Below are 144179 nucleotides of genomic sequence, written 5' to 3'. Positions count from 1 at the left end.
CACAGAACACAGCAGGAAAGAGAAATCTTTGTTAGTGAGCCTCTTCAGGCTGGCTGGGGTGGAAGTTAATTAATCTGACGTCCGGGTACGAAACCAGTTGTCTGTGTCTCGGCTTTGATGCTACTGGCTTGTAATTCATTTAGCGTCTGTGTGCAATGTGAAATCTCACATTGCACACATGGTCGTCTCCCTCGGTGGGGGAGCGGCGACAGCGGTGCCGCTTGGTCTGGAGTTTTGGGGTCACGGTGCCATCGGGTGAGAGCATGTCCGTTACATATACCCCCTTCGTCGGCTTGATCCGGCTCGATGGCGGCTCGAGGCGACGTCTCTTTGGAAGATGGCACAGGTTGGCAGGAACACACACAGCAACGCCGTCACCAAAGTACAACATTAGTGCATATCACCACCCCTATGGCTATGACAGTTGTTCATGGCAACTTCTTACTTAAGGTGTGCCTATATGTGCATATAGGTGTCGGTGTGTGGTTAGATGTGCGAATGTGTGTGCATTGTGATGGCAGTGAGACCAGTAATTCGGGGCAGGGGTGAAGCTAAAACTAAAACTAAGGGTAAACATTAACTAGGTGTAGAGTTCTCAGTAAAAGTCAAACAAAAACAATAAAAACAGGGGGAGAGACTAAACACAGCTCTATGAAGGAGAAAGAAAGCGAAAGAAGAGGTAACAAGCTTCTACTTAGCACACAGGGGGCACAGCAGTCAGGTTTAGAACAAGACTCAATCAAAGAGGGGGAAGGTGCCAAGTAGAGGTTCTAATCTTGAGGACAGCTGAATCATAGTCAATATTCAAAAGGGGGTATAGAGGTCCGGTGGGGGGGGGGGGCAGTTTAGGTTAAGGAGGACCTCCTCCCCTATCTGTATGGGTTAGGTTCTGGTTCAGTCGTTCTTTTCCTACTGAAAATTTGGGATCACGTTTTTGAGCACTGGGTCAGAAGACCCTGCAAATTCTGAGTCTTTTGATGGAGCAGGTCGGCGATGCCGCAAGTCATGACTGACTGACCAAAGCAATTAAGATGCTATCTGCGGCGGACCAGGAGTGCATGAGCAGGAGTTCGGGTGTTCTGACCTCAGTGCTAATGGCGCGCAGGGTGTTGTCAATGTGGGTGATGTCAGCCACCTGAGTTCCTTAAAACTGAATCTGTTTGTGTCTTAGGATCAACCTCCAATTTGTACTGCCCGAAAAAGTTAGAAATCTCGATTTCGCTCTCATAATTGTCGGCTGGCAGGTGGTAGAGGGCGACGTCCTCATTATGCAAAATGACATCTTTGGGGACGTCGAGCCACATAGTTTGATTTGGCAGGGCAATTCTTGTCGTGGTGTCGTGGCGGTCGTAACTCAGCGTTGCGCTCAGGGCTGGCGTGTTGAGGAACCATTTGGACCCAACAATTTCCACGTGAGTAGTAGTAACCTGGTAGCGAGGTGTAGCTTCTGCTCTCCATCACGACCCTATCCTTCATGGGCTTCAGGCCACAAATCCCATCCACTACATCTCGGATGAAGGGCTTACTGGGACACAGTTTTGTGAGAATGCACATGTGCAAATTTGGCGCCAGATACAGATCAGGATTACTATCATGATAGGCGACTATCGCGGGAGTACTGACTCTGACGTAAGTGTTGCCCTGCCAGATGCCAACATTAATTACGTCTTTTAGGCGAGAGATGTTGCGGGAGTCGATAATTGGAAGAGTAGCAAAGAAGCCTATTTCTCGGAACTCAGGGTTGACATACAAGACAGTGGAACTCCCGACAGAAAAAAAGCATACTGGGTTTGGACAGGGCTAATGGGGCTTGCTCGAGCTTTAGAAAGGATGCGTTCGACTAAGATTAGGGGTACCAAGTATGGAGGAATTCTACCCATTGCTAAGTTTTCTATGGATGAAGAGAGTTCACGTAGCATGTCATTCATTAATGTGGTAACAATCTGTGTGTGAACATAATCCTTTCGGAGCAGCGACAACAGAGAGGTTATGATCTGCCTATTTCGGTTAAGGGTTGCACTGCGAGCGTCGAGAACTAAGATGGCTACTCTTAGTGTGTTGCTTAGCGACCAGGAACTGGTGACTTCTTTAGCCATGCGTTATCGTGTGGTGGGGATTTCGAACTGGAAGCCCCGAGGTTGTGTCTCGATGGTGCTAAGGCTACAAGCGTCACCGGTGGGGCGCTGCAGATACCTGTTGTTTCGGTCGTTATGTTTTGGTTTGCGGCAGAGTAGCCCGTTCGGTTTCACCGGTGTCTCGGTCGGGTATCTGCGCTGGCGGACTTGGTATAGTCCTTGGTGTAGCAAGGATGTTGTCACAGAGGTTGGACCTGCTTGACCTGTCCGGTCTCAATGTTTTGTCCATCCTCCGTTTCGTGCATGTTGTATTGTGGGCGGATGCCCGTGTGATGCCCCCCCACCCCCTTTTGCTACGTGAGTCCATGAATGGCTGTGAAGTGCGCTTCACGGAGGCGTAATAACAAAAGCCCACGATCATGAAAATGAGCAGGTACAAAGCCAAGGAGAAACCGGAGTCAAGCTTGCGCAGCCTGCAGGAAGGAAGAATTGAAGGAGTGCCGGTCAAGGCGAGCCACAGAAAGATCAAATGAAAAGCAGGCAACTTCGGCGCCACGAGGAACGTAGAACAGAAGAGGAAGGTTCTGAACCAGCACAGAAGGAGGCATTCATCACTAGTGGTTGCTGCAGGTGCAATAGAAGAGCCGGATCCCAGGCATTGTCTGAGGGAGCAAAAGGTGGGTAGGGTGGATAAAATGGCACAGAGGTGCACTTTGCAAGGTCCAGAGAAGCAGGCCATGGGAAGTCAGAGGTCTCTAAGAAGAGACAAAACCCAAATGTCCCATGCTGTTGAAGCCATGCATGTGTGAAAATCACGAAAGAAGCAAGATGACCAGCAACAATCGAAGCTTTTACTATCACTTCGTCTTCGCTCAAAACTTCGCAAGCGTCAGGGACGGTTTGTCCTGACTTTAATGGTTTAAAAACACTGTTAGCGGAGTTGCTATTAGCGCGCGACCACAAAACACTGTTAATGGTGTCAACTTGAATGGCCAGTCAGACAAGTACATCCGCGCCAAAATAATTTTTATGCGGCAACTTGCGGACTACTAGGAAGCAGTGAGTTAACGAGCGATGGTTCCATTGCAGGTTCAGGGCGTATACGCCCCTTCCAGTGACGGCAGATGGCGGCATGGTATTAACGGGAAAAGTGAAACGTTTTCAGCGTTAATTGAAGTTCAATGCTTAAGTCGTAGGGTTGAGAAGTTGCCGATTTGTCCGCCCACAAGGCCAGGGTGACGTCATCCGTCGGGCAGTCATGCAAATTAATCCCACCAGCAACATTGGGGCAGCAGCGCTGTCAGGTTCAAACAACCTCGAACATTTAATAAACAAACAAAGAAGGAAGACAAGAGATATTTTTTATACTCGCGAGGAGAGCGATTAAGAGTTGTTCGCAGTTTACCAACTCCTACCGTTCTGAACAAACTCTGTCGCTTCCTCTCTTTTTATTTTCTTAGGGCGGTTCCTAGTTACACAGCTGTTGCTGCTATAAAGCTGGGGGAGCACATAGCAGCAATGTGTAACCAGACTCACAGACAACTTCAATACACATGATACAATCAACATACTGCTAAATGCATGCTTTGAAAATACTATAAAAGTAAATATGGGATAACAAATGTACTTTTATTCTTACAAGCGCTCTTCGTGCGGTAGTTGGACAAGATGGAAGCGAAACGTGTCAAGTTCTCTAAGTCAGTTCAGCGTTGGCAAGGTGGCTGCAGGGGACTTGGCGATGTCGTCAATGGGGGTGTTGTCACTTGAAGGAAATCCGGCCTGACAGGTCGCCGTCCTCCGAGTGGTCAAACACCAGGCACCGGTCTGAGGACAGTTCACGAGTTGGTGGTGGTTACGCCTGTTCCACCTGCGGCCACAGCTGAAGATTTTTGCCATCAATTGGTAGCTCCAAGCGGCAGAGCAGGTCTTGGCCGATGAGAGGGGATGGATTCAATTGGAGACACGTAGACCAGATGGACTTTCGTCATAGGGCCAATTGTCCAGTGGAGCATAGTTAAGGTGTTTAGCTCGGTGTTAGTCACTGAAAATGTGCAGATAGTTAGTGCGCAGCGTTGCAGTTGAAGGTTGCGGCCACTGGCTTGTAGCAATGTCAGAAGTTGATTGAACACGACGTGGGACATAACTGTGATGTCTGCCGCGGGGTGAATCAGAGCTTCGCGGACAAGTTCAAGTGTGATGGTTAAATACAACTTTCGAGCAGTACCTTTAGTTTAGTCACTTCAATTTACATGGAGGTTGGCAGTTCTGCTGTTGTCTGTTTTATCAGGTATGTTTTGTTAAATTTGTGGTTTATTTTGTATAAGGATTTTACTGCATAGTCACGGGCCCCTTTTGTACAATCCTCCGGTGGGAGAGGAGCTCGAGTGGACAGTACAATTTACATGGAGGTTGTGCTGTTGTCTATTTTATCAGAATCACTGGAGATCGTCTCCAAAAAGATCCTGGTGTCACAGGATCATTAAACCAACACAACGCAGAAGTACACTGGTCACATATATTTGACGATCTTTACTGTCTGAACTTTGGACATTTAGTTCCCCATTCTTTTGTCAACAAATTGAACTCTGACCTAAGGTATGGGTGATTCATTGTTCTATTATGTCTCAGCACGCATCAGTAATGCTTACAATATGCAGGTGATTTTTGTAATACCTCGCAAGCTGTTGTATGTTTTCCTTTTTTTTCTTCTTCTTTTATATCCATCCATCCATTTTCTGAGCCGCTTCTCCTCACTTGGGTCGCGGGCATGCTGGAGCCTATCCCAGCTGTCATGGGGCAGGAGGCGGGGTACACCCTGAACTGGTTGCCAGCCAATCGCAGGGCACATAGAAACAAACAACCATTCGCACTCACAGTCATGCCTACGGGCAATTTAGAGTCTCCAATTTATGCATGTTTTTGGGATGTGGGAGGAAACCGGAGTGCCCAGAGAAAACCCACGCAGGCACGGGGAGAACATGCAAACTCCACACAGGCGGGGCCAGGGATTGAACCCGGGTCCTCAGAACTGTGAGGCTGACGCTCTAACCAGTCGGCCACCGTGCCGCTCTTCTTTTATATACACCTAATAATCTGCTTTGTAGGTACCATGTCAAACACTCAAGTAGTTGTGCTTTTGCATTAAAAGTGTTAAAATATCCTTTGTCACAAATTGTTGGGAGCCTTCATGGCCAAGACCACATACATTTGTGCAACAAACGTCTTGTAGCGTAATGTTTAGCCTGTAGCCAACCTCAGAGGGAGAGTTAAGTATAGGCTGTAACGGATTAACCAGATGGCACCCAGCAACCCCCAATCTCATGCTGTTCCGCATACCTGCCTGGGTGTCCCTCTGAGCCCGTCTGCGTACACAAGACATCTAAGGAAAGCCCGGTCCACTTATCAAAGGAGAAGCACGGGAGACTTAGCTTCTCACACGGATGCTAAATGAATTACCAGCTAGTCTGAAGGAGCTCAGCAAAGCTGAGGCACAGACAACTGGTTTCTCACTTGGACGCTAAGTTAATTAACAGTCACCCCAGCCAGCCTGAAGAGTCTCACCAACAAAGACTTATTTTTTTGGGACACTGGCTTGATGACCATGTAGCATATATTGGATGAAAAATTGTATTAATTTAGGAGAAAAGAATAAGATGGAAGCGACGCCTAATTTTAAATTTAATCGTTAAAATCAAACAAATTTTATCTAGTAAAGGGGAACCACGTCACTTTTTATGTGGATAAAATTTAGGGAAAGTGACGAGAAACCTATTTATCAGTCTCATAATCTGAAGGTTACTACCCTTTGAAATTGAAATTGAGTTCTAGATGACAGAGGTTTACTTAAAGTCAGAACACACAAAATATGACCAAGAGTGGAATTTTATAGTATATTTAATGACATCTCAGAATCAGAATCATCTTTATTTGCCAAGTATGTCCAAAAAACACACAAGGAATTTGTCTCCGGTAGTTGGAGCCGCTGTAGTACGACAACAGACAGACAATTGACAGAGAACACTTTTGAGACATAAAGACATTGACAAAAAAAAAAAAACAGTCACTGAGCAATAAAGGGTTGTTAGTTATCTGGTAATGGCGGGACATTTTTTTTTTTGACAATTGTGCAAAAAGATGCAGAGTCCTCTATCACTTAGAGCAATTCGAATGACTAATATTGCAATAGTCCGGTGCAAGGACCATTGTGCAAAGGGCGCCAAGACCTCAAGGAGTGTATGCGGTTTTGTTGGATCTATCTCGCCCAACACCTATAAAAATAGACACAAAGGAATGAAGACGCTGGTTTCTTTTTGCTCATGAGGAGAACATGTGGGAGATTGTTCAGTTACATTCTCCTATCACACTCTGAATAATCTCTTCCGTTGCTCCTGTATTTATTTCTTTTAGGGAGGAATCTAAGTTACAAAACATGTCATACTAAGGGGAGGGAGTCAAGGTGAAGATATGAGATTAACACCTGGCTATGTGTCCTTGGTCAAGGTGTCCTTTCCTGTTGATTCCTGCCGAGTCCTTTTCTTGAGGGCGAGACATCTTCCTCCCCCACACGGTCAGCAAGCAACCATCAAAATCGTCCACAATACCAATGCAAGCCAGCAAATAAATGATAACTTTGTACAATTTATCTAACATTTCCCTCCTGTTTATCATGTATTTTCACAAATTCTCATATCATCTTACAGTCACTTCATTTCGATTTTTTAACTGCAGAATCATTTTTATGAAACAAATACATTTACACTCAGAGTAAACTTGTCATACATGAATGTTGTAGTTTAAACATCGTAATCACCTGGATCAGGAAACAAATCAGGTAAAGCAACATCATCATCATCATCGTCATTATCAACAACCAGTAAAAGATACATCTGCTCCATATGGTTCTCCATGGGGGTAATTGCTGTGGTGATTAATCTACTGATTAAAGCCCGAATGCATGGGATACAACAACATCCACGCAATGTCAGAATGGCTGTAAAAACAGCAATTGATATAAATATTGATGAAATTAGGGTTTTGTATTTACCAAAAACGTCCATCCAGCTGTCCCACAAGGAGGTGTCTACACCAGAGAATTCCTTCATCTTGTGATTGAGGGTCCGTAGACCATCGATGGCTCTGGTCAAGCTGCCATCTGAAGCAGTATTGTTTGGAATGTATGTACAACATTGTTCTCCAAACATACCGCAAAGACCTCCCTTTCTTGCGAGGAGGATGTCGACAGGTATGCGGTTTTGGAACATCATTAAAGAGGTAACCTTGAGCTGCTCATGCACAGCTTCCAACCCACTCTGAGTCAAATTTCCTAATCTCTGTACATTGAAGTGGATATAGTTTATCCCATCAACATTTTTATTAATCGTACACCACCAGCATATGAGGGACTCAAATCCTCCTGCAACTTGGTCAGCTAATTTGTATTGATTAGGAACCCCACGAGGAACACTTATGGCGTCGATGTATGTTGGATCATTTTGCCCCTGCCAGGACAAATCTCTTTTTTGTCTATGTTCTAGATTTGACAACAACATTGGTGCTTTTTCCATTAAATCTTGAACAGGCATAGGGTATACTGACACAGGCAATATCAAAGTGACAATAGCGCACAATCCAGATACATCTTTAGGTAATCTATCAAACAGTCTATCATCTCCACACCACCACCAGATGTCGCTCCGTGATACTGGCATAAACTTTGGTCCTACTTTTAAGGTTACTTTACACTGTGTGTCGTTCAGTGGTCCTAATTTCTTGCCTTTACTAATCATGTTTATATAAGTAAAATTACTCGGTGCTACTAAAGTGCTACTTTACAGTGTGTTAAATGAACCCACGTGTTTCGTTCTTCTATTTTTTAGAGCTGTAAAGTGTCGATGTATCTGTGCCACCATCCCTTCGGTTGAGAAATGTGACACACCATGGCTCAATATAGCAGCCCATTTGAATATGTTTTTGGAAGTATTTATTTCCCTTCTGTGCTAATGTAAATTTCATTTTGTAGTTTTTCACCTTCTTTTTCCCAATAATTGCGTTCTTGTTGTGGACTTTGTTGTTGCATGTCTTTTAGTGTTTGGTCATCTAAGGTTTGTTCTTCAATTTGTTATTTTAAACCTAAAAATGGTTTAGGTTTCGCGGTTTTGTCAGCAAATGCGTTTCCTTGAGAAACCTTGTCAGTGCCAGATATATGTGCAAAACATTTACAAATTGCCACTTTTCGTGGAATATTGCGCAAACACGTGAACTGTGGAATACGTATATTGGCTATCAGTATAGATTGTAACATCTTTATCATTAGTTTGCATGCCTCGGTTAATGCTACTAATTCAGCAGCTTGGGCAGAGTAATGTGACGGTAGTGACTCAGCTTTTAGCACAGTGGTATCAGTTACCACCGCGTATCCTGTTCTTGTCTTCCCTAGTTCATCTTTTTTTGAAGAACCATCTACATATAGAACCTGTCCGTCACTTAACGGTTGCTCTTTCAAATCACCTCTACATTTAGGAGTTTGTTCAGCCAATTCCTGACAATCATGCTGCGTGCCTTCATCAGGTAAGGGTATTAATGTGGCTGGATTTAAGGTTGTGCATCGCTCAACAGTCAAATGTGGTTGTGACAGCAAGATGGCCATGCAAGATAAATGTTTTGCAGGTGATAAAAACGCCATATTCGTTTGCAATAGGGGAGCAGACACTGTATGTGGGACCTTAAGAGTTAATGGATGAAATAACACAATTGTGGAACTGCTCTCCACTGCCATTGAGGCTGCCACAACTGCTCTGACACAATGCGGTAATGCACACGTCACGCTGTCCAATTTAGTCAAAAAAATAAGCTATTGGTCTTAGCTTATCACCGTATTGTTGTGTAAGTACGGAGGTCATGTCATAGCTTTTACCATTGTAGTATATGTCAGGTTCAAGACACCTAAAACACTTGTAAAAAACAAGACAGACACCGAGGCAGTTCAGTTTACAGACTTGCAAGGAGAAACGGACGAGAGTGTGTTTAGTTACATTCTCTATACCGCTCTGAGTTCACTCTGTCCGTCCCCTCTCTTTTTATTTCCTTTGAGCAGGTCCTAGTTACACAGCTGTTGCTGCTATAAATTTGGGGGAGCACATAGCAGCATCGTAAACAATCACAATCACATAAACAAACACATCTCTTTGTGGAGATGTGTTCTTCCTCAGGGTTGATTGCTTCAACCTTTGACTTCTGACCGCAAAATGTTCCAGCCGCTATCTTTGTGATGAGGGCCCAGTCCTCTTCACAGATAACGTCAACTTTTATGATACAATCAACATACTGCTAAATGCATGCTTTGAAAATACTATAAGAGTAAATATGGGATAACAATGTACTTTTATTCTAACATTTCCCTCCTGTTTATCACATATTTGCTCAAATTCTCATATCACCATACATCAGTCACTTCAGTAAGATTTTTTTTACTGTAAGATCATTTTTATGAATACACATACATTTACTCTCAGAGGCAATGTTAATCTTTATTCCTAGCCACCTGGATCTAGAAGTAAATCACGCAGGTCATAATGCACGTCATTATCATCATTACTGTCACTACCTTCAGAGTCAGGACCAAGTAAAGGATACATTTGAGCCATCCGGGGTTCCATGGGTGAGATTGCTGTTGTTATCAATCTATTAATGAGAGAACACAGGCAAGGAATACAACAACAGCCACACAAGGTCTAAATTGCTGTAAAAACAGCAATTGTTACCAAAATTTACGACACCACTGCTTTGTATTTTCCAAAGGCATTCATCCAGGAGTTCCACATGGAGGTGTCAACACCATTTTACCATTAAGGGTTCGGAGTCCCTCTCTGGCCTTGGTGAGACTGCCATCCGTAGCTGTGTGTTGGGAATGTGCAGTATTGTCCTCCTGAACATACCACATACTCCTCCTCTCTCAGCCAACATGTCAACAGCTACCCTGTTTTGGAATGCCATAAGTGATGTGCAGCTTCAAACCTACTCTGTGTCCAATTGCCCAATTTTTTTATTTTTTTTTTTACATTGTAATGGATGTAGTTGATTCTGTCTACGTTTTTGTTGGTTGTGCACCACCAACAGATTGAGGACTCAAATCCTGCAGCTATTTGATACTCAAATTTGTACTCACTTGAAACACCATGGGGAACAGCAACGGCGTCAATGTATGTTGGACCATTTTGGTCCTGCCAATCTGCTACTCTTTTCTCTGACGTCGCCAATGTTCTGGCATGACAGTAGATAACCTAGCTGTTAACTCTTATACAGACATAGGATGTGCTGATACCGGTAACAACAAGTTCACTAGAGCACAGAGACCTGTTACATTCTTTTGCAATTTATCAAATAGTCTAGCATCTCCACACCACCACCAGATGTTCCCTCTTCTCTACGGATTGAAGTTAATTTCTACCAATATTGATACTGTAGGAACCTGAATTTTATAATCACCTATTACTCTCGAGGTTCCGTGAGTGTTCGTTTTCCTGAAAGAGCTACAATTTTAACGACGCATTCAAATTCAACCAATTTATACCTAACAGAGGAGTCTATACATTTTACAGAGCTCTGGGTCCGCAGCTACGCTTATCCTTGCCTTCTGCAAAGACAGCGCAGACTGAACAAAGCTATCTGTTCTTGTATGGAATCGTTGTCATCTGATTTGTCCATGGTTCCCATCTGACGTCCTCATTGTCCTGTAGAATGATGACCATTTGCCGCTGGCTCCAGGTGCCACTTCCTCTCCGACATCTGTCCTTCATGGTCTTCACATGTAGCCTGGTGGGGGCTTTCCTGCAATAAACTCCCACACCCTTATCTGATTTCCACTTTATACTGTACTGCAATAAACACCCTTGTTTACTCCCAGACCTTTTGTGGAAAACAGGTTTGTGCTTATCAACTCTAGTCACAGGAAACACGCTGTCCCAACACATACATGTAATTCCTAGGATTAGTATTATTCACAACATCAATGACACAATTTTGCGGAATGACGGCTGGTATTCTCTGTAATAATGGACTAGGGCCCATGCACACTACACAGTCCTTGTGTGTCAGATTAGCATCTTGTTCTACCATAAGCAACCAATTATTATTCTGTCCTGAAACTCCTGTAATGGACTGAATTTTCCAATCAAAATCACTTTGTGATATTTGTTTTACTACCACCCTTGCTTGGTTGGTGTACTGACTTACTTGGGGGTTCTCTAATAGATAGTTTTGTTTTCGCAAATTATTATTGGGAAATAGGGGTCTGTTCTAGTAGAATACGCCCACAAGAGAAAACCCCAACAGGATGTATTGAAACCAGCCGCGTCAGATGGTCTAAGAGGGTCACTTCCCATGGTTACTTTCATATTTAACATTGATCCTTGTTTTCCAAGTGTTATCTTTTTATGAAAGTATTTTGCCTCGTGACTTTGTCCTATGGACCAATAGTCACCCTCTTGGGTATTAATTAGAGAATTCCAACTCAATCTAATACATGTCCTGTAAAGTACCTCCAATACGTCTCATAATCTTTTCCAGTTCTCTGTTTGGTGTTTGCAAATCCCTTTAAATTAGTAATTTGGAAGCCTCAATTTAGTTGTTGTGTTTGGTGCTATGGTTACCCTAATTGAATTATTATATGCCCATGAGACTATCCAGGGAATGACAGGAATTGGTGTTCCTGACTGTCCGCTACTATGTCTAACCCTATGTAAGAGTAAGGGTTTAGTGGTTACTTTATGGTCCGCTCGTTTAACCTTGGGTGATTCCCACAAATACCATACTAACACAAAAATCTAAATAACAGATAGCGTTGACATCCAACACCCCGTAGCTGATTTTAAACACTTACGGGTCATTCTGGTTAAAATATCTCCTCTACCTTAGTTTGGTGTCTTATAAAATCTTCACTGACTTTCAGGTCTTCCCAGATTCTAAACGTCTGAGACCACCCTATTATCAGACTTTTGCTCACCTCCCTTGTCGGAGTTTTCAACCAAAATGACCTTTTTGGTTGTCAAATGAATCAAAGTTGACCTCTGCTATCTTTACAGCTGTGGGGGTTGTCAACAATACTTGAAATGGGCCTTAATTTAGTCATTGTTTTTCTAACATTTACCGCATGTAGTCTGCTAAATTAGCTTCATCATTTGTTTCCCATGGCTTCTTAAATTGAAGTAGTTTATAAAGCCTTCCAAACAATGTTTCATAGGCTGTTATTCCTGAAATACTTGTTTTTATATACAGCTTTACTAATTCCAAACACTGTGTCCACGGTCTTCCTGTTTCTTCAATGCACTTTTTTAGTCTGTTTTTTTTTCTCCATTCATCATTTCCACTAATCCAGCGCTTTGAGGATGGTAAGCACAATGATTCTTAATATCAATGTGAAACATTACTCCTATCTTTTTCACAATTTGGTTAACAAAATGGGTAACGTTATCACTGTATATTTTTTCAGGAATATCATATCTTGGAATGATATCCTTATAAAGTGCTTTTTCCACTGTCAATGTGTCTGGATATTTGGTTAGGAAGATTTCTATCCATTTTGAAAAGGCGTCTATGATGACCAAACAATATTTTTTCCTCACTTTGGTTTAATTCAACAAAGTCCATATGGATAATTTGAAACGGGTATTGAGGTGCAGGAAATTTTCCTCTCCTGGGCCTCAAATTGCCTTGTGGATTATGCCTAGCACAAATCATACATGCTCTAAAAAAGTTTTTTGAATAAGAATTAAAGCCATAGGTTGTATATCTGTCTTACCATCCCTCCTGTTGAGACGTGTTGAACCATGGCTCAATACTGCTGCCCATTTATATAAGTTTTTTGGTAAGACACGTTTACCTTCAGGTCCTATATACATGTTGTTTTCAATTCTTACATTATTTTTAAGCCACTGTTCTTTTTCTTTCAGTGGGCTTTGTTCTTGCATATCTTTCAAAGTGTTTTCCCTAGTTAATTTTTCTTAGATGAGCCATCTACAAATAGGACATCTCCTTTTTCTAAGGGCTGATCTTTCAGGTCACTTCTGCTTTTGGCTGTTGTTTCTGCTAACTCTTGACAATCATGTTTTATTTCACAAAAAGCTTTTTCTGCTTCATCAATCCACTTTGAGGGTGATGTCATTTTGAGGTCTTCCTCATACATCATATTACTCAGGTGCGCAATGATTTCCGCATAATTTTTGAAACTCAGATTCTACAATAATTTGTTATCTTCTATTGCTCACACGTCTGTCCTGCAGCTGCCTTTTTTTATTAAGGCTTGAGTAGGTGTTATCACATTCCACGGCCTTTTAAGGAGGTGGTCAATGCCTAGAGGTGTGGGGGCTTTATTGCCTTGTGGCAATCTAGTAAGAGTGTATCCCCATCCTCCAAATGCAAACCAAAACTGACCATGCCCATCTATGGGTACAGAAAACAATGCATTGCTGATATCTACTACAGTAAAGACTGTAGCATCTGTCCTGAGTGTATTCAACAAAGTGTAAAGGTCAGGCACACATGGAGCTCTTTGAATTTACTGCATTTTTTACCGCTTGTAAGTCTTGCACCATGCCGCTTCCTACAGATTGTGGCACTTTCTTTAGTGGGAATATTGGAGTGCTGCATGTCGAGTTATCATATTTTACTATAACTCCAGCAGCAATCAAATCTTCAATTACTGGTTTGATGCCTTCGTATGCATCCTGTTTCAATGGATATTGTCTCACACATCATCTGTATTCAGTTTTTTGCCTAATTTGTACTTCCTTCAACAAATCTTCCTCATCCTCAGTGAACATTAAGTCTCATTTTTGCTGAGAATATAGGTGTATCCCTTCTTGTGCCTGAATTGTCCAAAATAGTACCTTTCTTTCTATTCCTGTTGAGGCACTTATTTCTGTATTGTTTGAAAAGGTAACCCAATCAGTTGCTCTCTCACCTTGTTCAACTATTCTCCCTAAGTCTTTCCATTTTTTATGTCTATTATTTATTTATTTTTTTCTTTTGTACAAAAAGATGTGGGGTGGAGTCCACATTCTAAACAGTGCTTCCATCTCTTCATTTAATGTTACTCTTGCAACTGCTGTACTTTCTGTATCAGTGTATAAATAAGTCACAGTGACTCTGGCTGGTGTTATTTTTGCCAATTTTCTCTCATATTCCACATCTGGACTAGGTGTCCCTTTTGTACCAGAGTGTAATATGCAAATCATTCTCTGACATTTTGTCTTGTAATTTGGGGATCATCTTTCTCCCTTCAGTCATTAATGCTGTTACTGTTTCTTTTATCTTTTATTATTTAATTTATGTATTTTTATTATTTATTTTAGCATGGAGGGCGTGATTTCGATACTCCTCCAAGGTGCCTGTAGGCAGGCCAATATAATGTTTGTTAACCCAGCTGCGAATTGCGTCTTTTAAACCTGCTTGGAGAGCATTCTTCAACTGCTGTTGAAATGGCTCATTTACATCTCCACCCTCCTGCAGGTCACTGTGAGTCTTGAATACAGTTGTCATTCTTACTCTGTATTCCTCAAAAAGGCTCATCATCCTTTTATTTTACTCTTGCTATTTCAGTGTAATTTGCACTCTGTCTGAAACGCTGGGTTGCTCTGTTAATTAATCCTTCTACCCGGTGTCCCAATTTACAACTATCATGGGCCAAAATCCCATTTGCATCTCTTGGATTCCATGGTCCTCTAATATTATGCCAATCTGGACCCATGGATCCACACTTGTTGGACTTCTGCATCATTTAAGTTATATGATCGTCTTAAAATTTTCCCAGTTCCTCAACAAACTGGTTTATGTCAGCTTTATGTGGTGTCAGTCCTTCTAATGTGGAGGCGGTGGTAATTTAGGATAAGGGGGGCAGTTACACCTCCCCCGTTTTCACTTACTCCTCCAACTCTCTCTTCTCCTCGACACTGATCCTGTCTCATCATCCTCCTTTCTATGGAACATTAATTGTTCTTTTTCCTTTTCTACATATTCTCTGTCTTTCTTTTCACATTCCTTTTCCTTTCTTATTTTGTCTACGTTCTCTTTCTGTTCTCTCTCTCAAATTCTCTTTCAGTATTCTGTTTCCTCAAAATCATTTTCCTTCATTTTTTAAGGTTTTTCTTTTTTTTTCTCTTTTTTTATATAATTGATTCCTGCAACGTGGCTATTTTTGTGTATTTAACCAATCATTAAAGCCGTGTTCAGTTATCCATGTGTCTAAATATTAAATTTTATCAGGATCCTGCTTTTTTCTTTTTTTTTTTAAATTTAATTTAATGAACTTCCAATCTTTACACTGCAGTGCATCCCTGAGTTTTATTGTACTACTTCCTTTCCCCATTTTAGAGAATTTGGTCCAGTTTGTCAACACCTAGGATGTTCTAAAAACTGGTTTCTTATCAGTGGGACAGCAACTCAAATTTTCTGTTGTGGTAATTCTCACTTCAACCTTTTCAGGTGGAGAATTCTTCCCTTCGCATCCACAAAGGTCTGCTGTTTTCAACCCCACTGTTTTGGTATGGAATGAAAAACCTAGTGGTTTCCCATTTCCCGTTTACACTCTCATTCAAACAGTTTTCATTCACACTGGCTCGTTAGAGGACTCCGCCATCCTATACGGAATTTAACTACGTCTGTCAACAGCTCGTTAGAGGACTCCGCCGTCCTATACGGAATTTAACTACGACGCCACGAAACTTTCCTAGTTTCTTTTCTTACCCGCCATTGACTACTATTCACAGGGTTTTTCTCAGGTTTCGCAAACCTTTTCCTTATTCATTAACCTTTTCCTTATTCATTCATACCTTTTTAAATGAAAACTCAACTCACCCCCGTCTGTCTTCTCAGAGTACCGTCAACCTTTGGATTCCAGCTGGCGGGCCGATTTCAGTCCCGGAAAGGGTTTTTTGGACTCACTTTAAATGGAGTCCGCCATGGCCATGGTCATTATACTGCAATCCACCCGCCCGCTGGATTTGTCGGGTATGTTGGCATCCGGCTTGAAGGACCATTTAAATGTCAGGTTCAAGACACCTAAAACACTTGTAAAAAACAAGACAGACACCGAGGCAGTTCAGTTTAGAGACTTGCAAGGAGAAATGGACGAGAGTGTGTTTAGTTACAGTCTCTATACCGCTCTGAGTTCACTCTGTCCGTCCCCTCTCTTTTTATTTCCTTTGGGCAGGTCCTAGTTACACAGCTGTTGCTGCTATAAATTTGGGGGAGCACATAGCAGCATCGTAAACAATCACATATATGACTCTTTGTGGAGATGTGCTCTTCCTCAGGGTTGATTGCTTCAACCTTTGACTTCTGACCGCAAAATGTTCCAGCCGCTATCTTTGTGATGAGGGCCCAGTCCTCTTCACAGACAACGTCAACTTTTATGATACAATCAACATACTGCTAAATGCATGCTTTGAAAATACTATAAGAGTAAATATGGGATAACAATGTACTTTTATTCTAACAGTATATTTTAACAGTAACACAATCCGAGTTCCTTTGCAAGGGACAAATGGTTGGAGACCTGTATTCACACCAACATCTTTTCTTTGTAATTCTACATCAAAGGATGTCCTTTAACCAGTTATATGTTTATTGGGGTTTCCTGCTCCTCCCTGACAGAAACCTGTCTGGGGTCTACAACAGGCGTCCCGGTCTTCAAAGAGGACTGTTTTACTCAAGAGATGCCAGCAGGCGGGTAGGGTTATTGCACGCCCCCAAAGTGCAACATGGAGGCCAGTTTAACACTCCAAATATGGTCATGAGGAGCACCATCCTTCCGGGTGCACTCAGGGAGGTGCTAATGCCACTCAGGGAGGTGCTAATGCCACGCCCAGGGCATGTACATTGTTCTGGCAATGTAAGCAGCTGTTATGACACTAAGGCTTGTTCAATAAATCGAATTACCCCAAACGCCAAGTGTCTCGAAGTCTTCATTCATTCCATGCCCGACGGACGTCGGAGTTCTCCCGGTTGACCTCCGACTCGGAACCACAGGCGAGAAAATCCACCCCAAAGTGGTGTCACGAACAGGATTCTTTGCTGCACTGCCGGGCGAGGGCGACGCGGAGCCACTTCAGATTTCATGCCGGCTAGAAGGTGAGTGTTTCCTCACTGTTTGAATCTGGCGGCCGCGTGCCGCTTGCGCAAGTGGCTGATGTGCTGCATTGAAATGCCGGGTGTGGGTGAGCGTGTGTATCTGTGTCGGCGGGGGTGTTTGAAGGCTTCGTCAAAATTATTTTGTTGTTTTTACTGGTATTAGAACCCGCGGAGGGGATGGCCCTCTTGTATGAATAAGACAGCTGGTTAATTTGTTGTTTTTACTGGTATTAGAACCCGTGGAGGGGCTGGCCCTCTTGTATGAATGAGACAGCTGGTTATTTAGTTATTTTTACTGGTATTAGAACCCGCGGAGGGGATGGCCCTCTTGTATGAATAAGACAGCTGGTTTTTTTTTTTTTTTTTACTGGTATTAGAACCTGCGGAGGGGATGGCCCTCTAAGCATGAAAAAGACACGTGGAATAAGTGTGTGTGATACGACTTAGTAATTGTGTACACAATATAAAGAAAACCCTAGAACTATAATAAATATAATTATATTAATATCTATGTAAACATCTATAAAGCGCTCTAAAGGGTACCCATTATCTTTATACAAATAATGTATAAGTATTGGGTGTATACATAGGTAGGCACGCGATATTCCGGATGATAAATTAAAATAATAGACAACGCGAGTGCCGGGCGGGTGTGATCACGTCAGGATTGCGTCGTGCTGTTCTATTTCCGGGTCAACGGAGCGGGCCAGTGTCCCCGGAGAAGCAGGCTCGACACGACCCCGGATGTTTTTGTTGGCATAAACGCTTCACTGTATGGATACAGGCGGCGGTTGAATTGGTGGGGTCACGCATGTGTTATGGTGCCGTTAAAACCTGAGCGAAGAGGACCGCTGCAAATCGAGGCGGTTCTGGCCCACTTCGGGCTGCACGCGGAGTTTGAATGAATGGCGTAAAAAGTGCTGGTTTGGATGGTATTGTATGAACATGAGGTGAAACGTAAGAAGTGGATGAGAATGTATTTTAGAGTGTTACGAGTGAATCACGAGGTGTGTAAGTGCGGGATTTTATTGAGTGTGTGCGGACGACGGGAGCAGCCAAATGTGGTCAACGGTGTGTATGGATGTGACTGGACATATAAAGGAGTTTTTGAAGGTCCGAAAGGGGGAATGCAAAAACAATAGTTAGGGTTTACAGAATTACTTTAATGTAGTGCCGAAGGGATTGACAGTAAAACGCACAGAAGTTTAATATCCGACTCGTGTGATGACAAGGACGTTAGAAAGTTTGTAAAGGGCTTTGCGGTGAGCTCAGTTTATTGAGAGTTATTGCTTAGAGAGCACTTGAGATGATAGAGGATCGTGAGAAGTAAAATAACTCTTACGGTGGCGCTGTTCTTGCTTGTTCCTTGAAGAAGAGCTTTGACATAGGTTGCAAAATAAAGAAAAATGTTAACTTGCGCGTCAGAGGGAGTCATTTTTCGGGTTACAGAGTGAAGACGGTAATGAAGGATAATAAAGCAGGTAATGAGGGAAAAGCGTGTGGAAATATAAAAGCACATTCGAGATTATATTAGGCCATCTACCAGTATATGCTACATGAAAATTTGGGAATATAAAGAAAGTCGGTAAGCATCGTCAGTAGACATACATAGAAATTCCTGTTTGTGGCAAACCGGATTAAGAAATTTACGCAAGGGACACCAGTCGGCTAAAGACCCCATTACAATATTAAATTGATACAGTGTAATGAATATTAATACAGTATAGTGAATGCAATCCTTTCCATTCACAGCAGTGGGCGGATATGTCAGGTTGAGTTGCTATTTACTTACGAAAGGGAGTGAGGGTGTGTATAATGACCAGCTACATACGACATAAAACCATGCCTAATTTGCATCGTGTACAAGGGAAATTATGAGGAGTACATGTCTTTGAGCATGACTACATTATTTGGTATGAGGGTTAATCTGTTTAATTGTCTCCCCAGATTCAGCATGAGAGCAGGGAGGACAAAGAGAATGTTTCCATCTGTCTGGCAAGTAAATTATACGGAGGTTTATATATTTGCATTCTGTCTCCTACGTCAGGCCGATACCATAATTTGGGGACAAGCGGAGAGCTACTTTTTGAGCAAAAGGGTAATAGTGAAGCACCATGTATAGATTAATAAATACAAGATAAGGCTTATTGAAGAAATAGCTGACGGAATAATCTGTGAAGTCCTGCTGTGCCCCAGAGCCCTAAAATCGCCGGGAACTTGCACTAAAGTGTTTACACAGGCATCCCAGCTAGGGGGCCAGCTTTACGACTGGTGCGTGTGCGAGGTTTACGATAGGCAGAGTTTACGCCTGTCATGGCCCTGTGTTTCAAGTTGTTTTTCTTTATGTTGCAGTGTCTGGGTGGGCGTGGACATCGGTGACGCACCTGTCATGCATTGTAATCATCAGCCTTTTTAGGGGGCACCGTGACAGTGTGTGGGCGTCGGAATATTCACTCGTTTTGCCCCGTGTTTGCCGCCGTTCTGACCGCTGTCCAAATTTAGGCTCAATATGATTATACCACACGGACCGTTTGTCGTGTCTCCCTGCGTTATCTGTTTTTGATTCTCTCTGGTTGTGAGTTCCTTTAGTTTTGTATGTCTCGCCATCACATGCTCTGCCATATAATTAAAATTGTTCGGACCTCTGACCTGGAGTCTATTTTGTGGGATCTGCCCTTACGGCATTGCCGATTCATGACAGAATATTCCGACCAGAAATGGATCCCACAAACTCCGACTCTTTTCGCCACGCGTTGGCAAATCAGGGACATTTGGTAGGTAGACACGAGACATCGTTACACGAGCTCAGGGAGGCAATTACGGCGTTAACGACCCATCTCAGTACACTGAGTTCTCGGGTTGATCAGGTGTGTGCACTTGGATTACCTCCGGTTCTGGCAAGAGCACCCGCCACCAACACGGTGGCCGCGGTGCCACCCGCCAGGGAAGCTTGTCTCCCAAATCCACCTCGTTATGCTGGGGAGCTCGGCGGCTGCGGTCAATTTATTTATCAATGTACCCTAGTATTTGACCAACAACCGGTCACGTATGCCCAGGATAAGACGAAGGTGGCTTTTATAATGAGTCTACTTACGGGTCAGGCGGCATCGTGGGCGATGGCGGTCAGCAGCGCCAACCCAGCGTTACGTTCCTCCTTCCCGGCATTCGTATTGTACTGAGGAGAGTTTTTGATCACCCCGTCAAGGGCAAGGAAGCCGGTAGTCGGTTGTTGGACCATTCCCAGGGGGACTTGTCAGTAGCCGAATACTCCATTTCGTTCCGCATCCTGGCAGCAGAGAGTGGATTCGACGATGTTGCATTGAGCGGCATTTTTCGTCGGGGACTCTGTCCTGCCGTCAAAGATGAGTTGGCGGCCCGGGACGAGACCACTAATTTGGAGGAGCTGATCGGACTAGCCATTAGACTGGACAATCGACTGAGGGAACGGCAGCGCGAGCGGGCGGATGAACGGCGCATTTTTTTTGAGTCCGCTTCCTCGGGACATTCTTCGTCCGCCATGGAAGACGGCGCCTGTGTTCCCCCATCCACCTCGGCGTCGACGAGGGAGCCGGCCCTGGCCCTGGAGGAGCCGATGCAACTCGGCGGGGGGCGACTGGCGGAGACGGAACGTCGGAGACGCATGAGAGCGGGGGCGTGTCTGTACTGCAGCCGACCAGGACACAAGGTATCCACCTGCATGGCAAGACCTTCACGGGGAAGTGACGCTACGCGTTCCAAGCAGAGCGGCCAGGTGGTGGTGACAGCACCTTCTGCCTCCAGAAAGAACGTCTCATCGTGTGAGTATTTTGATGAAGACTTGGTACCCGGTGAATTGAGAACTGGATCGAACAAGAGACTACAATTGACGGGCGAAGTATCGGGAATTTTTTGACTTGAGTTCGTTGTCACATTTCTGTATTATGTATTACTCGTGCACTCACTGTAGTTGTCTCGCCGTGCTGCACTATTTGCATATAGTGGCCACTCATGCCAGAGTAGCATCTGCTCCATTTGCACACTGATTGAGGAGTATCTGTAACATTTGCACAACCATTGTCCCAGATTATCGCAGTACTCGTCACTTTAAACCGCATACACTCCTTGAAGTCTCAGTGCCCTTTGCACAATGGTCATTGCACCGGACTATTGCGTTATTAGCCATTCCAACTGAGGACTCTGCATCTTTTTGCACAATTGTTGTTTGTTGTTGTTTTTTGTCAATGTCTTTATGTCTCCAAAGTGTTCTGTAAATTGACTGTCTGTTGTACTAGAGCGGCTCCAACTACCGGAGACAAATTCCTTGTGTGTTTTGGACATACTTGGCAAATAAAGATGATTCTGATTTGGCGGCAGTGTGAAGGTTTCCGCGTTAATTGACTCCGGAGCTGATGAGTGTTTTGTGGACTCCTGTGTGATAGAGACTCTAAATTGTCCACTGTACAGACTTAGCAAACCGAGAAAAGTTCTTGATTTGGATGGGCGTCTCCTGGTGGTTACAACACACATTACGGTAACCACATTGAATCGCGGCGATTTTTTGTAATGCCCTGTCAATCTGCTCCAGTTGTGCTGGGATTAACGTGGTTAAAACTTCATAATCCAGATATTAATTGGGATCAACTACAGATTGTGAATTGGAGCCTATTTTGTCATTCTCATTGTCTGCAGTCTGCCATGTTGACTACCACCCCCCGTGTTCAAGACGAGCACATCGATTTGGCTAAAGTACCGGCTGAGTACCATGATTTGCAACTAGTGTTCAGTAAGGATCGCGCCCAGTCTTTGCCTCCGCATCGTCCATACGACTGTTCCGTAGAGTTGATTCCCGAGGCTCCACTACCATGTGCGAGGCTGTATCAGATTTCCAAGCCTGAGCAAGAGGCATTAAATAATTATATTTCCACTTCGCTAGCTGCTGGGTTGATTCGTCCCTCATCTTCGCCAGTGGGCGGCGGATTTTTTTTTATCGATAAGAAGGACAGGACCCTGCGACCCTGTGTCGATTTCCGGGGTCTTAACGACATCACGATAAAAAATAAGTATCCTCTCCCGCTGTTGGACTCGGCGTTTGCCCCTTTACAGTCTGCAAAGGTGTTCACAAAATTAGATCTGCGAAATGCCTATCACCTGGTGCGGATGAAGGAGGGAGATGAGTGGAAGACTGCGTTCAATACTCCATTAGGTCATTTTGAGTACTTAGTCATGCCTTTTGGACTCACTAATGCACCCGCGGTGTTTCAGTGTCTTATTAATGATGTGCTCCGGGACATGATAAATGTATTCTGTTTTGTGTACTTGGACGACATCTTAATCTTTTCCCGTGATTTATGTGAACATCGCCAACATGTCCGCATGGTGTTGCAGCGCTTGATGGAAAACCATCTTTACGTCAAGGCTGAGAAGTGTGAGTTCCATATGGAGTCGGTACAGTTTTTGGGGTTCATTGTTGAGAAGGGCCAGCTTCGGGCCGATCCAGCCAAGATCCAGGCTGTGGTTGATTGGCCAACTCCAACGTCTAGGAACCAGTTGCAGAGGTTTTTGGGTTTTGCTAATTTTTATAGGCGATTTATCCGTGATTACAGCCTTAAAGTGGAACCTCTGACTAGACTTACTTCCAATAAGATACCATTTGTATGGACCCCTAAGGCAGAAGTGACTTTTGATCATATTAAACAATTGTTTGTGAAGGCTCCTGTGTTACATCATCCTAATCCTGACCTTCCTTTTGTTGTCGAGGTGGACGCATCTGATTCAGGTGTGGGGGCGCTCCTGTCCCATAGGTCCCCGGTCGACCAGAGGCTACACCCCTGCGCCTTCTTCTCTAGGCGCCTGAGCCCTGCAGAGGCCAATTACGATGTGGGAAATAGAGAGCTACTGGCCATTGTCCTGGCGCTGCAGGAGTGGAGGCATTGGCTGGAGGGTACGAGGGAACCTTTTCAAGTTTTCACCGACCACAAGAACCTGTCTTACCTCCGGACTAGTAAAAGACTCAACCCCCGTCAAGCACGTTGGGCCCTGTTCCTTACCCGTTTCGACTTCATCATCACTTACCGCCCTGGGTTGAAGAACGGCAAACCTGACGCCTTGTCTAGGCTGCATGGCCCGGCTGCTGTTCAGCCTGTTGTGGAGACCATTCTACCTGGGAAGCGGGTGGTGGGAGCGCTTCAGTGGGAGGTTGAGAAGAAGGTGGAGGAGGCGGGGAGGGACGTCCAGGCCCCGGGAGGTGTTCCTGATGGCAAATTGTTTGTTCCGGTCGTTTTACGTCCAGAGGTGTTGAAGTGGGGACACACTTCTAGAGTCGCTTGCCATCCTGGGGTCAGTCGGACACTTTTCCTCATTTCCCAACGGTTCTGGTGGCAGGGACTACGCAGGGACGTTAAAGAATATGTTTCGGCATGCTCAGTGTGTGCCCTTAGCAAGATGTCCCATCGTCCTCCAGCTGGTCTTCTTCGTCCACTGCCCATTCCTTCCCGCCCCTGGTCCCACGTCGCCTTGGACTTAATCACGGGCCTTCCGCTGTCTGGAGTCATCCTGTCATCCTCAGTGTTGTCGACAGATTTTCCAAGATGGCCCATTTCGTTGCTCTGCCGAAGCTGCCGTCCTCCTTCGAGACTGTTAAGCTCCTTGTCGACCATGTCTTCCGAGTTTATGGTATTCCTGCTGATCTGGTGTCTGACAGGGTGCCGCAGTTCGTTTCTCGGGTCTGGAGGTTGTTCTGCAAAGCGCTGGGGGCGTCCTCCAGTCGTTCATCCGGTTTCCACCCGCAGACCAACGGCCAGGCTGAGAGGGCGAATCAAGATGTGGAGGCTGCTCTTCGCTGTGTTTGCCATCAGCACCCCTCCTTGTGGTCTTCTCACCTGCCTTGGGTGGAATATGCGCATAACACCCTCGTTTGCTCTGCTACTGGACGGTCGCCATTCATGACTGCATACGGTTACCAGCCGCCGTTGTTCCCTTCTCAGGGGAGGGAGGTGGTCGTCCCGTCTGTACAGGTCCATCTCCGAAGGGCTCATCGGGTGTGGCGAGATGCAAGGGCGGCCTTGTCCCGTACTGAGGCTCGCAACAGGCAGTTAGCTGATCGTCATCGGATCTCAGCTCCTCCCTACCATCCTGGTGAGAAGGTCTGGTTGTCCACACGAGATTTGCATTTGGCCGGGGGTTCTAAAAAACTGGGTCCTCGGTATATTGGTCCTTTCGAAATTGACTCTGTTGTTAACCCGGTGGCAGTTAAACTTCGGCTCCCTCCCACCATGAAGGTTCACCCGGTATTCCATGTCTCCTTGCTCAAACCGGTTTCCTCCAGCCCCCTGTGTCCTCCAGCGGTGCCTCCTCCTCCTGCGTGGATGGTTGATGGTGAGCCAGTGTACACGGTGGGTGAACTATTGGATTCCAGAAGAAGGGGCAGGGGTGTGCAGTATTTGGTCGACTGGGAGGGTTACGGCCCTGAGGAGCGTTCCTGGGTTCCCCGCTCTTGGATCCTAGATCCGTCCCTTCTCCGGGCTTTCCACTCTCTCCACCCGCAGAAGCCGGGTGGTCCGCCAGGAGGCGTCCTTTGAGGGGGGGATTCTGTCATGGCCCTGTGTTTCAAGTTGTTTTTCTTTATGTTGCAGTGTCTGGGTGGGCGTGGACATCGGTGACGCACCTGTCATGCATTGTAATCATCAGCCTTTTTAGGGGGCACCGTGACAGTGTGTGGGCGTCGGAATATTCACTCTTTTTGCCCCGTGTTTGCCGCCGTTCTGACCGCTGTCCAGATTTAGGCTCAATATGATTATACCACACGGACCGTTTGTCGTGTCTCCCTGCGTTATCTGTTTTTGATTCTCTCTGGTTGTGAGTTCCTTTAGTTTTGTATGTCTCGCCATCACATGCTCTGCCATATAATTAAAATTGTTCGGACCTCTGACCTGGAGTCTATTTTGTGGGATCTGCCCTTACGGCATTGCCGATTCCTGACAACGCCTGAGCGTAAGGGACGGGGGTCAGGAAGGTTGCAAATCAGGGACAACTGTAAAATGGAGGACAAGAACAAAGGTTAGTTAGACTTAAAAATCTTCCACTAACTTAGTTGAACAAGCTAGAAAGTAAGCGGATATAAGCCAAACTTAGAAGCTATGACAGAAACGCCGTTTACTGAACAGGTGACTATGGGAGCCACGGTAGGGTTAGCGTGAACTTATTGACAAGTGAAAACCCAGTGTGTCCCCTCTCATATTCTGTTACAGCCGCTGGTTGGTCGCCGGTTTTGGCTTTGCCATGCGAGGGAAGTACATCCGCGACAGGATAACAGAGACTAAAGCAATGCTGTGCAGCCAGGAAGGGGGGCACAACTGTTATTATTTGTCACGAGGGTCTGAGAGAGACTCTTCAACCTGATGATTGCATCTATATGAAGGATGTTTCTCATGACAGAAAGAGAGCCAAGGAAAGGACTTTGTGGTGGAGACGGTGAAAGCTGGAAAGACAAAGAGCAGCTGAAAGGTCCTGTGTCTCAACGTTTACCAAGCGGATTGGAACAATATGATGAAAAGTCTGTTTCAGTGGGGGACAAAGTGGACACAACTAGAAGCCATCAAGGATGCTGTGTGGCTGAGGTCGAAGTCGGTCGGTGCTCAGTGGCTCGTCGGAAAATGGTGGAGACACACTTGAGGCAATTTGGTAATTAGTATTAAGCAGGTCACCTGCCCTTGAACAGCAATAAATGGTAAAGGCTATGCAGTACATATATTTAGGAGTTTTCAGTAGAAGGATGGTTCAATTTTACTTAGAGTCAGACGTCTCCCTAGTCAGTGGGGTTGGCAGAGTCACTAAATAGGATTGTGGGAGAAATTATGGCAAGAAATATTTTTGCCATTATGGGAGTATGAGGTCATGCAGTCCTCAGATAGGATTCTACTTCAAAATTTGTATTAAACGTCGGTAGGGGTTGGAAGAGAGAGGTCAGAAAGGAGCAAACCTCCTACTTGATTTCACCTACCATTGGTTAAGGAGTCTGTTAGTAGTTTGTTAGAAAATGCCTCACTAAACATCCTACGCTGCACATGTAAATATCGATGGACCAAGACCATCTACTGTACCTCTATTGCTGGCTGACTAGGAGAACTAAAATACAGAAGTTGTCGAGTTATGTAGAGGTGTGGTATTTGGGCCTCTATGGGGTCAACCCTCCTAAGTTTGTGCTGGGGTAATAACAAGTGGGATACAAAGGGGTGCATTGCCAAGGCCATGGAGAGATTTACAATAGGATCGATTAATTAATGCAATGGATAGAGGCCTGGTCTGTCGTGGAAGAGGGTGACTTGATTTGAGGATTTGGCAGATGTAATATTGGAAATTAGGAGACATAGGCAAACAGTTAGTTATGAAATATGAGCGAAAGCAATGAAGGACACCTGTAGACTGGTAAAGGTACCTGGGGAAAATTATGCGCAGTGACGTGGGGGTAGTTGACCGAAATTCGAGCAAGCCGTTTCTTTTACACCCGGATAGTAATAATAAGAAATCATTCGGTACCAGAGCTATTTTTAAATCGTCAATCTAGCAGGAATATCGCGTTACTGAGGAGGAAGACCTCGTGTAGTGATTGTACTAGTTATTTCAAACCGATCAACTTTCAAATACTAGTTACGTGATGGCAGGGGATAAGGCGATTTTTGCCCAAACAGGAATGAGGGAAGTTGGATATTAATTGCGTTAAAAAAGCCTCAGGAGGATGCACAAGTTTCATAGCTCGCAAATTACAAATTTAGATCCGCGAATTGGGTAAGCACACAAATGCTTCCAAATGGTTTGGTATGGAATTACGAGTCAACCAATATATATTCTGTGTTCAGTTTTGTCTGTGGGGTGTGTAAGTGGAAATGGACGTCCAGGTCAATGTTATTGTCTGAGAAGTCTCGCTTGTCATGTCGTGTTAAATGTTTATGGTTTGTGTTAAATGTTTATGTTTTGTGTTAAATGTTTGTGTTGTGTTAATTAAAAGCAGAAATGGAGCACCAATGGAGCCGGCTAACAGAAGTGATTGTGGGGATGTGATCACATACAAGAGTAAGTCTCACCCATATCAAATATAGCATCCCAAGATGTTGGGAGCCGGAGGTCAAATTAAGTACTCTTGGGCCATGACCCTATATTAGGAATTCAAACCTTTAGTTCTGGCATGATTGAAGCACTACTGGGTCAAATTGACTCATGTGGAGTCAATTTACTTTGTGGGGTCATCTGAGACTAACATGTTTATGACGACCGAGGACATTGTGACTGACAGGTGGGTACGGTCTACACAGACTGTTGACTAACTGACCTTTGTGACGGTGTACATGAGGACACGGGGAAGACTCTGATTTGTGGACGTAACTTTATTTTTCAGGATGCCCAGGAAGATGCAGTGTGACAGTGTTGATGTATTGCAGGTTATGGGAGTGTTGACTTAACGCTGATTCTTGGTCTATTGACATTGCCGCTGTTGGGAAACATGTTAACAATGAATTATCAGTGATAACATATTATTTGTTATTTATGGAAATAATATCAATGTTTGGTGACCATTGCCGACTTGTCCCTTCTCTGGGGTACGAATGCAGGAATTATGGAGTCCATCCCCTTGGCAGGAGCATCTTTTGCAGAGGTGTGATTAATTTATTAAAGGACTTGTTTGCAGGACTTGTCTGCAACGGGGAAGATGACCTGTTTAAATGTGGATGGTGTTTTGTATTCCTGTTGTTGTGTATTTGCTGGGCGAGTAGCCTCTAGGAACTTTGCTGTACTGACTCCCACCAGTAATATCTACTGCCGGGCGGACCTGGTACAGCTTTCGAAGAAGGGTGCCCGGGTAAAGTGGACACATTGATTCGTAATGTATCTGAACGGGAGGTTAGTATTCCAATTCTGAACTTTGATTCAACACTATACTGTTATTGGAGGTTTCTAGTTTAAGCAGGTTCATCACAGGAAGTTGGATGGAGGAGAGAAGCGGTCTCCCTAGGAGGACGGTGGATGGATGAAAGCTTAGGAAGATATGGTGCATGCATTACTGGTGGGATACAGAGTATGACCAATATCGGAATGTCTAATGCAATACTGTCGAGGAATTTCACAGGATATGGTAATAAGTACCTTAGCGTGACACTGACGGTGAGTATGATATGATTGAGGGGTAATGAGTAATACGAAACATCTATTGACACCCCTGCAGAGGTTATGATTCGTGAAGTGGCAGATATATGGATTTTGGCATGAACAATAAATATAGAGTAACTATGGTATAATGAGCTATTAGAGTCTGGGGGCTAATATGGACTTGATGACGCAGTCGGGTCCGGACTAGGGTCTCTACGATGTACGGAACTAAAAGGGGAATGATGTTAAAATTAACGCAAATTTAAGTTACAGTACGACTGAGGGGTAAGATATTGCAAGCCGCTGCGGGTTGTTAGGGGAGCGTGCCAAGACTCCACCGAATTGGGGAGGAATCAGGAGGGTCTCATCGGGGCACCCCCATCCCTTTTTGGGTCAGTTAAGTCAGGAGGCGCATGGGCTAGCCCATGACGCAAGGGTTAGGGAAAGAATAGGGGTTTGGGCACCATATGGGCTGGAACAAATTTACTATATCACAGGCAGGTGGCGGCACGGTGGGCGACTGCTTAGAGGGTCTGCCTCACAGGCGGAGGACCGGGGTTCAATCCCCAGCCCCGACTGTGTGGAGTTTGCATGTTCTCCCCGTGCCTGAGTGGGTTTTCTCCGGGCACTCCAATTTCCTCCCACATCCCAAAAAACATGCATGGTAGGTTAATTGAAAACTCTAAATTGCCCGTAAGTGTAAATGTGAGTGCGAATGGTTGTGTGTTTCTATGTGCCCTGTGATTGGCTGGCAACCAGTTCAGGGTGTACCCCGCCTCCTGCCCGATGATAGCTGGGATAGGCTCCAGCACTCCCGCGACCCTTGTGAGGAGAAGCGGCTCAGAAAATGGATGGATGGCGAGGTAGACGCACCATAGGTCTGAAAGACAATGTCAGGAGAGGGGTGAAGACCTCCAGGTTACATTCCAACACCCAATGGGCAGATGCGGGAACTAGTTGTGGACTTTTGTTGATAGGGTAAAATCAATGGAAGGGAACTCCATTTCACTACCGTGTGGGTGCCCGCAATATGATACTGTTCTTTGTAAACAAGGGGCAGAGTGGAAAGATAATCATGGGAAAAAACTTGATCTGCTGAGGTTAACTTTAGACGATAATTTCTTGTTGTTTAATAATTCTAGGAGGTTTGAGGTCAAAGGTGACTGTGCATTATTCATACAGCGTGTCCAAACCACAGACTGGGGACCATACATAGGTTCTTGTATCAGACCGTTATCGAATAGTCGAGGTGACCTTACTAAACGGGTAAAGCCAACCTATAATACCCAGTTAGTTGACCTGGTAGAAGACAAAGGACGTGATCCTTAGGTGGGTTGGCGTTGCGATCCCGGGAGACGAAGTACAATTGCCAGTATTAAAGGGGGGTGAACCTAATGGTGACGTGGTATCAATGAACTCCATGGTAATAGATGCATATCTAATGAGAACTTTTGTGGATGGTTTTTAAATGGAAGTAAGGTCATTTTCTTGGCGCAGATTCCTTCATGCCATGGTGTTTCAAAACAAAATAATATTCAGCGGTGGTACGCACAGGAGTCATGTCCGCAGTGGTTTGGAGGTATAAAGCGATGCAAGGGGGGTATTAGCACTTACGGATCAACCGACTCCCCAACTGTGTCTGCCCCAGGTGTGTGGAACTAACTGCCCTCCATATGTTGTACTGTTAGATATCCATTTGAAAATGTGTTGGATTATGTTTAATTTTGTTGCAAAATACTGGCAGGTGTTTTTATTTTCCCAGGAGGGTCCTGGAGCTGTGGGGGGTCCCGCTTGTATAAATCTGGATTCTGGGACTTATTCATGGACTGTGATGGTGGATAGCGGGCCCTGAGCAGAAGGGTTCTGAATTTCTTCATCAATGACACGAGCTGTAGACCATATGGAGGGAGACCACCTTCATGATTTTTATTTTCATTTGTGTGTATTTTGATGTTTGCTTCCACAGTTCTTTTTTTGTGGTTTACTCTGTTTTTGTTCATTTATTTCGATGTTTGTATTATTCTGTTGTGTATGTTTTTCCATCCGAGTCAGGGTCCCCTTGGGTGATAAGATAAGGGGCTCTGAAGGGGGCTTGATATGGCTCTCTCTCTCTTTTCCTCGTCTCTTAAAGAGAAAGGTTTTTCGACTGAGAGCCACGAATCCTTGTCGCTTCCACGAGGCTGCACGTACAAATGCATAAATTTAGGATTGGGGAGCGGTGTCGTTATTGTTCACGGGAAGGAAATTTGGTTTATTTGCTGTTTGGTACTCACGTGTGGCCTCAGGAGGCGACAAGGGGACGCAGGGAGTGATTCGGCCTTATTAGAATAATTGTTTTTCCTAGTCAATGGTTAACCTTAAGTAGATGCCTTGGCGCATGATAGACTTTCTTGACCAAGTAGATTCTTCCAAATTGTAGATAATAGGTTACCTTTTTGGGCTAACGCTGGTTTGTTGTTTCTTGCCAGGTGTCAGTTGCTAACTCTAGGTCTTGTAATGAGTTTGGGGATCTCATTAAAGGGGAGTTATGTAGTATATTTTAATAGTAACACAATCAGAGTTCCTTTGCAAGGGACAAATGGTTGGAGACCTGTATTCACACAAACTATCTTTTCTTTGTAATTCTACATAAAAGGACGTCCTTTAACCAGTTATATGTTTATTGGGGTTTCCTGCTCCTCCCTGACAGAAGGTTTACAACAGGCGTCCCGGTCTTCAAAGAGGACTGTTTTACTAAGAGATGCCAGCAGGCGGGTAGGGTTAATGCACGCCCCCAAAGCGCAACACAATCAGAGTTCCTTTGCAAGCGCAACACAATCAGAGTTCTTTTGCAAGGGACAAATGGTTGGAGACCTGTATTCACACAAACTATCTTTTCTTTGTAATTCTACATCAAAGGACGTCCTTTAACCAGTTATATGTTTATTGGGGTTTCCTCCTCCTCCCTGACAGAAACCTGTCTGGGGTTTACAACAGGCGTCCCGGTCTTCAAAGAGGACTGTTTTACTAAGAGCAGGCGGGTAGGGTTAATGCACGCCCCCAAAGCGCAACATGGAGACCAGTTTAACACTCCAAATATGGTCATGAGGAGCACCATCCTTCCGGGTGCACCCAGGGAGGCGCTAATGCCACGCCCAGGGAAGGAAACCTTGATAAACTTAGATCCAGGGGTTTGTAAGCAGCTTTTATGACACTAAGGCTTGTTCAATAAATAAAATTAGCCCAAACGCCAAGTGTCTCGAAGTCTTCATTCATTCCATGCCCGACGGACGTCGGAGTTCTCCCGGGTGACCTCCGACTCGGAACCACAGGTGAAAAAATCCACCTCACAATCTACCATTTGAATAAATGGTTTATCATAATTTGGAAGGGCCAGCGCCGTACTGGACACCAAATGTTGTTTAATGTCACAGAAGGCCTTTTCTGCCTCTGTATTCCATTGAACAGGTGATGTCATTTTAAGGTTGTCTTCATACATTAATTTTGACAATGGTGCAACAATTTCTGCATAGTTTGGAATCCATGCTCTACAATAATTTGTCAGACCTAAAAATGACATCATCTGTCTGTGGTTTAGGGGCTTTTAAGACAATAGCTTTCCTGTCTTCTAATATAGTCCTTCCTCCTACACTTAAATTATGGCCTAGATATTTGACTTGCCTTTTACAGAATTGTAATTTATTTTTGCTAACTAATTTTTGCTAACTTTATGTCCCTTTCTTTCATTTCTTTCCCATTTACTAACAAGGTTATTTCTGGTTTTTCAGTGTCCAAACTCAGAATATCCTGTAAATTGAAATCCACTTCTTCATTCTCTTTAATGATCACACAAGAGGATTTGTTAAGTTGGGAAGCAGGCTGGCCTAGTCATGCGATAGTTTGTCAGTATTCTCTTTTATTTCTTTTAGGGCGTGCAATATGGGCTTTCTCTCCACAGCACCAACAGCCTGTGTTTTCATAACTGCCTCGGCCTCTGCCATAACTTCCTTTTCCACGGCCTCTGCTGTGTCCTCCAAAATTTGCTCTCCCTCTGCCTTGGTAGTATATTTCTGTTTCTTCGTTGAGGAAGACATCTATCTTCCTCTTTTTGAGTCCTAACACTCTCTCTGCGTGGAGGGCATGATAAACATATTCATCCAGAGGGCCAGTTGCTAGGTTTATACAATGTTTATCTACCCATCTTTTAATGTGTTCTTTCGAATTCGCATGTAAAGCATTTTTTAACTGTTGTTGATAAGGGCCCTGATAAGGGCCCGCAGCCCCAGTGCTGATGCAGCGTGTGGATGAGGTGGCCTGCCCCAGCCTCACCTGCTGTGTCCTGCCCGTCAGAAAGCTGTAAATCCATTGGCAGATGGTGGGTGAGACGCTGAGCTGGAGAAGTTTGGATGAAAGGAGTTCAGGGATGATGGTGTTGAACGCTGAGCTGAAGTCCACGAACAGGATCCTCGCGTAGGTCCCTGCACTGTCGAGGTGTTCTAGGATGAAGTGCAGTCCCATGTTGACTGCATCATCCGCAGACCTGTTCGCTCGGTCGGCAAACTGCAGTCATTTCAATGTTCGAAATGACTTGTTGGTACACACACAGAAACTGATATAGGATGTAACAGTGTCCGTATATTCATCCAGGCTGCCAGGGGAATTTTCAAAGACACTCCAGTCTGTGCAGTCTAAACAGCTTTAAAGTTCCATCTTTGCTTCGTTGGTCCACTTTTTCACTGTTTTCACTGTAGGCTTCGCGCATTTAAGTTCTTGCCTGTACGTCGGTATTAAGCGAATTAAGCAGTGATCAGACGAGCCCAGGGCTGCACGAGGTATAGCACGGTATGCGTTTTTTAGCGTAGTATAGCAGTGGTTCATAATTTTATTTTCCCTGGTAGGACAGTCGATGTGCTGCTTGTATTTAGGGAGTTTGTGGTTGAGTTTAGCTTTGTTAAAGTCCCCGAGAATAATGAGGGGTGAGTCCGGGTGTATTTTTTTCAATTTCGTTGACTTGTTCGGCGAGCGTTAGCAGTGCGCCGTTCGTGTTAGCTTGAGGCAGAATATAGGCGCCAGCCAGAATGAATGATGCGAACACACGCGGCTAGTAGAATAGCTTACAGTTCAAAAACAGTGACTCCAAATGCGGGCTGCAGTGTGTGCTGAGCTCCGAGACGTCCGTACACCATTTTTCGTTGATATAGAAGCATATCCAGAGAGAGAGACAGAGAGAGAGAGAGAGAGAGAGAGAGAGGACAAAGTTGCAATTTTTGACTGAAGCTAGTAATTTCCCCTGGTCTCTGGGAGTGTTGTCTCTCGGGGCGCGTCTCAGGAAGCACGGAGGCAGATTTGGTTGAAGAAGGAAAACATTTTGAAAATATAAAGCAAAACAAAAGAGGCGGAAGACGAAAAATGGTTGTTCGTCACACCTCCTTGGGAGAATATGACCGTCTCTTTTCCTGCCTTTTTTTGTGGCTCGCTGGCAATTTCAGAATGATCACGCTTGGGTGGAAGCGTAACTGGTACAAAAGAACAGGAATCCCCTGCTCTATCCATTGTCATCCCATGCTTATTTCCACCCTCACATCACAAGTCAGTCTCCTTTGCCAATGTTAGTCTGTCCTTTGTTTTGCTTTACCCTGCATTGTTCCCCTGTAGATTCCCCTGTTAGATCTCATTAAATTTTCTGTAAAAATCCACTACCTATCAGTTGTGTGTGTGTGCTTGGGTTCGACAAAAGACCTCTGGTTATTGAGAACTCTTGTCTAATTCCTGTAGCAACCTTCAGATTATGAGACAGAGGTTTTCGTCACTTTTTCCTGAAGTTTTACACATCTAAAAAGTACATGGTGCCATTTTCGAGATAAAATAATTTTATTTTTAAGCTTAAACTTAAAATCATGCTACATCGGAAGTAACACAGGCATCGGTCCCAGCTTATTCTTTTCTCCTAAATTAATTTACGTTTTTATCCAAACCAGCATACGCTACAAGGCCTAGTTTTAGTTTTGTTATCTTTTGGGATTTATGGTGGGGATATGGGAAGGGGCGTTCTTTCTTATGTTCATCTTGGAGTAAAGAGAAAAAAAACTGGTTACTGTACTTTTATATTTTTGAAATTATTTTATCCTTATGACCTCAAGTACGGCGGCACCGTGGCCGACTGGTTAGAGGGTCAGCCTCACAGTTCTGAGGACCGGGGTTCAATCCCCGGCCCCGCCTGTGTGGAGTTTGCATGTTCTCCCCGTGCCTGCGTGGGTTTCCTGTCAATGTGGTGGATGGAGCTGAGGGTAGATAGGGGAGAGAGTTTAACATCCGTACAGCCTTGTGGGTAAAGCTGTCAGTGAGTCTGGTAGTGCAGGAACGGAGGCTCCAATGCCGCTTCCCAGAGGGGAGGATGCTGAAAAGGTTGTCTGCGGGGTGGGTTGCATCGCTCACAATTGTGATCGCTTTGTGGGTGAGAGCGTGCAAAATCCTCTCGGACGCTCCACATCCTGGTCACCAGCTCTTCCAGCTACCGATCAATGCAAACTAGAACGAGCAGACATTCCAACAGCTTCTTCCCTCTTGCCAACAACTTCATAAACAGCTAACCTACAATTCTATTGCAACATGCTGCCAATTTTTTATGTCTTGAGTTTGTTTTCACATTTCTGTCGGGCCAATTATACATTACTCGTGCATTCACTGTCGTGGTCTCGCATATCTGTTGTTGACCAATACTGGCCACTCATGCCAGAATAGCATTTGCACCACTTGCACACTGACTGACTGACTGTTGCACACCTGCAACATTTGCACAATCAACATTGTCCCAGATTATCGTGCTACTAGTCACTTTAAACTTGCATACACTCCTTGAAGTCTCGGCGCCCTTTGCACAATGGTCATTGCACCTTACTATTGTTATATTAGTCATTCAAACTGCTCTAAGTGCTAAAGGATTCTGCATCTTTTTGCACAATTGTAAAAAAAATAAATAAATTAAAATAATACTATTAAAAATTAAATAATTTGGTGCTGTTCACTCTTTCCACGGCAGTACCATCGATGGTCAGTGGCGGGTGTTAGTTGTGACCTTTGCGGAAGTGGACAACAATCTCCTTGGTGTTGCTGGTATTCACCAGAAGGTTGTAGTCTCTGCACCACGTGGTCAGAAGTTTGACCTCCTTCCTGTAGTGAGTCTTATCGCCCTTGGTGTTGAGACACACCAGAATTGTGTCGTTTGCAAACGTCATTATATGATTGGTGCTGTAGGTTGTTGTACAGTTGTGTGTTAGCAGTCTGAAGAGCAGGGGACTCAGCACACAGCCTTGACGTTAGCTTTGAAGTCTCAGTGTGATGCTGCGCGAGGTGTTGTTGCCAACGCGTACTGCTTGTCGCCTTTGACTGAGAAAGTCCAGCAGCTAATTGCAGAGGGAGTTTCTGAGCCCCAGTTTGTCCAGTTTGCAGACGAGTTGCTGTGGTATTACTGAGTTGAATGCTGAACTGAATTCATGAACAGCATTCTCACATATGAGTCATTTTCTTTTGTCTAGGTGGGTGAGGGCAGGGCAGATTGCATCCTCTATTGATCATTTGGCTCGTTTGGGGGAGTATGGATTTGATGTGTGACATGACCAGTCTTTCGAAGCACTTCATGTGCCACAGGATGGTAGTCGTTGAAGCAAGATGGAACAGATTTCTTTGGGCATGGGTATGATGGTGGCGGCTTTGAAAGTTGATGAAACGACAGACGTGTTAAGGGTGTCTGTAAAGACATCCTTTAGTTCATCAGCATAGTCTTTCAGCACACAACCGGGTATGCTGTCGTGACCTGTTGCCTTGCCGTTGTTGATAGCGGAGAGTGCCTTCTTCATGGTGGTGGCAGACAGGCACATACTCTGATCGTGGGCGTGAGTTGTTTTGTGCTTCAAAGCTTGCAAAGAAGCTGTTCAGGTTGTTGACCACAGAGGTGTTACTTTCACAGCTCTGTGGCGCGGGGTTGTATTCCGTGATGGCCTGTATGCCCCGCCATAGGCTTCATGGAACTCTGCTGTCTTTGAGGTGGGAGCTAACTCTTGTGTGTGTAATCCTGCTTTGCTTTCCTGATACCACGGGACATGTTGGCTCTTGCTATCCTCAGGCCCGATTCATCCTTGGTTCTGAAGGCGTTGTTCCTGGCCCTCAGCAGTCTGTGCTTCCACTTAGCCCAAATGATGATGCTTTTTGTGTGGTTCACATCATCTTGGTGATGTAGGAGGTCACAGTGTCTATGTACTTCTCAATGTCTGTATGCTTGTTGGAAGTGGCTGCCTGTTTGAACATTTCCCATTCTGCTGTGTCAAAGCAATCTTGAAGAGTAGCGGAGGACCCCTTTGGCCACACTGTTACCTGCTTCTGAACTGTTTGTATGCTTGCATTAACATAACAGTGACTGGGTTAGAGAGTCAAATGTGGGGGACGGGGATGACTTTGTATCCTTCTTTTTTAGCAGCGTAGACCAGGTCCAAAGTGCTATCCCCCTTTGTTGGAAATCAACATGCTGGTGATGGTTTGGAAGAACAGTCTTGAGATCAGCATGATTAAAATCTCCAGCAAGGATGGGGGCACCATCTAGGTGTGCTGTTTGTTGTTCACTAATGGCGTTGTCCAGTTCATTAAGTGCCGCATTCCTGTCACTGCAGTTGTTGGTCAGAGGGATATAAACAGTGACTAGCAAAATCACAATAAACTCCCTCAGCAGATAAAAAGGATGACACCTTATGATTATAAACTCCGCCAGTGGTGAACAGCGTTTACATAACACCACAGCATCCCGGCACCGTGCATCACGGATGGAAACACTGATCCCGCTGCCGCAAGTCTTTCCTCCGTTTACGAGTGCCCTCTCTGTTCGATAGAATGCTGGCTGCTCTAGTTGTACCGCCGAGTTGGGAATGTTGTCATTTAACCATGTTTCAGTGAAAATAAACACACAGCTGTTACTCACCGTCCGATTTTCTGACCTCAGCAGTCGTATCTGATCCATTTTATTGTCCAGTGAGCGTACATTAGCCAGGAAGATGGATGGTGTGGCTGAGCGTGTTGGACTCGCTGCTAGCCTAGCCCGAATCCCTCTGCATTTGCCCCTCTTCTGCTTCCTTGTACACCGTTTCCGATGTCTCATTTTCGTGGGAGGTGTAGCAGATGAGTCCGGTGTGATCACAGGTTGCCAGAGTACTCTGAGCTCCCCCAGAGTCTCTATTGCATCATCCAAAACGGTGCAAATCTTGCTTTAGCAGATGTCTAGAAGAGCCTGTTGACTGTACTTTTATTCCAACGTAAGCAGACGAGGCGAAAATGAAGATCTGTCGGACAAACACTTATTTAATGGACAAAAATAGTTCGGTTGGGTCATCTACAGTATGACTTGAACCGGTTCACCGACAGTTTTTGAAATGTATGAAATTATTTTTTGCGCTCAAATGTTTTTATTTACATTTAGTTTTTTTATAAGCAGTGAAATTGACAATTATGAAAAATCCATAGTGTATGGTTACACACATACAGTATACACACACACACACACACGCACACACACACACACACACACACACACACGCACGCACGCACACGCACACTCATTTGATACAACCTGTCTTTTGCACTGCCCTAATCTGTAAATAAAAATAGAAAGATGTTTTATTAATTAAAAGCAGACTTAATATCTTGAAATGTGCGCAGGCCATTCCCATCATCGATATCATCAAGCAGATTAATTCCGCGATCTCTCCATTGTGGGAATTGAATGGGTCTGTCCCCATTTCGTAGATTAAAGTTATTAAAAACTGGCGTTTTCAAGTGCCAGTGTTTTAATATGCACAGTTTTTCCACACAATGCCAAGTTGAAATCAGATGAGATATAATTGAACCAAACTGATTTATAATTTTTCATTGGTAAATTGGATGATAGCACCTCTCTGAGAGACCAAGGATGGACTATATTTCTTTTCAATATATGCCATGAAACCTTGGTTGTTGGATTAAACCATGCAGTGAGTGGGCGAAAGGTAAAAGCCCTTGAATGTAATTGAAAATTGGGCACAGACCGCTCTCCGTCCTTCCTATTTGACTGAAGAGAAGTCATTTTTAATTGCGGTTTCTTGCCCTTCCAAAGAAAATATCCTTATGTCATTTTTTCCAACTTCCCTCTGGGGGAACAAAATGGATTATGGAATTTAAAAAAATTAACTCTAGGTAGCACATTCATCTTTATAATGTTATTGGCAGATTAATCCGTCTGTCCAAGTCGGACATAATTCCCTTAAAAATGTCTATAAAGTTATTCTTAACAATAGCATCCACAGAGCATATATTTCTATCCCAAGATAAGTAAAGTGGTATATTACTGGTACTGAATGGTGAAAATTGGCCACAACACCAGTGTTATTTAATGATAGTGGTAACAGAGCTGATTTATGCCAATTAATCTTAAAACCTGATATACCAGAATCAGAATCAGAATCATCTTTATTTGCCAAGTATCTACAAAAAAAATACAATAAATTTGTCTCCGGTAGTTGGAGCCACTCTAGTACGACAACAGATAGTCAATTGACAGAGAACACTTTTGAGACATAAAGACATTGACAAAAAAAAACCCTTTACTGAGCAGTTGCTAGTTGCTAGCAGTTGGTTGCTAGTTATCTGGTAATCTGGTAATGCCGGTACATTTAAAAATTTTTTTTTGGACAATTGTGCAAAAAGATGCAGAGTCCTCTAGCATTTAGAGCAGTTCGAATGACTAATATTGCAATAGTCCGGTGCAATGACCGTTGTGCAAAGGGCGTCGAGACTTCAAGGAGTGTATGCGGTTTAAAGTGACGAGTAGTGTGATAATCTGACAAATAGATAAAAAATAGTAAGTAATTAAGAGATAGAAATTGTTCTATCTATCTCTTAATTACTTACTATTTTTTTAATCAAAAGAGCAACCTTGTCATGAGGACCTAGAGACATCGAACAACGAACAAATTTTGTCTGTCAAGAACATTGCAGGTTTTGTGTACAATACTGTAACGTATATTGGCGTTTGGATAAAACGTAATTTATTTAAGAAATAAATTTGTCGAACTTGAACGCCTGCGTTCATTTCCAGGTTTGTCCGATTTAGGTTTTAACTTTAAAATCAAACAAATTTTGTCTTGTAAAGGGCCCCACGTCACTTTTTATGTGTATAAAATTTAGGAAAAGCGATGACAAACCTTTTATCCGTCTCATAATCAAAAGGTTGGTACATTTTATGAAATACAAGTCCTAGATTTCGGAGGCTTCATAATTAAACTCATAAATCAAGCCTATAGAATGATTGTTTAAACTTTAGTCTTGGCAAATCAACTGCTTATGGCTCAATGCGACACTTCATGCTGTTGGGCTTCAAATCAAGACAAACAGTTCTCAAAGTCTTGCAGCTGCACCTGTAAAGTTGACACACAGACATCAAGGCATAAATTTGGAATATTTCTGCAGGGTTTGTGATATATCACAACAGAAATTTTATCTTTAGTTAACCGAAACCATGCAGTCCACCTTGCAGTAACTCTCACATGCCAGTGGGTGGCGCCCGTGTCCCAGCAAGAAGAAGAAGAATCCCCTTTTATTGTCATGGACATGCATGCATGGACACGAAATTTGTTCTCTGCATTTAAACCATCACATTGAACACATACACATGCTAGTGGAACACACTGGAGCAGGGGGCAGCTGAAGCACCCGGAGAGCATTTCAGGGTATCAGTGTCTTGCTCAAGGACACCACAGCCGTGAGTCCGAGGGATGTTGGCAGATGGTCCAGTCGGGGTCTTGAACCTAGGTCCCCCACGGTAGCAGGCAATGATCTTAAGCATTGGGCCACGGCTGCCCGGTGTGGGCAGCCTATTGGGCGTTTGGCTTGCGCGCATGTTTGAGTATTAAGCAAAGAGTTCATTTCTATATTTGCGTTTCGTTGTCTATCTGTCCCAGCTTGGTCTTCTCGGAGAGAGGATCCCCCAACCTTTTGGTTGCTATCTTCAAGAGTCCTTTGAAGATGAGAATCAAGATTTGACGGGAAGCTGATAATAGGTTAAGGTCCAGCAGGCATACGCCAGGCGTCCTTTTAGTGGCCGTCTCACAGCAGGGCGACTTGGAAGTCGCATCTTATCAAGTTGTGGGGGAGTCACTGTGGCACCTAAATTGCGGGAGCATGTCCGCTACACACTTTAATCCTTGATATAAGCCCCTTTCCGAGGCCCATTTTTTCAAGTACAGACCACAATTAGGACCATTCTAAACGATCAAATGCTTTCATTACATCCAAGGACAACATCCATCCATCCGAGGTCAGGTCGCGGGGGGCAGTAGCTTAAGCAGGGACACCCAGACTTCCCTCTCCCCAGCCACTTCATCCAGCTCTTCCGGGGGGATCCTGAGGCGCTGCAGACATAGTCTCTCCAGCGTGTCCTGGGCCTGGGCCGTCCCCAGGATGTCCTCCCGGTGGGAGGTGCCAGGAACACCTCACCAGGGAGGCGTACAGGAGGTATCTGAATCAGATGCCCCAGCCACCTCATCTGGCTCCTCTCAATTTGGAGGAGCAGTGGCTCTACTATGAGCTCCTCCCGGATGACCGAGCTTCTCACCCTATCTCTAAGGGAAAGCCTGGACACCCTGCGGAGGAAACTGATTTCGGCTGCTTGTATCCGGGATCTTGTTCTTTCGGTCACAACCCACAGCTTGTGACCATAGGTGAGGGGAGGAACATAGATCGATCAGTAAATTGAGAGCTTTGCCTTTCGGCTTAGCTCCTTCCACAACGGACCGATACAAAGTCCGCATCACTGCAGACACTGCACCGATCCGCCTGTTGATCTCCCGTTCCATTCTTCCCTGACTCGTGAATACCCCAAGATATTTGAACTCCTCCACTTGGGGCAGAATTTCACCCCTGACCTGGAGCGCGCACACCAGCGTTTTCCGACTGAGGACCATGGTCTCAGATTTGGAGGTGCTGATTTTCATCCCAGCTGCTTCACACTTGGCTGGGATGAAACTGCAGTGAGAGTTTGTTTATCAGTTTATTTTTGAAAGGGGACAATGCAATTTCATAAAACACATGCAGTACACATGGTTAAAAAAGCCAGAATTAGCCAGAAGGCTAGTTTTCATCTGTAGTCCCCTGGCCATGATGTAAAAGAGCAGTAAAATACATCTACAAGACAATATAATACAGGATACATAATCAAACTATACTATTAAGAGAGAATAAAACCATAATTTTTTTGATCATAACAAAAAAACAACATAACATACTTGTCTTTTAGTGTTGGCAGCTATAGGTGTTAACTAGCCAAATTTTCAGTTTTTTTGTGAAGGCCTTGTATGTTGTAAGCAGTTTAACCTCCTCAGGTACTGAGTTCCACTCACCAGCGCTCCTCACTGACCAGGCTGACTTACTGAAAGTGCTCCTGCGCAGAGGAATGAGACAGTCACCTCTGACAGAGCCTCGAGTGACAGGCTCAGAGCTGTTTCTTTGGCTGATGAACTCAGCCAGAGGAGCTGGGGCCAAATCATGCAGTACTTTATAAATCAAATTTAAATCTGCAAATATGTGAAGACTGTCCCAGTTTAAAAGACTGTATTTTTTTTAAATTGCACAGTGATGATAGTGCCTTGGTTTTTTATCCATCACTTTAATTACTTGTTTGTACAAAACGTCCAATGGTTTTTTTGCATTCTGACCAGCCTGGGACCAACTGGTTATGCAATAGTTAAAGTGACTAAGAATCATCGAATGCAGGTAAATTTTTGCAGCTTCAGTTGACATTTCATTCCGAATTGCACGAACATTTGCGAGGTTTAATTTGATATTTTACACAATTTGTCAATATGGGCTTTAAAGGAAAGCTGTGAATCTATTATTAACTCAAGATATTTGTATTGGCTGACAATTTGCATTTTTTCTCCATTAACAAGTATGTTGGGGTCAGGTGATACTCTATTTGTTTTAGTGAAATACATGCCTACAGCCCCTCCTTGAGCCGTCACCTTGTCGTGGTGGAGGGGTTTGTGTGTCCCAGTGATCCTAGGAGCTAAGTTGTCTGGGGCTTTATGCCCCTGGCAGGGTCACCCATGACAAACAGGTCCTAGGTGAGGGACCAGACAAAGCACGGCTCAAAGACCCCTAATGATGACGACAAACAATGGACTTCGTTTTCCCTTGCCCGGACGTGGGCCACCGGGGCCCCCCACTGGAGCCAGGCCTGGTGGTGGGGCTCGAAGGCGAGCGCCTGGTGGCCGGGCCTGCACCCATGGGGCCCGGCCGGGCACAGCCCGAAAGGGTAACGTGGGTCCCCCTTCCCATGGGCTCACCACCTGTGGGAGGGGCCATAGGGGTCGGGTGCAGTGTGAGCTGGGCGGTGGCCGAAGGCGGGGACCTTGGCGATCCGATCCCCGGCTACAGAAGCTGGCTCTAGGGACGTGGAATGTCACCTCTCTGGCAGGAAAGGAGCCCGAGCTGGTGTGTGAGGTCGAGAAGTTCCGACTCGATATAGTCGGACTCGCCTCCACACACACCTGGGGCTCTGGTACCAGTCCTCTCAAGAGGGGTTGGACTCTCTTCCACTCTGGAGTTGCCCATGGTGAGAGGCGCCGAGCAGGTGTGGGTATACTTATTGCCCCCCGGCTCGGCGCCTGTACGTTGGGGTTCACCCCGGTGGACGAGAGGGTAGCCTCCCTCCGCCTTCGGGTGGGGGGACGGGTCCTGACTGTTGTTTGTGCCTATGCACCAAACAGCAGTTCAGAGTACCCACCCTTTTTGGAGTCCTTGGAGGGGGTGCTGGAGAGCGCTCCCGCTGGGGACTCCATTGTTCTGTTGGGGGACTTCAATGCTCACGTGGGCAATGACAGTGAGACCTGGAAGGGCGCGATTGGGAGGAACGGCCCCCCCGATCAGAACCCAAGCGGTGTTCTGTTATTGGACTTCTGTGCTCGTCACGGATTGTCCATAACGAACACCATGTTCAAGCATAAGGGTGTCCACACGTGCACTTGGCACCAGGACACCCTAGGTCGCAGTTCGATGATCGACTTTGTGGTCGTGTCATCGGACTTGCGGCCGCATGTCTTGGACACTCGGGTGAAGAGAGGGGCGGAGCTGTCAACTGATCACCACCTGGTGGTGAGTTGGCTCCGATGGTGGGGGAAGATGCCGGTCCGACGTATTGTGAGGGTCTGCTGGGAACGTCTGGCAGAATCCCCTGTCAGAAGGAGTTTCAACTCCCACCTCCGACAGAACTTTGCTCATGTTCCGGGGGAGGCGGGGGACATCGAGTCCGAGTGGACCATGTTCCGCGCCTCCATTGCTGAGGCGGCCGACCGGAGCTGTGGCCGTAAGGTGGTCGGTGCCTGTCGTGGCGGCAATCCCCGAACCCGTTGGTGGACACCAACGGTGAGGGATGCCGTCAAGCTGTAGAAGGAGTCCTATCGGGCCTTTTTGGCCTGTGGGACTCCTGAGGCAGCTGATGGGTACCGGCTGGCCAAGCGGAATGCAGCTCTGGTGGTCGCTGAAGCAAAAACCCGGGCATGGGAGGAGTTCGGTGAGGCCATGGAGAAAGACTTCCGGACGGCTTCGAGGAAATTCTGGTCCACCATCCGACTGAAGCAGTGCACCACCAACACTGTGTATAGTGGGGATGGGGCGCTGCTGACCTCGACTCGGGACGTTGTGAGTCGGTGGGGAGAATACTTCGAAGACCTCCTCAATTCCACCGACACGCATTCCCATGGGGAAGCAGAGTGTGGGTTCTCTGAGGCGGGCTCTCCTATCTCTGGGTTTGAGGTCACCGAGGTAGTTAAAAAGCTCCTCGGTGGCAGGGCCCCGGGGGTGGATGAGATTCGCCCGGAGTTCCTAAAGGCTCTGGATGTTGTGGGGCTGTCCTGGTTGACACGCCTCTGCAACATCGCGTGGACATCGGGGACAGTGCCTCTGGATTGGCAGACTGGGGTGGTGGTCCCCCTTTTTAAGAAGGGGGACCGGAGGGTGTGTTCCAACTACAGGGGGATCACACTGCTCAGCCTCCCTGGTAAGGTCTATTCAGGGGTGCTGGAGAGGAGGGTCCGTCGGGAAGTCGAATCTCAGATTCAGGAGGAGCAGTGTGGTTTTCGTCCTGGCCGTGGAACAGTGGACCAGCTCTACACCCTCGGCAGGGTCCTCGAGGGTGCATGGGAGTTCGCCCAACCAGTCTACATGTGTTTTGTGGACTTGGAGAAGGCGTTCGACCGTGTCCCTCGGGGAGTCCTGTGGAGAGTGCTTCGGGAGTATGGGGTACCGAACCCCCTGATATGGGCTGTTCGGTCCCTGTACGACCGGAGTCAGAGTTTGGTCCGCATATCCGGCAGTAAGTCGGACTCGTTCCCGGTGAGGGTTGGACTCCGCCAAGGCTGCCCTTTGTCGCCGATTCTGTTCATAACTTTTATGGACAGAATTTCTAGGCGCAGCCGAGGCGTAGAGGGGGTCCGGTTTGGTGGCCTCAGTATTGCATCTCTGCTTTTTGCAGATGATGTGGTTCTGTTGGCTTCATCAAGCCGTGACCTCCAACTCTCATTGGAGCAGTTCGCAGCTGAGTGTGAAGCGGCTGGGATGAGAATCAGCACCTCCAAATCTGAGACCATGGTCCTCAGTCGGGAAAGGGTGGCATGCCATCTCCAGGTCGGGGATGAGATCCTGCCCCAAGTGGAGGAATTCAAGTATCTTGGGGTCTTGTTCACGAGTGAGGGAAGAATGGAACGGGAGATCGACAGGCGGATCGGTGCAGCGTCTGCAGTGATGCGGACTTTGTATCGGTCCGTTGTGGTAAAGAAAGAGCTAAGCCGAAAGGCGAAGCTCTCAATTTACCGGTCGATCTTCGTTCCTACCCTCACCTATGGTCATGAGCTGTGGGTCGTGACCGAAAGAACAAGATCCCGGATACAAGCGGCCGAAATGAGTTTCCTCCGCAGGGTGTCCGGGCTCTCCCTTAGAGATAGGGTGAGAAGCTCGGTCATCCGGGAGGATCTCAGAGTAGAGCCGCTACTCCTCCGCATTGAGAGGAGCCAGATGAGGTGGCTGGGGCATCTGATTCGGATGCCTCCCGGACGCCTCCCTGGTGAGGTGTTCCGGGCATGTCCCACCGGGAGGAGACCCCGGGGACGACCCAGGACGCGCTGGAGAGACTACATCCTTCGGCTGGCCTGGGAACGCCTCGGGATCCCCCCGGAAGAGCTGGATGAAGTGGCTGGGGAGAGGGTAGTCTGGGCGTCCCTGCTGAAGCTACTGCCCCCGCGACCCGACCCGGATAAGCGGTAGAGAATGGATGGATGGACATGCCTACAGTTTTAGAAACGTTTAGCTGTAGACAGCACTCCTGCAACCAAGTTGTGACACAGGACATTGTATTAGTGAGTTTAGCAGCAACAGTATCTTTGGAGCGACCATGAACAAAGAAAACTGTGTCGTCTGCATACATTACACACTCTGCTTCAGAGCAAACAGTGGGCAAATCGTTGATCTAAAGACTAAATAAAAGGGGGCCTAATATTGATCCCTGAGGGACTCCAGAGGTTAGCCTAAGAGACTCTGATTTGCAGTTGTTAACTGATACAGATTGTCTTCGGTCATGCAGATATGATTCAATCCAGCTCACAGCTTTGCGAGAGAAGTTAAATTTTGAGAGCTTGGTAAGAAGAACAGAGTGATTTACTGTATCGAAAGCTTTCCTGAGGTCCAAGAACACCGGCCCTACAACTCCACCCTTGTCGAGAGAAGATTTTATTTTCTCAATGAAGAGGCATGTTGCCATTTCAGTGGAATGCTTGGATCTGAAACCAAACTGCATGGCGTGGAGAGAGGGGGAGCTGCTGATTAAATAATGGACAATCTGCTCTGACACCCATTTTTCTGCAACTTTGGAAATGGCCGGAAGAATGCTTATAGGTCGGTAGTTATTCAGAGAAGTTGAGTCACCGGATTTAAAGACAGGGGTAACAATAGCAGATTTCCAGGCCCTTGGAAAGTGACCAGATGAAATTGAAAGATTAATGATTGAGGCAATAGGAGTAGCAAGAGTTGAACCTAGATCTTTGAGCATGCTCGTGTCCATTCCAAAAACATCCTTTGCCTTAGATGGTTTGAGTGAATGAATTAAATCGATAACTTTGGTCTCAGTAATATTTGTAATAGTAAAGAACTGCGTTGCAGACAATGCAGGGTATTCCTTCCTTTGTTTTACTGCAAACTAAGAAGAGATTTCTGACACAGATTCAATGAAGTAGTTGTTAAAAGGATTAGCCATCACTTGAGGTTCCGTCAGGATGTTTCCATTTAATTTAATTTGCATTAGTTTTGTTTTGTTATTTTGTGTATCACCCAATAGTTTTTTAATATAATTCCAGGTTATTTTTGAATTTCCCTTCACACTATTCAGAGCAGTAATGAAAAAGTCAGCTTTCGATTTTCTTATTTCTTTCACTACCCTATTTCTCAGTGAAATAAAGTGCTGTCTATTGTATCCTGATTTGACCGACAACTTCAAGGAATGATCGCGTTCTTTCATCAGTTTCAGAATAAATGTGTTTAACCAAGACAGGCCATTCTTCCTAGCTTTTAGTTTAATTATCCGTGTAAATTGTATAATAATTTCTTGTATTTTGTTGGCAAATTTAGAACAATCCTCATCTAAATTTTTACCAGCGAGTAATACATCCCAGTTTACTTCTTGGATAGAATCTTGGAAATTTTGTTGTTCATGTTTTGGTATCCTATTGGATTCAGTGGTGGCCAAGGGTTTGAAGCGCTTTTTATTTAATTTTCTTGTGACCATTATAAGATTGTGATCAGACAATCCTGTGAGCATATTGTATGGCTTCAAGATCCTTTCTGGCCTATTAGTAAAGGCTAGATCAATCTGAGTTCGGGTGGAGTTTGTAATTCTCGTAGGGCCATTAATAACCTGAGTCATATCCATATCATCCATAACCCTTTTCAATTTTTTCCTAACTTTGTTAACTTCCCAATTAACATTTAGGTCACCCATTATTATCACCTCTTTTGCAAGATTGAGTTGTTTCAGTAACATTTCCAGCTTTTCATAGAAAGCGGCATTTGATGAGGGAGGCCTATAAATAACTACAAGAATAAAAGACATTTGCTGTGACAAAGAAACAGTTAGTCCAAGAAATTCTAATCCATTCTCATCTGTAACATGTATTTCATTACAATTAAAAGTGTCCTTGGCATAAATCATAACACCTCCTCCCTTAGAACCCTGTCTGTCGTTTCTAAACATTTTATAACCAGGTACAGATAGTATTGCTGAGGGCGAAGATTCATGGAGCCATGTCTCAGATAGGCAGAGGAAGTCAATATTTGAGTCAGTGAGAAGGTGATTGACCTGATCACTTTTCGTTAAAATGCTTCGTATATTTAAGTGTGCACAAATTAACGGTTTGGAACGCCCTCCATTTCCGGTTCTTTAGTATTGCGGGGTTTGTTTCTTTTATTGGCAATGTTTGCATATAGCTTTACGCTGCCAGCTTCCGCATCAGCCGTCAGTGGTGGTGGTGGAGGCCCAGCCGTCGGTGGTGGTGGTGGTGGAGGCCCAGCGGTCGGTGGTGGTGGAGGCCCAGCCGTCGGTGGTGGTGGTGGAGGCCCAGCCGTCGGTGGTGGTGGTGGTGGAGGCCCAGCCGTCGGTGGTGGTGGTGGAGGCCCAGCCTTCGGTGGTGGTGGTCGAGGCCAAGCCGTCGGTGGTGGTGGTGGAGGCCCAGCCGTCGGTGGTGGTGGTGGAGGCCCAGCCGTCGGTGGTGGTGGTGGAGACCCAGCCGTCGGTGGTGGAGGAGGCCCAGCCGTCGGTGGTGGTGGAGGCCCAGCCGTCGGTGGTGGTGGAGGCCCAGCCGTCAGAGGTGGAGGCCCATTGGCACACATGATAACACAGCAAGACAAGAAGAAACCGCGTCAAAAAGGTTGTTTGGAATCATACGCCCAATATTGAGCCATTTTGACAAGAAAGCAGTTGAACAAGTTGCGACTTTTGCGAGGACCAAGAAAAGCCCAATTGGCTGGCTGACTGTCGACAAGTTCCCAAATACAGAGTGGCGTCCAAACACCAGAAAGTTTACCTTGCCTGTGCGCGGCTGGGCTTAGTCTTCGACGGAGCCGGCAAATTCAATCACATCATTTGCAAAAAGCAGAGAGGCAATAGTGAGGCCACCAAACCGGACCCCTATATGCCTCGGCTGCGCCTAGAAATTCTGTCCATAAAAGTTACGAACAGAATCGGTGACAAAGGGAACCCTTGACGGAGTCCAACCCTCACTGGAAACGAGTCTGACTTACTGCCGGCAATGCGGACCAAACTCTCACACCGGTCGTACAGCGACCGAGCAGCCTGTATCAGGGGGTTCGGTATCCATACTGCCGAAGCACCCCCCATAGGACTCCCCGAGGGACATGGTCGAACGCCTTCTCCAAGTCCACAAAAGACATGTAGACTGGTTGAGCGAACTCCCATGCACCCTCGAGGACGCAAAAATAATGAAGCAATGGCTTCAGAACAACTCCGTGCCTGTTCTCGATTGGCCCAGGCAGAGCCTTAACTTAAACCCAATTGAGCATCTCTGGAGAGACCTGAAAATGGCTGTCCACCAACGTTCACCATCCAACCTGACAGAACTGGAGAGCATCTGCAAGGAGGAATGGCAGATCCCCAAATGCAGGTGTGAAAAACTTGCATCATTGCCAAAAAGACTCATGGCTGTATTAGCTCAAAAGGGTGCTTCTACTAAATACAGAGCAAAGGGTCTAAATACTTATGGCTGTGTGATATTTCAGTTTATCTTTTTTAATAAATTTGCAAATATTTCAACAATTCCGTTTTTTTTCTGTCAATATGGGGTGCTGCGTGTACGTTAATGAGGAAAAAATTGAATTTAAAGGATTTTAGCAAATGGCTGCAATATAACAAAGGGGTTTAGGGGGTCTGAATACTTTCCGTACCCACTGTCTCTGTGTGTGTGTGTGTCTGTCTGTCTGTCTGTCTGTCTATCTATCTATCTATCTATCTATCTATCTATCTATCTATCTATCTATCTATCTATCTTTCCCCCTTCTTCCACATTTCTTGACTCAGGTCTGATGTGTCAACGGTATCAAATTCTGACATGGTAATTGAGTTATTCATGGGTGATTTTGGGTGTTGCATCATTTTATCATTAGAAATATTTGACCTGATGCACGGTGGCGACTGGTTAGAGCGTCAGCCTCACAGTTCTGAGGACCTGGGTTCAATCCCCGGCCCCGCCTGTGTGGAGTTTGCATGTTCTCCCCGTGCCTGTGTGGGTTTTCTCCGGGCACTCCGGTTTCCTCCCACATCCCAAAAACATGCATGAATTGGAGACTCTAAATTGCCCGTAGGCATGAGTGCGAATGGTTGTTTGTTCCTATGTGCCCTGCGATTGGCTGGCAACCAGTTCAGGGTGTACCCCGCCTCCTGCCCGATGACAGCTGGGATAGGCTCCAGCACGCCCGCGACCCTAGTGAGGAGAAGCGGCTCAGAAAATGGATGGATGGATGCATGTACGGTATGTATTTTTTCATTAAACTGGCAAGCTAATTTATTACATTTATCGGTTGAGAGGGATTAGTGAGCTTAATCAACTACAGCAAACAGAATGAGAGTATTGTTGAGATTCTTACTAATGGTTTCAGAAAAGAGGTCTATAGAGGTCAAAGTAAATTTGGAGTTTAGTTTTTCTCCACTAATGCACTGCTTTCCTGCATTTTGATTTCAAGGCCATTACCATCATGGTGCTCCTCCATGGTGTTTTAGGTTAGCTCAAGGCTGTTTTACTTTTAATAGGAGCAACAGCATCCAAGACATAGGAGCTTTCCGATGTGAATTTATCCAGAATTTGATCAACTGTCTGGATTCACAGTTGGTGATACAGCTATGATTTCCATAAACTTAGCGCTGGTGTTCTCATTTATGTAGGTTACCTGAACATTTTGAGAACACACAGATAGGATGAAAAATCACTAAGTCCTAAATGTCAACTGATAAATTGTCAACATCGTTACAGATTGCCAGGTCTAGAGTGTGGCCTTGAGTGTGTGTGTAGGGCTTTTCACTTGAGAGGCCAAAAACAGCAGAGCGTTCTTTGCTATTTTTTCCCCATGTTATTATTAACATGAATGTAAAAGTCTCCTGTTATGACTAAAACGTTGTTGTCAGTGCAGATAAATGACAGCTGTTCTGCAAATGCCTCTATTAATTTTAATTTGCATCTTGCAGGTCTATAAATTATTAAAACAAAAACCTTTAGCTCACCTTTTACAAACAACAGATATTCAAAAAAGCTGAAATCACCCAGTATAACTTTTTTTGTTTACACTGAAATAAACATTTTAAACTGGAGTGAGCAAATCCACCCCCCGCCCCCTTTTTTTTTTTTTTACCCATTCGACACTTGTGCAACTAAAAATTGTTGGTGCTACCTCATTAAGACTGGTGCTATAGCTTCAGAGTAAAATGTCTCAATCATAAGTCATAATGATGTCATTAATTAACAGTAATTTGTTAACCAGTGATCCAATAGACAGACAGAAAGATAGATAGATAGATAGATAGATAGATAGATAGATAGATAGATAGATAGATATTTTATTCATCCTGTGAGGGAAATTAGATCGCCACAGCAGCAATATTCACAATTACAACAACAAAAATAGGATCAACCAACAAAGTGAAAAGAGAAAAAGACAATACAAAGGCAGCATTTGAGGCATTCCATGTCCATGTCCCACAATATGAATGTTAAAGTCTCCTCTGACGACTAAAAAGTGAATAGAGCTACCGTTGCAGAGATAACAAGGGACACTGGTTTGTTGTAAGGTTGAAATGCTACACTCACTTAGCTTTGTAGCTCTACTTTCTTTGTTTCTCATAGAAAATTCCTCCTGAACTCCATCGGGCCCTGACTTATTCTGGGGAAAATCATTGTTGATATCAGCATTGCAGCCTGGACCCAGGACTCACAGTTAGGATTTTTCATGAACAGAGAGCTGGCTTGACGACCTTGGATGGATGGTTGTTTTGTGCGTAGTGGAATAGGAGGTGCTGAACGATGAAGAAGGTTAAGGGTTGAGACTATAGGAGATGGACGGGGTGTGAGTTGAATTCCAATATTGACAAGGTTCTCAGTGAAATTCAGGAGAATCATTCGGACTGGGTGAGCTGGAAAAGGAATGGGGTGGTGAAAATTGGTAAAATACGGAGTCTTGTTTTGGGCTTTGAGGTTGACTCCTCTTGTTGTACCTCCCGGGGTTGGCAGTGATGGGGAAGACTCCATTTGTTTGGGTGAAGTTGAAGCTTGCTTCTGCATCTGCTGTCCATCGGAGTGCTGTCTTGTCTGTTGTTCCGCATTATTTTGTCTCTTGGTTTTGGTTGGTGTCGTTGGGTGACGCACACAGTAAAAAATATTGGAAGTCAGTAATTTCACCCCTTGTTTATTTAGACAGATATCATCTGCCTTGTAAAGGTGCTTGCGTTCCCCAAAAATTGAGTTCATTGATTGAGCAGTACACACATCATTTAGCCATCTCTTTAACATCAATAATCTGCTGGAGTGTTCCTATCCTTGTCGTACTGCTGGCAGAAGTCCACTCAAAAACACAGCATTCAGACATCACACTTTGCTCAGGAAATCAATAAAATCCTGTTTCAGTACCTCTTAATGCTGCTTCAGAACATCCAGAATTCCTGTGTGTATAATAGATTTCACTGTTGAGCGAGCTTCATGATTTTGTCAGAGATATTTGTTACCATGTCATAGGTAAAATACAGTACAAATTAAAAGTTCAACGATTTAGTTTCAATGATCCCATTCCAATTCACGTTTAAGTAGTCCCAAACATGGGACTGCGCCAAAATACTTTTTTATCTAACAGCAACAACAAAAACAGAATCACTCTTTAAAAACAAATTTTAAGGGGGACTGGATGCACCGAACTTACTTACCTAACTAGGTATTGTTATCTGGTTTGGCAGTTTACAAAACCTCATCAAATGGGTAAACCCTAACGAAAAACCTCAGGTTTGGCTAGAATTGGAACAGACAGATTGTAATAACACCCAACTTTCAGACCTCCCATTCATTTCAACCCTCATATGCCTATGAAATAATTGCATCTACTTTGTTAGAACCCTGTAAATGTTCCCAATTCTGGCACAATCCTTACTTAGAGATAAGCAAAATACCTCTTTGTTTCAGCACACGAGAACAATAAGGATATAATAACCATATCACAATACTTATGACATCTCACAACCTGTTGCAAGTACTATATGTGAAATAAGAGTTGCAAATTCCTTTAAAAAAAAAAAACAATCCAGAAAAGAATCTCAACACTTCAGACTACATTATACCCACCAGATTAATAAGACAAAATAATAAGAGTTATTATATAGCACCAATTTAATGTACATCGTTCTGTAACTTTTAGCACAAATGTTTTGTGTTTTGTTCAGAAACTGTCCACGACCTCAAGCACCAGACATATGATCCAAGAGTCATTTCTAATTAGTTGGGAAATTTAATATTTAATGCAGCATGTAATCTGTCTGTGTAACAATTTCTATGACTGTAGACCTAAATCAGGTGTGTGTTCAGCAGTAGACAGACCAATAGATAAGGTTGAAGAAAATGTACGACCCAGGGAAAATCATACGGGAGTATTTGTCAATGGCATGCGTGTTTTGGATGATGTTCAGGGTACGTAGGCTCTTCTTCTTCTTGGTCGTGGTCGACTCACTGCTCACTGACAGATGAACCACCATATGTTCTGGTTTTTCTGAAACGTCATGGATTTCTTCCTGCTCCTCCTCGGGCACCATGGGCTCTTCAGTGTAGCCGGCAAGACTGTTGGTGTCGGCCTCGCTGTAGGTCCCATCTAACATTGCCATGGTTCTTGTTTGGGAAATGCCACATGTGCAGGGCAGTGACTATTAGGAAAGAAACATGCAATAATTTAATGAGAAAATATGTCAATACGTGAGGTTAATAACAATACAAATGCAAACTTACACTGACACTTTTTTTTGTAGAAAATACTTCATTGAAAATCCCTAATATTTTAAAATAATACGTAATACAGAGTAACTCAAAAATTTTGCAATTTGTTATTTGAATTGCAAAAAAATATAGATGAACACAAAAAGCCTTTATACAAAATGCAAAAGTCAAGACGTCAGATATCCTAGCTTTTATCCATCAAAAAAGGTAGCGTGCCATTCCGCGAATCTGAGTTGGACCATGACAAGGACTAGAGGTACAAACAACATTAATATATTAATTAATGGCTCTATTTTAATAGTGCTTGGATTGAAATCTATGTTTTCACTGTGCTTACGAGTTCTTTATCTCGCTTTCTCAGATGCAGATACGGGGTGGTCTGTCTCTCAAATGACCCCTATGATTTACTGGTCATCATCATACCATTCTGTGAGCTGTGTTAAATAATGTCAGTTCGGAAAAGGATGAGGACCAAATAACATTCTCAAATGAGAACCAGACCAAAAAGGTTATGTGTACCCCTGAATACAGTGCATGTCAAAAACCACTACTTGCTGTAAAATACTGTGAAAAAAACAGTTCTTGCTCCGTAAACCTCAGTTTCAATTGCTGCTCTTGTTTTCTATGCGGTTGACAGGAGAGAGTCGGAGATTTGTCCTTACAATAGAGTGTAGGGAAAAGATAGGAGACTTTCTCATAATGTCAAACAACCAGGAGAAACAAACCTACCTGGGATCGTGCCCGTTCTCTCATTTTACGTTCCCGACGGTCCTGGACAGTGGACAGGTAGTTGACCGCAGCATACTCCAACACAGATAAGAAGACAAAAACAAAGCTGACCCAGAGGTAAATGTCCACTGCCTTGATGTACGATACCCGAGGCATAGATGCATTCACACCAGTGATGATGGTGGACATAGTTAGCACAGTGGTGATACCTAGACAGAAGATCCATAACATTACCTCATGTTTTGAAATGTCATACCCAACCAGATACACAGTGTGCTATCTTACTGGATTTAATAACACGCTCATTTACATCAGATGATGTAATATGATCCAACAGCCCTTTAATAAAGGTCAGGTATGCCAAACTTCAGTCAGCATGGATTTATAGGTGAGAAGATATCCAGGTAGCCTATAGTGGTATTACTTAGCATCCAGCGGCATTTGTAGGATCAGAGTTTTAGAGGTACTGAACTCCTGGCCCGTCACAATAGAGTTCACAGTTTTGCACATTTAAATGCAATTTCATTCTCACATTTATGAAAGAGATCCACTTTTTTGGCAAAGTCTGAGACCAAACCATCAAATCTGATGTGTTTTTAAAATGTTGAGCCACAGCAAAAGAGGAATAGTTTGGATTTATAAAACAAATATATTGGAACCCAACTAATTTCTGGGGTAAGGCAACTAATTTGTATACAGCAATTGCCCTGCAGAGACAAATGAATAAAATGTTTTAAATTTCCAGGCAAATCGTTGGACCAAACCAGCTGCACTTAACGAGACATCAGGGAACGAACCATATTTTACAAATTTTTCTGTGTTGCCATTGGACTTTTAATTAACTGGCTACTTTTGCTTTAGACAGACTGGCCTCTAGACAGAGGAACAGTTGAATCAGAGTGGATGATCATCGGCTCGTAAAAGTTTGTTTCCTCCTGAACAATTTGCACCACCCACTTCTGAAATGATGGCTACTCCTCTCATATTAATGACAAACCAATGGCACTATTTTAGACACTGCAATGATAACATGTCACAAATCCCCAACATAAGCCCCCTCACTAGTTGTTGCTGGCTAGTAAGGGGCCCAGAGAAATGTCTGATATTAATCAATGTCAAAGACAACTGGAACCCCCGGTAAATACTGCAATGACATGTCGGGATTTGGGAATCTCACAAATGGGGCCCCCTATTGAAGTCTTATTTCTCCTCAGGTAGTGGGGGGTGTCGTGGTCTGTCTTGCTTGGGGAGTCCAGGGGGTCTAGACCCGGCCCTGCATATCACTAGTCCTGAACACACAAAACCAAGGGCTAAGGGGTAGATTGAGGGCTAAAGGATAGAACTGACGTTGGCCCCAAATGAAGCTGGAGTTGAAAAGCCTACAAAGCACACATATTCCCTTTGGTGAACTACCCACAAACCAGTGATCACCTAGCTGTCAAGTTATTGTACCTATTCAGGATCCCAACTTTAAAGGAGGATTTTATTACCCAAGGAAACTCTGGCTGGCACAGCCCGCCGGTCAATCCAAAATGACACCCATGATAGCATGACCATTAGTGTGGCAGGAAAATATGTCTGCAGCAGAAAGAAGAAGATGTGGCGTCTCAGCGTGAAGTTGATGTACAGGCGATTGTACCAGCCTGAAAAGACAGTGAGAGTATAGCTCAGTTCGATGTACAAGAATAAACAATATAGAAACTCATGCCCCAGTGAGGAGTTGTTGTATGTGGTACATGGCTAAAATTGTGACAGTTTTGCTTTTGTTAATTGTGCCTTTTTTGAGAAAACAACATGCGATCAGTTCTCCCCTAAAACACCTTACAAAATGCAGAAAAACATTTTGCCCTCCATGTATTTTCTACAAATGATATTGTAATAATGCAGTATTTTTTGGAGACGATAATGTGGATGCTAAGCTTAGAATTGTGCCTTTGTGACTTCTTCACTGACACACAGTTCGCTTACTCTATGATGTGCTTTTCAAACATGGTTGCAGTTTACGACACAAAAATATTTCGTTATTAAACATTATTGCCATTGTTAGACAGTAACCTGTAATTCCTCAAATCTTTATTATTGTGTTATTCCCTGTAGCTATGTTTAACATCGGCCGTATTTTGTAATCACAGTCCGATTTGTTTAAACACTAAAATGCACTGAGTGGGGTATTGACAAATAACATATATTTGACATAAATTACACTAACTGCTTATTCATGACACACGTTTGATTTATTTATGTCAGCTATCTGTGAGGGCTGATATTTAGGCATTTCGTGTGTTGTATCAGTATCAGAAGCACTAAAAACAATAAAACCAAAATTTAAGTGTATCATGCATGTCATTTTGGGAAAAATCTGTTAAAATCTGCATTCGGGTTACAGAAAACAAGACTAATTTCCATTTTTTTTGCATTACAATATTCTTGAGTTACCTGTGCTGCTGTAGAAGGCCAAACGAGATGTAGTGTGGAACTTCTGGATAAGGAACTGTGATAACGAAATACGATCATCAGTACTTAGGGACTCATCACCGCTTTTCCAGTAAAGCATCAAGTCTTCATCTGTGTATGCATCTGTAAAATATCAAACAGCATTTTTTTAAATACACTAATTAAAAATCTCAGCAACTGCTGTTTTATAGTATATATTTGTCACTGCTTTAAACATCGTGTGTATATACAGTATTTTATCACATTTGAGCGACTATCGTTATACTTTAGAATGTCAGAGGTTGCAAATGGGTCGACCAAAGTACCCACACACCTCCTGAATGGAATTTATTCTCCCGAGATAGGAGATGGAAATTCCCCACACTTTGTGGGCAGAGTGGGACAGCTAAAAAGAGACAGATCCTGAAAGATGACTAGATCTTGCTGGCAAGATAGGTGGTCATGGATCCGGCCTGTTATACAGGGGGACTATTTTGGTTGTTAACAATCTCACTGAGTCGATGTTCTGGCACCAGATTAAAGTTGTTAAACCTTCAGACACTATCCTGACAGGGATACAAAAGAGGCAGTAACGATCTCTCCTCTTCTGGGGAGGTCATCACTGGACCAGATCCTTACCTGTGGTGGAAGGCGGTGAGGGCCTGATCCACCTCTGCAGTCAAGTTACAGCTTATCAACTTCTAACTATACAGCAATTGCTTTGCCATAAATGACAGCTTTGTAGTGAAATAGCATCTGTGCTGCTTTGCAAATAAATGAACTTGAGCTATGATAGGTACCTGTTTCTTCTGGAACTAGATGGAATGAACTACGACCAGCTCTTTTTATCACTCTGTTCTCAGAGCATAGTGAACAGTTTTAAAAGTCCAGAGAGACTGCTCCAAATGGTATGGCCGTATTGGGGAGGAGCCCCTATTTTGTAACTCCTTGAAATGATGCAGGATACTCAGCTCTGACAGTATGATAAAAGCGTTTATTGTAGGTGAACTCACGTTCAATCTGATTTAAGATCAGAAATATAGTGTAAAGCAGTTGCTACACTGTGGCAAAAGACTGGTATTATATCAACTCGCTTAATAGAAAAGTATTGCAAGTGACCGATGCCCTACGTGGTTTATTCAGAGAAGCACTTAGGGAAGAGACAACTATGGATCAACCAGTGCTACGGCCTGAAATTCCATCTGTAACTGTGCTGCAGTGAAGGAGCAGGAAGATGGTACCTTCCTCTCTTTTAAAAACACCAGCACTACTGGACTTAGCAGAGATGTCAAATATGGCCCTGTATATGGTGTCTGAGAAGATTCATAACAGAACATCACTGATCGGTGTACGGCAGTCGAGTTGGGTGGGTGTTTTCATGCCAGGATCATCTCCTAAGGGCAAGCTTGAGGTCTATGTACAAATCCCCCATGGAGCAACACAATGCTGATCTTCAGTGTAGGGTGGTGGTGGGGTTGTGGCCATAAAAAGGCAAGTGGCACATATAAACCCTTAGGCTGAGAGTCACTGTCTGTTTTGTCATCGTGAAGAAACTCTGCTTCACCTACAGTTCAGTTGTCCTAGACTATGTCCCCTTTTCTCTCTGCTGTAACCTTTGCTTGAAGGTTTTGGAGAAGTTGTAGACCAGTCTGTAACCAAAGTAAATTTCCTCATTGGTCATGCAAAAATGTCAGTCTGGCTGAGCAGAAGAGCCAAACAAAAGGTACAGGCTGTACAGATGCTGCAGTCATGTTTAGAGCTCTTGTAGCTGCTAGGTTAGAAGTGTAATCTACATATTTCAGAATGACATAAATTAGACAAATTGTGATTGTATTTGGGGCTATGCAGGTGTTTTATGCACAGTAAACACACATCCAAAAGACCAAATACCAATATCTTGTTTTTAACTTCTGAATCACAGTGTCATTGTTTTTCTTGTTGTGCCAATATACATTGTGTAGTTTGCATTGTTGTATGTAATTGATCATCAGGGATCAGTTAAAGGTCAAAGGTCTCCCTCTCAAATTAATTTGACTTGACTTTGTATGTGCAACTATTTTTTTTGTTTTGTTTTTTTAATCATATCATTGATCATATACGATATAGTTGTCTGGACATTGAGAGTATGCTATTAAAAAAAATCCTTGTCATTCATTGGAGCACATCTTTTTTCTCCTTAGGAGCTCTTTTAGGGGTTAAGACAAAGGCAGCTTCCTTGATCCATCCTCTTTTGTCGAACAGAATAAGTAGGTGAGAAAAATTATGGATGAATGAATGTGTATAACGACTTGATTAAAGATGCTCAACTCACAGCTTTCCAATTCCAGGGTACAAGTCTGAGAATCCAGGGGAAATCGGCTGAAGTCCATGTTACAAGCTGCAGTCACTGTGACTCTGAGAACAATAGACACATCAGAAGGACAATCATGACATTGCATACATTCATCTGTAATACTTGAAACTGTCAAGTGAGGCATAATCCTGAATCCTGGATGACAAAGCAGACTCACCAAAACAAATTAATCAAACATAATTTATTATTATTTACAAGGGAGCAGGATAAATGTGACAAAACAAATGAAGTTAACAAACAGGAAAAAAAAGACAAAGAAAGGTCCATCCATCCATCCATTTTCTGTATCGCAGCAAAGAAAGGTGAACGTGAATATACAACATTGGCATTCAAAAACTAACTCAAAGAGGCGGACGAAGCCACAGCAGGAGGAATATGCCGACAACAGAAAAATATACACATCGAATCCGTACTACTCAATGAGAGAAATACTCGAAAACAAACAACAGAAGTACAGTGGAACCTCGATTTAAGGGAGTAATGGTGGGGTGGGGTCGTCTGTTACAGCCGATTCGTTACATTGAAGCACTTTTTTGTGGCCATATGCACCCATATTACTTCTGTACAACACAAATTATTGTTTTGTACTTTTTTTGTGGCCTAAAACACCCAGTACGCTGCAAAGCTAATGTAAATTAATATAAAAAAGCTTGAAAATGTTTTAAAGTTAATCCAAATTTACCTCCTCCCGGGATAGAACCCAGGACTGCATGACACATGCAAATTAGCCATGTGCGGCGCCAGTGTTGTCTGACCCCAGTACCTGTTTGAAAACTTTATCCAGACTGACCTCGCTGGTGTGATTGGGGGTGATCATGACATACGTGGTGGTAGACGTTGTTGTAATGGCCACTCGAGGAGGGTTGCTTTCATGTGCTGCGTGGGACTAGTGCACTTATTTGCAACTCCGTTAAGATTAGATGCCATAGTGAACGGCTTGACAAAAAGAAAAAAAATGTTACTCTACCAAAAATAGAATGTTCCAGAGTCCAATAAACAACAGTGGCCAATTCTGGAAGGAACAGACTTTGTCAATGGTGTGTAGCGATTATGTATGAAATAAGAATTGTAATTAATTTAGGATAAAGTAATAAACCGGGAGGGACGTTTGCGTTATTTCCGGTTTATCGCAATTTTAAATTACAGTGTTATAAATCCAGATATTTGACATATATGAAGGGCACCACATCACGTTTTACAAGTTTAACTTTAAGCGAAATGACGACAAACCTTTTTAATCAGTCTCATAATCTGTAGGTTGCTACACTCTACGACATTTTGAGTCCTAGGTTACAGAGGTTTACTTAAATTCAGAACACACACAAAATACGACCACGAGTGGAATTTTATGGTATATTTAATGAAACACACAACTACAAACTACAGCAAGAAAATAACACTAAGGGTACAAACAAAAAAACAAAATAAGGCGTACTAAAACAGAAAAGAGAACATTTTTCGCTGGGCTAAACTAAATGAGCATGTGAGCGTTTAATGGGTTGAGTCAGAGCGAGAGAAGGCAAAGTTGGGATTTCGTATGAAGCTTGTAATTTCCCCACAATTATTATGCACTGATGTTGTATATCATAGTAAGGATTGCAGTGTCGACTCACGAACGGTGATCAGCTGGTCTTTGGGGGTGGTCTTCCTTTGGAAGCGGCTCCGGAAGCAAGGCGACATATTTGGTTGAGAGAGGCGGGAGAAGAAAAATGGCTGGTCATCACGCCTTCTTGGGAGAACCGGACGTCTCTCTTCCTGCCTCTTTCGTGGCTCGCTGGCAATTTCAGAGCGATCTGGCTGGGAGCGGACCCGCTCCCTTCGTAGTAGCGGCTCTGATTGCTTAGCGGAGGCCCACGTTTAGGCTGGGAAGCCATGTCCGTTCTATCCCGGCTCGCGTTTGCCACGCCGTGTGCCCGCACAAAATGGGGGAAGGGATGGCCGACGGCCAGCCCGGCTGGCGAGCTGCCCGCAAGGTACGAGGAGAGGGAAAACAAGACTAGCATGAACTCAACTCAACTCCCAGAAAGGTGTGAGTTTAGAATTAAATACCCCAGCGGCGGGGCGTAGGAAGAGGGCGTGCCAACTTGGAGAAGACCACGCCCACCAGCCTGAATCTTGTCCACAAATTTGAGTAAATAGGTTTTAAAATAATAATCCCAAACACTCCCAATTTTGTCATCTCACACATAGAATAATTGTTTAAACTTTGGTCGTGGCAGATGGGTTGCTTATTGTTCAATACAACATTTCGTATTGTTTGATTTCAAATCATGAACAGCTTTCAAAATCATGCAGAGGACCTGTCAAAGTGAGAATGGGGACACAGATGCCAAGGCATACATTTGGAATTTTCCTACAGAGTTCGCAAGGTATAAAAACGTACATTTTATCTTCTGTTAACAAACATCAGCGGCACGGTACACAAGTTCTGGCATTTACAGTTCCTCTCAACGCCAGTGGGTGGAGCCTCACGCGCATGGGTGGATATTAACCACATAGTCTTCCCCATGTGGTCCGGGAAGGGGTCTTTTGAAGACAGGAATAAAGATTTGAAGGGAAGCTGCTAATTAGGTTAAGTTCCACTTGACGTGCATCAGGCCCTGTCCTAGTCGCCGTCTCACAGCAGGGCAGTGTGGAGGAGTGGGAGTTCTCAGGTGGTCGCGAGTCTCTGTGACGCCTCAAAGTTGCGGCGTGCATGTCCGCTACAGGTGGTTTAAGTAACAACTGGAAACTATTTTTGGAGACATTGTTCGGTCCCAAGGTCCCTTACATCCTATACCCATTAAATTGGGTTCCGTTAAATCGAGATTCCACTGTATTTACAATTATCAATGGCCAAACAATTGGGGAGCACAAACAGCCAGACACAAGACACAAAGTACAAGAAACAAGCAGTAATACAAAATGGGACAGACGATGGTGGAAAGAAGTGCATAATGTGGCACTCCTTCTGCTTCTCCTGTGCCTATAAACCCAGCTGAATGTCATTGTCAGCAGGTGCGGCGCAGGTAGCTCCACTCACCAACACGTACCAAGGTGACTGGAGAAACAAAACGGGAAAACACACAGGCACAGAAACTGGTACAAACTGTACCACAACAGAAACTGTTTGTATTCAACCACATATACAGCAGAAAACAACATCACAGTCCAGCATAATACTTAAGCAATAGGGTTTAGCGTATATTGGTTTGGTTAAAGCGTAATTAATATGGAAAAGAAATAAATCGGGAAGTAAACGCCTGCATTTACTTCCGGTGTAATTCAATGTACGTCAGAAGGTCACAATCAAACTATCTTTCTCTTGTATAGGGCACCACGTCTCTTTTTATATTTGTCAATTTTAGGAAAAGTGATGAAAAACCTCAATCAATCTCTGTCATCTAGAAGGCTCGCTACATGAATAGAATAATTAGTTCTCGATTTCAGCAGTCAACTGTTGAAACGCAAACACACACAGAACACAGCAGGAAGAGGAATTTTAGAGGAAATTTAATGAAAACTACAGGGGAATTCAAGGACAAATGAAAAGGGACTTAACTCCGAAAAAGTACAGGTAAACATGAAAATGGCTGAACTCGTGACGTGAGTGTAAAATGAGTGGATTGCTCAGTCATTCACAAGCAAAGATGGGCCGAGGTTCACCTCTTTGTTAACAAGTGCGTGAGAAAGTAGTCCCAACAGTTTAAGGACAATGTTGCTCAACGTACAATTGCAAGGAATTTAGGGATTTCATCATCTACGGTCCATAATATAATCAAAAGGTTCAGAGAATCTGGAGAAATCACTGCATGTAAGCGGCAAGGCTGAAAACCAACATTGAATGCCCGTGACCTTCGACCCCTCATCAAAAACCGACATCAATGTGTAAAGGATATCACCACATGGGTTCAGGAACACTTCAGAAAACCAATGTCAGTAAATACAGTTCGGCACTACATCCGCTGGCGTCTCTGGGCCCGAGCTCATCTAAGATGGACTGATGCAAAGTGGAAAAGTGTTCTGTGGTCCGACGAGTCCACATTTCAAATTGTTTTGGGAAATTGTGGACGTCGTGTTCCCCGGGCCAAAGAGGAAAACAACTATCCGGACTGTTATGGACGCAAAGTTCAAAAGATGGTATGGGGCTGTGTTAGTGCCAATGGCATGGCTAAATTACACATCTGTGAAGGCATCATTAATGCTGAAAGGTACATACAGGTTTTGGAGAAACATATGCTGCAAACCAAGCAACGTCTTTTTCATGGACGTCCTTGCTTATTTCATCAAGACAATGCCAAACCACATTCTGCACGTGTTACAACAGCGTGGCTTCGTAGTAAAAGAGTGCAGGTACTAGACTGGCCTGCCTGCATTCCAGACCTGTCTCCCATTGAAAATGTGTGACGCATTATGAAGTGTATAATACGACAACGGAGACCCCGGACTTTTGAACAGCTGAAGCTGTATATCAAGCAAGAATGGGAAAGAATTCCACTTGAAAAGCTTCAACAATTAGCGTCCTCAGTTCCCAAAGATTTATTGAACGTTGTTAAAAGAAAAGGTGATGTAACACAGTGGTAAACATGACCCTGTCCCAGCTTTTTTGGAACGTATTGCAGCCATAAAATTCTAAGTTAATGATTATTTGCTAAAAACAATAAAGTTGATCAGTTTGAACATTAAAAATCTTGTCTTTGTAGTGTATTCAATTTAACATAGGTTGAACATGATTTGCATGATTGCATATTCTGTTTTTATTTATGTTTGTTGTACATCAGAATGTTTTAGGTTGTTCATTACAACCCGTTTAAGCCCATTGGGCGTTTCTACAGAGAGTTTTGTATGTGGGCATGTGCTGTGGTCAAGTGGATGAGGAAGTACCACATGGCCAAAGTCATCCTTTCTGAGAAGCAGCAACTCCTGAGTAAGTATCCTTACACTGCTGTTTTCATTAGATTCCAATAAGCTGTTAACATATAGTGATATAAAATACCTGTACATCAAATGATGACGGTTAATGATTCATTGTTGTGATGAGCTTTTACTGATGTGCATTTTTTTCAGACCTTCCCAGCACTCACTCATTATGGACATAAAAACACGGTGGAATTCTCTTTGAATTAATTGGCCATTCAGGCCAAAGTGATGGACCCAAGCATAAAGAAGCAGGTTGACAAGGAAAAGTAAGAGATATATTTTGCAACTATTAAAAAAGGCTAATCGGACTTTAAGACTGAAAGGGGACTTGTGTATTAATTGATAGTTATTTGTTCTTTTACACTGATGAAAAATTGCAGTCTGACGACTTAAAAAAGGCAGAGAAGTTTGTCCAACTGATGCGAATGCTTTACACATCGACTCTGTGTTTCGAGTGAAAGAAGTTTACCACGTGGTAAAACTTTATCTATCTTGAAGAAGTTAGAGTGTCACTATTCCATCAAGACAGAGGACTCCGCATTTGAAAGAACTATAATGTGAGAAGATCTGGACTCATTATCAGGTAATATCATGAGTGCCACAACCACATACCTAAAAACTTACATTTAAAAGCTCCTTAGAGGACCTGTTTGCAGAGGAGGACCAGCAAGACATGCACCAGGTAGCCCCTCAAGAGACCCAGAACATTAGTGAGCATCTAGAATTGGAAATTTAAATGTACAGAAGCCTGCGTGCCATTCCCATCTCAGCTGACCCTGTTTTGTGGTGGCGGGAGAAGAGGGACACTTTGCCACTGCTATATGATTTAGCACAAACATATTTGTGTGCTCAGGCATCCCCCATTCCATTAGAGAGGCTCTACAGCAGGAGATACCACAAGTGTGGAGTGCTCACGAATCCTCCCTGAAAAACCCTTTTTCGTGTAAATGGTAAATGGGCTGCACTTATATAGCGCTTTATCTACACCTTCACAGTGCCCAAAGTGCTTTACAAAGCCTCACATACGCATTCATACACCAATGGGCGACTGCTGCCATGCAAGGCACTACCAGGCCCACTGGGAGCAAATTAGGGTTCAGTGTCTTGCCCAAGGACACTTTCGACATGCGGACAGTCATAGCTGGGATTTGAACCAATGACCCTTCAGTCACTGGACAACCGGCTCAACCTAATGAGCCACAGCCTCTTTATAAATATAATATAAAAAATTGTCTCTTTGGCAAGTTTCCAGTTTTCAAAATATGATTATTATGATTAAATGATTATTTATTGCCACTGTTACTTTGTTTATGATTCAAGATGGGCAAACTGACCCGCGGGTCACATCAGGCCCGTTGACCATTTCAATTCGGCCTGCCAAAGATTGCTACAGAATCGCCCAAATCATATCAAAATCATGACTACATTCATTTGACCTTGTCCTGTAATGCCGAGTGATTCCACTAGGTTGTGCTGTAATCCCCAGTGGTTCCACTAGGTTGTGCTGGAATGCCCAGTGGTTCCACGAGGTTGTCCTGATATGCCCAGTGGTTCCACCAGGTAGCGCACTAGGTACAGTGATACATTGACATGACTTTAGCTGTTGTGTTTTTACTCTGCTACAGCTCTGAACCCTTCTTCAACCATGCCAAAGAAAAGTCGACAGTGAGTGCTCAGCAGTGATTCCAGTAACATGTCACTCACAAATTCTGCCATTTTGGGTCACGAGTAAAGTAATGCATTACTTTCCCCAGGAGAGTAACCAGACTGCAGTTACCGTTGACTCATTAATGTTTCTCAGCAAGTCATAATTTGTTGTTGGTGACTCGAAAGGTTACACTCCAGCCATTCAATATCATTTGACCATTCACAAAAACTGCTGAATTCTAAATAAGTAAAAGAAGGGATTGGGAGGTGATTGTTGAGTCTACAACGCACAGTGACGGTCAAATACCATAAAAGTGCAGAGAAATGCACGATTTCACTATCGCCACACTATTTCTGTTATTTTTCTTTGTAAAAAGTGTATTTGATTGTTGTTACTTTTTTTATTTACACATAAATAATACAGTTTTACTGGCGTGTTAAGTGCGCAATCCATTGTGGGTCCTACCGAAATGCGCGGTCATAAATCGGTCATGGCAGTTAAGGACTGTCTCACTGAAGGACTTACAATACTTAAATAATATTTACAATGAAAAGGGATAACTTTCAACTCCATTGTAGTCCAGATTGTGAGATGGTTTGATGCGCTGCACAGCTGATGTCACGTAAGTAAGTGCTCCTCCACACCGTCAATCACCCACAGTTTTGCTAGTTGAACAATTGCGCATCAAAATTACGATGGTGGGAGCAATGGTGTGTGTGTGTTTGTATGCCCCCAATATCAAACCGCCACTCACTTTCACATTTACGTTCACGCACGCACGCACAAACGCACCCACACACACGGTTGCCTTCATGGACCACAATCGGTCTCCATCTATCGATCAGTTAAGAGTCTTTAGAGAAGTGTACTGAGAATAGTGTGCTTGTTTATGTTTAGGTACTTACTGTACTGTGTTGTCATGTCAATTCTTCACTAAGTTGCTGATTTAACACTAATATTTAAGTTATCGGTTCATGTTGATGTAACTGTAACTTGTGTGGCGTACATTACCAAGTAATGGTTACAGTTAAGCTAATGTTTTTTTTTTTTACTGTGGATGTGATATTCCTGCCACTTGGCAGCTGCTGAAAGTAACTAAAAAGTATTTTTTTCCTAACGTAGTTACTTTTGAAATCAAGTAATCAGTAAAGTAACTAAGTTACCTTTTCACCTTTTCAAGGTAACTGTGGCAGAAGTGGTGCTTAGTGTTTAATATAGAATGGACAACTAAATACTTTTTCACTGAAGTCCGGTCAAAGGCTGTATGTCTAATTTGTTAAGAAACCATTGCGGTTTTAGAGGAATATAACATCAGCTGTTACTTTTCTACCAAGCATCCTGATTATGCTAGCAGCCAATCAACGCAGGAACTGATGGCTACGGCTCAGCGGTTAAAAATCAAGCTTGCAGGCTCAGCAAAAGGCCTTTATCTGACAAACTGCCATCCAAGATTCAGTCACACAAGACCCTGAAACACCGCCACGGGAGCTGCAGATGGAACTGATTGATCTCCAATGTGATACTGCCTTAATAGAGAAGTTCAACTCTCAAACTGGATGAGTTTTATGCTTCATGAAGCGGAGACAAATTTCCAAAAATCCGAAAGATGGCACAGAGGATGCTGGTGGTGTTTGGCTCGACACGTGTGTGAACAGACTTTTAGTGTGAACACCAACAAAACATCCTACAGATCCCGCTGAGTGATGAACACCTCAGATGTGTTCTGAGAATTGCCACACCAAAACTAACACCAGACTTTGATGCAATGGCAAAAAAAAAAGGTGATCAACAAAACAACACCGTTCCCATTAAAAGTAAATTTAAGTATTAACACTACAATGCCTTTTTAAATGTTTTTTTATATTTAAGCATCTGGTTTTGGCTTGGCCCGCCTGGCAAATTTGAAAAGTCAATGTGGCCCATGAGCCAAAAAGTTTGCCCACCCCTGGTTTACATAATATATCATTTCAAGGAAAACGGCTTTTTATGTCCTGACATTTGGTTGAAGCTTTAAATAAGTTACAGCAACAATCATAGATCATTTTACACTTGAGACTACGTGAGTCCCGGGATGTAATGGAAACAATGAGTCCCAGCCCTGGAACATTGAGTCCCTGCAACTTATCATCGTGGAATACAGATACAGTAATCTTTTTGCTACATCGCGGTTCTTGCTTCACAGTTCCGCTATATTGCAGATTTTTATTACGGTTACTATTCTTTAATCTTTTATACTGTGTGTACAATATTTTTCTGTTATCCATTGCTCTTGCTCTCTTTCAATATATTGTGTTTAGGCCCGCCACGGTAGCACATTTTTTTAGAACAATATATTTTCCCAAAACGTTAAAGATAAACGATAGTATCTATGTTTTTTTATGCCAATGATATAATGATATTAGAGCATGATAAAGAATTGTACACATCTTACAAATTCTGTCCTGGTAATCAATCATATAAGCACTACTGTGTAATGTTCTCTCAATTACTAAATACAAGTAGGGCTGCATTTCACAACAGGCGCAAGTAAATAAAAAGAGAAAGTTATATATGTTCAAATAAAGTGTTGAACTTAACAAAGTTTGAGTCTCCCCTTTTTTTTTGGCATCATGACACAACAGTGAAGTCTCAAACAATTTTACATATTTTAATAAAAAAAAATCTTAACTGGGGGCACGGTGAACCACTGATTAGCACATCTGCCTCCCAGTTCTGAGGACCCAGGTTCAAATCCGGCCTCGCCTGTGTGGACTTTGCATGTTCTCCCAGTGCCTGCACGGGTTTTCGCCAGGTATTCCGTTTCCCTCCCACATCCAAGAAACATGCACAGTAGGTTAATTGAAGGCTAAATTGCATGTAGGTGTGAATGTGAGTGCGAATGGTTGGTTGTTTGTATGTGCCTGGCGATTGGCAACCTCTCGCCCGCAGTTAGCTGGGATAGGCTCCATGATAACCGCGACCCTAATGAGGATAAGTGACGCCAAATTGAGGAGAGAGAAAAAGGACAGGGGTGTCCAACTGTTTTTTTGTCTCGGGCTGCATTGTAGTTTTGATTTACCTCAGAGGGCCGTTAGAGCGGTGGAACAATATCAATGTTTAATCACCAAAACATTTTATTACCATTACACAACAAATTGAGGGATAACTAGTTTTGAAATCAGAAGACAAGGATAATAGTTTCTTTTGTTTAAGTTACTGTAGAAGGGTTTGGTAACAGAAAAATGCAATATCTCAACATTATTGTTTATTATTATGACAATTTGGAATTTGGGTAGAGATTTTAGCAAAAATTACAAAAGTTGATGAGCATGATTTGCTTTCGCGGGCACATAAAATGATGAGGCGGGCCGCATCTGGCCCCCGGGCCTTGAGTTTGACTGTTTGTGCTGTAGTGCATCTCTGACACGAGTTTAACTATGAGAATATAATTCCTTCATTCCCTTTGGCCACCTCATTAGGCACACTGGCGTAGGGGAGCTTATATGCGACTATCCGGCCATCCTGCCTGCAACGAACCTTATACATTTCAGATTGTAACATAGCGGTGATGAAACTCTGTCTTGAGTCGAGGAGTATTTATTATATTATTGTTTATTATTATGAAAATTAGGAATTTGGGTAGAGCGTCAGCCTCACAGTTCTGAGGACCCGGGTTCAATCCCCGGCCCCGCCTGTGTGGAGTTTGCATGTTCTCTGCCTGCGTGGGTTTTCTCCGGGCACTCCGGCTTCCTCCCGCATCCCAAAACATGCATTAATTGGAGACTCTAAATTGCCCGTAGGCATGACTGTGAGTGCGAATGGTTGTTTGTTTCTATGTGCCCTGCGATTGGTTGGCAACCAGTTCAGGGTGTACCCCGCCTCCTGCCCGATGACAGCTGGGATAGGCTCCAGCACGCCCGCGACCCTAGTGAGGAGAAGTGGCTCAGAAAATGGATGGATGGATGGATGGAATTTGGGTACAGATTTTAGCAAAAATCACATAAGTTGACGACCCTTGATTTTGACTCCTATGATTTAGAGTCTTCAATTAACCTGCACTGCCACTGGCAACCGACCAGTTCAGGGTGTATAATCCCCTCCCCACGAAGAACCGATGGCCTTTGCATTCCTGCTTCCGGACCCTCGGCCGGCCGGCCTGTTTTCACAGGACACAGGAAGCCTGTTTTATATCATCCATCCATCCATCCATTTTCTGAGCCTCTTATCCTCACTAGGGTCGCGGGCGTGCTGGAGCCTATCCCAGCCATCATCGGGCAGAAGGCGTGGTACACCCTGAACTGGTTGCCAGCCAATCGCAGGGCACACATAAACAAACAACCATTCACAATCACATTCACACCTACGGCCAATTTAGAGTCTTCAATCAACCTACCATGCATGTTTTTGGGATGTGGGAGCAAACCGGAGTGCCCGGAGAAAACCCATGCAGGCACGGGGAGAACATGCAAACTCCACACAGGCGGGGCCGGGGATTCAACCCCGGTCCTCAGAACTGTGAGGCAGATGCTCTAACCAGTCACCCACAGTTACACCGGTTTATATCATCAGAAACCATAAAACTGGTTGCTGATTGTTGACTGTTGAACAATGGAACATGGTCAAGTGGTGATTAGAGATCCTGCCTGTGGACATTAAAATGACATTGAAGAATTCCCACGCTTGTAACAAGCAAAAGAAACCTTCATGAATATTTTAAATGTATACCAGGTCCGGCTGCGAGACTTGGACAACTGCTCCTCTTGATTTAAAGCCAAACGGTACGGAATGAACAATAAGTAGTTGATTTGCCAAGACTAAAGTTTAAACAATCATTTTATATGCTTGATCTATGAGTGAAAGCCATTCGTTGGCAGGGTCACCCATGGCAAACAGGTCCATGGGACCTGTGGGACCAGACAAAGTACAGCTCCAAAAACCCCTATGTAGATAAAAAATTCAGGAAGACGTTTTCCCTTGCCCGGACGGGGGTCACCGGGGCCCCCCGCTGCAGCCAGGCCTGGAGGTGGGGCTCGAAGGTGAGCGCCTGGTGGTCGGGCCTGCACCCATGGTGCTCGGCCGGGCACAGCCCGAAAGGGTAACGTGGGTCCCCCTTCCCATGGGCTCACCACCTGTGGGAGGGGCCATAGGGGTCAGGTGCAATGTGAGCTGGGCGGTGGCCGGAGTTGGGGACCTTGGCGATCCGATCCCCGGCTGGCTCTAGGGATATGGAATGTCACCTCTCTGGCTCTAGGGATATGGAATGTCTCCTCTCTGGCAGGGAAGGAGCCCGAGCTGGTGTATGAGGTCGAGAAATTGCGACTAGATATAGTCGGGGTCGCCTCCACACACGGCTTGGGCTCTGGTACCAGTCCTCTTGAGAGGGGTTGGACTCTTTTCCACTCTGGAGTTGCCCATGGTGAGAGGCGCCGACCAGGTGTGGGTATTCTTATTGCCCCCCGGCTCAGCGTCTCTACGTTGGGGTTCACCCTGGTGGACGAGAGGGTAGCCTCCCTCCGCCTTCAGGTGGGGGGGACGGGTCCTGACTGTTGTTTGTGCATATGCACCAAACAGCAGTTCAGAGTACCCACCCTTTTTGGAGTCCTTGGAGGGGGTGCTGGAGAGCGCTCCCGCTGGGGACTCCATCATTCTGCTGGGGGACTTCAATGCTCATGTGGGCAATGACAGTGAGACCTGGAAGGGCGTGATTGGGAGGAATGGCCCCCCCTATCAAAACCCGAGTGGTGTTCTGTTATTGGACTTCTGCGCTCATCACGGATTGTCCATAACAAACACCATGTTCAAGCATAAGGGTTTCATACGTGCACTTGGCACGAGGACACCCTACGTCGCAGTTCGATGATCGACTTTGTGGTTGTGTCATCGGACTTGCGGCCGCATGTCTTGGACACTCGGGTGAAGAGAGGGGCGGAACTGTCAACTGATCACCACCTGGGGATGAGTTGGCTCTGATGGTGGGGGAAGATGCCGGTCCGACGTGACAGGCCCAAACGTATTGTGAGGGTCTGCTGAGAACGTCTGGCAGAATCCCCTGTCAGAAGGAGTTTCAACTCCCACCTCCAGCAGAACTTTACCCACGTCCTGGGGGAGGCGGTGGACATTGAGTCCGAGTGGACCATGTGCTTCCATTGCTGAGGGGGCCGACCAGAGCTGTGGCCGTAAGGTGGTCGTGGCGGTAATCCCCGAACCCGTTGGTGGACACCAACGGTGAGGGATGCCGTCAAGCTGAAGAAGGAGTCCTATCAGGCCTTTTTAGCCTGTGGGACTCCTGAGGCAGCTGATGGGTACCGGTTGGCCAAGTGGAATGCGGCTTTGGTGGTCGCTGAGGAAAAAACTCGGGCGTGGGAGTTCGGTGAGGCCATGACGAAACGACTTCTGGACAGCTTCGAGGAAATTCTGGTCCACCATCCGACGTCTCAGGAGGGGAAAGCAGTGCACCATCAACACTGTGCACAGTGGGGATGGGGCGCTACTAACCTCGACTCGGAACATTGTGAGTCGGTGGGGAGAATACTTTGAAGACTTCCTCAGTTCCACCGACACGCCTTCCCATGAGGAAGCAGAGTCTGGGGTCTCTGAAGCGAGCTCTCCTATCTCTGGGGTTGAGGTCACGAGGTGGTTAAAAAGCTATTTGGTGGCAAGGCCCTGGCGGTGGATGAGATTCGTCCGGAGTTCCTAAAGGCTCTGGATGTTGTGGGGGTGTCCTGGTTGACACGCTTCTGGAACATCGCATGGACATCGGGGAGACTGCCTCTGGATTGGCAGACTGCGGTGGTGGTCTCCCTTTTTAAGAAGGGGGACCAGAGGTTGTGTTCCAACTACAGGGGGATCACACTCCTCAGCCTCCCTGGAAAGGTCTATTCAGGGCTGCTGAAGAGGAGGGTCCGTCGGAAAGTCGAATCAGAGTTTGGTCTGCATTGCCGGCAGTAAGTCAGACTCGTTTCCGGTGAGGGTTGGACTCAGCCAAGACTGCCCTTTGTCACTGATTCTGTTCATTACCTTTATGGACTGAATTTCTAGCCGCAGCCGAGGCGTAGAGGGTGTCTGGTTTGGTGGCCTCAGTATATTGCATCTCTGCTTGTTGCAGATGATGTGGTTCTGTTGGCTTCATCGAGCCGTGATCTCCAACTCTCACTGGAGAGGTTCACAGCCGAGTGTGAAGCGGCTGGGATGAAAATTAGCACCTCCAAATCTGAGACCATGGTTCTCAGTCGGAAAAGGGTGGAGTGCCCTCTCCAGGTCGAGGATGAGATCCTGGCCCAAGTGGAGGAGTTCAAATATCAAGCATATTGGTGCAGCGTCTGCAGTGATGCCGACTTTGCATCGATCCGTTGTGGTGAAGAAGGAGCTAAGCCGAAAGGCGAAGCTCTCTATTTACCGGTCAATCTACGTTCCTACCCTCACCTATAGTCACGAGCTGTGCGTCGTAACCGAAAGAACAGGATCCCGGATACAAGCGGCCGAAATGACTTTCCTCCGCAGGGTGTCCGAGCTCTCCCTTAGAGATAGGGTGAGAAGCTCTGTCATCCGGGAGGGGCTCAGAGTAGAGCCACTGCTCCTCTGCCTTGAGAGGATCCAAATGAGGTGCCTCGCGCATCTGTTTAGGATGCCTCCTTGACGTCTCCCTGGTGAGGTGTTCCGGGCACTTCCCACCGAGAGGAGACCCCAGAGACGACCCAGGACATACTGGAGAGACTACGTCTCTCGGGTTGCCTTGGAACGTCTCGGGATCCCCTCAGAAGAGCTGGAGGAAGTGGCTGGGGAGAGGGAAGTCTGGGCTTCCCTGCTAAAACTACTGCCCTCGCGACCCGACCTCGGGTAAGTGGAAAAAAATTAATGAATGAATGAATAAGTGGTTTAATAATAATATTGTACATGTGGCTCAACCCTTCAACAGGGATGGTCTTCTGTATTCTTATAAGGAGTTGTTATCTGAGTATAATATCCTTGTCACTCCTGTAGTTTTTGCAAAGGTTTTTTGGAGCAATCCCTACGGGTGTTTGCTTGCTATTTAGATCGTTTGTAAGAATGGACATTAAACATTTGTCTCCCTTTGTCAGACACACCAGTCAGTAAAAGTTGTTTGATTGGTAATGATAGTAGAAAAAAGAAAGTAATTCAACTCTGGTTGAAAAGGGATATCATTATAGTTACATATGTGGTATCTTACTGTAATAAATATATGGACCTCATTGACTGGCTCTGTCTCTTACCCAGCCCTACTTGATATCCAATAAAGTTAAAGAAATCTCATTCAAAATGATTCATAAATTCTATCCATCTAATGATCATATTGTTAAAAGATACAAAATAGATATTCATTTGAAATGTACCTTTTGCTCTGTACATGTTGAAACAGTTACTCATTTACTTTGGCACTGTCCCATTGTCAAAAAACTGTGGGCTGAGATATGTGACTTTATTGCGCTCAATATTGATAATTCTTTATAAAGTTATATTGGAGGGATGTGCTGTTTGGGGTCACTGATTGTAAGTATAATAACGCAAAATCCAACAAAACCTTTATAAATAATCTCATTCTACTGATGGCAAAATTTGACATTCATAAATGTAAATTTGCTCGCAAGAAACCATCTTTTGCTGCTTTGAACGGTGAGCTCAGGTTGTACATCCTTTCTATTAAATCCTCTCATTATTAAAAAGCTATTAAGACTGTAAATATTTGTGAACAGTTTCACTTATATAAGATCCTCCTGGTGTAAATTGTAAATGTGATGCACATATTTGCTTGTGTACGTTGATGTGACCCCCGTTTGTTTCTGAAATAGTTTTTTGGGGAAAAAAAAAAAAGCGAGACGCCATTAACCGGACGCGGATGCTGCCGAATAAATGTGCCTTGCGGGCTAAAGCGCAAGTGAACGTGTGTTTACTCCTCGACTCAAGGAAGCAGTGCAGGTTAATTGAAGACTCTAAATCATAGGTGTCAAACTCAAGGGTCGTCAACTTATGTGATTTTTGCTAAAATCTGTACCCAAATTCCAAATTGTCATAATAATAAACAATAAGGGCCGCCTCATCATTTTATGTGCCCGCGAAAGCAAATCATGCTCATCAACTTCTGAGATTTTTCTACTCAAATTCCAAATTCAAACACTCAAGTCAAATTTTCTTCAGTACTCAGAGTGATTAAACACTGAATTACTTTTCAGAGGGCAAATTCCAGCCTTATTTCTACATTAAAAATCACTTTATTTCTTGAATTAATTAACTATTTTGGTGGCACGGTGGGGACTGGTTAGAGCGTCTGCCTCACAGTTCTGAGGACCCGGGTTCAATCCCCGGCCCCGCCTGTGTGGAGTTTGCATGTTCTCCCCGTGCCTGCATGGGTTTTCTCCGGGCACTCCGGTTTCCTCCCACATCCCCAAAACATGCATGAATTGGAGACTCTAAATTGCCCGTAGGTGTGAATGTGAGTGCAAATGGTTGTTTGTTTGTATGTGCCCTGCAATTGGCTGGCAACCAGTTCATGGTGTACCCCGCCTCCTGCCAGATGATAGCTCCAGCACGCCCGCGACCCTAGTGAGGAGAAGCGGCTCAGAAAATGGATGGATAGATGGATGGATTAACTATTTTGTTTGACATTATATTTTATTTTCTCAACATGGGGATTTTTTTTATTTGCTATGTGCTATAATCATCAAAATTATACATATTTTAAATATGAAATACTTCACTCTGAGTGTGTGCAGTGCATCTCTATAATTTCACTTTGAATTGAGCTACCTAATAAAAGATTTACACTATTCAGTGATTATGATACTGTTTGAGTAATGGTTATGAAAGTGTTTGAGTAGTTTATGAGTGCAAAACACGTATTATGAGAGGGTTTGAGTAGTGATTATGAGAGTGTTTGAGTAGCCTATGAGAGCAAGACTCTTGCATATGAGAGTATTTGAGTAGTGATTATGAGAGGGTTTGAGTGGTGTTTATGAGTGTTTGAGTAGGCTATGAGAGTGTTTGAGTAGCCAATGAGAGCATGACCCTTGCGTATGAGAGTATTTGAGTCGTGATTATGAGTGTTTGAGTAGTGATTATGAGAGGATTTGAGTTGTGTTTATGAGAGCTTTTCAGTAGTTTGTTTTGTGTGTCTGAAAGCATTTGAATAGTAAGTGTGATAGCTAATCCTGAATAATGTCCCTCACTGCCCCTCATAAAATATCTCTACAGAGATGTCAAAGACTCATTGCCAGTTTCAGAAAATGCTAGATTTCAATTGTTGCTGCTGAGGATGGCCCAACCAGTAATTAGGTATAGGGGGCCATTACTTTTTCACACAGGGCCAGGTAACTGAGTAGTTTATTTTTCCTTAATACATGAAATCACCAGGTGCCACGGTTGAACGACTGGTTAGCACATCTGCCTCACAGTTCTGAGGACCGGGGTTCAAATCCCGGCCTCGCCTTTGTGGAGTTTGCATGTTCTCCCCGTGCCTGCGTGGGTTTTCTCCGGGCACTCCGGTTTCCTCCCACATCCCAAAAACATGTAGGGTAGGTTAATTGACAACTCTAAATAGCCCGTAGGTGTGACTGTGAGTATGAATGGTTATTTGTTTATATGCGCCCTGGGATTGGCTGGCGACCATTTCAGGCTGTACCCCGCCTCTCGCCCGGAGATAGCTGGGATTGGCTCCAGCACGCCCGCGACCCTAGTGAGGATAAGCGGAACAGAAGATGAATGAATGAATGAATGAATGAATGAAATCAACATTTAAAAGCAGCATTTTCACTTCACTTGAGTTATATTTGTCTGATATTTAAATTTGTTTGTTGATCTTAAAGTGGGGAACTATGCAAAAGTAGAAGAATTTGAGAACGGGGCCAATACTTTTTCACGGCACCGTATATTAATATCATATACCATTGCACACGAACATCAACGCAACAGCACTCCAAAATTATGTTCAATCGCTAATTTAATATGCCCAAAAAGTGCTCATAATGCTGTCATTGAATAAAACGGTATGAACACGGCACTGGGTGCCAGGCTGGGCTCATCAAAGTCCCCCACAGTAACACACCTTACAAAAAGTCTAACTTCACAAAAGCAAACACCTGTGTTACATCATCTTCCCAAACTATTTTTTAAAGGTCTTAGATCCATGAGCGATGCAATAAATACAACAATGAGCTGACTAAATGTGTATATGGTTGGAAATGAATCTGCACCTACAGTGGGTACGGAGAGTATTCAGACCCCCTTAAAATTTTCACTCTTTTTTTAGCCATTTGCTAAAATAATTTACGTTGTTTTTTTCACATGTACACACAGCACCCCATATTGACAGAAAAAACGAAATTGTTGAAATTTTTGTAGATTTATTAAAAAAGAAAAACTGAAATATCACACAGCCATAAGTATTCAGACCTTTTGCTGAGACACTCATATATTTAACTTGGGTGCTGTCCATTTCCTCTGATCATCCTTAAGATGGTTCTACACCTTCATTGGAGTCCAGCTGTGTTTGACTGATTGGACTTGATTAGGAAAGCCACACCCCTGTCTATATAAGACCTTACTGCTCACAGTGCATGTCAGAGCACATGAGAATCATGATGTCAAAGGAACTGCCTGAAATTTTTTTTGGGTGCACTTAAGGTTCCTTAGAGCACAGTGGCCTCCATAATCCTGAAATGGAAGACGTTTCGGACAATCAGAACCCTTCATAGAGCTGGCCGTCCGGCCAAACTGAGCAATTGGGGCTCCACGAGTCTGGGCTTTATGGCAGAGTGGCTCGACGGAAGCCTCTCCTCAGTGCAAAACACATGAAAGCCCGCATGGAGATTTCGAAAAAAAAATTCCAAGCGGTATGTGCGGAGAAAACCAGGCACTGTTCATCACCTGTCCAATACAGTCCCAACAGTGAAGCATTGTGGTGGCAGCATCATGCTGTGGGTGTGTTTTTCAGCTGCAGGGACAGGGAGACTGGTTGCAATCGAAGAAAAGATGAATGCGGCCAAGTACAGGGATATCCTGGACGAAAACCTTGCTCAGAACCTCAGACTGGGCCGAAGGTTCATCTTCAAAAAAGACAATGACCCTAAGCACACAGCTAAAATACCAAAGGAGTATTTTGGTGTGACTGTTTTTGAATGACCCAGCCATAGCCCTGACTTAAACCAAATTGAGCATCTCTGGAAAGACCTGAAAATGGCTGCCCACCAACGTTCACCATCCAACCTGACAGAACTGCAGATGATCCCCAAATCCAGGTATGAAAAACTTGTTGCATCATTCCCAAAAAGACTCATGGCTATATTAGCTCAAAAGGGTGCTTCTAATAAATACTGAGCAAAGGGTCTGAATACTTATGGCTGTGTGATATTTAAGTTTTTCTTTTTTAATAAATCAGCAAACATTTCAACAATTACGTTTTTTCTGTTAATATGGGATGCTTTGTGTCCATTAATGAGGGAAAAAATGAGCTTAAATGATTTTAACAAATGGCTGCAATATAACAAAAAGTGAAATATTTAAGGGGCTTTGAAAACTTTCCGTACCCACTGTACTTACCTCCATATGTGTCATGCGCTGTTCTTCCTTCTGCAACGAAGCATTACGGCTATTTTAATCAAACAAGCCTACTCAAATGTATCAAACCTCACTATTTTCAATCATTATTGGCAAAATAAATAAATAAATAAATCCAGACTTTCAAAATAGATGACAATTACGCTGCACGAGTTGCTTCCGCAGAACAAGGAAACACTTTTCAGACAGTTTTAGCATTCACAAGAGTTTGTTTTTGTTTCACCACTTTAAAATTGGTTAATATTGCGTGAAAATAACAGATGAAATGGGAACAGACCAATATCATCAATTTGTGAAGCAACCAAGAATACATACTAGTAGTATTACTACAGTGGAACTTCGATAGAACGGACTAATAATTGATCCAAGATGGCGCCTACCAGTGTGGTCGCCTCGGTTACGCGCTCTCTAGTATTGTTTTTGTTTTTGTGTTTTTCGTTCATCTTTGGAGACATTACACGACTCACTTACACAAGGGAAGACTTGCTCACCATCAAGGAGGGTACTCCGGACTTTCTTTCTCCAACTTTCGCAAATCCGCTCAGTTTTTTCCCAAGTTACTCACCGGAGCAGCGTCCACGGTCTTCGGCGCATGAAGGCGGAGGCGGCGCCACAGAGGGCGTGCTGGGGCCTATCCCAGCTATCTTTGGGGAAGAGACGAACCCTGAACTGGTCGGGAGCCAATTGCAGGGCACATATAAACAAACAACTATTCGCACTCACATTCACACCTACGGGCAATTTAGAGTCTTCAATTAACCCACGATGCATGTTTTGGGGATGTGGGATGTGGGAGGAAACCAAAATACCCATAGAAATCCCACGCAGCCACGGATTTGAACCCAGGTCCTCAGAACTGTGAGGCGAATGTGCTAACCAGTCGTCGGATTTGCTAACCAGTCGTCCACCGTGCCGCCCAGAACAAAAACAGACTTACCAAAATAAAACTGGTAGATGTGCTCAGCATTCCTTTAAAGAACCGATACTTCTGCTCACTCATCCACATGAGTATTTTCCAATTCGTGTGTGACTCCGGTTATTTAGAGTAACTTCCAGTGGATAGTCTTTTCTTCTCACTTTCCTCTACTCTGCCTCTGAAAAAGTATTGCAAAAGTCCAAAGGAAGAGATTATTGTTCGATCTACGTTCTCACTTTCACCTTGCTGGCTGGGTAGTGACGGAACAACAAGTTCACAGATCCAACCAGCCACAATGATTTTCCTCTGCAGGCTGTCTGGGCACCTCCCTCAGAGATAGCGTGAGAAGGTGCGTCAGAATAGGAGTGCTGCTCCTCCACATCATAAGGTACCCTATGAGGTAACTAAGGCTGGTTAGGATTCGTGCTGGACGCCTCCTTGATGAGGTGTTCTGGACATGTCCAACCGTCGGACGATGTCTCTCAACTGAATGAAATGACTTGGGAGAGTGGAATCTGGGCTCTATGCTAAAGCGAAGGCCCCTGCAAACCAACCCAGGATAAGGGGTGGTTGGTTTTGAGAAATTATTTTTAACGGGAAGTGAGTCCCGACACCTGAGTGATTAATGGACGAAGTTGTGGGTCCCAATATCTTTTAGTATAGTTTTTATTTATTTTTAAATATATATATATTTTTCAATCTGTCTGGTGTTTTGCTTTAAGGGTTCACAACTTGCCATTTTATCCATGGCTGTGGCTCAGTTGGTAGAGCCGGTCATCCAGTGACCAAAGGGTCGACAGTTACAATCCCGGCTCCGACGATCCACTGTCAAAGTGTCCCTGGGCAAGACTCTGAACCCCAAATGGCTCCCATTGGGCCTGGCAGCGCCTTGCATTGCAGCAGCCACCCATTGGTGGATAATGTGTGCTTGAATGGGTGAATGTGTGAGCATCTGTAAATCGCTTTGGCCACCGTGATGGTGTAGTAAAAGTGCTATATACAGCGGCTGAAATAAGTATTTAACACGTCACCATTTTTCTCAAATATATTTCCAAAGGTGCTATTGACATGAAAATCACACCAGATGTTGGGAACAACCCAAGTAATCCATACATACAAAGAATTTAGAACAAATAAGATCAGAAATTAAGTTGTATATAATAATGTGAAATGACACGGGGAAAAATATTGAACACGCCAACTGGTATTTATTTAATACTTTGTATAAAAGCCTTTGTTTGCAATGACAACTTCAAGACGCCTCCTGTATTGAGAAACTAGCCGCATGCATTGCTCTGGTGTGATTTTAGCCCACTCCTCCACACAAGCAGTCTTCAAATCTTGAAGGTTCCGTGGGCTTATTATATGGGTTTTAGTTCTTTTCATAGATTTTCGATTGGATTAAAGTCAGGTGATTGGCTGGGCCATTCTAGCAGCTTTATTGTTTTTCCTTGAAACCAATTGAGAGTTTCTTTGGCAGTATGTTTTAGGTCATTATCCTGCTGAAATGTCCACCCTCGTTTCATTTTCATCATTTCTCGTAGATGGCTGCATATTTTTGTCAAGAAAGTGTTGGTACATTTGCCCATTCATCCTTCCTTCAATAATGTGAAGTTTACCAGTACCAGTACTGTAAGCAGACCCACACCATCATGTTTCCACCTCCGAACTTCATTGTTGGTATGGTGTTTTTCGGGTGATGTGCAGTGCCATTTCTCCTCCAAACATGATGTGCATTATGGCATCCCAATAGTTCAATTTTGCTCTCATCCAACCAGACTATATTTTCCCAGTATTTAACTGGCTTTTCCAAATGTTGTTCAGCAAACCTTAAACGAGCTTTGACAAGCTTTTTTTTTTTTAGCAATGGGGTCTTGCGTAGTAAGCGTGCATACAGGCCATGGTGGCGGAGTGCATTACTCCTTGTGACAACAGTACCTGCTAATTCCAGGTCTTTTTGAAGCTCCCCACAGGTGGTCCTTGGATCTTGGACAACTCTTCTGATTATTCTTTGCACTCCTCTGTCAGAAATCTTGTAAGGAGCACCTGATCGAGGCAAATTTATAGTGGTATGATTGGCTTTTCACATAGGTATTATGGCTCCATCCGTGCTCACTGGAACATTCAGAAGATTAGATATGTGCCTGTAACCAGTGCCATCATTAAGTTTTGCACCAATTAGTTTACGATGGTCTTGAGACAGCTGTTTGCTCTTACCAGGGCTGTTGCCCATGAATTGAATGTTCATTTCTCTACCATAAGCCGTCTCCAAAGGCGTTTCAGACAATATGGCAGTACATCCAACCGGCCTCACAACCGCAGATCACGTGTAACCACACCAGCCCACGACCTCTACATCCAGCATGTTCACCTCCAAGATCATCTGAGACCAGCCACCCGACAGTTGTTGCAACAATCGGTTTGCATAACCAAAGAAACCGTCTCAGGGAACCTCGTCTGCATGCTCGTCGTCCTCATCGGGGTCTCAACCTGACTGCAGTTCGTCGTCGTAACCGACTTGAGTGGTGAATGCTCACATTCGACGGTGTCTGGCATGTTGGAGAGGTGTTCTCTTCATGGATGAATCCTGGTTTTCACTGTTCATCGCAGATGGCAAACAGCGTGTGTGGTGCCGTGTGGGTGAACGGTTTGCTGATGTCAACGTTGTGGATCGAGTGGCCCATGGTGGCGGTGGGGTTATGGTATGGACAGGTGTATGTTATGGGCAACGAACACAGGTGCATTTTATTGATGGCTTTTTGAATGCACAGAGATACCGTGACGAGATCCTGAGGCCCAATGTTGTGCCATTCATCTACGACCATCACCTCATGTTGCAGTATGATAATGAACAGCCGCATCTTGCAAGGATCTGTACACAATTCCTGGAAGATGAAAACATCCCAGTTCTTGCATGGACAGCATACTCCCCGGACATTTCACCCATTGAGTATGTTTGGGATGCTCTGGATCGGCATATACGACAGTGTGTTACAGTTCCTGCCAATATCCAGCAACTTCGCACAGCCATTGAAGTGGAGTGCACCAACATTCCACAGGCACACCTGTGCAATAATCTTGCTGTCTAATCAGCATCTTGATATGCCACACCTGTGAGGTGGGATGGATTATCCCGACAAAGGAGAAATGCTCACTAACACAGATTTAGACAGATTTGTGAACAATATTTGGGGGAAATTGCCTTTTGTGTATGTAGGAAAAGTTTTAGATCTTTGAGTCCAGCTCATGAAAAATTGGAGCAAAAACAAAAGTGTTGGTTATATATTTTTGTTCAGTGTATATTTAGTGATAAAAATTGTGATAAATACTTGTTTCAGCCGCTGTAAATGCAATAAATTTCCAATTTACCATCCCTACCATGACCCCAAATTCAACTATGACAGATGAACATCCATCCATCCATCCATTATCTGAGCCGCTTCTCCTCACTAGGGTCGCGGGCATGCTGGAGCCTATCCCAGCTGTCATCGGGCAGGAGGCGGGGTACACCCTGAACTGGTTGCCAGCCAATCACAGGGAACATTGAAACAAACAACCATTCACACTCACAGTCATGCCTACGGGCAATTTAGAGTCTCCAATTAATGCATGTTTTTGGGATGTGGGAGGAAACCGGAGTGCCCGGAGAAAACCCACGCAGGCACGGGGAGAACATGCAAACTCCACACAGGCGGGGACGGGGATTGAACCCCGCACCTCAGAACTGTGAGGCTGACGCTCTAACCAGTCGGCCACCGTGCCGCCACAGATGAACATGAAGAGTATCAATAAATGTTTTGGATGCTGACTTGATACACACACCTGAGACTGTAAAGCACGTGACCATCAGGAAAGACACGCAGCATGATGTTGTCTGTGGTTGTGTCGTGGATGAAAGATCTCTTGGAGTGGACGAAGAAGACATCAGGGACCCAGATCTTTTTTACCAAACGGCCATCAAATGTCATGCTCTTGTTGGTACTGCTGGTGAATGACAGACGTTCATCTTTCCAATAATGTCTCAGGTACAGTGTCATGGTAAAGTCCTGTTGGAACATGGTGACAAAGTGAACCAGAGAACATTGATGATGCAGCGTCAGCACCCATTGCAGCAAATATTGTTTGTACTATCATCATCATCTTAGTATCAGAGCAAATACTGTAACATCCGACCCGTGTGACCACTGCAAAAGAATTCAACAAAGAAGACAAAAGTGAGAACATAATCTTTCCACAACAATGGGCAACATCTAAAATTGTTTGGCCCCTTTTTGAGCGGTGGCTGTTAATTACAGGACAAGAGCAAGCCTTTAAGAAAAGGCACATTTTGTGACATTCCCATTCCATTTCTGATGTTGCAAGGGAGTGCTAATTTGACCAATAAATAGATTGTCTCTCGTATCACTTTTGGGTACCATACCACTGTGGTTTGTTCTCTACTGATAACCCTTACAAATTTTGAAAAATAAATGTTTCATGTAAACGGCTGTCCTGTAGCACGTCTTGTTCTGAAGCTTGTTCGGAGAACAGTTGATTATTTGCTTTAAAAACTTGCCAATCTTTGTGGCGTTGGGTATACTTTGGTAACAGAGGCTACAAGACTGTACTTCCAATAAACTGATTTCCCCCCTTCTTTTACAGTGGTAGCATATTTTCCAGAGGTGGGGACTCAACTCACATGACTTGACTCGAGTCAGACTCAATTGCCAATTTTAGGACTTGGGAATTATTCAGCTAGAATTTATGAAAAACTTTACTTTGACATTATATTAATGAGACTTGACTTGGACTTAAAACACATGACTTGTCAAGTTTACAGTTGAAATATGCATTTTCAACATTGTTTTGCTTTTCAAAGCAAATTATGTTTTTGCGCCAGGCGCACAAACTTTGCAAACTACTGTTATGCTCCAATGTGATACAGATTGCAGAGGCCACATCATGAAACACATTATGACGGTAGCTCCTCATATTATTATATTTGGACTCAAGGATCCCCTCCTTGAGCCGTCACCTTATCGTGGTGGAGAGGTTTGTGTGTCCCAATGTACCTAAGAGCTAAGTTGTCTGGGGCTTCACGCCCCTGGTAGGGTCACCCATGGCAAACAGGTCCTAGGTGAGGGACAAGACATATCACAGCTCCAAAAACCCCTATGACAAACAAAATTAATGGATTTAGGTTTCCCTTGCCCTGACGTGGGTCACCGGGGCTCCCCTCTGGAGCCAGGCCTGGAGGTGGGGCTCGAAGGCGAGCGCCTGGTGGCTGGGCCTGCACCCATGGGGCCCGGCCGAGCACAGCCCGAAAAGGTAATGTAGGTCCCCATTCCCATGTTCTCACCACCTGTAGGAGGGGCCATAGGGGTCGGGTGGAGTGTGAGCTGGGGGGTAGCTGAAGGCGGGAACGTTGGTGATCCGATCCCCGGCTACAGAAGCTGGCTCTAGGGATGTGGAATGTCAACTCTCTGGCAGGGAGGGAGATATAGTCGGGCTCGCCTCCACACACGGCTTGGGCTCTGGTATCAGTACTTTTGAGAGGGGTTGGACTCTTTTCCACTCTGGAGTTGCCCATGGTGAGATGCGCCAAGCAGGTGTGGGTATACTTATTGACCACGGCTTGGCGCCTGTACGTTGGGGTTCACCCTGGTGGACGAGAGGGTAGCCTCTCTCCGCCTTTGGGTGGGGGGACGGGTCCTGACTGTTGTTTGTGCCTACGCACCAAACAGAAGTGCAGAGTACCCACCCTTTTTGGAGTCCTTGGAGGGGGTGCTGGAGAGCCCTCCCGCTGGGGACGCCATCGTTCGGTTGGGGGACTTCAATGCTCACGTGGACAATGACAATGAGACCTGGAAGGGCGTGATTGGGAGGAACGGCTCCTCCGATCAGACCCTGAGTGGTGTTCTGTTATTGGACTTCTGTGCTCACCACGGACACCATGTTCAAGCATAAGGGTGTCCATACGTGCACTTGGCACAACTGGTGTCAGAATTTGGTTCGCATTGCCGGCAGGCAGATCGGTGCAGCGTCTGCAGTGATGCGGACTTTGTATCGGTACGTTGTGGTGAAGAAGGAGCTAAGCCGAAAGATGAAACTCTCTATTTATCGGTCGATCTATACGTTCCTACCCTCACCTTTGGTCACGAGCTGTGGGTCGAAAGAACAAAAGGTTCAGGGTGTACCCCGCCTCCTGCCCGATGATAGCTGGGATAGGCTCCAGCACGCTTGCGACCCTAGTGAGGAGAAGCGGCTCACAAAATGGATGGATGGATGGATGAACACTTCCAAGCGGCACGGTAGACGACTGGTTAGCACATCTGCCTCACAGTTCTGAGGACCCGGGTTCAAATCCGGCCTTGCCAGTGTGGAGTTTGCATGTTCTCCTTGTGCCTGCGTGAGTTTTCTCCGGGGACTCCGGTTTCCTCCCACATCCCAAAAGCAAGCATGGTAGGTTAATTGAGAACTGTAAATTGTCCAAAGGTGTGAATTTGAGTGTGAGTGGTTGTTTGTTCCTATGTGCCCTGCGATTGGCTGGCAACCGGTTCAGGGTGTACCCAGCCTCCCGCCCGAAGATAGCTGGGATAGGCACCCCCTGACCCTACTGAGGATAAGCGCTAAAGAGAATGGATGGATGGATGGATGGATGAATGGATGGATGGATGGATGGATGGACGGACGGTTGTTTGTTCAGGGTGTACCCCGCCTCTCGCTCAGTTGGCTGAGAAAAGCCCCAGCACGCCAGCGACCCTCGTGAGGATCAGCGGTACGGAAAATGAATGAATGAATGAACACTTCCAAAACTTTTAGTCAGACAAAGAATATTTTTCTTATTCCTAGTCAGCTGGTTGAAGCTCATACATGCACAGCCATGAAACTGATGCATTAATATGTAACAAAAAGCTAAGTGAAGATGCACAAAGGCTGTTTGTGATGTGAAACGCCATTATGAACCAAAACAAAGGTTTTGAACAAACATTACCTCTAAAACGGTTCAGTTAATGTTTGTTAAAGTATGTAAAATTGTTTGAGACTTAACTGTTGTGTCCAGATGCCAAACAGAAAAGGGGAAACTCGAACTTTTTCTTAAGTTCAGCACTTTATTTGAACACGTATTAACTTTCTCTTTTTATTTACTTGCTCTTATTGTGAAATGCAGCCCTATTTGGTAAATGAGAGAACATTACATAGTTGTTGTCATATGTTTGATTACCAGGGCAGAATTTTCTATATATATATATATATATATATATATATATATATATATCCTAGGGTCGCAGTCGTGCTGGAGCCTATCCCATCTATCCCCGGGCGTGAGGCAGGGTACACCCTGCACTGGTCGCCAGACAATCGCAGGGCACATATAAACAAACAACCATTCACACTCACATTCATACGTACGGGCAATTTAGTCTTCAATTAACCTACCCTGCAGAAAACCCACGCAGGCACGGGGAGGACATGCACATCCACACAGGCGGGGCCGGGATTTGAACCCTGGTCCTCAGAACTGTATATATATATATATATATATACACACACACACACACACACACACCCGCACACACACAATAAATGATCAAATGGACTCCGATATAACGGATGGACCATCAGGACTGAGAAATGTGGCAAAATAGTTTCCATTTGTTACTTAAACTGCCATTGACAAAGTCTGTTAGTTCCAGAGTTGGCCGCTGTTGTTTACTGACGCTGTGGCGCAATGCAGGCAGAGAATGGGACTGACTTATTTCCAGGTCACAGATGTGCAATCTTACTTGATCAAATTCCCCAAAAAATGCCTCACGTGCATTCGTGGTGATCGTGTTGAATGTGGGGCATTGACGTGGCGGCCCTGTGAGGATGGTTATTGTTTATTGTACATGGAGCCGAGAGAGAGCGGCATGGCTGCGGCTTTAACTCTGAGGAGTACAAAACACAACATGTCTTTGGAGTCTGGAACATGCTATTTTTGGTACAGTAACAGTTTTTTTTTTGTCAAGCCATTCACCTTTGCCAACAGATATGGAGAAACAGAATCAGAATCAGAATCATCTTTATTTGCCAAGTATGTCCAAAAAACACACAAGGAATTTGTCTCCGGTAGTTGGAGCCGCTCTAGTATGACAACAGACTTTGGAGACAGAAAGACATTGACAAAAAAAAAAACAGTCACTGAGCAGTAAAGGGTTGCTAGTTATCTGGTAATGCCGGTACATTTTTTATTTTTTTTTGACAATTGTGCAAAAAGATGCAGAGTCCTCTAGCACTTAGAGCAGTTCGAATGACTAATATTGCAATAGTCCGGTGCAATGACCATTGTGCAAAGGGCGCCGAGACTTCAAGGAGTGTATGCGGTTTAAAGTGACGAGTAGTGCGATAGTCTGGGACAATACTCCTCAATCAGCGTGCAAATGGAGCAGATGCTACTCTGGCATGAGTGGCCAGTATATGCAAATAGTGCAGCATGGTGAGACAACTACAGTGAGTGCACGAGTAATACATAATTGGCCCGACAGAAATGTGACAACAAACTCAAGTCAAAAAATTGCCAGCATGTTGTAATGAAATTGTAGGTTAGGTGTTTAAGAAGTTGATCGCAAGAGGGAAGAAGCTGTTGGAATGTCTGCTAGTTCTAGTTTGCATTGATCGGTAGCGCCTACCTGAGGGAAGGAGCTGGAAGAGCCGGTGACTGGGCTCTGACACCGCGAGAGACAGCGAGATTTCCCAGTTGAAATTTTGGCCGCTATGTTGCAAAATCACATTAGCAACCCTCAGACTTAATTTCCTCCTCATCCACTTTTTTTCCTCTTATTGCGGGGCTGATTATTATTGCTAACCTTTTTTCCAATCCCTGCTGACACCAAGATACCATTGTGGAGCCACTCGAAGATTTCATCGACAGATCTTTCGATCGCTTCATCATGCAAGCTAGCGGACCCCACCATGATCACCGCAGCAACCTGTTAAAAAGACAGAAGGCTAACTCATCCACCAGCACTGTGGATCTACTACCCAGCTCACCTGACGCCCATATTCAAGTTCTCTCCTCCATTGACAAGAAGCTATCACTTCTCAATCTATTACACCAGGAGATTAAGGAGCTCAAAACCAGCTCAGAGTTTACCAAGAAGTCAGAGAGCTAAAAGAAGACAGTGGCGAACTTCAGTCAGCTATGAAAACGATGACAACGGAGGTAGAAGTTCTCAAGAAAGAGAAAAAAAAATTAATAAATCAAAGAAGCAATGCTGGACTTACAGTCAAGAAGCATGCAGGATAACATCTCTTGCGGCATTTCTGAGAGTACACCTGATAATCCAGAGGCTCAAGTAAAAAACTTCATGTCGACAGCGCTGCAAATCCTGAAGGAGACACTCTCGAACATCACCTTCACCGAATACACAGACTAGGAGGACCGCGAGCAGGGAATCATCCCCAGCCAATCATCGTCAAATTCGAACATGTCCAGCAGAAAGTCTTTGTAAATTCAAAAGGAAGGGAGCTGAAGGGTACACAGTTTGGGATGAATTACCAGTTTCCACATGAAATCAAAGAGTGATGCAAAGTCCTGTACCCTCTAATGAAGACTTACCGGCAACAAGATGATATTGTGCAAAGGAGGCTTTCACGATGTGTGTCTGACGCGCTCCGAGCATCATCATACACCGCGCGGAACTTCAGTGAAGTCAACTCTCAGTCAATTGGGTGAGACAGTAAAATACGTCTATGCCAACATTGAGACAACTAATATGGTAAACGGTCGGTTACATTTTTGTACTGATGGTGTCAAGTGGTGACACTGAAAAGTATATAATGTAATGGATGGTAATTAATAATACAGAATATAATTGGATTGTTAATCGGATGCATGTTCAGGAAGTTATTACTATAATTGACTCAAAATGTATTATTACAAACATCCACCAGATGGTGCCTAAAAAAGTTACTCTAAGTTAAAGTCAACCAGTCATGCACATTTAAAGCCATAACATGGCGCTAGAGCGGAGGTCACTCAAGTGTCAAAATACAGTCTTAGTTATTTGCTTGCTCAATGCTTAATTGCAAACATATATAACCTGTAACAGTTTATTACATATATTTTGGGATTTTAGTAACTATGTGTTAAAAACCCGCAATCCTTTGTGCCCATACAATGATATGTGAGATAGTTGATGAAGTGTTTAGGACCGTTTATTGTAAAGATGAGAGTTGCAATAAGATGTTAGACATTTGGTGAAAGAAGTGATTTTGATGATGTTGATGATGAAGTAAGGAATGATTTGAATGAGGCATTGTTACTGGGTTGATCAGCTAAGAACATTCCCATGAGAACTTTTTACTTTAAACAAAGACATAGTGTATAAAGAAGTTATTTTGAGAGAAACTAAATAGAGGAACTAATGTTTATCTCTAAGTAGCACAAGGCGAGCTTTTACTGGAAATAGGGGACCACTGATGAGAAGTCTCAACCCATTCGGGGAAGGTTCCATCATATGATTTGTTTTTAGGCAAAAGGGCACACAACTAACAAAGGACTTGTGAAATGGGGGCAAGTCGTCCTTAATATGACTCCAAATCTTCCCATAAACCTTACAACCAGATGAAAGGTGATGTAAAAGACCTCTGGCAAAGGCACACCTCTACGATATAAGTTTAAAAACTGACAGTATCGAGGCTCTCGCTCTTTCAAAGGTTAGCTATTGAGGTCTTACTGCTTAATCTCATCTATTTTTGTGTAAAACGCAGGATGATTAGAGAAGTAGCTTTAAAGACAAATTGAATATTTTACTGAGAATGGGTTAGAATACTGTGTTGGATTTTTTTTTTTTTTTTATATATATACCAAATATTACTTCTATTAGTTTTATACAACCTTCACAGGCTTTATTGTTATGTTGTGACTACTAACTCTCTCCCGGTCATAATGTGCATATTAATTGTTCCTAGCTATGTTGTGACTACTAGCTGCTATTCGATAAAGATAAGTTGAGTGCAGCTGGACAAAGATAGTTGTTTTGTTTTCTTTCTCTGTTTCTCTCACTTCGATATAATAAAAGGGGATTTTTGTCTGGGCTTCAATAAGGGGTGACAACTTGTAAGACTACCTTTTCCTCTCTTTGCAAAGACTTTTCTTTATTTTTTGTAATAAAAACCCACAAACACAAGATTGCTTCCTTACTTATTCCGTCAGAAAAAGATTTGCCAAAACAATACGATAGAGGGGGGGGGGGTTTTGCCTTAACTACAGAGCCTGAGCCCTTGATCTCTCTCTTTTGTGTCCCTGCCTATTCTCAATTCATAATTTTAAGGTTTTAGGAATGTTCGATCTGATCACTCAAATATTATTTGTTCCATTTGAATTGAATGTTCTTTTTATTTTGATTATACTTTGGATTTTCACATTTTGGACTGTTTTCATTTAGTATCTTTTGAAACTTTGAATGTAACCAAATGTTCTCTTTGATCTGATGTTTTTGGACTGCTTTGGTTTTCATCTCAAAGGGCCGACTTGGAACATTTAATCTCATTTGTAAGTGAGTAGACGTTGCACACACAGTTCTTTTTTGTGAGTTTTATTATTTTCATTTTTATTATTTGTACTTTTTGTGAATTTTAAAATTTTTATTTTTATTGGTTAAAGCCTGGCGGCATGGTGTAAGACTGGTTAGAGCGTCTGCCTCACAGTTATAAGGACCGGGGTTCAATCCCCGGCCCCGTCTGTGTGGAGTTTGCATGTTCTCTCCGTGCCTGCGTGGGTTTTCTCCGGGCACTCCGGTTTCCTCCCACATCCCAAAAAACATGCATGGTAGGTTAATTGACGACTCTAAATTGCCCGTAGGTGTGAATGTGAGTGCGACTGATTGTTTGTTTATATGTGCCCTGCGATTGGCTGGCAACCAGTTCATGGTGTACCCCGCCTCCTGCCAGATGATAGCTGGGATAGGCTCCAGCACGCCCGCGACCCTAGTGAGGAGAAGGGGCTCAGAAAATGGATGGATGGATGGTTAAAGCCTTGCCCTTGCTAAATTCTGCCAATTAAATTATCTTTTTATGAACATAGAAAAATGTCCCTTCTCTTTCTTTTAAGAATAATGAGTGCTGTGTTGTCAATGTTAGCAGACCTAATAACATTATCAATGTAGTCATTGATTATTCTCACTCTGTTTTTGAAAGGTTATTTCGGCTATAATTTTAAACACAATAACAGGTCCTGGCTGTCGTATCAAGACCGTTGAATTCAACCTAGGTCAATTACAAGTGCTTTAGACCATATGGGAGAGAGCAGCTTTCTGCTACAAAGGTTACTCTGTTAAAGTAAAGCCTAACTTGAGCGGGGCCGGCACTTCACAATTGACTGTGAGAACCTAGGGGAGTCTCTCTCAACACCGGTTGAGGCAAGCTCCCGTCACCGGTTACAGTGCACTGTGTAATCCGCAGGAATAACGGGGACCTTTAACCCTTTAAACGGAGAGCTGGTCAGTACTCCCTTTGTTCTAAGGAGCAGGGGAGGCTGGGCTAAGCGAGGTCTGACTCAATGGTTTTTAGTGTTTATTTTAGTCTTCAAACCAACGCCCATTGATGTATGAATGTGTGTGTGAGTGGGTAAATGTGAGGCTTTGTAAAGCGCTTTGGGCACTGTGATGGTGTAGATAAAGCGCTATAAGTGCAGTCCATTTATCATTTACCATAAAACCTCACCATAGCAACTTTAGATCACAATGAATTGGGACAAAATTCACTAAACGTCTCACAGTATCACAAAAACCTTTGCCTTATCGGTAGGTAAGGAAAGTAATGTCTTATAAGGTTTTATTGTATAACTAGTCTGAGTGTTTTATTGCAGGGAGGATAACAGATAAGGGTGTGGGGGTGTGATGCAGGAAAGCTCCCAGCAGGGTGCATGTTGATCCGGCGGGGAACATTTGTTGGAGACGACAATGGCTGCAGGGGATTGCTGTAAACATAAGAAGCAAGAATGTGGAGACGGCGTCTGGAGCCAGCGGCAAATGGCCATCATTCTGCATAGCAACGAGGACGTCAGTGGACCATGGACAAATCAGACGACAATTCCATACTTCCTCTTTGAGACATTGAATAAGTCTGGGGCAGGAACAGATAGCTTTGTTCAGTCTGCACTGTCTCTGCTGAGGCTAGGATAAGCGTAGCTGCTGACCCCGAGCTCTGTAAAATGTATAGACTCCTCTGTCAGGAATAAATTGGTTGGCTTTTAACACGTCGCCATAATTGTACTTCTTTCACAAAAACGAACACGCATGGAACCTTGAGAGTTAATAGGTGATTTTAAAACACAGGTTCCTTCAAATGGTGACCCCGACGTGATCCTGGAAGGACATTAGATAAAAAGACAGAGGAGTGGATACGGATTCAGTTGGACTGCAATCTCCCCGGTGCACCGACAGAAAAAGGTGAGCAGAAACCTGTTTTTATTAAATCACAAATTCTGCACATGGGAAATTGTGAAATTTGGGAGATTTGTGGTACAGTTGTTTCATTGTCAATAGTTACTAGGACCTTGTGTTGTTATTGTTGTGTTAATCAGAAGGCCAGGGTAACAGAGGACTTGGGAAAAGTAGGGTAACGAGGTGCCTACTTGTCCCGTCGTAGAATGACTTGAAATTGGACGCGGTTTCATACTGTGACATTTCGGTAGACGTTGGGGATTTTGGGACCCCCAAAAACCAATTTAGAATGAGATGAGTGTGCCACCAAAGCCCTGGTGTGAGAATTGGACAGTCGAGTGTAGAGATAATGAATACGATATGTATCAGAGTGATGACCAGAAGTCATTGGAGGATTTGTGGATTGAAATAGAAGGTCAGTTGTTGGCTGGCATTGAAAGAAACAAGCAGAATTTAGAAGTGTGTGGGAAAAGTGGAAAAAAGGAAAAGTTTGACATTGCAGGGTGGATGGAGAAAAGAGACTTGAATAAGAAAATAGATGAGAATGAAAAATTGAGGAGAAAAGTTCATGAGATTTGTGCGGTGTCCACTGCCATGGCAGCTGTTCGGCGAAAAAGAGCGACAAAGTGACCCACTAAATCCAATTATGGACTTTCCCAAAAGCGCATCCCCTGTAACTTCCCTTTATCTGCCTTTGCCGGTCGAGGGAGCCGCTCAAATGACAGACCAAGACATCGGGGAAGTAAAACTCCCATCAATTCCGCACGAGTCCACATTCAACAAGGTGGGTTAATATACCAAGAATTGTCTTTAAAAGATCTTGAGTTTTTACAGAAACGGCTGCCCGGACTGGCTGCTGGTGGTGAAATGTGGATCCAGGCGCTGAAAAAAGTAGATGGACAGCATGAGCCTGGCGTCTGGTAACGTAGTGAGATTGATTCGCGCCTGTTGCATTTCGGTACATTAATCGAATAATATTTTGAGACGGTCTGGTCTGAATAATGTCAAACCTGAAATTTTAATTTGCCCCTTTTGCTCCTTCAGTGTTTGCGGTCATCCGTGACATGTTCCCGCCCACCTAGCCGACGGTGACGAAGCACCCAGACTTCAAACCTCTCATGGATCCCAGTTCTCCTTTCGGAAATTGCATAAGTATTTGGACAGATAAGACAGTGTCACACCGGTACGGTGGACGACTGGTTAACACATCTGCCTCACAGTTCTGTGTGGTCCCATCTGTGTGGATGTTCTCCCCGTGCCTGGGTGGCTTTTCTCCGGGCACTCCGGTTTCCTCCCACATCCCAAAAACATGCGGCGTAGGTTGATTGGAGACTCTTAACTTGCCCGTAGGTGTGAATGTGAGTGCGAATGGTTGTTTGTTTCTATGTGCCCTGCGATTGGCTGGCGACCGGTTCAGGGTGTACCCTGCCTCCCACCCGAAGATAGCTGGGATAGGCTCCAGCAGTCCGCGACCCTAGTGAGGATAAGCGGTATAGAAAATGGATGGATGGAAGACGGGGTCACATCCCTCCCGTTTTAGGGAGGCAAATGTTATTTATAGAATTGCTTTGCTTGACACATTGCCAGATGAAGTTAGGACTGAATTTATTAAAGACCCTGACCTCATGGAAGGAGGAGATAGTTACTTTAATCATCATGTGTCTCACCATTTGAAACTTTTTGTCGACAGACACCACAAATCATCAGACGAGGTAAAGGATATGCAGGAACAACTTCTGAAGTTACAATTAGCCCAGGGGCACCTGAGGCCTCTGCTCCTCTCTGATCTGGCCCTGCGGGGAGGAGAACCATATGCGCCTCCACCTTCTGTAAACAAGAATGTGATAAGCCTGTATTCGCCTCTGCCAGCCACACCAGCACATGTGGGTAATTGGAGCAGAATGATGGGTGGAGTATTAAGTCCAGACTCCTCTCCCAAATTGCCAGATTAACTGAAGGGGACCTGGATCCCATGATCGAAGTGGCAAATCCTGCATATGAAGGTGAAGGAGGCAGAAAAGGCAGTACAATTCTTGTTTACAGACCTTGGTCAAAAGAAGAGTTTATGAAAGGTGGAAAGCTTAGCACCCTACAAAAGAGATAAAAGAGTGGTGCCGTGATATGCAACAACTGGTTAGCACATCCCACTGAAATGGAATGAGATTAGAAGTAAAAGAGTGGATGAAGAAACATGATGTAAACCTGGCCACTCAAGGCTTGGATGAGTTCATGAATCAAGCTAGACATGCTGAAAGTGTATTATGAAAAAAAATTAAAAATAAACAAAATACAAATGAAAGCAGAAAAGCAGATGTGGATGGGGCAGGGGTCAACTTGGGGACAAGGCGGACGTCGTAGGGGATACACCAATGGGGGCAGAGGAAGCGCTCGCCATCCTCCAAGCATGCTTCAACTGCGGTCAGCATGGATACTGGTATCATCAATGTAATGCTCCCTCACTGATGCAATAGAGACTTCCAGTGGGACCCGGAGGGGCCCCACCTCAAAGAGGAGGGTACAGAGCTCCACGCGGCAGAGGTGGACGCAGCCCGGTGCATTGGCAACAGCATCCGCAGCAGGCTCCACAGCAACAACAGCCATCTAGCCAGTTCCACTGCGATGAGGACTGGTCCGAATACCCAATGGACCTGGAGCCAGGGGACGGAGGAAATACAGAGCCTCTTATCCCTGCTAAGGTGGACAAGACGGACATCCACATGCTAGTTGACACAGGTGCCACATATTCGTCTGTATGTTTACCACTTCCCGCATCCAAACACTCAGGGAAGACGACCACCTTAATGAGCTTTGCAGGGGTGCCCATGAATCTGCCGATTTCGATACCATTAAAGACTGAAATTGCTGGACAGACACATGACACAGTTTGTCCTGATGGAAGGGGGGCCTCCAGTGAACCTGATGGGCAGAGATCTGCTTATCAAAACCACGACTACCATCCTTTGCAGCCCGGACGGACTGACGATACGGTTCCCAGATGGGACCGTGATGAACTGTGAGTGGGAAATTGTCCGCCGGATGGAACATGAACTTCCGGAAGCGACCGCTGACATATATTAGGCCCGACTTAAACAAGAAATAAAGGTGTCTACTTGGCCTTCCTGCGGTGGAAGCCCTGGATCGACTCTCTTGCCACCTACAGCCCTCCGATCGATCCCCTCCATCTCACAATGTACTGTGATAAAAATGATGATTTGGTTTACAGAGAAGCCTTTGAGTCAATACAGGATGAAAAGTGGATGCTCACTAGTACAGGTATTTACATAGGGAAGCAAGGTGTGGCAGCTGCCTCCACCTTGATGCCAGATGAGAGTGAGTGGTTTATGATGAGTTTAACATCTTTTCCACACATTTCACTTGCACTTGCACTTGCACTAGGTCATGTAGCCCAAGAACTGGGACCCATGGTAAGGAAATGCCATTTGGCAAATGATCGGCGACAAGGTCAAATACCCAATGTGTTGTACGCTCCAAGGACTGAATGTTGTTGTATTCAGGGTCCCGCGCTGGACGAGGGGGTGTTGGAGCAGGTGACATTGGCGCGATTCCATGGCAGAGAGCCACGGGGACGCCGTACAACTGTTGAATTTGCTGCCGGACTCACTGTGGTCAGAGGGGCCTGCCGATGGGGAACTATGTACATCCGTGACTCCGGTAACGTTCGAGGTAGACCTGACTGCTTTTGTTAACGTGCCGTAGTATCCCTGTAAACAAGAGGCTGCTGAAGACATCGCGGAGACACACATTCTGATTTCCAAACGCTTTGGTCCACAAATTATTTTGTGAAACCCTTCGCTCAAGCTGCAGAACTGCTGGCCATGTGCAGGGCACTGGAGTTATCTGAAGGTCAGAGTGCGGCTGATGCCGAGGCTAAAAAAAAGTAGCAGGCTATCAAATGGATACTGAAGTAAACTATGTTGTTAAATAGGATCAGTTGATTAACTTTCTCCCTGCAGTAACGGTTGATGTAGTGCGCAACCTCCAAGAAGCGGCGCCAGAGGAAGACAAACATGAGTGGCAAAGGAAATATGCTGAGTATGATGACAAGGATAAGCTGTGGTTTGGCCCTAGGAGAGGCCCTAGGAGACTGGTCTTAACTACAGGAAAGTTCATGTGGTTAGTGGTTGAGGAAGCACACGCCCCGACACATGAGAGTTATGCTGTACAAGCTGCGCTTTTGGTGGCATGCTGATCTTCTGCATAAGGTAAAAAAAGTTTGATGTTTTTTGTGATATATGTCAGAATGTCAGTGTTGGCCCTACAATGAAGAGGGAACTGCAACACACTGAGATGGGCCGATGCCCGAATGATGTGGTGGTAATGGACTGAACCGACAATGGTGGTCCCAGTACAAGACATAAGGTACTTATTAATGATTGTCGACACTTTTTCTGGATGGCCCAAAGCCTATCCTTGTGCAAAAGAGGACGCGCCGTCTGTCATCAAAGTGCTGGTTAACCATTATATCCCGAAACATGAGTTTCCACAAGTAATCAGATCGGACAAGTGGTTCTACGTGTCACAGACACGTCCTGCGCAGGCCACCATTGTAGAGAAAAAAAAGAAAAAAAAAACATGGACCAAGTGTGAATGATATAAATATTCTGTGTAATACGTCTTATAAATTGTGTACACAATATGAAGCAAACCTTAGTACTATGATAAATATAATTATATGAAAATATATGTAAATATTTATAAAGCGCTTTTGAGGGTACCCATTATATTTATTCCATAAATAAATAAGGTATACGTATTGTGTGTATACATAGGTATGCACACGATATTCTGGAAGATAAATTAAATAATATATAAATTAACGGGCACGGTGGAAGACTGGTTAGAGCGTCTGCCTCACAGTTCTGAGGAACGGGGTTCAATCCCCGGCCCCACCTGTGTGGAGTTTGCATGTTCTCCCCGTGCCTGTGTGGGTTTTCTCCGGGCACTCCGGTTTCCTCCCACCTCCCAAAAACATCGTTGGTAGGTTAATTGAAGTCTCTAAATTGCCCCTAGGTGTGAATGTGAGTGCGAATGGTTGTTTGTTTATGTGTGCCTTGCGATTGGCTGGCAACCAGTTCAGGGTGTACCCCGCCTCCTGCCCGATGACAGCTGGGATAGGCTCCAGCGCTCCCACGACCCTTGTGAGGATAACCGGCTCAGAAAATGGATGGATGGATAAATTAACACGTGTGTCCGGCGGATGTGATCACGCCAGAGTTGCGTTGTGACTTTCTACTTCCGGGTTAACAGAGCGGACCACCTGCAGCTCTGCGTGCCCGGGGTAGGAGCCTGAAAACAGTACCGGATGTTTTTGTTGTCAGAAAACCTCCTGTATGAATAAAGGAGGCTGTTGAATTTGTGGAGCCGCGGATGTGTTATGGCGCCTTTACAACCCGATCGGAGAGAGCGTCGAGGCGTTCCCGGTCCGCTTCGGGCTGCACGCGGAATTTGAATGAATGGCGTGCAAGTTGCTATCTGAGATGGTGAATGGGATTTGATATGTATTGCTTAGAGAGCACTTGAAATGATATAGGATCGTGAGAAGCACATTCACGCATATGATGGCTTTAGTCTTGTTTGCGCCTAGAAGAGGAGCTTTGACATAGGTTGCAAAGTAATGAAAGATGTGTTAACTTGTGTGTCAGAGGGAGTAATTTTTCATTTTTACGGCGTGGCACACAAGTAAGCGGCTGGAAGACTGTAATTGGGAATATAAAGAGAGTCTTTTTGTAAGTAGATATACATAGAAGTTCCTGTTTGATCTGTGAAGTCCTCCTTCACCCCAGAGCCCTGAAATTGCAGGGAGATGGTATCAAACTGTTTATGACAGGACACGGCTGGCGGGTGGGCCAGCTCTACGACTGGGCGCGTGTGCGAATTTACAATTGGCGTAGCAGGTGGTCGAGCGACATGTCGCAAACCGCTTCTTTTACACTTGGATAGTGATAAAAATGAATCATTATTAACCTGAGGTATTTTTAAATCGTCACTCAAGCAGGAATATCGCTTTACTGAGGAGGGAGACCTCGTGTGGTGATTGTAATATTTTTTCAAACGTATCAACCTTCGAATACAAGCTGTGTGGTTGCAACGAGATGAGTCAACTGTTTGCCCAAACAGGAACGAAGGAAGTCGGGTTGTAATTGCGTTAAAGAAGCCTCAGGTTTCATAACTCTCAAATTATGGATGTAGATCAGCAAACTGGGTAAGAACACAAATGCTTCTAAATGGGATGGTTAGAAGTTATGGTTCAACCAATAAGTATTCTGTGTTCAGTTTTGTCTGTGTGGTGTAAGTGGGAATGGACATCCACTCCTGGGTCCAGGTCAATGTTATTGCCTCAGAATTCTCGCTTGTCATGTCATGTTAATTGTTTATGTTTTGTGTTAAATGTTTATGTTCCGTGCTTACTGTTTGTGTCGTGTTAATTAAAAGCAGAAATGCAGCACCAATGGAGCCGGCTAACAGAAGTGTTTATGGGGATGTGATCACGTGCAAGAGTAAGTCTCACCCATATTAAATATAGCATCCCAAGATGTTGGGAGCCTGAGTTCGAATTAAGTACTCTTGTGCCATGACCTTTTATTAGGACTACAGACCTTTAGTTACCAAGGACAGTGTGACTGACAAGAGAATACGGTCTACACAGACTGTTGAATGACTGACCTTTGCGACTTTAAACATGATGAAGAGGAGAAGACTCTGATTTGTGGAAATAACATTATTTTTCAGGACGCCCAGGAGGATGTAGCTTGATAGTGTTGTTGTATTGCAGGTTGTTGATTTGCTGACTTTACGCTGATGGTTGTGTGATTTTTGGTCTATTGACATTAACACTTTTGTGAAACCTGTTAACAATGAATTGGGGAATGGTATCAATGTTGGGTGACAATTGCCGACTTGTCCCTTCTCTGGAGCATGTATACAGGAATTATGTAGTCCACCCCTTTGGCAGGAGTATCATTTGCAGAGTTGTGATTAATTTATTTTTGTTTGTTTGCAGGACTTGTCAGCTGGGCCTCTGCGACGGGGAAGACGACCTGTTTAATTGTGGATGGTGTTGTGTATGAATATTGTGTTTTGGTGTTAAATTGGTCATTTACCATGGGGGGAAATATGTACATCCTGTATGTCTGGCCGAAGAAGGTCATAATCATGACTGGTGATCTCCCTGATTATATTTACAGGAATCTATTTCGGAATGCCCTCAAAACAAGAAGAACGAGTGGAAAAGAGGGCCGTTAAGCCAACAGGGGCCCTAGAGTTGAAGTACACGCTGGGGGAAAGGACGGTATACCAATTTGATTTGTGTAAGGTGGTAGATTGTGTATCCTCTCCTTAGGTTTTTTGATATTGGCTGTATTTGGTTTAGGCTTTATTAAGTATTATAGCGAACTAGGCTGCATGTTTAGAGGCTGTTGATCTCTGAATAACAGAGATCAAAAGGGGGATTAATGTGTTATATGGTTTTATTGTGTAACTAGTCTGGGTGTTTTATTGCAGGGAGAATAACATGTAAATCAGATAAGGGTGTGGGGGTGTGGGGGTGTGATGCAGGAAAGCTCCCAGGAGGGTGCATGTTGATCCGGTGGGGAACATTTGTTGGAGACGACAATGGCTGCGGGGGATTGCTGTAAACATAAGAAGCAAGAATGTGGAGAGGGCGTCTGGAGCCAGCGGCAAATGGCCATCATTCTGCATAGCAACGATGACGTTAGTGGACCATGGACCAATCAGACGACAATTCCATACTTTCTCTTTGAGACATTGTATAAGTCTACGGCAGGAACAGATAGCTTTGTTCAGTCTGTGCTGTCTCTGCTGAGGCTAGGATAAGGGTAGCTGGTGACCCAGAGCTCTGTAAAATGTATAGACTCCTCTGTCAGAAATAAATTAGTTGGCTTTTAACACGTCGTCATAATTGTAGTTCTTTCACGAAAACGAACACGCATGGAACCTCGAGAGTTAATAGGTGATTTTAAAACACAGGTTCCTTCAAAAGGAATCAACGTTTTGAAGCATTTGGTTCCATCCATTGGGAAAAAAATAAAATAAAAATCACTGGTGCCGTGTAAGTTACTTTTCATGCCAAAATGCTGAGTTCCCGTACCCTACAAAATAAAAGCCTACAAGCTTAAAAGAGGAAGTTTAGTTTAATCAGTTTATTTGAAAGGGGACAATGCAATTTCATAAAACACATGAAATACACATGGTTAAAAAAGCCAGAATTAGCCAGAAGGCTAATTTTAATCTGTAGTCCCCTGGCCATGATGTAAAAAAGCCGAAAATACATCTACAAGACAATATAATACAGGATACATAATCAAAGACTTACTATACTATTAAGAGAGAATAAAATCACAAATCATTTGATCATAAAAAAAAAACAAAACAAAAAAATCAAGTTAAAACTTGCACATATAAACCATTTGACGTGATAAAACAGTCCCAAATAATGATTTTAACTATGCTATATTTAACTTTCAGCAGAAACATTAATTATTAAATATTAAGTCAATTGGGTTAGTTCCACACACATTGCCTTTTAGTTCATAGGTTTGATATTGATACTGGTTATAAAGAACCCAGAGTCAAATGTTCATTTTAGTCTATGCTGCGGGCTGCTAAAAAAATGGATGTTCATAATTTGGACACCCTTTATTTAAACCATGCAAACTTTTTTTGACACAGCCCCCTAAAAGAATCGGAATTGAGAATCGTTTGGAACTGGATTCGAAATAAGGAACCGGAATCGCTCAAATTCAGCTGAAGCCCAACCCTACGGATTATATCACAAAATTAAAAATGGAACTCTTTTTCATACAAGATATCCATTTGTCAAAATCAGAAGAAAATTATCATCCATCCATCCATCCATTCTCTACCGCTTATCCAGGTCGGGTCACGGGGGCAGTAGCTTCAGCAGGGACGCCCAGACTTCCCTCTCCCCAGCCACTTCATCCAGCTCTTCCGGGGGGATCCCGAGGCGTTCCCAGGCCAGCCGAAGGATGTAGTCTCTCCAGCGTGTCCTGGGTCGTCCCCGGGGTCTCCTCCCGGTGGGACATGCCCGGAACACCTCACCAGGGAGGCATCCGGGAGGCATCCGAATCAGATGCCCCAGCCACCTCATCTGGCTCCTCTCAATGCGGAGGAGCAGCGGCTCTACTCTGAGATCCTCCCGGATGACCGAGCTTCTCACCCTATCTCTAAGGGAGAGCCCGGACACCCTGCGGAGGAAACTCATTTCGGCCGCTTGTATCCGGGATCTTGTTCTTTCGGTCACGACCCACAGCTCATGACCATAGGTGAGGGTAGGAACGAAGATCGACCGATAAATTGAGAGCTTCGCCTTTCGGCTTAGCTCTTTCTTTACCACAACGGACCGATACAAAGTCCGCATCACTGCAGACGCTGCACCGATCCGCCTGTCGATCTCCCGTTCCATTCTTCCCTCACTCGTGAACAAGACCCCAAGATACTTGAATTCCTCCACTTGGGGCAGGATCTCATCCCCGACCTGGAGATGGCATGCCACCCTTTTCCGACTGAGGACCATGGTCTCAGATTTGGAGGTGCTGATTCTCATCCCAGCCGCTTCACACTCGGCTGCGAACTGCTCCAATGAGAAAATTACCTTTCCGATTTAAATTTCTGTCAGACCTTTTCAGCGAGTTATAACAGCAGACAAAGAGGAGTCTCAATACTAATTCATAATAGACTACTTTTTACGCTAAATAGCACAATAATTGACCCAGAAGGCCGATACGTAATTGTTCATTCAACTATATTTAACAAATCATACACATTAGTGAATGTATACGCCTCGAAGACTGATGATCCAGCTTTTATTCACACACTTTTTTTCACGTGACCAATTTTTCAGCTAATTTAGAAATTATTATTCATGGTGTCTTTAATAGAGCACTTAATCCAACCATAGACCGCTCAAATTAAAAAAATACCAAACAATCACAGTCTTCCAGAATATTAGATGAATATATGCATGATTTTGGAGTCACCGACATATGGAGTGTAAAAAATTGTACAAAACGGGATTAAACTTTCTTTTCTTCAGTACACCGCTCCTTCTCTAGAATTGACTACTTTCTTACAAATAACTTTGTTGCTCAAAACAATAATTTCAAAATACATCCAATAATAATCAGCGATCATGCTCCAATTTTTCTCTGCCTCAAACTTAAATCAAACATGATACCTTCTCCAACCTAACGCTTTAATACTTCTTTACTGAAAGACCCAGAGTTCGATATATTTGTAAGGAAGGAATGGAAAGATTTTCTAGATATGAATGATTCCACAACTCTATCCCTATCCTTACTTTGGGAAACAGGGAACGCTGTAATTAGAGGCAAAATAATTTCATACTGTTCCTACAAGAAAAAACAAGAACAAAAATTAGAGAATGAATTGGAGATTAAAATCAAACAACTTACAGAAGAATATGCAGTAAATCCGACAGACCTGCTTAGGAACCAACTTTATGATGCAAAACAACAACTTGATTGCATATTATCAAAAAGAACAGAGTTCCAACTACAACACTCATTTTGAGCACAACAATAAATCAGGAAAATTTCTTGCAAACCAACTTCAACGTAACACAAAAAAAAACGAATTACAACCATACAAGATTCAAAAATAAACATTTATTCAATCACCACAGGATATTAATGATATATTCTACAACTAGGGCGGCACAATATGGGGTGCTGCGTGTACGTTAATGAGGAAAAAATTGAATTTAAAGGATTTTAGCAAATGGCTGCAATATAACAAAGTGAAAAGGTTTAGGGGGTCTGAATACTTTCCGTACCCACTGTCTCTCTGTGTGTGTGTGTGTCTGTCTGTCTGTCTATCTATCTATCTATCTATCTATCTATCTATCTATCTATCTATCTATCTATCTATCTATCTATCTATCTATCTATCTATCTATCTATCTATCTTTCCCCCTTCTTCCACATCTCTTGACTCAGGTCTGATGTGTCAACGGTATCAAATTCTGACATGGTAATTGAGTTATTCATGGGTGATTTTGGGTGTTGCATCATTTTATCATTTTGATGATTTGTGCTAGAAATATTTGACCTGATGCATGTACTGTATGGCGGCACGGTGGCCGACTGGTTAGAGCGTCTGCCTCACAGTTCTGAGGAGCAGGGTTCAATCCCCGGCCTCGCCTGTGTGGAGTTTGCATGTTCTCCCCGTGCCTGCATGGGGTTTCTCCGCCGGGCACTCCGGTTTCCTCCCACATCCCAAAAACATGCATGGTAGGTTGATTGACAACTCTAAATTGCCCGTAGGTGTGAATGTGAGTGTGAATGGTTGTTTGTTTGTATGTGCCCTGCGATTGGCTGGCAACCAGTTCAGGGTGTACCCTGCCTCCTGTCCGATGATAGCTGGGATAGGCTCCAGCACGCCCGCGACCCTAGTGGGGAGAAGCGGCTCAGAAAATGGATGGATGGATGGATTCTACAACTACTACAGTAGCTTATATTCATACCACAATAAGCCGAATAAAAACAACGTTGAAACTTTTTTCAATAACGTAAACATCCCTTAATTAACTTCAGAAAGTAAAGAGTTTTTAGATGGCCCATTAACCCTCGCAGAGTTGCAGAAGGCCTTAATCGATATACCAACAGGGAGAGCTTCAGGCAATGATGGATTTTATAAACATTTCTGGTCTATACTAGAACCTCTATTTTTCAGAACGTTGATCGAGACAAAAGATAAAGGCTGAATCGGATGCCATAGGAACACTGCCGCAATAAAACTACTGAAACTAGGGAAAGACCCCACTCCTCCAGCTAATTACCAACCGCTGTCACTAATTAATACGGACAATAAACTCGTTTTTAAGGCTTTAGCCGACAGACAAGAACAAATTCTCCTGTCGATAATACATTGTGACCAAACAGGTTTTATTAAAGGACGGAGCTCCACTGTTGGGCGACTGATAAACCTAATAAGTATGTCTCAGCGTAATGATAAAAAAACAATTGTCTTGTCACTAGATGCAGAAAAAGTTTTTGACAAAGTCAACTGGTCTTTTCTTTTTGCTGTACTTCACATATTTGGCTTCGGTGATTCATATATTCACTGGATCACAACGTTATGCAACTGACCCAAAGCAACTGTCCCCACAAATGGGGTGATCACAAAGCCGCTGCTATTCGCACTATTTATCCAACCACTGGCAATTGCAATATGGCAGAAGACTAGTATTAAAGGTATCTGTGCATAGTTACAGTAAAAATGAAAACGTTACCATAAATTTGTTTTCAATGATACCATTCAAATCCACATTAAAATGGATCTAGATGCTAGACTCTACCATTTTAAAATTGTACTCTAAAAATAAGAAAAATAGAATTAGTCTAGCTACCCTTCAGAAAGGTAAAACAGAAGTGGGACTTGACGCACCCAACTTCAAACATTATTACTTAGCTAGCCAAATACAGTACCTCATTAAATGGTTACATCCAAATGTTGAACAACATTGTGTGCGTGTGTGTGTGTGTATATATATATATATATATATATATATATATATATGTTTTTTTTGGGGACAAATGTGCAAAAAGATGCAGAGTCCTCTAGCAATTAGAGCAGTTTGAAATGTCTAATAGAACTATAGTCCAGTGCAAAGGGCGCAGAGACTTCACGAAATATATGCAGTTTAAAGTGACGACTTGTGCGATAATCTGAGACAATGTCGATTGTACAAATGTTGCAGATGCTACTCAGGCACATGAGTGGCCAGTATTGGTTAGCAACAGAGAGACAGAGACGTGGCGAGACTACTTCAGTGAGTGCAAGAGTAATGTAATTGGCCGGACAGAAATGTGTGAACAAACTCAAGACAAAAAATTGGTAGCATGGAATTGTAAATTAAGAAGTTCAAGAAGTTAATGGCAAGAGGGAAGAAGCTGTTGGAATGTCTGCTTGTTTTAGTTTGCATTGTTTGGTAGCGACTACCTGGAGGAAGGAGCTGGAAGAGGTGGTGACCAGGGTGTGGAGGGTCCAAGAGGATTTTGCATGCTCTTGTCTTAGTTCTGGCAGCGTGCAAGTCCTTAAGGGTGTTAGCGGGGTACCGACAATCTTTTCAGCAGTTTTGATTGGCCGTGGCAGTCGGAGTTTGTCCTTTTTGTAGAAGCACCAAATTAGACTGTGATGGAATAACACAGGACTGATTCGATGACTGATGTGTAGAACTGCCTCAACAGCTCCTGTGGCAGGCCGTGCTTCCTCAGAAGCCGCAGGAAGTACATCCTCTGCTGGGCCTTTTTTATGTTGATATTGATGTTGATCTCCCACTTCAGGTCCTGAGAGAATGTAATTCCCAGGAACTTAAAGGTCTTGACGGTTGACACAGAGCAGTAGGACAGTGTGAGGGGCAGCTGTGGTGAAGGATGCCTCCTGAAGTCCATGATCATCTCTACAGTCTTGAGCATGTTCAGCTCCGGGTTGTGTCGGCCGCACCACAGCACCAGCCGCTCCACTTCCTGTCGATACGCAGACTCGTCACCGTATTTGATGAGACCGATGACTGTGGTGTCGTCTGCAAACTTCAGGAGTTTGACAGCCTGGTGCGAGAGAGAGAAGAGCAGCGGAGAGAGGACACAACCTTGAGGCGGCCCAGTGCTGGTGGTGTGTGTAGTTGAGGTGGTGTCTCCCAGCCTCACCTGCTGTGTCCTGCCCGTTAGGAACCTTTAAATCCACTGGCAGATGGCAGGCGAGACACTGAGCTGGAGAAGCTTTGAGGAGAGGAGTTCGGGGATGATGGTGTTGAACGCACAGCTGAAGTCCACGAACAGGATCCTCGCATAGGGCCCCGCGCCGTCGAGGTGTTCTAGGAGGAAGTGCAGTCCTATGTTGACTGCATCATCCGCAGACCTGCTTGCTCGGTAGGTAAACTGCAGGGGGTCTAGCAGGGGACCTGTGACCCTCTTGAGGTAGTCCAGCACAAGGCATTCATAGGACTTCATGACCACAGAAGACAGGGCGACAGGCCTGTGTCATTCAGACCTGAGATTTCAGGTTTCTTGGAGACTGGGATGATTGTGGAACGTTTGAAACAGGATGGTACTTTGCACAGTTCCAGAGATCTATTGACAATCTGTGTGTAGACTGGACCGAGCTGGTCCACGCAGACTTTGAGGCAGGATGGGGACACAAAGTCTGGGCCTGCCGCTTTGTTAATCTTTTGTTGTTTAAAGATGCGTCTCACATTCTGTTCGTGGATGGTCAACGCAGAAGTCAGAGGTGTGATGGTGGTCGGTCGTGTGGATGGGTGGGGGTAGGTTGTGAAAGTGTCCTTTTCAAGTCTGCAGTCGAAGGTGTTCAAGTCGTCGGCTAGTCTTTTATTGTTCTCAGCTTGGAGGTGTTGGTTGCTTGTAATTGGTTAGCGATTGTAATGCATGCCAGACTGATTTCGAGTCGTTAGCGGAAAACTGTTTTTCGAACTTTACTGCAGAGTTTCTCTTTGCAATGTTAATTTCTTTAGTCAGCTCATTTCTAGCACGATTATACAGGGCCTTATCCCCACTTCAACATGCGTCCTCTTTAGCCTGGCGAAGTTGCTTAAGTTTGGCAGTGAACCACGGCTTGTTGTTATTGAACGTGCGAAATGACTTTGTTGGTACACACACCTCTTCACAGAAACTGATATAGGATGTGACAGCGTCCGTATATTCATCCAGGCTGCCAGCTGAATTTTCAAAGACACTCCAGTCTGTGTAGTCTCGACAGCTCTGAAGTTCTATCTTTGTTTCGTTGGTCCACTTTTTCACTGTTTTCACCGTAGGTGTCGCTCATTTAAGTTCTTGCCTGTACGTTGGTATAAAGTAAATTAAGCAGTGATCAAACAAGCCCAGAGCTGCACGAGGTATGGCACGGTATGCGTTATTTAGTATAGCAGTGGTCTAAAATGTTATTTTCCCTGGTAGGACAGTCGATGTGCTGCTTGTATTTAGGGAGTTCGTAGTTGAGTTTAGCTTTGTTAAAGTCCCCAAGAATAATGAGGGGTGAGTCTGGATGTTTTTTTCCCCCCATTTCATTTACTAGTTCAGCGAGTGTTAGCTTGAGGCGGAATGGGAACACCGGCGAGAATGAAAGATGTGAACTCACGAAGTGAGTAGAATGGCTTACAGTTCAAAAACAGCGACTCTAAATCCGGGCTGCAGTGTGTTCTGAGCTCCGTAATGTCAATACACCATTTTTCGCTGATATAGAAGCATATCCCAACAACTTTTGTTTTCCCCAATCACTCCGTGACGTGGTCTGCCCGGTGTAGTGGGAAGCCCGGAAGCATTACAGTGCCATTGGGGATGCGTCCACAAACCAAATCTCCGTAAAGCACAGGGTGGTGGAACATCCGAAGTCTTTACTGGTTTTTGTCAGAAGATGACAAACCACGCCCCCCCCCCCCCCCCACCACCACCACAATGAGTAACTCGGGGAGAACACTGAGCGGATTTGCGAAGGTTGGTGAAAGAAAGTCCCAGACTCCCTAATGTTGAGCAAGTCTTTCCTTGTGTAAGTGAGTCGCGTAATGTCTCCAAAGACGAACGAAAAACAGACAATACTAGAGAGCACGTAACCGAGGCGACCACACTGGTAGGCTCAATCTTCCTTTTATGGATTATGGAGGCCACTGTGCTCTTACGAACATTAAGTGCAGCAGAATGTTTTTTTTAACCTTTGCCTTGACACAATTCTGTATCTGAGCTCTTCAGGCAGTTCGTTTGACCTCATGATTCTTATTTGTTCTGACATGCACTGTGACCTCTAAGGTCTTATATAGACAGGTGTGTGGTTTCCTAATCAGTCAAATCAGTCCAATCAAACACAGCTGAACTCCAATGACGGTGTAGAACCATCTCAAGGATGATCAGAAGAAATGGATAGCACCCTAGTTAAATATATGAGTGTCACAGCAAAGGGTCTGAATACTTATGGCTGTGTGAAAATTTACTTATTTTTTAATAAATCTGCAAATATTTCAACAATTAATTTTTTTTTTCCTGAGGAAAAAATGAACTGTGGCAGCTGTCCTGCCAAGCTGTGTGCATGAACTGATGAAGCCTGCTCGGATGAGACAACCAGAACAGTCCAGTTGTGATCAAATCAATGAATGAAATTACCTCGATAAATGAGAATATTCACAGGTAAAAGAACAAGTTGAAAACAAAAGACCATTCCTCGCTTGATGAGAGAAGAAGCGATGCGCTGGGAGAGAAAGCTTAAAGATTCATTCTATAAAGTAAAAACACAACTGAGTAGACACCTGAAAAATGATAGATATCACTCTATTGAGTGATGGATGTGGCTCAACGCCTTTGTAACAGGCCTCTGTGAGGTTAACAAGTGTCACCAATGTTCTCTTTGTAAATGATGAGAAATGCCCCATGTGAAACTACAGTCTCTGGCACTGAAGTCGCATGTCACACGTCCCTGTTATCATCGCCCCTGGAAATGCCTGTGGCAACTGAGTGACAGTGGTAAAAGACGAGTGTCTGTTGCCTCAAATAACTGGAACACGTGTGCTACGGGAAGGAAAATCCCACAGAAAAATATGTGACCTCCAAGTTTTGGGCAATGAGTTAATCATGACAAGTCAAGTTTATTTGTACAGCAAAATCTGTACACAAAGGCAATTCAAAGTGCTTTGCTGCTGCATAAAATTAAAAGATGGCAAATAAAATAATTCCACAGAACACAGAAATAATCATAATATTCAATTATTAATTAAGTAAAGAAGAAGGAAATTGTAAAGCTGGTGCTTTGAAGATATGAAGAAGGAAGAAAAGCCCAGCTAGCAGCTGAAATGCGTAAATACTTTGGCTCAGACTCTCTCCATGAATCCCCATTCATCATTCGTATTGACAGGAACGAATGACAAGCGAAACAGAACCGAATCATTGCTCCTTGTACGAGTACTATTCTGAAATAATAGTCCCACAACCCCTCCTTGAGCCGTCACCTTATCGTGGTGGAGGGGTTTGTGTGTCCCAATGATCCTCGGAGCTAAGTTGTCTGGGGCTTCACGCCCCTGGTAGGGTCACCCATGGCAAACAGGTCCTAGGTGAGGGACCAGGCAAAACATGGCTCCCAAAACTATGATGAATACGATAAATGGATATAGGTTTCCCTTGCCCGACGCGAGTCACCGGGGCCCCCCTCTGGAGCCAGGCCTGAAGGTGGGGCTGGAAAGCGAGCGCCTGGTGGCCAGGCCTGCACCCATGGGGCCCGGCTGGGCACAGCCCGAAAGGGTAACGTGGGTCCACCTTCCCATGGGCTCACCACCTGTGGGAGGGGCCATAGGGGTCGAGTGCAGTGTGAGATGGGCGGTAGCTGAAGGCGGGAACCTTGGTGATCCGATCCCTGGCTACAGAAGCTGGCTCTTGGGATGTGGAATATCACCTCTCTGGCAGGGAAACAGCACGAGTTGGTGTGTGAGGTTGAGAAATTCCGACTAGATATAGTCGGGCTCGCCTCCACACACGGCTTGGGCTCTGGTACTAGTCCTTTTGAGAGAAGTTGGACTATCTTCCACTCTGGAGTTGCCTACAGTGAAAGGCGCCGAGCAGGTGTAGGTATACTTATTGCCCCCCGGGTCGGCGCCTGTACATTGGGGTTCACACCGGTGGGCGAGAGGGTAGCCTCGCTCCGCCTTCGGGTGGGGGTACGGGTCCTGACTGTTGTTTTTTGCCTATGCAGCAGTTCAGAGTACCCACTCTTTTTGGAGTCCTTGGAAGGGGTGCTGGAGAGCGCTCCCGCTAAGGACTCCATTGTTCTGCTGGGGAACAGCAATGCTCATGTGCGCAATAACAGTGAGACCTGGAAAGGTGTGATTGGGGGCAACGGCCCCCCGATCAGAACCCAAGTGGTGTTCTGTTATTGGACTTCTGTGCCAGAGATTGTCCAGAACGAACACCATGTTCAAGCATAAAGATGTCCACACGTGCACTTGGTACCAGGACACCCTAGGTCGCAGTTCGATGATCGTCTTTGTGGTCGTGTCATCGGACTTGCAGCCGAATGTCTTGGACACTCAGGTGAAGAGAGGGGCGGAGCTGTCAACCGTTCACCACCCGGTGGTGAGTTGGCTCAGATGGTGGGGGAAGATGCCGGTCCGACCTGGCAAGTCCAAACGTATTGTGAGGGTCTGCTGGGAACGTCTGGCAGAATCCCCTGTCAGAAGGAGTTTCAACTCCTACCTCTGGCTGGCCAAGCGGAATGCAGCTTTGGTGGTCGCTGAGGCAAAAACTCGGACATGGGAGGAGTTCGGTGAGGCCATGGAGAACGATTTCCATATGGCTTCGAGGAAATTCTGGTCCACCATCCGGTGTCTCGGGAGGGGGAAGCAGGGCACCATCAACACTGTGTATAGTGGGGATGGGGCCCTTCTGACCTCGACTCGGGACGTTGTGAGTGAGTGGGGAGAATACTTCGAAGATCTCAATTCCACCGACATGCCTTCCCATGAGGAAGCAGAGTCTGGGGTCTCTGAGGCGGGCTCTCCAATCTCTGGGGTTGAGGTCACCGAGGTGGTTAAAAAGCACCTCAGTGGCACGGCCTCCGGGGGTGAATGAGATTCGCCCGGAGTTCCTAAAGGCTCTGGATGTTTTGGGGCTGTCTTGGTTGACACGGGGACAGTGCCTCTGAATTGACAGACTGGGGTAGTGGTCCCCCTTTTTAAAAAGGGGGACAGGAGGGTGTGTTCCAACTACAGGGGTATCACACTCCTCAGCCTCCCTGGTAAGGTCTATTCTGGGGTGCTGGAGAGGAGGGTCAATTGGGAAGGTGAATCTCAGATTCAGGAGAAGCAGTGTGGTTTTCGTCCTGGCCGTGGAACAGTGGACCAGTCTACATGTGTTTTGTGGACTTGGAGAAGGCCTTTGACCGTGTCCCTCAGGGATTGCTGTGGGAAGTGCTTCGGGAGAATGGGGTACCGAACCCCCTGATACGGGCTGTTTGGTCTCTGTACGACCAGTGTCAGAGTTTGGTCCGCATTGCCGGCAGTAAGTCGGACTCGTTTCCGGTGAGGGTTGGACTCCGCCAAGGCGGCCCTTTGTCACCGATTCTGTTCATTGCTTTTATGGACAGAATATCTAGCCGCAGCAGAGGGGTAGCAGGGGTCTGATTTGGTGGCCTCAGTATTGCATCTCTGCTTTTTGCAGACGATGTGGTTTTGTTGGCTTCACAAGCCGTGATCTCCAACTCTCACTGGAGCGGTTCGCAGCCGCAGTTCGCAGCGGATCGGTGCAGCATCTGCAGTGATGCGGACTTTGTATCGGTCCGTTGGGGTGAAGAAGAAGCTCAGCTGAAAGGCGAAGCTGTCAATTTACCGGTCGATCTAAGTTCCTACCCTCACCTATGGTCACGAGCTGTGAGTCGTGACCGAAAGAACAAGAACCCGGATACAAGCAGCCGAAAATAGTTTCCTCCGTAGGGTTTTCCGGTCCTCTCCCTTAGAGATAGGGTGAGAAGCTTGGTCATCTGGGAGGGACGCAGAGTAAAGCTGCTGCTCCTACACATTGAGAGCAGCCAGATGAGGTGGCTTGGGCATCTGATTAGGATGCCTCCTGGACGCCTGAGGTGTTCCTGGCACGTCCCACCAAGAGGAGACCCTGGGGACGACCCAGGACATGCTGGAGAGACTACGTCTCTCGGCTGGCCTGGGAAGACCTCGGGATCACCTCGGAAGAGTTGGATGAAGTCTGGGCCTCCCTGCTAAAGCTACTGCCCCAGCGACACGACCTCGGATAAACGCAAGAAAATGGATGGATGGATGAATAGTCCAACAAAGAAAAAATCCGCTGGCACGTATTGGCTGCCTGGTTTTAGCCACCGCATCTCCCTGTGGAAAAGGTATTTTTTTCCGCATTTGTTTAAAATTTAAACACTTTAACCAGTATCGCTTGTACCTTGGCCAAAGTCTGTGTCTCTTTTGGTTGTCGGTGCCCTAAATCCTCGCTGCCTAGTGCCTTCATGCCTTGGAACAAGCTTCCGCCTTTCCATCAAGCCAGCGAGCTACTTAGCCTGCTGGCTACTTAGCCTGCTGGCTAGCTTGCCACTTCTCATAATCTTTCACGCTGAGTTGGATAAAATTTCTCAAATTCAGTCTGCCGTGGTCGCTTCTGATGTGGCACGGCCATGAATAGCAGTGCTGCTATTGGAAGCTAGGCTGAGGGAAGCCTCCTGTAGCTTTTTTTTTTTTAAAACACATTTTATGAGGAGCTCGGTGAAGCTGTAATGCTTACATATACAGAAGCGATGCTCACCAAGTCAAAATGGTGATGCTCATAAAACCATAATCGTGGAATATTTTGTTTTGTGAAGTAAATGTGGTGTGGCAACAGCCCTCCACAGAATAAAGCAGTATGTTGTTGTTTGATTCGTTCTGATCACCGACAACCCAAATGAGGACAAGCGTGATTTAAAAAAAAACAAAATGCAACGAATCAGAGGAAGACGAAGGGCTACCTGGAAAAGATCTACAGTACAATAATTAAGGGCAACGGGGAAAATCCTGGAAGGAACTCGAATAGTGTGCAAAAAAAATAACAATAGAGTTCAGTAATTGATTGCCATATTACATTCATTATAGTAAATTTTAACTTGTAGTCATTCATTGTTTTTAATTTAAACGTAATTACATATTTACGAAAAACATGATAACATAAAAATGATTGTATTTATTATTATTATTATTATTATTATTATTATTATTATACATTTGTACCAATGCAAATCTAATGCCATACTCCAAATAAACAGAGGTTACCGTACCATATCAACTTCCGAGATACTGTCCAAGCTCTCCACCTGAACATCTACTCCCACAGGGATAGCAGGACCTTAAAAACAAAATCACACAAAGAACCAGATGTAAAATCATGAATGGAAATTTGAAGCTACTGTATGTTGCTAAATAAGGCGCACGTGCCAGCTCAAAGCCCGCCAAAGAAATGTGGCCTGCAAATGCTTGAAAACTGCATGATTCCTTTGTTTATGCAATATTATGCAACTGTAGATCACAGTCCCCATAATGCATGTGAATTTGCCTAATCGTGATATCAAACCACTTAAGGCTGTTTTTAGCAAGATTAGTAGTGATTGAGATGAAAAAAAAAGGAATAGATCCAAAGTGTCCTAAAAAATTGTTTATGCTGAAGTAGGGGATTTTTACAACTGACAGAGACGGTAATGATGAATTATATGTTTGCGCTTAAAAGAAACACCACAGTTTGTCTTTGGGCTTTGGGACCAAAGTGTCATGTTCAAAAGCCACTACGGGCACAAATAAATTGTAATTGGAAAAAAAAAATAAGCAATTTGAGAGCTGTGACTTCCTGGCCCTTGAGCAAGGCAGCAATTTAATGACTTCCACACATATCATGTGAATGTTAGAGTGAAGGAAATGTGGATCCAGAGAGGTTTTCTGTACCTCGCACAAGGGCAACTTGGCAAAGCTCAGTCAACAAAATATAATTTCTCCAGCAAGCATTCCTGGTTTCTGGCACAACAATTTCAGCTTCACTCTGAATTCAATACATCACCTTCCCTTATTTCTGGATGCACCTGCAATGCAACTACTTTTGAATTTGTTCTAGTTTTTTTTTTTTGCCAGTTTCTTAATTGCGACAAAGTGTAATTTGCTGAGTAACAGCTGGGTGATGGTTTAACAGATTGTTTGCAAATGCAAATCTAAACTGTAAGCAGGAGGAATGGTTGCCAGCTTAATCTGCTCAGGATTGCTGGGGTTGAGAGCCTGCCACATACTAAAGCTACACATCATGAGAGTTACATTTCAAGCCACCTAAAAAACACCAAATCAATGCAGTTAATAGATAAGGCCATACTGTACTTTGACTCAAAATATTTGATGGGCTTGGGTTATTAACTGGGAGGTGATCATTCTTACGACATTGCGCCAAGCAACAGATTACATCGCATGTCACGTTGGTGCTCAGCGATAAAGCACCAAGGCTGTTTTCCAATGATCACTAGTTTGGGCATGCCAACAGAGTTACGGTTGAAATAAAATTCTTTCATTTCGATTTTGCAGAAACCATGATGCACTATTTTTCATCATTTGCCTTTCAAAATCTTATACAGTCACTTTAAACGCTGGTCAAAAGATATTAGGTTTACGATGGAATTCCGTTCCTATGGCGGCGATGGAACCTGAATACGTGTACCAGGCATTAGGTAATTTTCCCTTTCCTCAGTTATTCTGTTCAGGGAAGCACTAAACTACCAACAACCTACACACAGGTGTGATCAATTGGAAGGCATGCCCCCTTCTTTGTTCAGTGTGGCCTGAGAGTAGTTGGAGGTCTCCTGATTAGCACATCTGCCTCACATTTATGAGGTTCGGGCTTTGAATTTCAGCCTTTCTCTGTGGGGTTGGGATGTTTTCACCATGCTTGCATGGATTTTTCCTAATGCTTCCTTGGGTTTTCTCTGACTGCCTCCCACATCCCCAAAATATGTCGACTTTATGTGTGCCTTGTGATTGACCGCAACCAGTCCAAGGTGTACCCCACTTCTCACCCAAAGTTAGCTGGGATAGGTACCAGTCACCCATGACCCTAATGAGGACAGGCGCAATAGAAAATGAAAGGATATCTATTAAGAATCTACATTGGGAGGAATAATTATTTGATCCCCTGCTGAATTCATAACTTTGGTCAATTACAAAGCAATTTTATAATTTTTATAATATTTTGAGCGGCACGGTGGACGACTGGTTAGAGCGTCAGCCTCACAGTTCTGAGGACCCAGGTTCAATCCCCGGCCCCGCCTGTGTGGAGTTTGCATGTTCTCCCCGTGCCTGCGTAGGTTTTCTCCGGGCACTCCGGTTTCCTCCCACATCCCAAAAACATGCATGAATTGGAGACTCTAAATTGCCCGTAGGCATGACTGTGAGTGCGAATGGTTGTTTGTTCCTATGTGCCCTGCAATTGGCTGGCAACCAGTTCAGGGTGTACCCCGCCTCCTGCCCGATGACAGCTGGGATAGGCTCCAGCACGCCCGCGACCCTAGTGAGGAGAAGCGGCTCAGAAAATGGATGGATGGATAATATTTTGAATTTGCATTGCACATACAAACACACACGCACGCATGCTCACACACACAAATACACTCACACACACAAATAAAAAGTGTGGGTAAGTGTTTCCTGTTGTTTGTTGTTTTACTCACTGTTTCTGATATTTTACAATATTCACAAAAACTATATTTATGATTTTTGGTGTACCAAGAAACAAGAGGGTTAAGAGAGAATGATACACTTGTAAATGTATGCTGTAAAAGTAATTTTGGCCATTAGAATTGCCCTCAAATTTAAAGGCTAAATCTGGAATATTGCGAAACAATGTATTTTCTGAAAAGCACATGATGACCTCTATATAGTAAACAAAACAATTGACTCTGAGCCCACACATCAAGTGATCTGGCTGATGAGCTTTCCCTGTCTTCCTTCTATGCAGATTAACAACAAGCTTAATCTGTTATTCTATTGAGGATTAAAAGAAATAATACCTCCCACATGTCAACCACACTCAACCCCTCAGTCTGTATATATATATGTGGGTCAATTTTATATAATTTCATCAATAACGGTAAAGACATTGAATTGCATTTTGAAAATAAAGTAATTTTACTGACAGCTATCAGAAAAAATATTTTAAGTGATGCCGGCACGATGAACGATTGGTTAGCACTTCCGCCTGGCAGTTCTGGGGACCGGGGTTCAAATCCCGGCCCCGCCTGTGTGGAGTTTGCACGTTCTCCCCGTGCCTGGGTGGGTTTTCTCCGGGCACTCCTGTTTCCTTCCACATCCCAAAAACATGCGTGGTAGGTTGATTGAGGACTCTAAATTGCCCGTAGGTGTGATTGTGAGTGTGAATGGTTGTTTGTTTCTATGTGCCCTGCGATTGGCTGGCGACCGGTTCAGGGTGTACCCCACCTCCTGCCCGAAGATAACTGGGATAGGCTCCAGCACGCTCTGCGACCCGCGTGAGGATAACCGGGAAAGGAAATGGATGGATGGATGGATCTTAAGTGACATTTTTAACACTTTTAAAGCTAAAATGTCTTTCCCGTTATGTGTCCCAAATGAAATGTCATTATTTGCAATGTTTTCTGAAGATGCTAATTACATTTCTGGAAAAAATATATATATTTCCCCCGCCTATTGCTTAATATGCCTTTATCATGAAAACATGCAAAAGCATCTCAGTGTCTTGTGTTCCTTTTTTTGGTTCTTTGACCAATGGTCCTTCTATGTCACTCAAGCTGTGTTTACCATTAATGCCACTAGAGGGAGACTCATTCTGTTGTTGCAATACACCAGAGCGATATGTGATCTGAAGTGCCAGGATGTGGCAGCCATTTTGCATTCACACAATAGCAGACAGCAAAATAGATGGTGTTATTTCTGAGATATGTATGAATTTGTGAAAGACTATTGTCCATTATAAATATATGAAGACAAGACTGTAATGGGTTAAATGAGTTGTTAGGCTTATTCATGCACTTATATCCGCAGAGTTTGAAGGGCAACACATGAAAAATGTGTAGCTCACATAGTCGCTATTAGAGCTGGGCAATACGGCGAAATAGATCCAGGAATCTCGTTTGATGTGCGTCCCTAATTAAAAATTAGCATGGACGCATAACATAGGACCAATCTACGTTTTAGGGCCCAGAGCTATGGCCAAGTACTCTGTCGTTGTGGTGGAAATCCGGCATGTGATATTTTTTTTTTTTTGACGAGACAGGACTATGGTCGCACATGCGCCCTAATTTAAATAGAGGGTGCGTACAGGTGCGCAGTCATTTCAGGAAGAAAAAAATATTTCTGCGACTTGAAAGCACCCACATGAAAGCCATCGTGGTCTGCAAACCAATCAGAGATAGTGAAGGGCAGGAACCCTCCGTCTGATTGGCCGTGTGCGCGTGTGTTTGCGTGTGCCTGCATGTGCATGCATGTGTGTGTGCCTGCGTGTGTTAGTGTGTGTGAATTTGTATGTGGGTGTGTGCGTGTGTGTGTGTGTGCGTGCGCGTATGCTTTTGAAATCAGAATCATATTTATTTGCCAAGTATGTCAAAAAGACAAGGAATTTGTCTCAGGTATTTGGAGCCGCTCTAGTATGACAACAGACAATTGTCAGAGAATACTTTTGAGACATAAAGAAATAAAAAACACAGTCACTGAGCAATAAAGGGTTACCAGTAATGCGGACGCTTGCATACACGAAGCTATGTTTTGGGACTGTGAGCTGGTAGCTGCACAGTTAATGGAATTAATGGAATTAGTTCCAAAGCCTAACACCACCGCTGCGATGTGGGAACATTTTGTATTCAAGCCAGATGAATGCAGCCATCCTGATAACATCATGAGCTGATATGTCGAAATTGTATGAAGTCGCAACAAAGACAACACAACTTAAAACCTCAAGGCGACAAGATCAATTTTAAACACAACCATCCCACCCAAATTCTTCAGCTGGGAACAAAAATACACGGTGGGACATTTCCCGTTTTCCTGTCATCTTGCAGTTATGGTATCCTTTGCCCAACAATGCAAATACAAATGTGACAGTGTATATGCTGCACGTATGCTCACATTATATACAATATAGCGTTACTCACTATTGTAAGAGATGTAGCCATTGAACATGTTGACAAAGCAGTATTTAAAGAAAGGCTGCAGACTTTTGAAAAGTAGTGCAATCTTGAATAAAAACAGGTTGCTTTGATCTACTTGTGTTGCTTGTTGTTGCCACTTGGCACTTTTTCCTGAACCAACTTGAGACTTGATTGGCAGCCGCTCTTGTACGACTGTAAACAGCCATTTAAACAAAAAATACTTTTGAGACATAAAAACACAATGCGGCAAGTCACTGAGCAATGAGAGTTTACCAGTCATGTGGTAATGCTGATACAAATACAGTTGTGCAGATAATGCGGAGTACGCTACCAATTTAATGGTAAGAGGGAACAAGCGTTTGGAATGTCTGCTTGTTTTAGTTTGAATTGATCGAGAGCGCTGACCTGAGGGAAGGAGCTGGAAGAGGTGGGGACCAGGATGTGGAGGGTCCAAGAGGATTTTGCATGCTCTTGTCTTAGTTCTGGCAGCGTGCAAGTCCCCAAGGATGGGTAGGGGAAAACCGACGATTTTTCCAGCAGTCCTGATTGTCCGTGGTAGACGGAGTTTGTCCTTTTTTGTGGGAGCACCAAACCAGACTTTGATGGATGAACACAGGACCGTGGCGATGACTGCCTCAACAGCTCCTGTGACAGGCCATGCTTTCTGAGAAGCCGCAGGAAGTACATCCCCTGCTGGGCCTTTTTGAGGATGGAGTTGATGTTGGTCTCCCACTTCAGGTCCTGAGAGACTGTAATTCCCAGGAACTTGAACGTCTCGATGGTTGGCCTTGTGTGTTGGACAGCTTGAGGGGCAGCTGTGGCGAAGGATGCTTCCTGAGGTCCACAATCATCTCTACAGTCTTGAGCGTGTTCAGCTCCAGGTTGTGTCTGTCGCACCAAAGCCCCAGCCGTTCCACTTCCTGCCGATATGCAGACTAATCCCCCCTTCAATAAATAATCAATTTCTCACTTCAGTCAGGCATGCTTCCTCAAGCTCTTAAAGTAGCTGCCATTAAACCTTTGCTTTTTTTTGGTCAATGTATTTGTGTCTCAAAAGTGTTCTCTGTCAATTGACTGTCTGTTGTTGTACGAGAGCGGCTCCAACTACCGGAGACAAACAGAGAAAAATAGAACGCTGGACGCTTCCATGTTAGCAAGCTATAGACCCATCTCAAATCTCCCTTTCATAGCCAAGATTGTTGAGAAAGTTATTTTTAACCAACTCAGCAATTTCTTGAACTTAAATTGAGTTTTTGACACATTTCAATCAGGGTTCCGAACTCATCACAGTACAGAATCTGCTCTTTTCAAAGTGCTATATGATATAAGGTTGAATACTGACTCGGGAAAGGTGTCAATTCTGTTCTTGTTGGACCTCAGTGCGGCTTTTGATACGGTAGATCATAATATGCTGCTGAACAGGTTGGAAGCGTGGGTAGGACTAAATGGAACAATCCTTAAATGGTTCAGGTCCTACCTGGAGGAAAGGAGTCATTTTTTAACCAACTCATCGAATGGCAATGACCTATGGGGTCCCTCAAGGGTCAGTTCTTGGACCCCTCCTATTCAGCCTGTATATGCTACCCTTGGGTCAAATTCTTCAGAACTTTGATTTTGACTATCCTAGATATGCAGATGACACACAGTTATATCTAGCAGTGTCTACAGATGACTATAGTTCAATTGAGGTGTTGTGTCACTGTTTAAAAAAGATAAATAACTGGATGAGCCAAAATTTTCTTCAATTAAACCACAACAAAACTGAGATAATTGTTTTTGGCAATAAAGCAAAGTGGAATTTGCTGTTAGTAAATACCTGGTGTCACTCTCTTTAAAAAACAAAGACCAAGTCCGAAACCTTGGTGTTCTGATAGATTCCGACCTGACTTTCAACTGTCATATCAAATCAATTACTAAAACTGCCTTCTCCCATCTGAAGAACATATCCAGAGGGAAGGGAAGGATGTGTCAAACAGACCTGGAGAAGCTCATCCATGCTTTTATCTCAAGTAGACTTGACTATTGTAATTGTCTTCTGACTGGACTCCCCAAAAAGAGCATGAAACAGCTGCAACTCGTTTAGCATGCTGCAGCTCGGGTTCTGACCAGAACAAAGAAGTCAGAACATATTACTCCAATTCTAAAGTCTTTACACTGGCTTCCATTCAGCTTTAGAATAGAATAATATAAAGTATAAAGTCAAGTAATATATAAAGTTCTGCTACTGGTCTATAGACCACTAAACGGTTTAGGTCCTGAATACATGAATGAAATGCTAATGGGATATAAACCCAGTAGGGCTCTGAGATCGATAGACTCAGGTCAAATAGTGGAGCACAGAGTCCAAAGCGAACATGGTGAAGCAGCATTTAGCTATTATGCTGCACACAAATGGAATAAGTTGTCAACAGAAGTGACGTCAGCCCCAAGTGTGCATGTTTTTAAGTCCAGGTTGAAAACTCTTCTTTTTTCCCATGCTTTCTAGACCCTTTCCACTTTACGCTGTTTTAATTGTATTTTTAATTTATTTTATTGTTTTCTCTTTGTTTTAACTGTTTATAAGTAGTTTTTGTTTTTGTTTTTAAATGATACTAATCATGTAAAGCACATTGAGTTACCTTGTGGATGAAATGCGATATATAAATATAAACATAAATAAATTGCTTTGCTTTATATCAGTGGCATAAAAAAAAACATTGATACAATACTCGCGTTTGTCATCATAGTTTTGGGGAAATATATTCCAAAAAAAATTCTATTGTGACAGGCCTAAACACATGTAATACAGGGTGATTGAAAAGTAACTCGCTATTTTAAAATACTAATTTAATAATAATTTATTCATATGTTGTAATCCATCCATCCATTTTCTGTAGCGCTTTATCCTCACTCGGGTCGCGGGCATGCTGGAGCCTATCCCAGCTATCTTCGGGCAAGAGTACTCCCTGAACTGGTCGCCAGCCAATAGCAGGGCACACATAAACAAACAACCATTCGCGGACACATTCACACCTATGGGCAATTAAGAGTCTTCAATCAACCTACCATGCATGTTTCTGGGATGTGGGAGGAAACCGGAGAGCCCGGAGAAAACCCACGTTGGCACAGGGAGAACATGCAAACTCCACACAGGCGAGGCTGGGATTTGTTGTAATATTTTTCTAAATTTTTTTGTGTATGTTCCATGATGTAAGGAGCAAGTCTATTCTACCAAACCAACAACTTTGGAAGAACGAGAAGTTATGTCTTTCATCCCACAAGAGTTCCTTGTGAAATCAGTTAATGCGGTTCCCATGCGGCTTGAGAAACTGGTGGCTAATGCTGGCGCCCAAATGGAATTTTAAATAAAACTCCATGCATTACACTTTACTCTCATGTTCATTTCTTGTAAGAATTATAGTTCAGAAATAAATTACAAGTACTTAAAAATAGGGAGTTACTTTTCAATCACCCGGTATATTGCAAGAGAGCAAGAGCAATGGATAACAGAATCAGAATCATCTTTATTTTGCCAAGTATGTCCAAAAAACACAAGGAATTTGTCTCCGGTAGTTGGAGCCGCTCTAGTACGACAAGACACAGTCAATTGACAGAGAATACTTTTGAGACATAAAGACATTGACAAAAAACAGTCACTGGGCAATAAAAGGTTGCTAGTAATCTGGTAATACCGGTACAATTATTATTATTTTTTGACAATTGTGCAAAAAGATGCAGAGTCCTTAAGCAATTAAAGAAGTTTGAATGACTAATATAGCAATAGTCCGGTGCAATGACCATTGTGCAAAGGGCGCCGAGACTTCAAGGAATGTATGCAGTTTAAAGTGACTAGTCGTGCGATAGTCTGAGACAATGTCGATTGAGCAAATGTTGCAGATACTCCTCAGTCAGTGTGCAAGTGGTGCAGTGGTACTCTGGCATGAGTGGCCAGTATTGGTCAACAACAGATATGCAAATAGTGCAGCGTGGCGAGACTGCTACAGTGAGTGCACGAGTAATGTATAATTGGCCTGACATAAATGTGACAACAAACTCAAGATTGTTGGCAGCATGTTGCAATGGAATTGTAAGTTAGCTGTTTAAGAAGTTGATGGCAAGAGGGAAGAAGCTGTTGGAATGTCTGCCATTTTTAGTTTGCATTGTTCGGTAGCGCCTACCTGAGGGAAGGAGCTGGAAGAGCTGGTGATCAGGATGTGGAAGGTCCAAGAGGATTTTGCACGCTCTTGTCTTAGTTCTGGCAGCGTGCAAGTCCTCAAGGGTGACAATCTTTTCAGCAGTTTTGATTGTCTGTTGCAGTCGCAGTTTGTCCTTTTTTGTCACAGCACCAAACCAGACTGTGATGGAAGAACATAGAACTGATTCGATGACCGCTGTGTAGAACTGCCTCAACAGCTCCTGTAGCAGGCCGTGCTTCCTCAGAAGCCACAGGAAGTACATCCTCTGCTGGGCCTTTTTGAGGATGGAGTCGATGTTGATTGCCCACTTCAGGTCCTGAGAGAATATAATTCCCAGGAACTTGAAGGTCTCGACGGTTGACACAAGGCAGCTGGACAGCGTGAGGGGCAGCTGTGGCGAAGGATGCCTCCTGAAGTCCACAATCATCTCTACAGTCTTGAGCGTGTTCAGCTCCAGGTTGTGTCGGCCGCACCACAGCTCCAGCCGCTCCACTTCCTGTCAATATGCAGACTCATCACCATCTTTGATGAGGCCAATGACAGTGGTGTCATCTGCAAACTTCAGGAGTTTGACAGCCGGGTGCGTTGAGGTGCAGTCGTTCGTGTAGAGAGAGAATAGCAGCGGAGAGAGGACACAACCTTAGGGTGTCCCAGTGCTGATGCTGCGTATGGATGGTGGCCTCCCCCAGCCTCACCTGCTGCTGCCCGTCAGAAAGCTGTAAATCCACTGGCAGATGGCAGGTGAGACGCTGAGCTGGAAAAGGTTATAGGAAAGGAGTTAAGGGATGATGGTGTTGTACACAGAGCTGAAGTCCACGAACAGGATCCTCGCGTCGGTCCCTGCACTGTCGAGGTGTTCTAGGATGAAGTGCAGTCCCATGTTGACTTCATCATCCGCAGACCTGTTTGCTCGGTAGGCAAACTGCAGGGGGTCCAGCAGGGGACCTGTGACGCTCTTGAGGTGGTCCAGCACGAGGCGTTCAAAGGACTGCATGACCACAGATGTCAGGGCAACAGGCCTGTAGTCATTCAGACCCGAGATTGCAGGTTTCTTGGGGACTGGGATGATGGTGGAGCGTTTGAAACAAGATGGTACTTCGCACAGTTCCAGAGATCTATTGAAGATCTTTGTGAAGACTGGAGCAAGCTGGTCCGCGCAGACTTTGTGGCAGGATGGGGACACATGGTCTGGGCCTGCCGCTTTGTTAATCTTTTGTTGTTTGAAGATGTGTCTCACATCCCGTTCGTGGAAGTCAGAGGTGTGATTGTGGTCGGTGCTGCGGTGCTATTGGGTTGTGAAAGTGTCCTTTTCAAATCTGCAGTAGAAGCTGTTTAAGTCATCGGCTAGGCTACTATTGTTCTCAGCTTAGGGGGATCGTCGCTTGTAATTGGTTAGTGATTATAATGCATGCAAGACTGATTTAGAGTTGTTAGCGCTAAACTGTTTTTCCAACTTTGCTACATAGTTTCTCTTTTCAATGTTAATTTCTTTAGTCAGCTGTGCGATTATACAGGGCCCTGTCCCTGCTTCGATATGTGTCCTCCTTACCTTGGCCAAGTTGCTTAAGTTCCGCAGTGAACCACGGCTTGTTGTTATTTACTGTGCGAAATGACTTTGTTGTTACACACACCTCTTCACAGCAACTGATATAGGATGTGACAGTGTCCGTATATTCATCCAGGCTGCCAGCTGAATTTTCAAAGACACTCCAGTCTGTGCAGTCTAAACAGCTTTGAAGTTCCATCTTTGCTTCATTGGTCCACTTTTTCACTGTTTTCACTGTAGGCTTCGCGCATTTAAGTTTTTGCCTGTATGTTGGTATTAAGTGGATTAAGCAGTGATCAGATGAGCCGAAGGCTGCACGGGGTATGGCACGGTATGCGTTATTTAGCGTAGTATAGAAGTGGCCCAAAATGTTATTTTCCCTGGTAGGACAGTCGATGTGCTGCTTGTATTTAGGGAGTTCGTGGTTGAGTTTAGCTTTGTTAAAGTCCCCGAGAATAATGAGGGGTGGTTTTTTTCAATTTCCTTGACTTGTTCAGCGAGCGTTAGCAGTGCGGCGTTCGTGTTAGCTTGAGGCGGAATGTAGACACCGGCAAGAATGAATGATGCGAACTCACGAGGCAAGTAGAATGGCTTACAGTTCAAAAAGAGCGATTGTAAATGCGGACTGCAGTGTGTGCTTAGCTCCATGACGTCCGTATACCATTTTTCGTTAATATAGAACAGTGCTTCTCAAATCGTGGAGCGTTGCGATGCCAGGGGGGGGGGGGTGGGGGGGGGGGGGTGGGCGTGCGAGACCCTGAAGAACACGATTTGCTGTACTAGAATAAAGTGTAATTGCACATCCACAGCAGTAGATGGCAGTGGTGCTCTCATTACTCTCGGCGTATTTGCTCTATTGCGTAGTAGTGTTTATTGCAATAGTACGAGCAGTTAAAAAACTTGGAAGACACCATGGGAATACTTTTAACGGGGATGAAAAGAAACGCAGAGAGAGACAGAGATTGTGTAACACATGGAAGTCAGCCGAAAGCTAAGACGAGGAAGTTTGACGAAGCGTTTGTAGCGCTTGGGTTCACAGTGACTATGGTGGGAGACGAGGAAAGATGGGTGTGTTTAATGTGTCTTAAAATGTTGGCAGCGGAGAGCATGAAGCCTAACAAATTACAATGCCATTTATATACATTACACCCTTATCACGCTGATATGACCCTGGAGTTTTTTTTCTCATCCCGCTTTGCAAATGCTGTTACAGTAAACCAGCGAGCACTGTTAGCATCCTTATAAGGAGGCGTACCAAATTTCTCAGTGCAAAAAACCCCACACCATAGCAGAGGAGCTGATACTGCCTGCAGCAGTTGACATGGTCTCCGTCATGCTGGATGACGGAAGCGCTGCAAAACTAAAAACCATCCCGTTGTCCAACGACACTGTCACCAGACATATAAAGGACATCACAAATGATCTCCAAGAACAGCTGGTGGATAAACTAAGAGACAAACGTTTTGCCTTACAATTTGATGAAGCAACTGACAGTATTAAAGACTGCTTGTTTATTGTATATGTACGTTTTGATTTTTCAAATTCCCTGTGTGAGGATCTAATTTTTTGTAAATATGTCAGCGACAGAGCCACAGCTGAAGAGTGATTCAAAATGCTGGACAGCTTCCTGTCTGAGAATGGGCTAACATGGAAGAACTGCATTGGTGTTTTTAGGGATGGTGCTCAGACCATGGCAGGGATGAGAAAAGGACTTCGAGCACTCATCATCATCATCATCATCATCATCATCATCATCATCATCATCATCATCATCATCATCATCATCATCATCATCATCATCATCATCATCATCATCATCATCATCATCATCATCATCATCATGGGCAGCCATGGGTCAATGGTTAAGCTCATCGCCTGCCACCGTGGGGGACCTACGTTCAAGTCCCCGACTGGACCATCCGCTAACATCCCCAGGACTCACGGCTGTGGTGTCCTTGAGCAAGACACCGATACCCCGAAATGCTCCCCGGGCGCTTCAACTGCCCCCTGCTCCAGTGTTTTCCACTAACGTGTATGTGTTCACTGTGATGGGTTAAATGCAGAGAACAAATTTCGTGTGCATGCATGCATGTTTATGACAATAAAAAGTGATTCTTCTTCTTCTTCATCACAAAGGCCTCACCTAATGCTGAGTGGACCCACTGTTATACATAGAGAAGCACTTGCATCAAGGCACCTTTCCCCTGAATTAAGTGAGGTGATGACTGACGTTATTGTTGTAGTAAATTTGATAAAAACCAGACCACTAAAAACAAGAGTCTTCTCTGCTATCTGCGAGGAGCTGGGTGCTGAACATCAAGCTGTGCTGTTCCACAGTGAAGCAAGGTGGCTGTCACGAGGAAATGTATTTTCCCGGGTTTTTGAACTCAGAGAACAGATAAGAGTGTTTTTGGAGCAGGAGCACAAGGGTGGAGTCGCAGAGAAATTTAGCGATGACAACTTCCTGGGAAAGCTGGCCTATCTGAGTGACGTATTTGGAAAGCTAAATGAATTAAATCTACAGCTTCAAGGAAAAGACAAACACCTCCTTGAGGTCACAGACAAGATCACAGACATTACTGTTACGCTCGAAGTGCTCATTGACTCAGGGGCTGATGAGAGTTTCATGGACTGGGAATATGCCAAAAGGTTTAGCCTAAAAACACAACAGTTATCCAACTCACTACGAGCCAGTGCTCTTGATGGAAGCCTAATTTTAAGTTTACCCATAAAAGTGAACCCCTGGAAGGAGTAAAGAAATATTTTTCATTTGTATTGTTCTAATTTGCACCCTCATTGTGGGCTTTCCTTGGTTAAAGAAACACAAGTCACATATTGACTGGGATAATGGCAAAGTTTTGAATTGAGGAAAGGCCTGCAAAGATTGTTTCAAGTCAGATCATTGTATAAAGGTCCAGACAGCTGTTAACATTTCTCCTCACACAGACTCTGAGCCTCCTGATCTTACTACAGTTCCCAGTTCCTACCATGATCTGTGAGAAGTTTTCAGCAAAAGTAAGGCTACTTCTCTTCCTCCTCACAGACCTCATTGACTGACTCTATTGAGACCTCATTAAAGGCTGCTCTTATTCATCTCTGGCGGGGGCAGGGTTCTTTTTTGTAGGGATAAAGGATGGGACTCGCTGACCTTGTTTACAGTCTTCTTAATGACATTACTGTTAAGAATCTGTATCGTCTGCCACTCATGTCGTCAGCCTTTAACCAGCTTCAGCAGGCCAAAATATTTTCTAAATTAGATCTGAGAAACGCATCCCATCTGGTTTGAATCAGAGAGGGGGATGGATGGAAGACCGGCTTCAACAGTCACTGGCCATTACATATACGTTGCTATGCCGTTTCTACTTACTAATGGATCTGCTGTTTTCCAAGCAATGATTAATGACATTCTCAGAGACTTCTGAACATCTTTGTGTACGTGTACATGGACGACATTTTGATCTATTCCCCTGATTCGGACACTCACATTTGCCATGTGTCCCAGGTTCTCTAGCAGTTGTTAGACAACCACTTGTATGTCAAAGTGGAAAAAAGTTCATTTTATGCCTACACTGTATCGTTCCTGGGCTTCATCGTAGCACCTGGAAAAATGCAAACAGACCCGGCTAACATTACCGCAGTGTCTCAGTGGCCTACACCTGATAGCCCCAAAAAGGTGCAACAATTCTTAGGCTTTGATAACTTTTACAGGTGGTTTATCAGAAACTTCTGCGCCATAAGCTTCAGCTCTCCATGCTCTCGCATCTCCCCAGCTTCCATTCCAGTAGTCCCCTGGAGTAGAGGCGTTCCAACTGCTCAAGATGTGGTTCACTACTGTTCCAATACTCATGGCTCCTGATCCCACCTGGCAGTTCGTGGTGGAGGTGGATGCTTCCAATGACGGGTTGGGAGTGGTTCTTTCACAGCGTTCTTAGGACAACACCCACCATCCTTGTGCCTTCCTGTCTCAGGAGCTCTCTCCTATCATGTCGGGAATCATGAGTTGTTGGCAGTCAAAATTGCCCTGGAGGAGTGGAGACATTGACTAGCAGGGGCACAACACCCATAAGAACATGGAATACAGTATATCCGTAAAGCTAAAAGACTAAGCTCATGTCAAGCCAGGTGGACATTTTTTTTTTTTTAACAGATTCAATTTTGTGCCGTTTTACAGACCAGAGCACCAAACCTAATGCCTTGTCTGGTTTGTTTCGTCCCGAGCTGACTGTCAAGGAACCCGAGGCCGTCCTACCACCGAACCGTGTGGTAGAAGGGGTGACTTGGCAAATAGAATCTTCTGAGAAGCAAGTGGATGGTAAAAGCCCAACACTCAGTGGTTGTCCAATGAACCACATATTTGTCCCTGCTGCCATGAGACCACAGGTGGCCCATTGGGCTCACACCTCGCTGCTCACCTGCCATCTGGGTATCAAAAGAACAATGCATGCCATATCCCAGAGATTTTGGTTGCCCTCCATGGAGCGAGATGTCAAGGAATATGTCGAGGCATGTCCCAGCTGTGCCGGCAATAAAACCTCCTCCACAGCACAGATGGGGTGGTTGCAGCCTCTCCTCAGTCTTTCCTGTCCCTGTGCTGAGATTTCCCTGGACTTTGTCACTGGGCTCCCAGTTTCTGAAGGTAACACAACTGTCCTCACTGTAGTGGACAGATATTCCAAGATGACCCATTTCATCGCTTTGCCCAAGCTGTCTTCAGCCAAAGAAACTACTGAAATTGTGATGACTCGTGTTTTTTATCGATGGAATCCCTAAAGATATTGTTTAAGACCATGGGGCCCAATTTGTCTCTAGATTCTGGAAGGAGTTCTTCAAGCTTATTGGAGCCACCTTCAGCCTTTCCTCTGGCTACCACCCATGATCCAACGGCCAGTCGGAGTGACTCAACCGAGAGTTGTCGACATGCCTTCGATGTCTGGTGTCTCGGAACCCAACATCCTTGGTGTGGTTACTGGCGCTGACCAGTTCCTGTGTACCAGCCTGGTCCGAAAGTTTGGCTCTCAACACGGGACTTACCTCTCAGAATGCTGTTTCCGGAAAACTGGCCCCACAATTCGTGGGACCGTTCCCGGTGTCCAAGGTTGTGGGTCCCTCTTCAGTTCACCTGTGCTTGCCTCGGTTCCTGAGGGTCCATCCCACCTTCCACATTAGCCTGGTGAAGCCGATCAGGGAGACTACCATGGTCCCAGTGGTCAGGCCTCCCTGGATAGTCGATGGTGGTCCGGTCTACTTCGTCAAGAGACTTTTGGCTGTATGCAACAGGGACCGGGGCAGGCAATTGTTGGTAGATTGGGAGGGCTATGGGCCAGAGGAAAGGTCCTGGGTTCCTTCAACCTTCATTGTGGACCCTGACATTTTCTTGGACTTTTACGCCAGTCATCAACAATTACCTGGTTCATTCAGGAGCCATCCCTAGAAGGGGCGGTACTGTTATGTCTAAGAAATCTGCCTGATATATTGTATTATGTTCACTTCCCATTTTAATTTGTTATCTCTCTTGTTTCACGTAACATGCCTGTGTTTCCTGCCAGTCTGATTGTCTCGATTGGTTCCATCTGTTCGCCATTCCCGTGTGTGGCTGTATATATCGTCTGAGATTCCCTTTGTCCTGTGCTAGTTCATCTTGTCCATTGAGTCAGAGTGCTAAGCCTTGTTTTCCATGCCACATGTACAAATTGTCTATTTGAGTTTTGTTGATACATCTGTCTCACAGTTCTGGGAGCCTGGGTTTAAATCCAGCCTCGCCTGTGTGGAGTTTGCATGTTCTCCATGTCTATGTTTGTTTTCACCAATTTTTTTTCCAAGTAGATTTTGTGTTTGTCGTTAAAGTAGGCCTTTTTCCTCTTTTGAGTGCTTTTGTGTTTGAGTCGCACATTTGGGTTCAGACTTTGGTCGTGACACTTATGTCCTAAATTTTCAACTTACTTTTTGAAAGTAGGATGGGATACATTTACCCTTATAAAACCAAGGCTGCAATATTTTTTTAAATAATGTTATGTTTTTACTGTTATTAATCAAATATGAAAAATATAGTTGTATGTAAAGTACAGTATATAGTCTTATTTTTCACTCTGTAAAATATAATCGAGGGATTTGAACTTAAACCAACTCATTAGTTAATGTAAAAAAAATAAATCAAAACAAACAATGATAGTTGCTGTGCAAAAATGCAGCACTCTTTGTTTCCCCAGTGTCGTCCAACCTCTGCTTGGCCTCAAATGCAAATTAACCTTGTGTCCAGTTTCGTACATGTCTTAGTCCAGGCTGTGAACAAGATTGTTAAATTAATACAAAATTATGTACTGAAAATCCATCCATCCATCCATCCATTTTCTGAGCCGCTTCTCCTCACTAGGGTTGCGGGCGTGCTGGAGCTTATCCCAGCTGTCATCGGGCAGGGGGCGGGGTACACCCTGAACTGGTTGCCAGCCAATCGCAGGACACATAGAAACAAACAGCCATTCACACTCACAGTCATGCCTACGGACAATTTAGAGACTCCAATTAATGCATGTTTTTGGGATGTGGGAGGAAACCGGAGTGCCCGGAGAAAACCCACGCAGGCACGAGGAGAACATGCAAACTCCACACAGGCGGGGACGGAGATTGAACCCTGCACCTCAGAACTGTGAGGCTGACGCTCTAACCAGTCGGCCACCATGCCGCCTGTACTGAAAATAAATCAATAAATAGAAGAATATTCACCACAAAGTGAGCAGCCCAAAGTATTTATGATGGCGACTGCCCACTCGTTTTTTAGTTTCAGGACAGTTAAAAATTATAAAATGCTCCTTAAAACGCCTTTTAAGTTAAAAAAATGTTATGTGACAATTTTGAATCTAAAAGAGATTGAATTACCTTCCATTATTATATAGTGGAAATATTGTTTTAAAATACGAACAAATCAGAGTTTGACAAGCATTTCGGTTTGTGGTCGACCCTTATGTATTCTCTAAAGACAAAGAAAAAGGATAACAGTCTAGCAATGAGCACAAAACTGATTCCACTAGAATGATGGACATCTTGCGGATATACAGGACAGTGGTATATTTTTCGAAAAAAAATACAATATTTTGGCCTATGAATATTATTTCCACAAGATTGGAGGGGGAAAAGGAAGCTTTTTTTCAAGTAACTTTTTTGTAATGACAGATGACAAAAATACGACAAAATGTTTGGAGAATTATCAACTAACGTACAAGAAAAATTTGTTAATAATGACCTACCTCCGAATGCTGGCCTCATGGTGAAGTCGTGATTATCTACTTTGATGAGATGCTCTGTCTTCATTTTGCGAGACTTTGTCACATCTGGAGGCTTCTTTGCCAAGGAGCTAAAGGAAGAGAATTGAGTAGTGCATTATGTTAGTGTCTTCTGCAACATATGGTTTAACCTACCCTTTACAGAATATGACGACTATTGATTCCACAGCGGGGAAATTCGTTGGTTACAGCAATAAGAAATAATATTACAGTCCATCCATTTTCCGTTCCGTCGCGGGCATGCTGGAACCTATCCCAGCTGACTCTGGGCGAGAGGCGGTGTACACCCTAAACTGGTTGCCAGCCAATCGCAGGGCACATAAACAAACAACCATTCACACTCACATTCACACCCTTCGGGCAATTTAGAGTTTTCAATTAACCTACTATGCATGTTTTTGGGATGTGGGAGGAAACCGGAGTACCCGGAGAAAACCCACGCAGGCACGGGGAGAACATGCAAACTCCACACAGGTGATGCCGGATTTGAACCCGGGTCCTCAGAACTGTGAGACAGATGTGCTAAACGGTTGTCCACCATTAAAAAAAAATGTATTATCAAAATAAGCCAGGTGAGAGGGAAAAAATAGCAAAAATAACATTTCCTTATTGTTTCATCAATCATTTCAAGTTTGGGCTAGTTTACTATGAGATCTCAATACACCAAGACATTTTTGACAATTTTATCTTCCAACCTTGGGGCAAAAGCCAGAGGCAGGGTACACTCTGGACTGACAGCCAGTCACTTTATCCCGGGGCACAAACTGAGGTCCATCAAGGTCTGGTTGTTATGAGTTTTGTGTGGAAGAACCTGAGAGGCCCTAGCCTCAACACCATTGATACATTTGGAATAAACTACAGGACAATGAGCCAAGCCTTCTTGTGCATCAGTGTCTGACTTCACAAATGCTCTGGATTAATTGGGCCCAAATTGAGATGAAAGTCGTAGTATCTTGAATGTTTTGTTCCTGAGGGTGAAATGGCTACATGTCCCAATACCTTTGTAAATGTGAGGACAGTTTGCTGGCTGTGATACTGCATATCAGAGCATTATTTTCCATATTTTTGCATGCCATATTTATATTTTTAATTTAATCATTGCCGTTTTAGGTACGAGTAGCAGTCAAAAAGTAATCAGCCCAATTTTCAACTAGCTTTTTTATTTATTTTTGTAAAGGCATTATACGCATAGAAATAAAGCCTTGTAAAATTCAGTAGGTAGCGCGTTTAACTAGTTTTTTACAGCTTGCTTGTTTTTCATCAGAGGACTCCTTTTTTTCAAGGTTAAAAAAGGTAATAATCTAATGGTGCCAGATTGGGTGAGTATGGGAAATGGGTTATGGTTGTCCAGCCAAAGGAATTGGTGACTTCACAATCTCATTTACTTGGCACCATCCCCTTCCAAAGCAAGAAATACAATCACAGCTCTCTGCGGGCATCCCAACAATGATGGCATTTCCAAAAGGGCTGGCACAAAGAGCACAAGCCCTTTTTAAAAAAAAATAAAATAATAACCCTTCAAAGAAATATTTAAACTACAAACCATGAAAAAGTCTGAAAAAAAGATTATTAGTAGGTTAAATTCAATTGGACTCATTACTTTCTGACTGCACCTCATACATTCAGAATGAAAATTGAATCACTGAAAGCAGATATTTATTTCATTGAATGTTTTGCTAATCCTCACAGTCCAGTTGATGACTTTTTCATCAATGTGGCTGATTATGGTGTTGAAATGACCAGAATTTCTTTTTAAATTGTGCTCTGACTCCATCTAATCCTCAAAATTAAATTGCTGGCCACTTCATTAGATCCACTTGCACATCTAATGTGATACAACGCTCAGTGATGTTTATAGTGTATATCATGAGGCCCCACTTGTAATGGTCTATACACATACTGAAAGTAAAGGTCAAGCAGGCTTTTGCTCAACAGGAGGTGTCTGTCCTCCCTAAACTGAGATATTTTTACCATAAATACCACCACCAAACCCCATTCATTCATGCGCAACATTGGTTAAGTGCCTTGCCCAGGGACACAACAATGACATGCACGCAGGCTGGGATAGGAATGTGCAACCTTCTCGTTGAAGGGCATACACTTAACCTCTGCGCCATGCCACCCAGGGACACAACAATGACGTGGTCAGGTGGGATAGGAAGCGCGACCCGCTTGTTGCAGGGCATATACATAACCTCTGCGCCATGCCAACTATAAAAATCTTGTTTTTCTTTTATGTTTTGCACGCTCTATTTATATTTTGTCTATTTTGCATTTAAATCTTTAATGGAGCGTTTGGAAAGTATCCCTTAACAACCCAAAACAGGAGCATCAGATCAACTGGATTCTTATTTGTTTATATATCATCCACGAGACACATGAAGGTAACACTACAGTGACAAGTGGAACTTGAAAACATAGTGTACATCATTTTCCAATTGTATTATGTCTGGGTCTCAAATATTCATCAGAACATGTTGAATAAGCCTTCTTGCAAGGATTATTTTACACCACTAAAATAAATATAACTACAAAAGGTACTAAAACCGTGGTGCAAATTCTATATAGCAAGGTGAAAATATAGACGTGAATATTTTTGGTTTTTTTTGGTCCACTAAATTCTAGTGGATGTCTTATTTTCACTCAGCATCATCTTCCATCACAATTCACTACTCAAGTTCTCTGTATCAAACCCCCTACATTACAGTGGCTGAAATAAGTATTTAACACGTCACCATCTTTCTCACCACATGTACAACCCCAATTCCAATGAAGTTGGGACGTTGTCCCATCCATCCATCCATTTTCTGAGCCGCTTCTCCTCACTAGGGTCGCGGGCATGCTGGAGCCTATCCCAGCTATCATCGGGCAGGAGGCGGGGTACACCCTGAACTGGTTGCCAGCCAATCGCAGGGCACATACAAACAAATAACCATTCGCACTCACATTCACACCTACGGGCAATTTAGAGTCTCCAATTCATGCATGTTTTTGGGATGTGGGAGGAAACCGGAGTGCCCGGAGAAAACCCACGCAGGCACGGGGAGAACATGCAAACTCCACACAGGCGGGGCCGGGGACTGAACCCGAGTCCTCTGAACTGTGAGGCTGACGCTCTAACCAGTCGGCCACCGTGCCGCTTGGGACGTTGTGTTAAACATAAATAAAAACAGAATACAGTGATTTGCAAATCATGTTCAAACTATACTTAGTTGAATACACTACAAAGACAAAATATTTAATGTTCAAACTGATAAACTTTATTGCTTTTAGCAAATAATCATTAACTTAAAATTTTATGGCTGCAACACATCCCAAAAAAGCTGGGACAGGTGGCAAAAAAGACTGAGAAAGTTCAGGAATGCTCATCAAACACCTGCTTGGAACATCCCACAGGTGAACAGGTTAATTGGGAACAGGTGGGTGCCATGATTGGGTAGAAAAGGAGCTTCCCTGAATTGCTCAGTCATTCACAAGCAAAGATGGGGTGAGGTTCATCTCTTTGTGAACAAGTGCGTGAGAAAATAGTCCAACAGTTTAAGGACAATGTTCCTCAATGTACAATTGCAAGGAATTTAGGGATTTCGTCATCTACGGTCCATATCATGATCAAAAGGTTCAGAGAATCTGGAGAAATCACTGCATGTAAGCGGCAAGGCCGAAAACCAACATTGAATGCCCGTGACCTTGGATCCCTCAGGCGGCACTCCATCAAAAACCAACATCACTGTGCAAAGGATATCACCAACTAGGCTCAGGAACACTTCAGAAATCCAATGTCAGTAAATACAGTTCGGCGCTACATCCGTAAGTGTAAATTGAAACTCTACTATGCAAAGCAAAAGCCATTTATCAACAACACCCAGAAAAGCCGCCGGCTTCTCTGGGCCCAAGCTCATATAAGAAGGACTGATGCAAAGTGGAAAAGTGTTCTGTGGTCCGACGAGTCCACATTTCAAATTGTTTTTGGAAATTGTGGACGTCGTGTCCTCCGGACCAAAGAGGAAAAGAACCATCCGGACTGTCATGGACGCAAAGTTCAAAAGCCAGCATCTGTGATGGTATGGGGCTGTGTTAGTGCCAATGGCATGGGTAACCTACACATCTGTGAAGGCACCATTAATGCTGAAAGGTACATACAGGTTTTGGAGAAACATATGCTGCCATCCAAGCAATGTCTTTTTCATGGACGCCCCTGGTTATTTCAGCAAGACAATGCCAAACCACATTATGCATGTGTTACAACAGCGTGGCTTCGTAGTAAAAGAGTGCGGGTACTAGACTGGCCTGCCTGCAGTCCAGACCTGTCTCCCATTGAAAATGTGTGGCGCACTAATGAAGCGTAAAATACGACAATGGAGACCACGGACTGTTGAACAGCTGAAGCTGTACATCAAGAATGGGAAAAAATTCCACCTACAAAGCTTCACAATTAGTGTCCTCAGTTCCCAAACGTTTATTGAATGTTGTTAAAGAAAAGGTGATGTAACACAGTGGTAAACATGACCGTGTCCCAGCTTTTTTGGAACGTGTTGCAGTCGTTAAATTCTAAGTTAATGATTATTTGCTAAAAATAATCAAGTTTATCAGTTAGAACATTAAATATCTTGTCTTTGTAGTGTATTCAATTAAATATAGGTTGAACATGATTTGCAAATCATTGTATTCTGTTCAACGTCCCAACTTCATTGGAATTGGGGTTGTACTTCCAAAGGTGCTATTGACATGAAATGTTCACCAGATGTTGGGAACAACCCAAGTAATCCATACATACAAAAAAGTAGAACAAATAAGATCAGAAATTAAGTTGTGTGTAATAATATGAAATGACACAGGGAAAAAGTATTGAACACATGAAGAAAGGGAAGTGCAAAATCGCATGGAAACCAAGACACCTAAAATCCATAAATAATCAAACAACAATCCAGCCCCTTGTCAGTGCAAATGAATATCAGCTGGTTCAGTCCTAATTGATGGCCTACAAAAAGGTCTCATTGCCAAGGTGTGAGTCAAGACACATCTCATGATGGGTTAGAGCAGAGCGCTGTCTCAAGACCATCGCAAACTAATTTTTGCAAAACATAAGGATGGCATTAGTTACAGGCGCATATCTAAGCTTCTGAACGTTCCAGTTAGCATGGTTTGGGCCATAATACGTAAGTGGAAAGCCAATCATACCACCGTAAATTTGCCTCGATCAGGTACACCTCGCAAGAATTGTGACTGAGGAGTGCAAAGAATAATCAGAAGAGTTGTCCAAGAGCCAAGGACCACCTGTGGAGAGCGTCAAAAAGACCTGGAATTAGCAGGTACTGTTGTCACAAGGAAAACAATGAGTAATGCACTCCGGCGCCATGGCTTGTATGCATGCTCACCACGCAAGACCCCATTGTTGAAAAAAAAAAAAAAAGCATGTCAAAGTTTGTTTAAAATTTTCTGCACAACATTTGGACAAGCCAGTTAACTACTGGGAGAATATAGTCTGGTCTGATGAGAGCAAAATTGAACTGTTTGGATGCAATCATGCACACCACATATTGAGGAGAAATGGCACCGCACATCACCCTAAGAACACCATACCAACAGTAAAATTTGGAGGTGGGAACATGATGGTGTGGGGCTGCTTTTCAGCAAATGGTACTGATAAACTTCATATTATTGAAGGAATGATGACTGGGCAAATGTACCGAGACATTCTTGACAAACATTTGCTGCCATCTACGAGGACGATGAAAATGAAACGAGGGTGGACACTTCAGCAGGATAATGACCTAAAACATAGTGCCAAGAAAACTCTCAGTTGGTTTCAATGAAAAAAAATAAAGCTGCTAGAGTGGTCCAGCCAATCACCTGACTTGAATCCAATTGAAAATCTATGGAAAGAACTGACACTCAAGGTCCATTAAAGAAGCCCACCGAACCTAAGATTTGAAGAATGCTTGCGTGGAGGAATGGGCCAAAATCACACTGGAGCAATGCATGCGACTAGTTTCTCCATACAGTAGGCGTCTTGAAGCTGTGTTTGCAAACAAAGGCTTTTGTACAAAGTATTAAATAAATAACAGTTGGCGTGTTCATTTCACATTATGACACATAACTTAATTTCGGAGTTTATTTGCTCTACTTTCTTTGTATGTATGGATTACTTGGGTTGTTACCAACATCTGGTGAAATGTTCATGTCAATAGCACCTTTAGAAATATATTTAGTGAGGAAAATGGTGACGTGTTAAATACTTATTTCAGCCGCTGTATGTGTATTGATAATTTTGTATTACAATGTGACAAAGTCACCTTGTGGCTATACTTTTTTATTGAGTGTACATATTTTGATGAATCTTTCACCTGATGAAATTTTTTTGCAGTTATAATTACTCTGAAAATAAACTATGTCATGAAACATTGCAATTGAAATGCTGCTCTATTAAATTGGAAAAAAAGATAATTGTTAGTTTTGTAAATGTTTATTTTTACACCCATTCAAAACAGATGCAGTGCTCCTTATTATCAACCATCTTGCTTTTATTCTTCAAATGAGAATTAACCAAGATAAATCAATGCATACATAGGTTTATAAAGTTTAAGTCAATGGTTATAACTTACGTGCCATGCTTTTGGGTCTCCACAGTACCGGTCCAGCTCCGCTCCCGATGACCACTCTTACGACATTCTCCGGTAATGAGTAGACATAAAAGTAAAATCAAAGGTTTGGTCAAATTGAACATTTTGATGACACAAATCCACAGGTGGGACTCTTGAACCCTCCCTTTAAGCAATTCATTCCAGCAGGACTCAGGCAGTGCATGACTCTCATCTGAGGATGGATGAGTCCTCAGTCATGACATCAGACTCTCCGCATTTGCAGAGGAAAGCATGTGTGCGAATGTGTGCATCTATTCACCGTCTGCACTTTTCACACCAGGGTGGAGGAGGGGGGTGAATGAACATCTGCAGCCATGCTCGGAAGAGAGATGAAAAAAAAAACATGGGATTATTTGCAGCCTAGCATGGCACAACATGAGAGGGAGATTATTCCTCCCTCTGGTTAAAATAAACCTAAAAAAAAAAAACATCTCAGAATTGCAGGATTCTTTCGACTGACAAATGTAAAGGCCGCAGTTAAAGTGCACCCTGCTCTTACAAACAAAAACTGCTATTTTCTCACATACTGCTTGTGTATGCCAAAGGCATTTCTAGCCCATTTTTGGGCGTGCTGAAGCACCCCTAAAATAACTCCCAGCACCCCTCAAACTTGAGAGATAAAAAAAAAAAACATTCAACTTAAACAACCTAGAAAAGTTTAAAACCACAGTACTTCATTGTAACATATTTTAGCAAAAATAAACCATCAAATGACCAGGGGGGTTGGAGTTCAAGTGGGCAGCAATGTCCTCAGTGCAAGGTCTTGGCTAGATGAGGGGAGCAAGAGGCAGCTGTGCAGGCAAGGAATCAGGTGTGGGAATTCTCCAACAAAAGTACTGAATTAGGATTCAAAGTACGAGACAACAAGAAAGAAAGTGACCTAGATGTGATTGACAGTGTTTCTACTTAAGTCGCTCTGGCGATGAGGTGGAGTTCGGGACTGGCTTTATGTACACCACTGATGATGAGGCATTGCAGCTGGTGCTGGCTCCAATTCGTCTCCACATCTGCACATAGACTCACTCACACGCACGCATGTACAAACACACACACACACACAGGGCGGAGTTCAGGGTGCTGAGGCAGCAGCCCTGGCCTGGGAGCATGTGATGTCACAGACTCATTGCGCCCACAGTATAAGTCGCAGTTGTTTTTGTAACGTGAACGACTACATAAGAAGATCTGATTCAACAAAAAATCTGAATTGGGCATCAGGCCCTACAATGTGAAAGTAGCCTTAGGTGTGTCATGTAGATGTGATAATATTGAAGCCAAGGTGCTAATGAATAGCTTCCTGACTGGCATTGGCGTTTCTAGCCCGTTTTGGGAGGTGCTAAACCACCCCTGAAATGAATCCCAGCACCCCTAAAACTCTGATCCTAGAATCTCCCCTGGTGTATGCTGAGAGATACTATTCTGAGAATAAAAGCCAAAGAAAATAACAGGACTAGAACAATGATGTACTATAATATTTCATTTTAGCAATAGCAATGATAGCAATCCCTTGATACCATCCAGAGTCTGGAAGTCTGGAGTCTTAGATGAAATGCAATCTGACTGGATACATGAAACTGCTCTGATCTTTTGATTATACCATAGCATCAGTCCCGTGTACAACAAATTATCATTATTCTTTTTGGATAATTTCACTATGAATAACATGAGGTGATAATCCATGGAGCGAGGGGCTAGGAGGAACAATGTAAGGCTTTTGCTGCGCTGAGATTATGCCGTTATGTGCTCCTCCTGTGCGTCTGCTTATGATCGATACAATCAATTTCCTTTGTAATACGGTACTGCAAAAACAGTCGCTCAAATGACTGCAGTATCAAAAGTATAGAAATTTATTTTTGAGGATCGATCTTCTGGTATCATGGGCATCGACATTTCAGACAGTATCGATCCTTCCCACACCAGTGACACTGCTCCAGCCGGTGTAATGGCCGTCTTATCACAGCGCACTCGGAGCTCTTTTTGTTGAATTTGTTTGAAACGCTACTCCATGTTGGGCAACTCCGATGTACAGTCAGGACTTTGTAAATTGAATTATGCCGCGAAAAGACTATTACCGGAAGCGAACTAACGAACAAAACCCACTCAGGCACGGGGAGAACATGACACACAGTGCCGGCGGAAAGTATTCAGAACACCTTAAAATTTTCACTCTGTTATATTGCAGCCATTTGCTAAAATCATTTAAGTAAATTGTTTTCCTCATTAATATACACACAGCACCCCATATTGACAGATTTTTTTTTTTGCAGATTTATTAAATATCGCACATAAGTATTCAGACCATTTGCTCAGTATTTAGTCGAAGCACCCCTTTGAGCTAATACAGCCATGAGTGTTTTTGGGAATGATGCAACAAGTTTTTCACACCTGGATTTGGGGATCCTCTGCCATTCCTCCAGTTCTGTCAGGTTGGATGGTGAACATTGGTGGGCAGCCATTTTCAGGTCTCCCCAGAGCTGCTCAATGGGGTTTAAGTCAGGGATCTGGCTGGGCTATTCAAGAAGAGTCACAGAGTTGTTTTGAAGCCACTGCTTTGTTATTTTAGCTGTGTGCTTAGGGTCATTGTGAAGATGAACCTTCGGCCCAGTCTGAGGTCCTGAGCACTCTGGAGAAGGTTTTCGCCCAGGATTTCCCTGTACTTTTCTGCATTCATCTTTCTTTCCACCACCATGCTTCACTGTTGGGACTGTATTGTCCAGGTGATGAGCAGTGCCTGATTTTCCCCACACATACCGCTTAGAATTAAGCCCAAAAAGTTCTATCTTAGTCTCCTCAGACCAGTGAATCTTATTTCTCCTCATCTTGAAGCAAACTCCATGCATGCTTTCATATGTCATGCAGGAGAGGCTTCCGTCGGGCCACTCGGCCTTAAGCCATGACTGGTGGAGGGCTGCAGTGATGGTTGCCTTTCTAGAACTTTCTCCCATCTCCTGACTGCATCACTGGAACTCAGTCACAGTGATCTTTGGGTTCTTCTTTACCTCTCTCACCAAGGCTCTTCTCCCCCAATTGTTCAGGTTGGCCAGACGACCAGCTCTAGGAAGGGTTCTGGTCATCCCAAAAGTCTCCCATTTAAGGATTATGGAGGCCACTGTGCTCTTATGAGCCTTAAGTACAGCAGAAATCTTTTTTTTTGTAACCTTGGCCAGATCTTTGCCTTGCCACAATTCTGTCTCTGAGCTCTAGAGGCAGTTCCTTTGACCTCATAATTCTCATTTGGTCTCACATGCAATGTGAGCTGTAAGGTCTTATATTGACAGCTTTGTGGCTTTCCTAATCAAGTCCAATATGTATAATCAAACACAGCTGGACTCCAATGAAGGTGTAGAACCATCTCAAGGATGATCAGAAGAAATGGACAGCACCCGAGTTAACTATATGAGTGTCACAGCAAAGGGTCTGAATACTTATGGCTGCGTGATATTTCAGTTTTTCTTTTTTAATAAATCTGCAAAAATTTCAACAATCAAATGAGTGAGTGGCCCCACACCAAGCGAATAAGTCCCAGAGGTGAGTATCCGAGGACACATGCAAGTGAATTGACATAGTCTCGCATGGGCAATAACCTTCAGAAGTGACTGTGATTGGCTGGCAACCAGTTCAGGGTGTACCCCGCCTCTCGCCCAGAGTCAACTGTGATAGACTCCAGCACGTCCGCGACCCTAGTGAGGAGATGGCTGGATGGATGATGTCTTTATTTAAATAAGATATTTTTTATTGAAATGCTTTAATCTATATCTTTATAAGTTACTCAAGGTGCTGTACTTTACCAAACCAACTTTTTCTAGTATTTGGGATGGAATATTGGCTCTATGGTTTATTTCAGTAAACGTGAAATATGAATTAAAATCATCCAAGCATTACCTTATCGTGGTGGATTATTGTGTGTCCCAATGGTCCGAGGAGCTAAGTTGTCTGGGGTTTTATGCCCCTGGCAGGGTCACCCATGACTCCAGCACGTCCGCGACCCTAGTGAGGAGATGGCTGGATGGATGATGTCTTTATTTAAATAAGATATTTTTTATTGAAATGCTTTAATCTATATCTTTATAAGTTACTCAAGGTGCTGTACTTTACCAAACCAACTTTTTCTAGTATTTGGGATGGAATATTGGCTCTATGGTTTATTTCAGTAAACGTGAAATATGAATTAAAATCATCCAAGCATTACCTTATCGTGGTGGATTATTGTGTGTCCCAATGGTCCGAGGAGCTAAGTTGTCTGGGGTTTTATGCCCCTGGCAGGGTCACCCATGACTCCAGCACGTCCGCGACCCTAGTGAGGAGATGGCTGGATGGATGATGTCTTTATTTAAATAAGATATTTTTTATTGAAATGCTTTAATCTATATCTTTATAAGTTACTCAAGGTGCTGTACTTTACCAAACCAACTTTTTCTAGTATTTGGGATGGAATATTGGCTCTATGGTTTATTTCAGTAAACGTGAAATATGAATTAAAATCATCCAAGCATTACCTTATCGTGGTGGATTATTGTGTGTCCCAATGGTCCGAGGAGCTAAGTTGTCTGGGGTTTTATGCCCCTGGCAGGGTCACCCATGACAAACCGGTCCTAGGTGAGTGACCAGACAAAGCACGGCTCAAAGACCCCTTATGATGACGACAAACAATGGACTAATTTTTCCCTTGTCCAGTCAGGGGTCACCGGGGCCCCCCTCTGGAGCCAGGCCTGGAGGTGGGGCTCGAAGGCGAGCACCTGGTGGCCGGGGCTGCACCCGTGGGTAACGTGGGTCCCTCTTCCCATGAGCTCACCACCTGTGGGAGCGGCCATAGGGGTTGGGTCGGGTGCAGTGCGAGCTGAGCGGTGGCCGAAGGCAGGGACCTTGGCGATCCGATCCTCGGCTACAGAAACTGGCTCTAGGGAGATGGAATGGCACCTCTCTGGCAGGGAAGGAGCATGAGCTGGTGTGTGAGGTCGAGAAGTTCCGACTAGATATAGTCGGACTCACCTCTACACACAGCTTGGCCTCTGGTACCACCCCTGTCGAGAGGGGTTGGACTCTCTTCCACGCTAGAGTTGCCCACGGTGAGAGGTGCCGAGCAGGTGTGGGTATACTTGGGGAAGATGTCGGTCCGACTTGGCAGGCCCAAACGTATTGTGAGGGTCTGCTGGGAACGTCTTGCAGAAGCTCCTGTCGGACGGAGTTTCAACTTCCACCTCTGACAGAACTTTGCTCATGTTCCGGGGAAGGCGGGGGACATCGAATCCGAGTGGCCCATGTTCTGCGCCTCCATTGCTGAGGCAGCCGACCGGAGCTGTGGCCGTAAGGTGGTCGTGGCAGCAATTCCCGAACCGGTGAGGGATGCCGTCAAGATGAAGAAGTAGTCCTATAAGGCCTTTTTGGCCTGTGGAACTCCTGAGGCAGCTGATGGGTACCGGCTGGCCAAGCAGAATGCAGCTTTGGTGGTCGCTGAAGGAAAAACCCGGGTATGGGAGGAGTTTGGTGAGGCTATGGAGAAAGTCTTCCGGATGGCTTCGATGAAATTCTGGTCCACCATCCGGCGTCTTAGGAGGGGGAAGTAATGGACCATCAACACTGTGTGTAGTGGGGTTGGGGCGCTGCTGACCTCGACTCAGGACGTTGTGAGTCAGTGGGGAGAATACTTTGAAGATCTCCTCAATTGCACCGACACGCCTTTCCATGAGGAAGCAGAGTCTGGGTTCTCTGAGGTGGGCTCTCCTATCTCTGGGGATGAGGTCACCGAGGTGGTTAAAAACCTCCTCGGTCGTGTAGCGGACATGCACGCCGCAACTTTGAGGCGTCACAGAGACTCACGACCACCTGAGAACCCCACTCCTCTACGCTGCCCTGCTGTGAGACGGCGACTAGGACAGGGCCTGGTGCACGTCAAGTGGACCTTAACCTAATTATCAGCTTCCCGTCAAATCTTGATTCCTGTCTTCAAAAGACACCTTCCTGGACCAAATGGTTGGGGAAGACTATGTGGGCAATATCCACCAATGCGCGTAAGGCTCCACCCTCTGGCGTTGAGAGGAACTGCAAACGCCAGAACTTGTGGACGTGCCTCTGATGTTTGTTAACAGAAGATAAAATGTCTGTTTTTATACCTTGCAACCTGTAGAAATATTCCAAATGTATGTCTTGGTGTCTGTGTCCCCATTCTCACTTTGACAGGTCCTCTGCATGATTTTGAAAGCTGTTCATGATTTTAAATCAAACTGTACGAAATGTTGTATTGAACAATAAGCAACCCATCTTCCACGACCAAAGTTTAAACAATGATTCTATGTGTGAGATTACAAAGTTAGGAGTGTTTGAGATTATTATTTTAAATCCTATTTACTCAAATTTACTCAAAGATTCAGGCTGCTGGGCGTGGTCTTCTCCCTCTTTCTACGCCCCGCCCCTGGGGTATTTAACTCTAAACTCACACCTTTCTGGGAGTAGAGTTGAGTTCATGCTAGTCTTGTTTTTCCTCTCCTCATACCATGCGGGCAGCTCGCCAGCCGGGCCG

The 144179-nt window shown here is 44.2% G+C and overlaps 1 protein-coding gene across 1 annotated transcript; it reads right to left on the bottom strand.

Annotated features, from left to right (window-relative positions):
* Positions 1-50962: 50962 nt before the first annotated feature.
* gabrr2a (gamma-aminobutyric acid type A receptor subunit rho2a) lies at positions 50963-137947 on the bottom strand. The gene is made up of 9 exons (XM_061794913.1): positions 137627-137947; positions 130989-131095; positions 113158-113225; positions 82733-82956; positions 58860-58942; positions 56552-56692; positions 55606-55758; positions 54116-54324; positions 50963-53316 (listed from the first exon to the last, which is right to left on the bottom strand). Exons 1-9 carry the CDS (start codon positions 137746-137748, stop codon positions 52981-52983), a joined length of 1443 nt encoding a protein of 480 aa, XP_061650897.1. The 5' UTR covers positions 137749-137947; the 3' UTR covers positions 50963-52980.
* Positions 137948-144179: the final 6232 nt, after the last annotated feature.

The sequence above is a fragment of the Phyllopteryx taeniolatus genome, chromosome 13 (genome assembly GCF_024500385.1).
Source record: "Phyllopteryx taeniolatus isolate TA_2022b chromosome 13, UOR_Ptae_1.2, whole genome shotgun sequence".
Taxonomy (NCBI): domain Eukaryota; kingdom Metazoa; phylum Chordata; class Actinopteri; order Syngnathiformes; family Syngnathidae; genus Phyllopteryx; species Phyllopteryx taeniolatus.
The sequence above is the reverse complement of the archived record's forward strand: the minus strand, read 5'-3'. Positions and strand labels throughout refer to the sequence as shown.

Coding starts and splice junctions, on each gene's coding strand:
- gabrr2a (XM_061794913.1), bottom strand. CDS start 137,748: ATGTTCAATTTGACCAAACCTTTGATTTTACTTTTATGTCTACTCATT. Junction 54,325..55,605: donor GCCAGCCAGAGTTTCCTTGG/GTAATAAAATCC, acceptor TCTTCTGTCTAG/GTATCACCACTGTGCTAACT. Junction 53,317..54,115: donor GAGAACGGGCACGATCCCAG/GTAGGTTTGTTT, acceptor CTTTCCTAATAG/TCACTGCCCTGCACATGTGG.